Below are 144,179 nucleotides of genomic sequence, written 5' to 3' on the forward strand. Positions count from 1 at the left end.
TGTGCATCTGCATGAGCCGTTAGCCAACAGAACCCATGTCTGAAGGCTTAAGAAACCAAGGATCGTGACCCAGCATGATGACCATAGTCGCCTGCATGAATCTCATTAAGGATCATACATCCTTCTTCAGGAGAGACACACCTTTGAAATACCCCTGAGGTGCTTCGTTTGTGCAACTCGCCGTTGTGTATGACCATGGATTTACACCGACAGACGATTTGGCGAGCCAATAACTCATCGGCAGGTAACTTGCCTGTGGTGAGATATGCCACATACGGAGCTACCCAATCCGGAGTAGCATGAAGAGCCGCCACGAGTTGAGACTCGGGGTCCGGCACTGCCAAGTCTTCCTCTAAAGACAGTCTCATCGAGGGGTTATGTAATACATCCAAAACGACATTAGGAGGAACTGGCTTATGTTGTGAACCAAGACGGGAAAGAGCATCCGCTGCTTCATTAAGTCGCCGGTCGATGTGATCCACTTGATAACCATGGAAATGACCTGCCACATCTGACACAACTCGTCTATAAGCCACCATCAAGGGGTATCTTGAACCCAGGTGCCAGAAACCTGCCGTGCCACCAAATATGAGTCGCCCAGACATCTGACTCACGTGATGTTCATCTCTTTGGCGAGTCGCAAACCATGGAGCAGGGCTTCGTATTCTGCTGCATTATTGGTACATGGGAACATGAGCCGAAGGACATAGCAAAACTTGTCACCTTGGGGCGAAGTTATCACCACGCCAGCCCCCGAGCCTTCCAATTGCCTGGATCCATCGAAATAGATGGTCCAATAGGTATGATTAGGCCTATCCTCTGGGATTTGCAACTCGGTCCAATCATTGATGAAGTCCACAAGTGCTTCAGACTTGATGGCCGTCCGGGGCGTATACCTCACATGATGGCCCCCCAACTCGATGGCCCACTTAGCAATCCACCGAGTTGCCTCTTGATTCTGTATGATGTCACCAAGGGGGGCAGAACTGACGACCGTGGTTGGATGTTCCTGGAAGTAGTGCTTCAGCTTCCGACTTGCCATAAACACCCCAAAAACCAGCTTCTGCCAATGCGGGTAACGTTGCTTGGAGAGGGTTAGGACCTCGCTGAGAAAATACACCGGTCGTTGAACCGGATACTCCTTTCCTTCTTCCTTCCACTCGACAACCACTGCCATGCTAACTGCTTTGGAATTGGCCGCGATGTACAGGAGCATAGGTTCCTTGTTCGTCGGAGCCGCCAGCACTGGCGGGTTAACTAATTGCCACTTCAAGGCTTCAAAAGCTTCGTTGGCTTCGCCCGTCCATACAAAACGATCAGTTTTCTTGAGCAGCTGATAGAGAGGGATGACCTTTCCCCGAGGCGACTTATAAAGCGGCTCAGAGCTGTGATTCAACCCGCCATGCGCTGGACTTGGTTAACGTTGGCCGGTTTCCCTAGCGAAGTAATTGCTTCAATTTTGTCCGAGTTAGCTTCAATGCCACGTTCCGACACCAAAAAGCCCAATAACTTCCCTGCAGGAACACCAAACACACACTTCGTGGGATTAAGCCTCATCTGGTAAACGCGCATGTTGTCAAAGGTTTCCTTGAGATCCTCCAAGAGCGACTCCTTCCGCCGAGATCTGACCACGATGTCATCCACGTAAGCATGGACATTACGACCGATCTGGTTATGCAAACAATTTTGGATGCAAAGCTGATAAGTCGCCCCCGCACTCTTGAGCCTGAATGACATATACATGTAATAGAAAGCTCCGTAGGGGGTTATGAAGGATGTCTTCTCCTGATCTGTCACCGCCATCTTGATCTGGTGGTAACCTGAATAAGCATCCAAGAAACACAAACGCTCACAACCCGCCGTCGAGTCAATAATTTGATCAATGCGGGGAAGGGCGAAAGGATCCTTCGAACAGGCTCTGTTGAGGTCAGTGTAGTCGATGCACATGCGGAAAGTGCCGTTCTTTTTTAGCACCAGGACCGGGTTAGCCAGCCATTCAGGATGGAAAACCTCGATGATAAACCCGGCAGCCAAAAGCCGAGCGACTTCCTCTTCAATTGCCTTACGATGCTCTTCATTAAACCCGCGAAGGTACTGTCGGACCGGCTTAACTTTGGGTCAGTATTAAGATGGTGCTCAACGAATTCTCTCGATACACCTGGCATATCAGAAGGTTTCCATGCGAAGATGTCCCGATTCTCATGGATGAATTCGATGAGCGCGCTTTCCTATTTGGGATGCAGACCCGCCCCAATAATGAACTACTTGGTGGAGTCGCCAGGCGTGAAGTCTATGACCTTGGTATCATCCGTCGACTTAAACTTGAGGGGCGGCTCAGAGTCGATGGTTGGCCTCTTGAGCGGCGTCATGTCTGCCGGGTCAACATTAGCTTGGTGGAACTTGAGCTCTTCGGGCGCGCAAGCTGACTAGGCGTAAGCTGCGTCTCCTTCTTCACATTCTTGAGCTATCTTCCTGTCTCCGCTAATGGTAATAGGTCCCTTAGGGCCGGGCATCTTGAGTTTGAGATAAACATAACATGGGCGGGCCATGAATCGGGTGTATGCCGGCCTTCCAAACAATGCATGGTAGGGGCTCTTCGTTTTGACCACCTCGAACATGAGAGACTCGCTCGTGTAATTGGACTCTGTGCCAAAGGCCACGTTGAGTTTAATCCACCCAATTGGATATGCCGACTTACCGGGGACGATGCCGTGGAAGACCGTGGATGATGGCATCAAGTCTTTCTCCAAGAGGTTCATTCGTCAAAAGGTATCAAAGTATAAGATGTTAATGCTATTGCCTCCATCCATGAGGACCTTGGAAAGGGTGTACCCCCCGACTTGGGGAGCCACGACCAAAGCCAAGTCGCCAGGGTTATCTACTCGAGGCGGGTGATCCTTCCCACTCCAGGTTATGGGCTGTTCAGACCAGTGAAGGTACCGGGGGAGCGCCGGTTCAACCACGCTGAAGGTCCTATGTTTCACCTTATGATCCCACTTGCAGGTGCTGGTGGTGAACACGTGATATTGTCCGCTGTTCAGTTGCTTAGGGTTATTCTGAAAGCCGCCACGGTCTTCCTGTCGCTGGGGATCCCCTTGCGGGGTGGTTGCTGAAACACTCCTTGCTGGTTATACTGCTGGTTGTGGACTTGGTACTGCCCAGCGTTGGGCTGTGACCCGCCCTATGGTCCCGGGTTAGGAAAACCCCCGAACGGGATCTGGCATGTCCCAGGCGCGCCCGGTTGTTCCTGTCGTAGACCCTGATCACCACCCTGACCTCTTCTGAGCGCCTCGGCCCGGAATTCTTGCATCATGTAGCAATCCTCCCAAGAATGAGTCACCGGTCCCTCCGCCGTGGCATGTTGCGGACAAGGGCCTTTGAGCATCTCGTGGTAGTTGTGCGGTTTCTTCCCACTGAATCCCCACTTCTTCTGGCGTGGGTTTCCGTTGCCGGTATTGGTATTAGCGACAAAATCTGTAGGACCTTCCTGTTGTCTCCTTTTGCCGTGCCCACCATGGTGGTGGTTGCCCCGACCTTGAAACTGTGAATGGCCCTTTGGTAACTCGCCCTTCCTGGCAGTACGAACCTTGTCGTCGTCCTCTCCAGGATCCTTGGTGTCGTCCGACTCGGCATACCTAGTGAGGGTATCCATCAACTCGCCCATGTCCTGTACTTTTCGCTTATGCCGCCCCAGCTTCAGTATGAGAGGTTCGTAATGGCAGTTTTTCTCCAGGGTTAGCACTGCCTGAGCCGCCGAGATGCCTTCTGATGAATGAATAACTTCCGCGACTCGCTGAGTCCAATGATGGTACGACTCATCCGTGCGCTGAACGTAGTGTTGTAGGTCGACAATGGTCATCGGGCGTTTGCAAGTCCCTCTGAAGTTCTTGATGAAGCGCTCCTTTAGCTTTGCCCAGGTGTTGATGGAGTTAGGCGGTAAGTTCTTTAACCACGCACGCGCCGTTCCTTCGAGCATCATAGTGAAATACTTGGCGCAAACCGCCTCATTTACGTCGAGCATGTCCATCGTGAGTTCGTAACTCTCGATCCATGATGCTGGTTCGAGATCTGGCGAGTAATTAGGGACCTTCCTGGGTCCCTTGAAGTCCTTTGGCATCCGCTCATTGCGCAGAGCCGACGCAAGACACGACACTCCAATGTGTTTGCCTTGGGCGTCAAGGAGCGTGGGAGGTGTCGAGGTGTAAGCCGGGTAAGCCTGACCCGCCGCGGTTGTCGTTTCTATCTGACGCGCAGCTCGCGCTGCGTCCACGATGTCTTGGGCTCGTGTGTCGGGAATCCCAAACGGGTTGTTTTGAGGAAGGCGTCGCGGCCCGCTGGTTACCGCGGGTGAGTCCTCGTGGCCACTTCTGGTGTGGCTCGCCTGAGGCGTGGAGTGTAACCTGTCGAGGCTATGGGAATACTGTGCGTGCTGGACCATGACCGTCTTTAGCATCTCGATGGCATTTCTGGCCTCTATCTCGATCGGGGACTTTCCGTAAATCGGGAGGGACTCCAGGTGGCAAGTTGCCGCCAACACATTATCCACGGGATTCGAGAAGTGACCTCGTGGCGTGTGGAAACGAGTTGCATGGGCATCCATTGGTTGAGGCGGCGACGAGTTAGGTGGTTGAGCCAGACCTCCCCTCGGAACAGTTTGTAAAGGTCGATCAGGACCCGCTCTACGGGTGCGCGGGGTGTTGAAAAGGCGAGTCGGGTGTAAGTCCGCCGGGATGTGTCCGTGGTGTCTCCTTTGGTGTACGGCGTCACACGCATGTTGCTGTCTCTCGAGCCGCCAGCCTTCGGTGTTCAGTCGCTCCGTCTCTGCTGCGATCGCAGCCCGCTGCATCTCTACCGAGGCGGCTTCTACTTCCATGTCTTGCTGTGCTTTGGCCATCGCCTCCCGCAGCTTCGCTAGCTCGGCGTTGGTAGACTCCTGATTCTCGAACGTGACAACGGTCGCCATGAGGCCGGCGACCTCCGCCGCCAACTCTGTCATGGTTTGAGCTGGGGTTTTCGACGCCCCGTCGGTTTTGTTGGAAATATGCCCTAGAGGCAATAATAAATTAGTTATTATTATACTTCTTGGTTCATGATAATCGTTTATTATCCATGCTATAATTATATTGATTGGAAACACAATACTTGTGTGGATACATAGACAAAACACTGTCCCTAGTAAGCCTCTAGTTGACTAGCTCGTTGATCAAAGATGGTCAAGGTTTCCTGGCCATAGGCAAGTGTTGTCACTTGATAATGGGATCACATCATTAGGAGAATCATGTGATGGACTAGACCCAAACTAATAGACGTAGCATGTTGATCGTGTCATTTTGTTGCTACTGTTTTCTGCGTGTCAAGTATTTATTCCTATGACCATGAGATCATATAACTCACTGACACCGGAGGAATGCTTTGTGTGTATCAAACGTCGCAACGTAACTGGGTGACTATAAAGATGCTCTACAGGTATCTCCGAAGGTGTTAGTTGAGTTAGTATGGATCAAGACTGGGATTTGTCACTCCGTGTGACGGAGAGGTATCTCGGGGCCCACTCGGTAATACAACATCGTACACAAGCCTTGCAAGCAATGTAACTTAGTGTAAGTTGCGGGATCTTGTATTACGGAACGAGTAAAGAGACTTGCCGGTAAACGAGATTGAAATAGGTATACGGATACTGACGATCGAATCTCGGGCAAGTAACATACCGAAGGACAAAGGGAATGACATACGTGATTATACGAATCCTTGGCACTGAGGTTCAAACGATAAGATCTTTGTAGAATATGTAGGATCCAATATGGGCATCCAGGTCCCGCTATTGGATATTGACCGAGGAGTCTCTCGGGTCATGTCTACATAGTTCTCGAACCCGCAGGGTCTGCACACTTAAGGTTCGACGTTGTTTTATGCGTATTTGAGTTATATGGTTGGTTACCGAATGTTGTTGGGAGTCCCGGATGAGATCTCGGACGTCACGAGGGTTTCCGGAATGGTCCAGAAACGAAGATTGATATATAGGATGACCTCATTTGATTACCGGAAGGTTTTCGGAGTTACCGGGAATGACGAATGGGTTCCGGGAGTTCACCGGGGGGGGGGGGGCAACCCACCCCGGGGAAGCCCATAGGCCTTGGGGGAGACACACCAGCCCTTAGTGGGCTGGTGGGACAGCCCACAAGTGCTCTATGCGCCAAGAGAAGAAAAATCAAGAGGAAAAGAAAAAAAGGGAGGAGGTGGGAAGGGAGGAGGACTCCCTCCCACCAAACCTAGTCCAACTCGGTTTGGGGGGGGGGGGGAGAGTCCTCCCCCTTGGCTCGGCCGACCCCCTTGAGGGTCCTTGGACCCCAAGGCAAGGCCCCCTCCCTCCCACCTATATATACGGAGGTTTTAGGGCTGATTTGAGACGACTTTTCCACGGCAGCCCGACCACATACCTCCACGGTTTTTCCTCTAGATCGCGTTTCTGCGGAGCTCGGGCGGAGCCCTGCTGAGACAAGGTCATCACCAACCTCCGGAGCGCCGTCACGCTGCCGGAGAACTCTTCTACCTCTCTGTCTCTCTTGCTGGATCAAGAAGGCCGAGATCATCGTCGAGCTGTACGTGTGCTGAACGCGGAGGTGCCGTCCGTTTGGTACTAGATCGTGGGACTGATCGCGGGATTGTTCGCGGGGCGGATCAAGGGACGTGAGGACATTCCACTACATCAACCGCGTTCTCTAACGCTTCTGTTGTACGGTCTACAAGGGTACGTAGATCACTCATCCCCTCTCGTAGATGGACATCACCATGATAGGTCTTCGTGCGCGTAGGAAATTTTTTGTTTCCCATGCGACGTTCCCAACAGTGGTATCAGAGCTAGGTTCATGCGTAGATGTCTTCTCGAGTAGAACACAAAAGTTTTTGTGGGCGGTGATGTGCGTTTTGCTGCCCTCCTTAGTCTTTTCTTGATTCCGCGGTATTGTTGGATTGAAGCGGCTTGGACCGACATTACTCGTATGCTTACGAGAGACTGGTTTCATCGTTACGAGTAACCCCCTTTGCTCAAAGATGACTGGCAAGTGACGGTTTCTCCAACTTTAGTTGAATCGGATTTGACCGAGGAGGTCCTTGGATGAGGTTAAATAGCAACTCATATATCTCCGTTGTGGTGTTTGCGTAAGTAAGATGCGATCCTACTAAATACCCTTGGTCACCACGTAAAACATGCAACAACAAAATTAGAGGACGTCTAACTTGTTTTTGCAGGGTATGATTGTGATGTGATATGGCCAACGATGTGATGTGATATATTGGATGTATGAGATGATCATGTTGTAATAGAAATATCGACTTGCACGTCGATGGTACGGCAACCGGCAGGAGCCATAGGGTTGTCTTTATACTAACGTTTGTGCTTGCAGATGCGTTTACTATTTTGCTAGGATGTAGTTTTAGTAGTAATAGCATGAGTAGCACGACAACCCCGATGGCAACACGTTGATGGATGATCATGGTGTGGCGCCGGTGACAAGAAGATCGTGCCGGTGCTTTGGTGATGGAGATCAAGAAGCACGTGATGATGGCCATATCATGTCACTTATGAATTGCATGTGATGTTAATCCTTTTATGCACCTTATTTTGCTTAGAACGACGGTAGCATTATGAGGTGATCTCTCACTAAAATTTCAAGATGAAATTGTGTTCTCCCCGACTGTGCACCGTTGCTACAGTTCGTCGTTTCGAGACACCACGTGATGATCGGGTGTGATAGACTCAACGTTCACATACAACGGGTGCAAAACAGTTGCGCACGCGGAACACTGGGTTTAAGCTTGACGAGCCTAGCATGTGCAGACATGGCCTCGGAACACATGAGACCGAAAGGTCGAGCATGAATCGTATAGTTGATATGATTAGCATAGAGATGCTTACCACTGAAACTATTCTCGACTCACGTGATGATCGGCCTTGAGATAGTGGATTTGGATCATGTACCACTCAAATGACTAGAGAGATGTACTTTTTGAGTGGGAGTTCTTAAGTAATATGATTAATTGAACTAATTGTCATGAACATAGTCTAATGGTCTTTGCAAATTACGATGTAGCTTGCGCTATAGCTCTACTGTTTTTTATATGTTCCTAGAGAAAATTTAGTTGAAAATTGATAGTAGCAACCTTTGCAGTCTGAGTCTGTAAAACCGAGGATTGTCCTCGTTGCTGCACAAAAGGCTTATGTCCTTAATGCACCACTCGGTGTGCTGCACCTCGAGCGTCGTCTGTGGATGCTGTGAACATCCGACATACACGTTTCTGATGACTACACGATAGTTCAGTACAAAAATACTTAATGGCTTAGAAGCAAGGCGCCGAAAACGTTGTAAAACGTCACGGAACATAAGTGATGTTCTAAAGAGATGAAATTGTGATTTCATGCTTGTGCCCTTGTTAAGAGGTACGAGACCTCCGACAAGATTCTTTGTCCACAAAGTAAAGGAGAAAGGCTCAATCGTTGAGCATGTGCTCAGATTGTCTGAGTACGACAATCGCTTGAATCAAGTGGGAGTTAATCTTCCAGATGAGATAGTGATAGTTCTCCAAAGTCACTGCCACCAAGCTGTGAGAGCTTCGTGATGAACTATAACATATCAAGGATACATACAATGATCCTTGAGCGATTCGCGATGTTTGACACTGCGAAAGTAGAAATCAAGAAGGAGCATCAATAGTTGATGGTTTGTAAAACCACTAAGTTTCAAGAAAGGCAAGGGCTAGAAGGGATACTTCGTGAAATGGCAAAACAGTTGCTGCACTAATGAAGAGACCCAAGATTAAACCCAAACCCGAGACTAAGTGCTTCTGTAATGAGGGGAACAGTCACTAAGGCGGAGCAACTCTAGATACTTGGTAGATAAGAAGGCTGGCAAAAGTCGAAAGAAGTGTATTTGATATACATGATGTTGATGTGTACTTTACTAGTACTCCTAGTAGCATGAGGGTATTGGATACCGGTTCGGTTGCTAAGTGATTAGTAACACGAAATGTAAGCTACGACATAAACGGAGACTAGCTAAAGGCGAGGTGACGATACGTGTTGGAAGTGTTTCCAAGGTTGATATGATCAAACATCGCACGCTCCCTCTACCATCGGGATTGGTGTTAAACCTAAATAATTGTTATTTGGTGCTTGCGTTAAGCATGAACATGATTGGATCGTGTTTATTGCAATACGATTATTCATTTAAAGAGAATAATGGTTACTCTATTTTCTTGAATAATCACCTTCAATGGTTTATTGAATCTCGATCGTAGTGTTACACATGTTCATGATATTGGTGCCAAAAGATACGAGTTGATAATGATAGTACCACTTACTTGTGGCACTGCCGCTTGAGTCATGTTAGTATAAATTGCATGAAGAGGCTCCATGCTGATGGATCTTTGTACTCACCTGATTTCGAATCACTAGTGACATGCAAATCATACCACATGAGCAAGGCCTTGTTTTCATTGAGATGAAATAAGATAGTAACTTGCTGGAAGTGATACATTTTGATGTATGCAGTCCAATGGGTGCTGAGGCATGGAGTGGATATCATTATGTTCTTACTTCACTGACGATTTGAGTAGATACAGGAGTATTTACTTAATGAATCACAAGTCTGAAATGTTGAAAATTTCAAATTCCGTTTCAGAGTGAAGTTCGTCGTAACAAGAGGATAAACTGTCTACGATATGATCATGGAAATGAATATCTGAGTTACGAGTTTTTGGTACACAGTTAAGACAATGTGGAAATTGTTTCGCAGTTCATGCCACCTGGAACATCATAGTATGATGATGTGTCTGAACGTCATAGCCACACACTATTTGGTATGGTGCATACTATGATGTCTCTCATCGAATTACCACTATCGTTTATGGGTTATGCATTAGAGACAACCGCACTCACTTTAAATAGGGCACCGCGTATTTCCGTTGAGATGACACAGTATAGACTGAGGTTTAGAGAAATCTAAACTGTCGTTTCTTGAAAGTTTGGGGTTTCGACACTTATGTGAAAAAGTTTCAGTCTGATAAGCTCGAACCCAAAGCGGATAAATGCATCTTCATAGGATATCCAAAACAGTTGGGTACATCTCCTATCTCAGATCCGAAAGCAAAGTGTTTGTTTCTAGAAACGGATCCTTTCTCGAGGAAAGGTTTCTCTCGAAAGAATTGAGTGGGAGGGTAGTAGAACTTGATGAGGTTATTGAACCATCACTTCAACCAGTGTGTAGCAGGGCACATGAAGTTATTCATGTGGCGCCTACACCAATTGAAGTGGAAGCTGATGATGATGATCATTGAGCTTCGAATCAAGTTACTACAAACCTCGTAGGTCGACAAGGTCGCATGCTGCTGCAGAGTAGTACGATAACCCTGTCTTGGAGGTCATGTTGTTGAGCAACAATGAACCTACGAGTTATGGAGAAAGCGATGGTGGGCCCAGATTCCGACAAATGGCTGGAAGCCATGAAATCCGAGAGAGGATCCATGGATGAAAACAAAGTGTAGACTTTGGAAGAATTACTTGATGCTCATAGGACTATTGAGTAAAGATGGATCTTTAAAGGAAAACAGATGATGATGGTGATAAGTCACTTTTAAGAAAAGCTCGACTTGTCTCAAAGATGTTATCGACAAGATCAAACAGTTGACTATGATGAGACTTTCTCACTCGTAGCGATGCTAAAGGTCTGTTAGAATTATGTTAGTTGTTGATGCATTATTTATGAAATATTGCACGTAGGATGTCAAAACATTGTTTCCTCGACGGTTTACTTGAGCAAACATTGTATGTGATACAACTAGGAGGTTTTGTCGATCCTAAAGATACTAGCAAGTATGCAAGCTCCAGCGATCCTTCAATGGACTCGTGCAAGCATCTCGGAGTTGGAATATACACTTGGATGAGATGATCAAAGATTTTGGGTTTATACAAGGTTTATGAGAAACTTGTATTTCCAAAGAAGTGAGTGGGAGCACTATAGAATTTCTGATAAGTATATGTGGTTGACATATTGTGGATCAGAAGTAATGTAGAATTTTTGTAAAACATACAAGGTTGTTTGAAAGGAGTTTTCAAAGGAATACCTGGATTGAGCTACTTGAACGTTGAGCATCAAAGATCTATGGAGATAGATCGAAAGCGCTTAATAGAAGTTTCGACAAGATGCATGCCTTGACAAGTTTTTGAAGGAGTTCAAAATAGATCAGCAAAGAAGGAGTTCTTGGTTGCGTTGTGAGGTGTGAATTTGAGTAAGACTCAAAACCCGACCCCAGCAGAATAAAGAGAATAGACGAAGGTCGTCTTCTATGCCTTAGCCGTAGAATCTAAAGTATGCCATGCTGTGTACCGCACCTGATGTGTGCCTTGACTCAAAGTCTGTTGAGATGTACAGAGAGTGATCCATGATTGAATCACTAGCAGTGGTCAAAATTTATCCTTAGTAACTAATGGACTAAGGAATTTTTCTCGATTATGGAGGTGATTGAAGAGTTCGTCGGAAAGGGTTACGTCGATGCAAGCTTTGACACTAATCCGAATAACTATGAAACAGATTCGTATAGTAGAGTAGATATTTGGAGCATTTCCGAATAGCACGTAGTAGCAGCATCTATAAGATTACATAAATATTTGTAAAGAACGCACGGATCTGAAAGTTTCAGAACCGTTGACTAAAACCTCTCTCACGAGCAAGACGTGATCAGACCCCATAACTATATGGGTGTTGGATTCGTTGGAATCACATGGTGATGTGAACTAGATTATTGTCTCTAGTGCAAGTGGGAGACTGTTGGAAATATGCCCTAGAGGCAATAATAAATTAGTTATTATTATATTTCTTGGTTCATGATAATCGTTTATTATCCATGCTATAATTGTATTGATTGGAAACACAATACTTGTGTGGATACATAGACAAAACACTGTCCCTAGTAAGCCTCTAGTTGACTAGCTCGTTGATCAAAGATGGTCAAGGTTTCCTGGCCATAGGCAAGTGTTGTCACTTGATAACGGGATCACATCATTAGGAGAATCATGTGATGGACTAGACCCAAACTAATAGACATAGCATGTTGATCGTGTCATTTTGTTGCTACTGTTTTCTGCGTGTCAAGTATTTATTCCTATGACCATGAGATCATATAACTCACTGACACCGGAGGAATGCTTTGTGTGTATCAAACATCGCAACATAACTGGGTGACTATAAAGATGCTCTACAGGTATCTCCGAAGGTGTTAGTTGAGTTAGTATGGATCAAGACTGGGATTTGTCACTCCGTGTGACGGAGAGGTATCTCGGGGCCCACTCGGTAATACAACATCACACACAAGCCTTGCAAGCAATGTAACTTAGTGTAAGTTGCGGGATCTTGTATTACGGAACGAGTAAAGAGACTTGCCGGTAAACGAGATTGAAATAGGTATACGGATACTGACGATCGAATCTCGGGCAAGTAACATACCGAAGGACAAAGGGAATGACATACGGGATTATACGAATCCTTGGCACTGAGGTTCAAACGATAAGATCTTCGTAGAATATGTAGGATCCAATATGGGCATCCAGGTCCCGCTATTGGATATTGACCGAGGAGTCTCTCGGGTCATGTCTACATAGTTCTCGAACCCGCAGGGTCTGCACACTTAAGGTTCGACGTTGTTTTATGCGTATTTGAGTTATATGGTTGGTTACCGAATGTTGTTCGGAGTCCCGGATGAGATCTCGGACGTCACGAGGGTTTCCGGAATGGTCCGGAAACGAAGATTGATGTACAGGATGACCTCATTTGATTACCGGAAGGTTTTCGGAGTTACCGGGAATGTACCGGGAATGACGAATGGGTTCCGGGAGTTCATCGGGGGGGGGGGGGGGGGGCAACCCACCCCGGGGAAGCCCATAGGCCTTGGGGGAGACACACCAGCCCTTAGTGGGCTGGTGGGACAGCCCACAAGTGCTCTATGCGCCAAGAGAAGAAAAATCAAGAGGAAAAGAAAAAAAAGGGAGGAGGTGGGAAGGGAGGAGGACTCCCTCCCACCAAACCTAGTCCAACTCGGTTTGGGGGGGGGGGGGGAGAGTCCTCCCCCTTGGCTCGGCCGACCCCCTTGACGGTCCTTGGACCCCAAGGCAAGGCCCCCTCCCTCCCACCTATATATATAGAGGTTTTAGGGCTGATTTGAGACGACTTTTCCATGGCAGCCCGACCACATACCTCCACGGTTTTTCCTCTAGATCGCGTTTCTGCGGAGCTCGGGCGGAGCCCTGCTGAGACAAGGTCATCACCAACCTCCGGAGCGCCGTCACGCTGCCGGAGAACTCTTCTACCTCTCCGTCTCTCTTGCTGGATCAAGAAGGCCGAGATCATCGTCGAGCTGTACGTGTGCTGAACGCGGAGGTGCCGTCCGTTCGGTACTAGATCGTGGGACTGATCGCGGGATTGTTCGCGGGGCGGATCGAGGGACGTGAGGATGTTCCACTACATCAACCGCGTTCTCTAACGCTTCTGCTGTACGTTCTACAAGGGTACGTAGATCACTCATCCCCTCTCGTAGATGGACATCACCATGATAGGTCTTCGTGCGCGTAGGAAATTTTTTGTTTCCCATGCGACGTTCCCAACAGGTTTCATTGTTGCCGGCCGGGTTTTGCTGAGGCTGTGCCGACCCTGCGATGTAGATGACGATTTGTCAGCGGGATCTCTCAAGGATCTCGGGGTACATTGCTAGTGACAACCCTCCGAGTTGTCCCTCGGGAAGAGGGTAGATTGAATCTGTCTCGCCCATGGACGACTCGCCGTCAAAATTGACGGGGGTAATCTCCTGGGTCGCCGGTTCGTCTTTTACGTTGTTTCCCTGCGTAAAGCTGACGAAGGCGTGGCGACTTCTGTTCCGTCGTGTGATGGGGAGGACGTACCTGGCCGGCTCGACGATGTCGGAGGAGGTGTCCGACTCAGGTACGAGTGTCCCAATCATGCCGATGAAGATGTTGATCTTGCCGAAGGGGACTCTGTAACCAGATTCGACTGAATCGGCTTCTGGCCCCCACAACGAGTTGTTGATGTAGTACCTTCTGCGGCGGCTCTTCGTCATGACGCCGACCGCCTAGCTTTCTGACCCTGGTAGGGCTCCCTTCGAGAACTCAACTCCACCGTGCGCTAGCCCCACGATGGGCGCCAACTATCGTGGTTTTATCACGGCAGATTTCCTCGTAAAAGGACTTAAAGATGGAGCCATCGCACCTTGGTGGCGACTCGAAGGGGGTGAGCGAAAGCGAGACTCAGATTTACCCAGGTTCAGCCCCTCGTGTGGAGGTAAAAGCCTACATCCTGCTTTGTGTGGATTGATGATGGTTTCGACTACAAGGAGGGCGTAACTCGCCTGACCTCGCTCTCGATTATCTCTAACTCGCCTGACCTTTCCCCGGGACCCGCCTTTATATACAGGTCGAGACCCTAGGGTTTACAAGAGTCCTGGCCATGCTATCTATCGTAGCTTTCCCTATCTCTAAGTCACCGTGTCTTCCAAGATTGGGAACTCCTTTGATAGTTTATCACGTGCATAGTTTCTCAAACCGCCATCCGGCTCTTGGGCCAAAGGCCGCACTCCTAATGTTGAGTCGCCCCTTTGATGACCCGGCCGACCAAGGGCGGGTTACCCGCAGGTAATATCATCAACAGAGGGCATCAACTGCGAGGGGCGGAGCCAGGATCACCCTGACCTTTGCCCTCTCCGGGTACTAAGGCATCAACTTGGACTAACTGGCCACCATGCGGGCAGCATCGCAGACGGACCTGGCGCAGCGCGAGGAGGCCATCGGCTTCCGAGCCCACGAGACCGCGAGCTATGCGGCACAGCACACCTACTACCATGAGCTGGGTGAGGACAGCATGCCCCTCCCGGAGGATGACTACAACGTCCCCATCTTCACCAGTGAGGAGAAGGTATGGTACAGCTCAGAGGAGCGTGAAGTCGACGCTGGAGCCACTGAGGCGCTTGTTGGGAGTGCGGCCAAATCCTCTGTGCAAGGGACGCGACCGCCTGCTCGCGACGCTGAGGTGCCGCCGGCTGGAGGCGGCGACGTGCCGCCGACTGACGACGTGGAGGTGTTGTCGACTGGAGGCGGAAACATGTCGCTGACTGGCGGCGTGGAGGTGCCGCCGACTAGCGATGTGGAGGCCAACCGGGAGGCACCACCGGCCCCCGATGCTTAGAAGAGTCTGACAACCCCGTCGGCTGGGACCGGGAGGCGGCACTGCTGGAGCCGCCTGCTATCTTCCTGTTTACTTTGTTTTCAAATTTTTTATGGACAAGTCCACCCACTGGGGGTGTGAATTTTATTGCAATGCACTTTCGGCCTTGTGCCGCTATCTTTATGTTATGCATTTCAGTTTTAGTTTCAATCTGTTGCCGTCTGTCATTTGTTCGATACTTTTTTGCTTTAGTCTTTTTCCCATGTGCCCCGCTCCTTTGCCTTTTATCCTGCCTGCCGGCCGGCTTGTGGACTATGGTCGAGCGAGGAGTGGGCTGGCGGAGGAGGGGTGTTGGTACTTTGGCTTTTCGCAAGTTGAGTTTTTGAACGAAACAGGCAACATGGCCGGACCCAGCCCGCCCCTTGTCAATATTTTCCATGTATTCCTCCCCTTTTCCTTGTGCGCCTGCCGGCCGGACAGACAATTTGTGGTATGTGGCCGACAAGGGTTAAGTCGTCGAGGAGGAAGAGTCATGTTACTTTGCCGAGCCGGGGTGGGGCTTGGGTCATCCGGCAGTCCCCGAGCCGGCTGGGCCAACGCGGGGGCGGCCGGCAAAAAAAGAGTAATTGGGAAATAGCTAGGATAGGAAAGGCAGTCCCCGAGTCCTGCTCTGGGGTGCCACCTGTTCATTGATTGAAAGTAGGGCAGCTACATACATACACTTGTTCAACTGTAAAATGGACGGAGGATCTCTGCGTTCCACGGACGCTTTGTCTCGGAACCGGAGGTGTCCTTCTTGTTTTTTCTTGCCTTTTGAGCATCCATCACATAGTAGGTGTTATTTCTAAGAGCCTTGCTGATGATGAACAAGCCCTCCCATGGGGGGACAACTTGTGCTGGCCGGTTGTCCGTTGATTCAGTCGGAGCACCAGATCGCCGGTTGTGGTAACGGGGCAGGTCTGCTAGTAGATGGCTGTTCTGAATAGCGCCAGCTCGTACGCCTCCTCAAGTAGATCGACGTCGTCTTCTCTAGCTTCTTCGGCGTCACCCTCGGCGTATAGAGTGACCCGTGGCGAGTCGAACTCGATGTCGGTAGGGATAATTGCCTCGGCCCCATACACCAAGAAGAAAGGGGTGAAACCGGTCCATCGGGTGGGCGCTGTTGGGTAACGTAACATAAATTCAAAATTTTTCCTACGCATGTTCAGATCTTCCTATGGAGAGACCAGCAACAAGAGAGGGGTAAGAGCATCTTCATACCTTTGAAGATCGCTAAGCGGAAGCGTTGCTATAACGCGGTTGATGGAGTCGTACTCGCAGCGATTCCGATCTAGTGCCGAACAACGACACCTCCGCGTTCAACACACGTGCAGCCCGGTGACGTCTCCCGCACCTTGATCCAGCAAGGAGGAGGGAGAGGTTGGGGAAGAAGACCAGCAACACGACGGCGTGGTGTCGGTGGAGAGACGAGGTCTCCCGGCAGGGCTTCGCCAAGCGCCGACAGAGAGGAGGAGGAAGAAGTGCAGGGCTGCGCCGAGGGAGAGGGAAAACTGTGTCCTCCAAAGGCCAAAAGTGCCCACTATATATAGGGGAAGGGGAGAGGGGGTGCCACGCCTAGGGTTCCCACCCTAGGGGGTGCGGCAGCCCTCCCAGATGGGGGGTGTGGCGGTCAGATGGGGAGGAGGGGGTGGCGCACCCCTCTGGTGGGCCTAAGGCCCACCTAAGTTAGGGTCCCCCCCCCTCTTTTTCTTTCCCCTGCGCCATGGGCTATGTGGGGAGGCGCACCAGCCCAACTAGGGGCTGGTTCCCACCCCCACTTAGCCCATCTTACCTCTTGGGGTCGCAGCCCCCCTTCGGTGGTCCCCCGGGACCACCTCCGGTGGTCCCGGTGGTCCCGGTACGTTACCGGTGATGCTCGAAACACTTCCGGTCTCCGAAACCATCCGTCCTATATATCAATCTTTACCTCCGGACCATTCCGGAGCTCCTCGTGACGTCCGGGATCTCATCCGGGACTCCGAACAACTTTCGGTAATCTCGTATAACAATTCCCTATAACCCTAGCGTCGTCGAACCTTAAGTGTGTAGACCCTACGGGTTCGGGAGACAGGCAGACATGACCGAGACACCTCTCTGGCCAATAACCATCAGCGGGGTCTGGATACCCATGGTGGCTCCCACTAGCTCCACGATGATCTCATCGGATGAACCACGATGTCAAGGATTCAATCAATCCCGTATACGATTCCCTTTGTCTGTCGGTATAGAACTTGCCCGAGATTCGATCGTCGGTATACCTATACCTTGTTCAATCTCGTTACCAGTAAGTCTCTTTACTCGTTCCGTAGCACGTCATCGTGTGACTAACTCCTTAGTCACATTGAGCTCATGATGATGTTCTACCGAGTGGGCCCAGAGATACCTCTCCGTCACACGGAGTGACAAATCCCGATCTCGATTCGTGCCAACCCAACAGACACTTTCGGAGGTACCCGTAGTGCACCTTTATAGTCACCCAGTTACGTTGTGACATTTGATACACCCAAAGCTCTCCTACGGTATCCGGGAGTTGCACAATCTCACGGTCGAAGGAAAAGATACTTGACATTAGAAAAGCATTAGCATACGAACAATACGATCTAGTGCTAGGCTTAGGATTGGGTCTTGTCCACCACATCATTCTCCCAATGATGTGATCCCGTTATCAATGACATCCAATGTCCATGATCAGGAAACATGATCATTTATTGACTAACGAACTAGCCAACTAGAGGCTTGCTAGGGACACATTGTGATCTATTCATTCACACATGTATTACTGTTTCCTGTTAATACAATTATAGCATGAACGATAGACGATTATCATGAACTAGGAAATATGATAGTAACCATTTTATCATGAACTACGACGAGCTCTTCGTCACCTCCATAAACGAGAAACATTTCCTTAGTCCTTTTCAGGTACTTAAGGATATTCTTGACCGCTGTCCAGTGTTCCGCACCGGGATTACTTTGGTACCTCCCTACCAAGCTTATGGCAAGGTTTATATCGGGTCTGGTACACAGCATGGCATACATTAGAGAGCCCACGGCTGAAGCGTAGGGGACAGAACTCATCTTCTCTCTATCTGCTGCCATGGTCGGCGACTGAGTCTTACTCAATCTTATACCTTGCAAAACTGGCAAGAACCCTTTCTTTGAGTTTTCCATATTGAACTTCTTCAGTATCTTGTCAAGGTATGTACTTTGCGAAAGACCTATGAGGCGTCTCGATCTATATCTATAGATCTTGATGCCTAATATGTATGCAGCTTCTCCAAGGTCCTTCATTGAAAAACTCTTGTTCAAATAGGCCTTTATGCTCTCCAACATCTCTATATCATTCCCCATCAACAATATGTCATCCACATATAGTACGAGGAAAGCTACAGAGCTCCCACTCACTTTCTTGTACAGACAGGCTTCTCCGTAAACCTGTATGAACCCAAACGCCTTAATCACCTTATTAAAGCGAATTTTCCAACTTCGAGATGCTTGCATCAGCCCATAGATGGAGCGCTGGAGCTTGCATACTTTGTTAGCACCTTTAGGATCGACAAAACCTTCTGGTTGCATCATATACAACTCTTCCTTAAGATTCTCGTTAAGGAACGCTGTTTTGACGTCCATTTGCCAAATTTCATAATCATAAAAGGCGGCAATTGCTAACATGATTCGGACTGATTTCAGCTTCACTACGGGAGAGAAAGTCTCTTCGTAGTCAACTCCTTGAATTTGTCGAAAACCCTTTGCGACAAGTCGAGCTTTGTAAACGGTTACATTACCGTTTGCATCAGTCTTCTTCTTGAAGATCCATTTATTTTCTATGGCTCGCCGTTCATCGGGCAAGTCCACCAAAGTCCATACTTTGTTCTCATACATGGATCCTATCTCGGATTTCATGGCCTCAAGCCATTTGTTGGAATCCGGGCCCGCCATCGCTTCTTCATAGTTCGAAGGTTCACCGTTGTCTAACAACATGATTTCCATCACAGGGTTGCCGTACCACTCTGGTGCGGAGCGTACCCTTGTGGACCTTCGTGGTTCAGTAGTAACTTGATCCGAAGTTTCATGATCATCATCATTAACTTCCTCTTCAGTTGGTGTAGGCACCACAGGAACAACTTCTTGCGTTGCGCTACTTTCCTGTTCGAGAGGGGGTGTAATTACCTCATCAAGTTCTACCTTCCTCCCACTTACTTCTTTCGAGAGAAACTCTTTCTCTATAAAGGATCCGTTCTTGGCAACAAAGGTTTTACCTTCGGATCTAAGATAGAAGGTATACCCAATAGTTTCCTTAGGGTATCCTATGAATACGCATTTCTCCGCTTTGGGTTCGAGCTTTTCTGGTTGAAGTTTCTTCACATAAGCATCGCAGCCCCAAACTTTAAGAAACGACAACTTAGGTTTCTTGCCAAACCACAGTTCATACGGTGTCGTCTCAACGGATTTAGACGGTGCCCTATTTAAAGTGAATGCTGCAGTTTCTAATGCGTATCCCCAAAATGATAGCGGTAAGTCGGTGAGAGACATCATAGATCGTACCATATCTAATAAAGTGCGATTACGACGTTCAGACACTCCGTTGCGTTGCGGTGTGCCAGGCGGCGTTAGTTGTGAAACGATTCCACACTTTCTTAGGTGTGTGCCAAACTCGTGACTCAAATATTCTCCTCCACGATCAGATCGTAGACATTTTATTTTTCTGTCACGTTGATTCTCAACCTCACTCTGAAATTCCTTGAACTTTTCAAACGTCTCAGATTTGTGCTTCATCAAGTAGATATACCCATACCTACTCAAATCATCGGTGAGAGTGAGAACATAACGATAACCACCGCGAGCTTCAACGTTCATTGGGCCACACACATCAGTATGTATTATTTCCAATAAGTCGGAGGCTCTCTCCATTATTCCTGAGAATGGAGTCTTAGTCATCTTGCCCATGAGGCACGGTTCGCATGTGTCAAATGATTCAAAGTCAAGAGACTCTAGCAGTCCATCAGTATGGAGCTTCTTCATGCGCTTAACGCCGATATGACCAAGGCGGCAGTGCCACAAGTGTGTGGGACTATCATTATCAACTTTGCATCTTTTGGTACTCACACTATGAATATGTGTAACATCACGATCGAGATTCATCAAGAATAAACCATTCACCAGCGGAGCATGACCATAAAACATATCACTCATATAAATAGAACAACCATTATTCTCTGACTTAAATGAGTAGCCGTCTCGCATTAAGCAAGACCCTGATACAATGTTCATGCTTAAAGCTGGTACTAAATAACAATTATTAAGGTTTAAAACTAATCCCGACGGTAGATGTAGAGGTAGCGTGCCGACGGCGATCACATCGACCTTTGAACCATTCCCGACGCGCATCGTCACCTCGTCCTTGGCCAGTCTCCGCTTATTCCGCAGTTCCTGCTTTGAGTTGCAAATGTGAGCAACAGCACCGGTATCAAATACCCAGGAGCTACTACGAGCGCTGGTAAGGTACACATCAATAACATGTATATCATATATACCTTTAACGTTGCCGGCCTTCTTGTCCGCTAAGTATTTGGGGCAGTTCCGCTTCCAGTGACCTTTTCCCTTGCAGTAGAAGCACTCAGTCTCAGGCTTGGGTCCGTTCTTTTTCTTCTTCCTGGCATCTGGCTTACCGGGCGCGGCAACAGCTTTGCCGTCTTTCTTGAAGTTCTTCTTACCCCTGCCTTTCTTGAAACTAGTGGTCTTGTTGACCATCAACACTTGATGCTCCTTCTTGATTTCTACTTCTGCAGACTTGAGCATCGAGTACAACTCAGGAATGGTTTTCTCCATCCCTTGCATGTTGTAGTTAAGCACAAAGCCTTTGTAGCTTGGTGGGAGAGACTGGAGGATTCTGTCAATGATAGCATCATCCGGAAGTTTGACTCCAAGTGAAGTCAGACGACCGTGTAACCCAGACATTTTGAGTATGTGCTCACTGACAGAACTGTTCTCCTCTATCTTACAGCTGAAGAACTTGTCGGAGACTTCATATCTCTCGACACGGGCATGAGCTTGAAAAACTAGCTTCAGCTCTTGGAACATCTCATGTGCCCCGTGTTGCTCAAAACGTCTTTGGAGCCCCGTTTCTAAACTGTATAACATGCCACACCTAACCAGAGAGTAGTCATCACTCCGCGCTTGCCAGACGTTTAGAACGTCCTGGGCTGCTGCGGGAGCGGGAGGGTCACCTAGCGGCGCATTAAGGACATAAGCCTTTTTAGCTGCTTCAAGGATGAGCTTCAGGTTGGGAACCCAGTCCGCATAGTTGCTACCATCATCTTTCAGCTTGTTTTTCTGTAGGAATGCGTTGAAGTTGAGGTTGACGTTGGACATCTACAATATTTATAAAGACAACTTTTAGACTAAGTTCATGACAATTAAGTTCATTTAATGAAATTAAGTATGAACTCCCACTTAAATCGACATCCCTCTAGTCATCTAAGTGATACATGATCCATGTTGACTAACCCGTGTCCGATCATCACGTGAGATGGACTAGTCACCATGGTGAGCAACTTCATGCTGATCGTATTCAACCATACGACTCATGTTCGACCTTTCGGTCTCATGTATTCGAGGTCATGTCTGTACATGCTAAGCTCGTCGAGTCAACCTAAGTGTTTTGCGTGTGTAAATCTGGCTTACACCCGTTGTATGCGAACGTTAGAATCTATCACACCCGATCATCACGTGGTGCTTCGAGACAACGAACCTTCGCAACGGTGCACACTTAGGGGAATACGTCCTCGAAATTTTAGGAGGGATCATCTTATTATGCTACCGTCGTTTTAAGCAATAAGATGTAAAACATGATAAACATCACAATGCAATCATATAGTGACATGATATGGCCATTATCATCTTTGCTTATTCGATCTCCATCTTCAGGCATCGCATGATCATCATCGTCACCGGCGTGACACCATGATCTCCATCATCATGATCTCCATCATCGTGTCTTCGTGAAGTCGTCACGCCAACTACTACTATCACTACTACTATGGCTAACCGTTAGCAATGAAGTAAAAGTAGCAAGCACATGGCGTTGCATCTCATACAATAAATTAAGACAACTCCTATGGCTCCTGCCGGTTGTCATACTCATCGACATGCAAGTCGTGAAACCTATTACAATAACATGATCATCTCATACATCATACATGCAACATCACAACTTTGGCCATATCACATCACACGTCAAACCCTGCAAAAACAAGTTAGACGTCCTCTAATTGTTGTTGCAAGTTTTACGTGGCTGATTTGGGTTTCTAGCAAGAACGCCTTCTTACCTACGTGACAGCCACAACGATGATATGCCAAAGCTATTTACCCTTCATAAGGACCCTTTTCATCAAATCCAATCCGACTAGAGTAGGAGAGACAGACACCCGCTAGCCACCTTTATGCACGATGTGCATGTCTGTCGGTGGAACCAGTCTCACGTAAGCGTACGTGTAAGGTCGGTCCGGGCCGCTTCATCCCACAATACCGCCGGAAAAGAATAAGACTAGTAACGGCAAGCAAATTGACAAACCATCGCCCACAACTTTTGTGTTCTACTCGTGCATAGAATCTACGCATAGAAAACCTGGCTCTGATGCCACTGTTGGGTAACGTAGCATAAATTCAAAAAATTTCCTACGCATGTTCAGATCTTCCTATGGAGAGACCAGCAACAAGAGAGGGGTAAGAGCATCTTCATACCTTTGAAGATCGCTAAGCGGAAGCGTTGCTATAACGCGGTTGATGGAGTCGTACTCGCAGCGATTCCGATCTAGTGCCGAACAACGGCACCTCCGCGTTCAACACACGTGCAGCCCGGTGACGTCTCCCGCACCTTGATCCAGCAAGGAGGAGGGAGAGGTTGGGGAAGAAGACCAGCAACACGACGGCATGGTGTCGGTGGAGAGACGAGGTCTCCCGGCAGGGCTTCGCCAAGCGCCGACAGAGAGGAGGAGGAAGAAGTGCAGGGCTGCGCCGAGGGAGAGGGAAAACTGTGTCCTCCAAAGGCCAAAAGTGCCCACTATATATAGGGGAAGGGGAGAGGGGGTGCCACCCCTAGGGTTCCCACCCTAGGGGGTGCGGCAGCCCTCCCAGATGGGGGGTGTGGCGGCCAGATGGGGAGGAGGGGGTGGCGCACCCCTCTGGTGGGCCTAAGGCCCACCTAAGTTAGGGTTCCCCCCCTCTTTTTCTTTCCCCTGCGCCATGGGCTATGTGGGGAGGCGCACCAGCCCAACTAGGGGCTGGTTCCCACCCCCACTTAGCCCATCTTACCTCTTGGGGTCGCAGCCCCCCTTCGGTGGTCCCCCGGGACCACCTCCGGTGGTCCCGGTGGTCCCGGTACGTTACCGGTGATGCTCGAAACACTTCCGGTCTCCGAAACCATCCGTCCTATATATCAATCTTTACCTCCGGACCATTCCGGAGCTCCTCGTGACGTCCGGGATCTCATCCGGGACTCCGAACAACTTTCTGTAATCTCGTATAACAATTCCCTATAACCCTAGCGTCGTCGAACCTTAAGTGTGTAGACCCTACGGGTTCGGGAGACAGGCAGACATGACCGAGACACCTCTCTGGCCAATAACCATCAGCGGGGTCTGGATACCCATGGTGGCTCCCACTAGCTCCACGATGATCTCATCGGATGAACCACGATGTCAAGGATTCAATCAATCCCGTATACGATTCCCTTTGTCTGTCGGTATAGAACTTGCCCGAGATTCGATCGTCGGTATACCTATACCTTGTTCAATCTCGTTACCGGTAAGTCTCTTTACTCGTTCCGTAGCACGTCATCGTGTGCCTAACTCCTTAGTCACATTGAGCTCATGATGATGTTCTACCGAGTGGGCCCAGAGATACCTCTCCGTCACACGGAGTGACAAATCCCGATCTCGATTCGTGCCAACCCAACAGACACTTTCGGAGGTACCCGTAGTGCACCTTTATAGTCACCCAGTTACGTTGTGATGTTTGATACACCCAAAGCTCTCCTACGGTATCCGGGAGTTGCACAATCTCACGGTCGAAGGAAAAGATACTTGACATTAGAAAAGCATTAGCATACGAACAATACGATCTAGTGCTAGGCTTAGGATTGGGTCTTGTCCACCACATCATTCTCCCAATGATGTGATCCCGTTATCAATGACATCCAATGTCCATGATCAGGAAACCATGATCATCTATTGACTAACGAACTAGCCAACTAGAGGCTTGCTAGGGACACATTGTGATCTATTCATTCACACATGTATTACTGTTTCATGTTAATACAATTATAGCATGAACGATAGACGATTATCATGAACTAGGAAATATGATAGTAACCATTTTATTATTGCCTCTAGGGCATATTTCCAACTTGGGCGTGGTTTGCACGCTCCATAGCACAACCGACAGTTCCTGGACCCAGGCGTCGGTCGAGCACTCGAGCGGCTCGACCAGCCTGAGCTTGAGGCTGTCTGCCCGTTTCGCCTGGCCGTTTGACTACGGATGGGCCATGGACGTGAGGTCCAGTCGGATTCCCTGTGTGCTGCATTAGCGGGCTAGCGCACCCTTGGTGAAGTTTGTGTCGTTGTAGGTGATGATGCTATTGGGGAGACTGTAGCGGACGGCGATGTCCTTGATGAACGTGACGGTGGTCGGGCCGTCATGCTTCTTGATCGGCCTAGCCTTGATCCATTTCGTGAATTTGTCAACAGCCACCAGGAGGTGTGTGACATCGCCTCGAGCGGTTTTGAATTGGCCCACCATGTCCAAACCCCACATAGAAAACAACCATGTGAGGGGGATGGTCTGCAGGGCTGCATCCGGCTAGTGGTTGCGCGCCTTGAAGCGCTGGCAGCCATTTCACTTGTCGACTTGCGGTTGCCATCTTTTAGGCAAGGAGACCAATAGAAACCGTGACGGAACGCCTTGGCACCAGGGAGCGCGAGGCGACATGGTGACCGCACTCGCCCTGGTGGATGTCGAGGACGATCTCACGGCCTTTGTCTACCTCAACACAACACTGGAATACTCTAGACACGCTGCGCTTGACGAGCTCATTGTTGATGATGGTGTAGGTGGGGAACACCTGTGGATCTGTCGAGCTCGACCTCGTTGGCAGGCAGGGTGCTGCTTTCCAGGTACTCAAGGAAAGGTTGCGCCTTGGATGGGGACGTAGCCATTGTTAGAACAACCATTGATACGTCTCAAACGTATCTATAATTTTTGACGGTTTCACGCTGTTATCTTGTCAACTTTGGATGTTTTGTTTACCTTTTTTATCTTTTCTGGGACTAACTTATTAATTCAGTTTCAAGTGCTAGTTCCTGTTTTTTCTGTGTTTTTGACTCTTTTCAGATCTGATTTTGGAACGGAGTCCAAACGTAATAAAATCCCCGAAATAAATTTTTCCAGAACGGAAGAAGATCGAGAGGCTTGAGGGCCAAGGCAGTGAGCCCACAGGGGGCCCACGAGTCCTGTTGCCGTGGCCAGGGGGGAAGCCGCGGCAACCAAGCTTGTGGCCCCCCTGGCGCTCCCCTGCCCTAGGTCTTTGGCCTATAAATTCCCTAAAAATCCAGAAAAAATCAGGGCATCCACGAAAACACTTTTCCGCCGCCGCAAGCTTCCGTTTCCGCGATATCTCATCTGGAGACCCTTCCCGGTGCCCTGCCGGAGGGGACTTTGGAGTTGGAGGGCTTCTACATCAAGATCATCGCCTCTCCAATGACTCGTGAGTAGTTCACTTCAGACCTATAGGTCCGTAGTTAGTAGCTGGATGGCTTCTTCTCTCTCTTGGATCTTCAATACAAAGTTCTCTGTGATCTTCATGGAGATCTATCCGATGTAATCCTCTTTGGCGGTGTGTTTGTCGAGATCCGATGAATTGTGGATTTGTGATCAGATTATCTATGAATTATATTTGAGTCTTTGCTGATTTCTTTTATGCATGATTTGATATCCTTGGAAGTCTCTCCGAGTCTTGGGTTTTGTTTGGCCAAATAGATCTATGATTCTTGCAATGGGAGAAGTGCTTGGTTTTGGGTTCATACCGTGTGGTGACCTTTCCCAGTGACAGAAGGGGTAGCAAGGCACACATCATGTTGTTGCCATCAAGGGTAACAAGATGGGATTTTATCGTAGATATGAGATTGTCCATCTACATCATGTCATCTTGCTTAAGGCATTACTCTGTTCTTTTGGATTTAATACACTAGATGCATGCTGGATAGCGGTTGACGTGTGGAGTAATAGTAGTAGATGCAGAAAGTATCGGTCTACTTGTTTTGGGCGTGATGCCTATAGATATAATCATTGCCTTAGATAACGTCACGACTTTGCGCGGTTCTATCAATTGCTCGACCGTAATTCGTTCACCCACCATCTACTTGCTTTCATTTGAGAAGCCACTAGTGAACAGTACGGCCCCCGGGTCTATTCACAACTATTGTTTCCACTCTCACTTTTACTTTGCTTTGTTTTCTTTGTTGCTTTCAGTTCTCACTTTGCAAACAATCTATAAGGGATTGACAACCCCTTCATAGCGTTGGGTGCAAGATTTTGTGTTTGTGCAGGTACTTGTGACTTGACGCAATCCTTTCTCTGGTTCGATACCTTGGTTCTCAAAACTGAGGGAAATACTTGCCGCCGCTATGCTACATCACCCTTTCCACTTTGAGGGAACACCAACACAAGGCTCCAAGGCCACGGGGGAATTCTTTGCATATTTTCCAAGGAAGTCCCTAAAGGCGTAGCCGTAGCAGAAGGATTCCTGGCGCTGTTGCTGAGGAGTATCAAGACAAGTCTCCCGTCAACACGCTTGTTTCTGGCGCCGTTGGAAGATCTTTTGTTGCAGTAGCAGAAGTATTTCTGGCGCCGTTGCCAGGGAAGGAGATATCAAGACCTATCCAAGTAGGTGTCACAAACTCATCTCTTGCATTTACTTTTTTGCCAGTTGCCTCTCGTTTTCCTCTTCCCCACTTCACATTAGCCGTTTTCATTTGCCTTTCTCCTTTTCCGTTTTCATTTGCCTTTTTGCCTTTCTCCTTCGCTGTTTTCTTTTGCCTTTTTGCCTTTTGCCTTTTTGCCATTCTCTTTCACCCGCTTTCTTCCTGCTCGTTTGTGAGTGGGATAGTCCATCAATGGCTAGTCCCACTACTCGTAACGATACCCCTGAGAACGAAGTTCTCAATTTCACGCAGAATGAGGAATAAAATTTAAAGGATGCTTGGTATAGGATTTGCAATGCTCAAAGTAGATCTACTATAAGCAATCCACTACCGTTCTTCTTTGCAGTTTTTATGTTGGAATCTCTCCTTGGAATAGGTATATCGTTGACACCATCGTAGGCGGGAATTTTTTGGGGAGCCATACTATTTACTCCTATGGAGCTATCATGAATTTGGTAGGCTCACCCCCGCTCATGGTTAATGGAACCACCTTGATCTTGGAACACGTGATGCAAAGGCTTGACGCTATTGAAAACAAAATTGCCACAATTGAACTTATTGAGGGTTTGGATAGAAAGATCCACAATCAAATTACTCAGTACGGATCCAAAGTGGGAATGGTCTTGAAAAATTTAAGGGAGAAGGAACCTATAGTTAATGATTCCTCTAGAATTGGCAAACTAGAAGATGTCATAACGAAATTGGGTTCCGCTTTTGCCGTTGTGCAAAATACTCCAAATCTCACTCTCAAAAAGATCGTCAAGTCTGTTTTTGTTCCTAAAGCTAGTGGTGAGTCATCCAATAAAGATGAAGATCTTAAGATGATAAATGATCATGCTACTTATGGTTTGAGCACCAAACATGACTACACGTGATTCCATCACCTTTTGCCTATCTAAGGGCGTTAAACAATAGCGCTTGTTGGGAGGCAACCCAACAAATCTATCCTTTTTCTTTCTGTTTTGTGTTTTCCACACTTTCATAATTCTGTTATGATTGTGTTTTTTGTGTTTCTTTTTACGTTTGTGCCAAGCAAAACCATTATGATTAGTCTTGGGGATGATCGTTTGGTCATGCTGGAAAAGACAGAAACTTTCTTACTTTTGTTTTTTTTTCTGTAAGAGATTTTGAGTTGATTCGTTTTGCTGATGATTTCTACGCAAATTCTTCAGACAGTCGTAATTGTTCAGAATTTTTGAAGTACCAGAAGTATATGAAGTATATAGATTGCTACAGACTGGTCTGCTATTAACAGATTCTGTTTTTGTTGAGTTGGTTGCTTATTTTGATGAAACTAAGGATAGTATCAGGGGGTACTAGCCATGGATGATTGAAAATACAGTAACCCAACATCAACATAAGTAGAATTTAAGTTTGCTACAGTACCTAAGGAAGTGGTGGTTTGCTTTTTTATACTAATGTTATCACGAGTTTCTGTTTAAGTTTCGTGTTGTGAAGTTTTCAAGTTTTGGGTGAAGTTCTTATGGACAATATGATAAAGAGTGGCAAGAGCTCAAGCTTGGGGATGCCCAAGGCACCCCAAGAGATTCAAGGATGCCGTAAAAGACTAAGCTTGGGGATGCCCCGGGAAGGCATCCAATCTTTCGTCTTCAATCCATCGGTAACGTTACTTGGGGCTATATTTTTATTCACCACATGTTATGTGTTTTGCTTGGAGCGTCTTGTATCGTAGGAGTCTTTTATTTTTGTTGTGTCACAATCATCCTTGCGGCACACCTAGAGAGAGAGACATGCATTCACCATGATTTTGTCGAGCTTCACTTATATCCTTTGGTTAGACAATTCAACTCACATGTGCTTCACTTATATCTTGTGAGCTAGTTGATTTTGCTCTATGTGCTTCACTTATATCTTTTAGAGCACAGCGGTGCGTGGCTTGGTAGTTGATCTATGCTTTGATAGTAGTCTCAAAAAGGGTAGTTATCCAAAGGGATATGAAAACTTCCACCTTCATGTGCATTGAGTAGTTGGAGAAGTTTTATTCATCTCAATTAGTTTTGAGTTGTGGTTATGGTAATATTGAAGTTATATTTGTGAGGTGTTGTGGATCTAGAAATACTTGTGTTGAAGTTAGTGATTCCCGTAGCATGCACGTATGGTGAACCGCTATGTGATAAAGTCTGAGCATGATTAGTCTATTGATTGTCATCCTTTTTGTGGCGGTCGGGATCGCGCGATGGTTTATACCTACCAACCCTTCCCCTAGGAGTATGCGTTGAATGCTTTGTTTCGATTACTACTAAAACTTTTGCAACAAGTATATGAGTTCTTCATGACTAATGTTGAGTCCATGGTTTAGATGCACTTTCACCTTCCACCATCACTATCTTCTCTAGTTTCGTGCAACTTTCGTCGGTGCACAAAACCGACCAATAGCCTCCCACAAAACAACCACCATACCTACCTACTATGGCTTTTTCAAAGCCATTCCAAGATATATTGCCATACGACTACCACCATGACATGTGCCACCACTCCTACATTGCCATTGCATGATCGTAAGATAGCTAGCATGATGTTTCCATTGATGTCTATGCCATGCTAGATCATTGTCACGGTACACTACCGAAGGCATTCCATATAGAGTCATTATTGCTCTAAGTTTTGAGTTGTAAGTGTGATGATCATCATTGATGGAGCATTGTCCCATGTGAGGAAATAAAATAGGCCAAAGATGCCCACCAAAAAAAGGCCAAAGAGCCCACCAAAAAAATGAGAGAAAAAGAGAGAAGGGCAATGCTACTATCCTTCCACACTTGTGCATATTAAGCACCATGATCTTCATGATTGAGAGTCTCTCGTTTTGTCACCCCCATATAGCTAGTGGGAAATTTTCATTATATAACTTGGCTTGTATATTCCAATGATAGGCTTGCTCAAAATTGCCTTAGGTCTTCGTGAGCAAGCAAGTTGGATGCACACCCACTAGTTTTCTTTAAGAGCTTTCACATACTCTTAGCTGTAGTGCATCATTTGTATGGCAATCCCTACTCATTCACGTTGATATCTATTGATGAGCATCTCCATAGCTCATTGATATTCCTAGTCAATGTGACCATCTTCTCCTTGTTTGTCTTGCAACCTCCACCACACTCCACACCATTTATAGTGCTAAAACCATGGCTCACGCTCATGTATTGCGTGAGAGTTGAAAAAGTTTGAGAAAGTAAAGGTCTGAAAACAATTACTTGGCCAATACCGGGGTTCTGCATGATTTAAATTCGTTGTGCAAGGATGACAGAGCATAGCCAGACTATATGATTTTGTAGGGATAACTTTCTTTTGGCCTTGTTATTTCGAAAGTTCATGATTACCTTGCTAGTTTGCTTGAATTATTATTGTCACCACGTCAATAGCAAACTATTGTTTTGAATCTAATGGATCTGAACATTCATGTCACATAAGAGGATTTACAAAGGACATCTATGTTAGGTAGCATGAAAGCATCAAAAATTCATTCTTTATCACTTCCCTACTCGAGGACGAGCAGGAGTTAAGCTTGGGGATGCTTGATACGTCTCAAACGTATCTATAATTTTTGATGGTTCACGCTGTTATCTTGTCAACTTTGGAAGTTTTGTGTACCTTTTTTTATCTTTTTTGGGACTAACTTTTTAATTCAGTGCCAAGTGCCAGTTCCTGTTTTTTTTGTGTTTTTGACTCTTTTCAGATCTGATTTTGGAACGGAGTCCAAACGGAATAAAATCCCCGAATTTTTTTTCCAGAACGGAAGAAGATTGGGAGGCTTGAGGGCAAAGGCAGTGAGCACATAGGGGGCCCACAAGCCCTGTTGCCGCAACCAGGGGGGAGGCCGCGGCAACCAAGCTTGTGGTCCCCCTGGCGCTCCCCTGCCCTAGGTCTTTGGCCTATAAATTCCCTAAAATCCAAAAAAAATCAGGGCATCCACGAAAACACTTTTCCGCCGCCGCAAGCTTCCGTTTCTGTGTGATCTCATCTGGAGACCCTTCCCGGTGCCCTGCCGGAGGGGACTTTAGAGTTGGAGGGCTTCTCTCTTATTTTGCAAGGTTTACATGAAGAGGGAGAATACCGGCAACTGGAATTTTGGCCTGAAAGTGGAGCAAAGTTGAGATGCCTATTCTGCGTAACTCCAAACACCGTGAAAATCAACGGGGATTTTTTTCCCAATTTATAAAAAATACTGGGCCGAAGAAGTGCTAGAGGGGGGCGTGCAGGTGGCCACAAGCCTGCACGACGCGGCCACCCCCAGGCCGCGCCATGAGGGCTTGTGGGCACCCTGTAGGCCCTCTTGCCCCCCTCTTTTGCTATATGGAGGGTTTGGTCCAGAAAAAAAATCAAGGAGGAGCTTTTTCGTGGATTCGCCGCCGCCACGAGGCGGAACTTGAGCAGAACCAATCTAGAGCTCCGGCAGGACGATCCTGCCGAGGAAACTTCCCTCCTGGAGGGGGAAATCGTCGCCATCGTCATCACCAACACTCCTCTCATCGGAGGGGACTCGTCACCGTCAACATCTTCATCAGCACCATCTCATCTCCAAACCCTAGTTCATAACTTGTAACCAATCTCCGTCTCGCGACTCCGATTGGTACTTGTAAGGTTGCTAGTAGTGTTGATTACTCTTTGTAGTTGATGCTAGTTGGATTATTTGGTGGAAGAATTTATGTTCAGATCCTTGATGCCACTCATTACCTCTCTGGTCATGAATATTATTATGCTTTGTGAGTAGTTACTTTTGTTCCTGAGGCCATGGGATAAGTCATGCTAATAATAGTCATGTGAATTTGGTATTCGTTCGGTATTTTGATATGTTGTATGTTGTTTTTCCTCTAGTGGTGTTATGTGAACGTCGACTACATAACACTTCACCATTATTTGGGCCTAGAGGAAGGCATTGGGAAGTAGTAAGTAGATGATGGGTTGCTAGAGTGACAGAAGCTTAAACCCTAGTTTATGCGTTACTTTGTAAGGGTCTGATTTGGATCCACTAGTTTAATGCTATGGTTAGACTTTGTCTTAATTCTTCTTTCGTAGTTGTGGATGCTTGCGAGAGGGGTTAATCATAAGTGGGATGCTTGTCCAAGTAAGGGCTGTACCCAAGCGCCGGTCCACCCACATATCAAACTATCAAAGTAACGAACGCGAATCATATGAACATGATGAAACTAGCATGACAGAAATTCCCGTGTGTTCTGGGAGCGTTTTTCCGCCTATAAGACTTTGTCCAGGCTTGTCCCTTGATACAAAAGGGATTGGGCCACTTTGCAGCACCGTTGCTACTTTTGTTACTTGTTGCTTGCTACGAATCATCTCACCACACAATCACTTGTTACCGACAATTTCAGTGCATGCAGATTTTACCTTGCTGAAAACCACTTGTCAGATCCTTTTGCTCCTCGTTGGTTTCGACACTCTTACTTATCGAAAGGACTACGATTGATCCCCTATACTTGTGGGTCATCACCGACAAATCAACTACTTTCCCTATTGGCATTTGCAAGGATGTGCCTATTGTGGTTGCTAACACCACTATCTTAACAGACTTTGTTATCTTGGATATTCCCGAGGACGATGCCATGGCTGTCATCCTCGTAAGACCCTTTTTAAACACTAGAGGGGCTGTTATAGATTGCAACAAAGGCAATGTCACTTTCCATGTCAACGGTAAGGAGCATACGGTGCACTTCCCGAAGAAACAATATCGAGTAGATTGCATCAATGCTATCGAAAAAACTTCATCGATTCTTATTGGGAGCTTTGAATGCCCTATTCCTCGTGTCAAGATGAAGTATGATTTGCTTGTTGGGGAGATACACATCCCCATTGAGGTGACCTAGTGACTATTCAAAAATTCTCCGTCTTATTTTGTGATTCGAGAAAGTTTTGTCGAGGGGATTTGATCAACCCGATTGACGGATTTCTTTCGATGACCGTGAGATGGATGAATCAAGGAGTCACAAACCTCTCATCCAAGCTTTCACTTTAGGTTGCTTAGAAGAAAAATGATAGGTTTAGTTTAGTTTTCCCTGTTTTCTGTTTTAGCGTCCGGAAGAAAAGTACCCCGAAAATCAAAGTTCTCCGAACGCTGTGAAAATCAAGTATGATTTTTTCTGGATTTTTTGAAAAATTCTCGGACAAAGAGTCTGTCTGGGGGCCACACGAGTGGGCCACAAGCCCTAGGGGCGCGGGCACCCCCTGGCCGCGCCACCCAGGCTTGTGAGGCCCACAGGCACCCCCCTGGCCGCGCCACCCAGGCTTGTGAGGCCCACATGCACCCCTTCCACTCATTCTTGCTCTCATTCGCTTCTCCTACCTCTAGAAAAAATTGTTTCGTAGCTCAAACCCGTGTTTTTGCTCCTCTTGCTGGGATTTTCGATCTCTTTGCTCAAATCACCGTTATCCGAACTGTTTTGGGGAAATTACTCCTTGGTAACTGACTCCTCCATTGGTCCAATTAGTTTTTGCTCTAGTGCCTTATACTCCGCGTATTTTTGCTGCCTTGGTGACCATGTTCTTGAGCTTTGCATGCTAATTCTAGCTGGTCCCAAGTTGTTTTGATGCGTAATATGGTCTCTAGGCACTTGTTGTAGTAGTTTCTACGAGTTTCGTTGAGCCTTATTCACTTTTCCTTAGAATCACTAAAAAATTCAGAAATTTTCAGAGATAGAAAAGGGGAAAGATGAGGAGGTTCTTAAGAGGCTCGTCAAGCCGTGACCCCAAGGATGATGGGAGTGAGAAGAAGCCCAAGTATTTGGTCCCTCGAGTCGTAGAAGTTCGAGTGTGCGAGTGGCCAAGCGACGTGTTCTTACGCGCCGCTGGAATTTATGAGGACTTTTATCACTTGGTGGAGAACGCTGGCCTTACCGCCTTCGTTGAAGATAAGTGTCCGCAATACCTCCTCCTCACTAATATCTTCATACAAAGCTTTAACTTCTATCCGAGGAAGAATCCTCCTATGGTTGAGTTCAAACTTTATGATATCCCCTAGCGCATGTCACTCCAGGATTTTTGCAATGTTTGCAAATTACCTTATGTTGGGGATATTCATGAACATCGTCCACGGGACTTGGAAGCTTTCATCGGTAAAATTGTTGTAGGAGAGGAGAGAGGAGTGTCTTGTGCTAGAGCTGCCAGCATACATTTTCCCGTGCTTCGGTACTTCTCACTATTTATGGGAAAATGTTTGATTGGCCGTGGGAAAGCTGGGTCACTTAGTTCCCCAGACCTTGCGGTCTTGCGCGAAGCCCTTTATAACGATAAAACTTATAGCTTGGGCGCTATAGTAGCGCAACGGTTGAACCTGAACCGTTCTAAGGGTGTTGTCTATGGAGGTATCTATGCTACTCGTCTTGCTAGACACTTTGAGATACCTATTAGACTGGAGGAGGAAGAAGAGATTCTTCTTCCCGAGAGATATCTAGATTACGATAGTATGGTTCGCCATGACTTTCTTGATAGAGATATAAATACAAGGATGATTTATAACCTGGTATTTAGTCAGGGTACTCGTGAGACTATTACTTTGCATGCCCCTTCTTTGTTCAATCTTCATGCATGCATATTGGGGCTTGGCCCAACCATAGGTGCCCGTGCCTGAGCCGCCCGTTGAGTACCAGACGTGAGTTTATCAGTGGGAGCCAGAGGAGCTCACACAGCAGTGGCATCCTCAGTCCACTCCGGAGTACCCAAGAGCTGGTTATTTCCCTCCTTGGGAGTAGACCAAGTTAGGCCAAAATCCTAAGCTTGGGGGAGTACGTGTTCTCACCGACTTTACATTATTGCTTATGCTTTCACCTTGTTAGCCGGTGTTTACACTTTGTCACTGTATCATCCATGCAAGTTTATTTTCTTTTTCTCATTTTCTTTTCGTGTGTCTGTCTAGTTTGAGAAAAACCAAAAAGATTTTCTTTTTCTTCTTTTGCTTGTTGGGAGCTTTCCCGTGTAGAAAGTTTTCTTTTTCTTTGGGTCAAGGTAGAAGATATTGGTTACAATGTTTAGTGGCTCTTGCATGCATACCTGTTTAGATTTCATAGAGCCATATTACTTTGTCTTCTCCTTTGTGTTTGCCTGCAGATTCCAGCTTTAGTCCAATGCACGAGCACGCTTATTATTGTTCACATCATTCGGTCGTGCAAGTGAAAGGCAATAATGACGATATATGATGAAGTGACTGAGCCTGGAAAAGCTGGTATGAACTCGATCTATTTTGTTTTTGTAAATATGACTAGTTCATCATGCCTAATTCAGCTTTGTTGTGAGAGAAACATGTTTGCAATGACAACTTAGAGATCATAGTTTCTTATGCCATGCTTACTTAGCTAGGAGCTTATAATGGGTTGCCTTGGTTGCCAACATGAATGTTGAGATGACTATGATGTAGTATGATAGGATGGTATCCTTCTTTGAATGTTTCAAGTGGCTTGACTTGGCGCATGTTCACGCATGTAGTTGAAACAAAATCAACATAGCCTCTATGATGTTAATGTTCATGGTGATTTATGTCCTACTCACGCTTGCACTCAATGTTAGTTAATCTCCATGCATTTTGATGACTGTTGTCGCTCTCTAGTTGGTCGCTTCTCAGTCTTTTTCTAGCCTTCACTTGTACTAAGCGGGAATACTGCTTGTGCATCCACCTCCATAAACCCAAAGTTGTGCCATATGAGTCCACCATACCTACCTATGTGCGGTATCTACCTGCCGTTCCAAGTAAATTTGCATGTGCCACTCTCTAAACCTTCAAGAAATAATCTGTTTTACATGCCCGAACCGTTCATGTGGTGACAGGGGGCTATTGGTATCTTCCATGCTAGGCGTGTTATCCTCGATATGTGTTTATTCACTATCATTCACGAGAAAGGGGCCGGTAATTGGAATTCCCAGTTCCATGCTCAAATCGAAAAGATAATTGCAAACAAAACTCCCCCAGGATTGATGTTGGTATGGACGGTACCCGAGGATTCGGCTAGCCGTGGAGTGTGATTGATTGGTGGTGGGGGAGTCGAAACTTTACTTTTCTGTTTGGGAACCGCCTATAGCATGTGTAGCATGGAAGATGTTGAGAACTCTTAGTCATTGCGTTGACAATGAAAGCATGCCACCCAAAATTATTATCTCTGTTTTTCAAAGCTTGAGTTGTGGCACCTGTGCAAATCAATGCTTCCCTCTTCGAAGGGCCTGTCTATTTATGTTCCTGTTGAGTCATCCTCCTCTTACAAAAGCACCAATTAGAGAGCACCTCTGTCATTTTTATGCTTTGCTTTTAACTGTGTTGAGTATGACTATGACTGGATCTTCATTGCCTTGAATTACAATGTTTAGTCATCCCTTGGTCTTTGAAGGTGCTCTGCATTTATGTTTTGCGGTCTCAGAAAGAGCTAGCGAGATACCATCTATTCGTACTGCTTCATGTTATTTTGATTGAAGTGTTGACATTTGAGGCTTATTATTATTTTCTCGCTAGTTGATTATCCCATTGATATGAGTTTACCGTGAGACCTAGATGTCATTTGCTTATGTGGTTTGATTGTGATCTTGCTGAAACTCTGGTTATGAGTTAGACATAGTTGCAACAACAAGATCAAACAGAGTTCGTCAAAGTTTTTCTTTTGTCTCTTTCAATTTGTCAACTGAATTGCTTGGGGACAAGCAAGGCTTTAAGCTTGGGGGAGTTGATACGTCTCCGTCGTATCTACTTTTCCGAACTCTTTCGCCCTTGTTTTGGACTCTAATTTGCATGATTTGAATGGAACTAAGCCAGACTAACGCTGTTTTCAGTAGAATTGTCATGGTGTTGTTTTTGTGCAGAAATAAAAATTCTCGGAATGTCCTAGAAATTTACGGATATTTTTTCTTGAATAAAAGAAAAATACCTACGCAAAGATCCACCGGAGGGGGCGTGCCAGTGGGCCACAATCCCACAGGTCGCGACCACCCCCTATGGATGCGCCATGCAGGCTTGTGGGGCCCACGTGGCACCACCGCCCCCAAACTCAGCTCTATATCTTTCGTTTCGCCTGGGAAAAAAAATCAGAGAGAAGGTTTCATCGCGTTTTGCGATACGGAGGCGCCGCCACATCCTGTTCTTCATCTGGAGGGCAGATTTGGAGTCTGTTTCGGGCTCCAGAGAGGGGAAATCGTCGCCATCGTCATCATCAACCTTTCTCCATCGACAATTCCATGATGCTCTTCACCGTTCGTGAGTAATCTCATCATACGCTTGCTGGACGGTGATGAGTTGGATGAGATATATCATGTAATCGAGTTAGTTCTTGATGGGGATTGGTCCCTAGTATCCACTATGTTCTAGATTGATGTTGCTACTACTTGGTTACGCTTAATGCTTGTCACTAGGGCCCGAGTGCCATGATTTCATATCTGAACCTATTATGTTGTCGCCAATATATGTGTGTTTTAGATCCTACCTTGCAAGTTGTAGTCACCTACTATGTGTTATGACCCGGCAACCCCGGAGTGACAATAGCCGGAACCACTCCCAAAGATGACCATAGTATGAGGAGTTCATGTATTCACCGCGTGTTAATGCGTTTGTCCGGTTCTTTATTAAAAGGAGAACCTTAATATCCCGTAGTTTCCATTAGGACCCCGCTGCCACGGGAGGGATGCACAATAGATGTCATGCAAGTTCTTTTCCCAAAGCACGTATGACTACATACGAAATACATGCCTACATTAGATTGATGAATGGGAGCTAGTTACATATCTCTCCGTGTTATAGCGGTTACATGATGAATCACATCCGTCACACTCATCCATCACCGATGCACTACCTACGAGTCTTTTACTACTGGTCCTCGCCATGTTACTTTGCCTAGGCTTGCCCCTTGCTACAAAAGGGATTGGGCCACTTTGCTACTGCTGTTACTTGTTACTTTGCTGCTACTGCTACTGCTGTTCCTTGCTACTTCGCTGCTAATTGTCGCAAGACTTTTCTAGAGCCGTAGCCGGGGAAGCATTCTTCTTAAGAATAATCCTCCGTCAACGTGCTGGCGCCATTGATACAACAGTTAGGAATAGTCTGACGTCACCATATCGTTTCTGGCACCATTGCTATCATACTACTTTGCTACTGATACTTTGCTTGCAGACACTAATCTTTCAGGTGTGGTTGAATCTAACACATTCAGCTGCTAATACTTGAGAATATTCTTTCGCTTCCCGTCGTGCGAACCAACAAATTTGGGTTGAATACTCTACCCTCGAAAGCTGCCGCGATCCCATACGCTTGTCGGACATCAGGGTGCCGGCACCCTCGGGACTGGCGGCACAACCCCTGGGCTTGCCAGGATGAAGATAGACTCGGATTCTGCAGAAGCTATGATGGAGGGCTTGCGCAGGTGCTCCAAGGCATGCCTGCTAGGATGGGCTCTCGGGTGGAGTCGATCTTTACCAGCGTGTCGGCGGCTTCGTTGCTGGCTCGGAGGATGTGGTGGAACTCGCAGGCTTTAGAATCGCCGGTCAGCTGCTGGACCAGGAAGCAGTAGCTGGCCATGTTTTCATCTGGGACGTCCCATTCCCCAATGACTTGTTGCACCACCAGGTCGGAGTCACCGAATTAAAGGATGCGTCGGTTCCCTGGCCAGCCGGAGGCCATGGGTGAGCGCTTCGTACTCCGCCACATTGTTCGACGCGGCAAAGTTGATCTGCAGAATGTACTATAGTCGGTGCCCCTTGGGGGAGCAGAAAACAATGTCGGCTCCAAGGCCGGTGCGCATCTTCGAGCCGTCGAAGTGCATGCGCCAATGGGTGGAGTGAGGAGGCGGTGACGTATACTTCATTTCTGCCCAGTCGACGAGGAAGTCCGCTAGGGCTTTTGACTTGACGGGGGTGCGGGACTTGTACTTGATGTCGTGGTCGGCCAACTAGAGGGCCCACTTGGCAATGCGGCCAGCCGCATCCCGATTTCCCATGATCTCCCCAAGGGGGCAGTGCTCACCCCCATAACCGGGTGTTCCTGGAAGTAGGGCTTGAGCTTCGGAGCCGCTAGAGACACGCCGTAGCACATATTCTGGTAGTGCAGGTAATTTTGCTAGGAGGCACACAACACCTCGCTCAGGAAGTAGACCGGTCGTGGGTCGGCTGGGCTCGGCCTAGCTCCAAGCGCTCGACGGCCATGACGATGTTGACGACGCGACTGGTTGACGTGATGTAGAGCGACATTGGCTCTTTGTCTGCCGGCACGGCTAGCACCGGCGCGGTGGTTAGTGCGTGTATGAGGTCGCGCACGGCCTCGTCGACTTCGTCACTCTAGATGAAACCGTCCGCCTTCTTGATCAGGCGGTAGAGGGGGAAGGGCCTTTTCTCCCAACCGGCTGAGCGAGGCGAGGTAGCCGGTGACCTTTTGGACGCCGGCCAGGTCAGTCGGCCGGTCCATCCGCTCGATAACCCGAACTTTCTCCGGGTTGGCCTCGATCCTCCGCTCGGAAATGAGGAAACCAAGGGGCTGGCCGACGGGTACGCCAAACATGCACTTTTTCGGGTTCCACCGGATTTTGAATTCGCGCAGGCTCGTGAACGTCTCTTTGAGATTGTCCAGGAGGGTGCGGCTTTCTTTGGTCTTGACCACAACATCGTCTACATAGACGTGCATGTTGTGGCCAAGCTAGCTGTAGAGGCATTGCTGCACGCAGTGCTGGAATGTGGCATCGGCATTTTTCATCCCGAACATCATCGTGATATAGAAAAACACCCCGAAGGGTGTTATGGAAGCTGTTTTAAGCCGGTCGGCCAGATCTTGCTTGATCTGGTGGTTGCCTGAGTGGGCGTCCAAAAAGGACAACACCCCGCAGCCGGCCATCGAGTCGATCACTTGATCGATACGGGGCAGAGCAAATAGGTCCTTGGGGCATGCCTTGTTTAGGCTTGTGTAATCAATACACATGCGCCAAGTTTTGTTCTTCTTCAGCACCAGGACCGGGTTCGACAACCAGTCCAGGTGGAAGACTTCCATGATGAAGTTGGATGCTAGCAGTCATGTGATTTCTTCACCAATGGTCTTCCGCTTCTCCTCGGAGAAGCGGCGGAAGAGTTGCCAGACCAGTTTCGCGTCCGGCCGGACATGGAGAAAGTGCTCGGCGAGCTTCCTCGGAACTCCCGACATGTCCTTTGGGGACCATGCAAAGATATCCCTATTCCCACGGAGGAAGTCGACGAGCTCGCTTTCCTATTTGTCACTGAGGCCGGGCCCCGCCAGAACGTACTTGCCGGTGGGGTCGGTCGGGTCCACGAGAACCCTCTTGGTGTCCTTGTCGGTGGCCGGCTGGAACTGGTTCTCCGTAGTAGGCTGCTTCAGCTTGGGCTCGGGCATGGCCACCGGCTCGCAGGCGAGAGCCACGAGCCGGTCGATCTGTCGCCGCTCCTCAGCCAAGACGAGCGACTCGGCCATCTAGGAGCCGGCCAGAGCACACTCGGACGATTGTTTATAGTTGCCGGCGATGGTTATGATCCGTGTGGGCCCGAAAGCTTCATCGTCACGTAGGCGTAGTGCGGGACAATAAAAAATTTGTCCAGGGCCGGCCGGCCCAAGATGGCCTGGTAGGCGCTGGTGAGGTTGACGACCTCAAACCAGATTGGCTTGCGACGGAAGTTCTTCAGCGAGCCGAATAGCACGTCCAACCAGACCTTGCCGATCGGCGAGTAGGAGTGCCCAGGGACGATGTCGTGAAACACCATCCTCGTTGGCTGGAGCTCTGCTACTGCAACAAAAGACCTTCCAACGGCGCCAGAAATAGGTGTGTCAACGGCACCAGGAATCCTTCTGCTACGACTACGCCTTAAGGGACTTCCTAGGAAAATATGCAAAGGATTCCCCCCGTGGCCTTGGAGCCTTGCGTTGGTGTTCCCTCGAAGGGGAAAGGGTGATGTAGCGCAGCGGTGGTAAGTATTTCCCTCGGTTTGAGAACCAAGGTATCAATCCAGTGGAGGAGTATCACAAGAGCCTGCACAAACACAAAAAGCTTGCTCCCAACGCTATGAAGGGGTTGTCAATCCCTTATAGATTGTTCGCCAAGTGAGAACTGAAAGCAACAAAGTAACAAAGCAAAGTAAAAGCGAAAGTGGAAATGATAGGTGTGAATAGACCCCGGGGCTGTAGTGTTTACTAGTGGCTTCTCTCATGAAAGCAAGTAGACGGTGGGTGAACAAATTACTGTCGAGCAATTGATAGAACCGCGCAAAGTCGTGACATCATCTATGGCAATGATTATATCTATAGGCATCACGTCCAAAACAAGTAGACCGATACTTTCTGCATCTACTACTATTACTCCACACGTCGACCGCTATCCAGCATGCATCTAGTGTATTAAGTCCAAAAGAACAGAGTAACGCCTTAAGCAAGATGACATGACGTAGATGGACAATCTCATATCAACGACAGAGCCCACCTTGTTACCCTTCATGGAAACCACTCTATGTGTGCCTTGCTGCCCCTACTGTCACTGGGAAAGGTCACCACATGGTAAGAACCCAAAACCAAGCACTTCTCCCATTGCAAGAATCATATATCTAGTTGGCCAAACAAAACCCGAGACTCGGAGAGACTTACAAGGATATCAAATCATGCATATAAGAAATCAGCAAAGACTCAAATATATATCATAGATAATCTGATCATAAATCCACAATTCATCGGATCTCGACAAACACACCGCCAAAGAAGATTACATCGGATAGATCTCCTTGAAGATCATGGAGAACTTTGTATTGAAGATCCAAGAGAGAGAAGAAGCCATCTAGCTACTAACTACGGACCCATAGGTCTGAAGTGAACTACTCACGAGTCATTGGAGGGGCGATGATGATGATGAAGAAGCCCTCCAACTCCAAAGTCCCCTTCGGCAGGGCACCGGGAAGGGTCTCCAGATGAGATCTCACGGAAACGGAAGCTTGCGGCGGCGGAAAAGTATTTTCGTGGATCCCTTGATTTTTTTCTGATTTTTAGGGAATATATAGGCGCAAGATTCAGGTCAGGGGGGCGCCAAGGAGGCCACAAGCCAGCCCACCGCCGCCCCCCTGGTGGCAGAGTGGGGGCTTGTGGGCTCCGTGTAGCCCTCTTGGCTTTGCCCACAAGCCCCCTGATCTTCTTCCGTTCGGGAAAAAATCATTTCGGGGATTTTATTCCGTTTGGACTCCGTTCCAAAATCAGATCTGAAAAGAGCCAAAAACACAGAAAAAACAGGAACTGGCACTTGGCACTGAATTAATAAGTTAGTCCCAAAAAGATATAAAAGGTACATAAAACATCCAAAGATGACAAGATAACAGCATGAAACCATCAAAAATTATAGATACGTTTGAGACGTATCAAGCTCGGACTCCAAAATGCCGAATTCCTCCATCGTATCATGGTAGAAGATATTGATGTTGCTACCGCCGTTGACGAGCACCCGCGTGAAAATGGCATGTGGCGCACTAGGAGACAAAGGTGGGGTCGAGGACCAACGCGTAGCCGCTTGGCATTGGCATCACAGCCGGATGGTCCTTGCGGGCCCAAGTGATTGGCTTGTCCGAGCAGTGCATGTACTGGGAAACCGGCGGGATGATAGCTTTGACCTCCAACACGTGTTTGCGTTGGTTGTGCTTGTCGTCATCCTCATTAGTGAAGATGACGTAGGTCGCGTCCTAGTGGGGGTAGTCGTCGCCGACACCACCGGCTCCCGGAGCGGGTGGCGGCGCAGGAGGTAGAGCCTCGCCACTCGCGATCTTAGTGAACCATCTGCACTGGTGGGTGGTGTGCGTTGCTGGCTTGACCCTGCTGTGGAATTTGCAGGTGTCATCGAGCATGACCTCAAAGGTATACTTAGCTTACCATGGCTGCTTGCCTTTGTTGGTGCGCTGGCGCCGGCTGGAGCCTTGGCCATCGGCCATGCGGCCGTCCTTGACGGCCGCGACCTATCGGGTGCTCTAGCGGGTTTCCGGCTAGTCGAGATTGCGCTTGCCTTGGTCCAGTTGGGATCGTCCGGCTGCTAGAGCGGCAACCGGTTTGGCAATGGTCGGCTTGCTGGCCGCATCGACGACAACCGGAAGCTTCATGGAAGACTCGGCCACGACGTACTGGTCGACGACAGCCATCAGTTGTTCAAGGGTTGAAGGTTCCCGGGGCATGAGCTTGTGTTTGAGGAGGGTGTTGTCTCGGCAGCCGTCGATGAAGTACTAGATCGCCAATACTTCACGAACGCCCTCGCAAGAGCTGTGGACCTCGGTCCATCGCGTGAGGTAGTCGTGAAGCAGCTCGGTGGGGCCCTGTACGCACAAGGCAAGGTGGCAGCGCCGGCGAGGGAGTTTGTACGTGCAGGTGAAGTTGCGCACAAATGCCTCCTGGAAGTCCAGCCAGCCGTTCAAGCTGCCAACCGACACGCTTTTAAGCTAAGTCTGGGCCAAGCCAAGCAGCATGAGGAGCACGTAGTGTACTGCTACGCGCTTGTTGCCGCCGGCGATGCCGACGGTGGCGGTGTAGTCGGTCAACCAATCCTCTCGCTCGGTTGAGCCATTGTACTTGGGGGTGTCACGCGCCAAAGTGAAGCCTCTAAGGAAAGGCTCCTTGAGGATGCACGGACCAAAGCACAGTGGGCAGGCGGTGCTCTTCTCCTTGGCAGCACGAGATTTTACGAGACGCTCCAGGCAGAAACGAGCGTCCAGGTCGTCAAGCTGGCGCACGCCAATTCGTCCGGACACCGGCGCGCGGGACGATGGGGGTGCCATCGAGCGATCGCGCTCCTCGCTTCGACCGCTTCGTGTCTACTGGCGGTCGGCCTGGCCAGCCGGCGCCCTCACGCGGCTGTCGACAACCGAGGGGTTGCGTTCCCGTTGGTCGTGGCTACCCACTTGTCGGCTGCCGCGACGGTGGTGGGCGTTGGTAGGCGAAGATGCCTCGTTCGTCTCCCGTCGGCCGGTTACATGCTGGCCTGTGTTGTCGTAAGTCCTCGAACGGGAGCGAGACGGGTCGCGGTGTGACTACAACGGTTGGTCCTACTACGCGTTGGCAGCCTCCATGAGGAAACGGATGCGCTCTTGCTACGTGTCGTGGGCCGGCCCCTTAAGCCCCTCTAGCTCGCTGAGGGCGGCCTGCGCAGCTCGCATGTTCTTGACGGGGGTGTCGTAGACGGGCGGCCGTCGGGCAGCTCTTGGCCGATGGCGCCGCCGCAGCACGTCCTCTAGCCGGCTAGGGACGAGGGCAGCTGGTGTGAGGCCGGGGGTCGCATTGAGAGAGAGAGAGACTCCTCATATAGCTATTTAACTGTTTGACTACTCATTGTTCTTCACTTATATCTTTTGAGATTAGTTGGATGATTACTCTTGTGCTTCACTTATATCCTAAGAGTAAATTCTGAATGAATGAAATATCATAAATATGAAATTATCAATGTGGTTTATGCTTAGTATTAGTTTCGCATTTGGTTTCAAAGTAAAAGAATTGCAGTTTGACAATCACAATATTGGTCATACAAGCAATTCTTGAATGATTAGTATATGGAATAGAACTTTCACATAAAAATGTATTATCTTGGACATTTGTTATGATTGTGAATACCCATAAATTATTTTCATCCTTGATCAAATAGTTGAAGTTAGACAAGGAAGACAACCTAATGGTTATGTTTGGGTATATTTTTATAGAAGTTATATTGTTATGTATCCTTCAACATGTGGTGCTTGTTTAGAACCTTTTGCTAGCCAAAACTTCATAGTAAGTAGAGATACTACTTGTGCATCCAAACCATTGAGCCAAGTTTCTTCCATGAGAGTCCACCATACCTACCTATATATGGTATTTCACTCCCATTCCAAGTAATTTTTCATGTGCCACCTCTAAAACCTTCAAATAAACATCTGTTTTGTGTGCTCGTACCGCTCATGGAGCGATCGGGGGGGGGGGGGTACTATCTTCCATGTTAAGCGGGTTATTCTCATTATGACTATTTATTCACTTGTCATTGCACGAGAGAGGATGGTAAAAAGGATGCCCAGTCCTGCATAAATACAAAAATAAATAAACAAGAACTCCCCCTAGAAAGTTGATTGTTTGGAGGGCACCCGTGGATACGGCTAGCCATGGAAAGTGTTGGAATGGTTGACGGGAGTAAAACTTCAATTATGTTTTGGAACCACCAATAATGTGATTAGCATGAAAGATACTGAAATCCCTTATTGTAATGTTGATAGGAAAGGCACACCACCCAAAATATATTCATCTCTGTTTTAAACAATGAGCTCTAGCACCTCCGCAAATGCCTACTTCCTCTGCAAAGGGACACTCTATTTACTTTTTTGTTATTTACGTTAATGTTATTTATTTTTCATGTTGAGTCAACTTCCTATTACAACCTCAATCTATTAGTTTGCCAACATCATGTGGTGGGAAAGATCTAAACACATATATCGAGTCAAATATATTTGATCATGACTCATTATTGTTGACAATTATCTTCATGATAAGTGTGTTGAGAGGCGAAACATTGAGCCCCTATCTTTCTCTGTGTTTGATGGATGTTATTTGTTCTAAAAATATGCTTTGAGTATTAGCAATCATAGAAGACTATATAATAATTGAGTATGTGCAACTCTTACTTAGATTTTGTTGAAAATATGGTGCATTAAAATTGTTTAATGACTAAGAGCATATGTTGTTAAGTTTCAAGAGAATGCATTGTTTGAACCATGACATTCGAATTAATTGCTACTCTATCACAATGAGTTTCATGAGAAAAAATTGTTGGTTATGATGCTAGAGAAGTGGCTGAAATTCCTTGCTCAATTTATACACTATGCTAGCATTCACACTTCATAAATTATTATTTTTATCATTTACCTACTTGAGGACGAATATGAATTAAGCTTGGGGATGCTGATACGTCTCCAACGTATCGATAAGTTATGAAGTATTCATGTCATATTTACCTATGTTTACAATACTTTTATATGGTTTTGATGCATACTATATGAATTTATTATAACTAACCCGTAGTGACTTTGTTTTCAGCAAAATTATCGTGGTGTAATTTTTATGCAGAAAATAAAAGTTCTCGGGACCGCCCAAAACTTCGTCACATTTTTTTGACAATACAAGAAATACCTTAGCGAAGAACCACCAGGGGGCGCCTATGGGCCACAAGCCAACAGGGCACGCCCACCCCCCTCAGCATGCCCTATTAGCTTGTGGGGACCACGTGACTCCACTTGACGTGATTCCAACGCTGAAAATTTCTATAAATCTAGAAACCCCCTTAAGTTAACCTAGAAATTCAGCTCCACCACCGCAACTCTCTAGGTAGAAGAAATATCATCCAAATCCCTTTTCGATACCCTGTCGGAGGGGGCAATAATCATCAGAGGCCATTTTCATCATCCCGGCGGCCACCATGACCAGGAGGGAGTAGTTCACCCTCGGGGCTGAGGGTATGTACCATTAGCTATGTGGTTGAACTCTCTCTCTATCTCTCGTGTTCGTGAGATGTCACACTCTTGATGTATCATGAGCTTTGTTAATATAGTTGGATCATATGGTGTTCTTCCCTTGCTATCTTCATGTGATAAATTGAATCTTTCCCTTTGAGATTTTGTTATGTCAGATTGAATATTGGATTTTTGATCACTTGATGTATGTCTTGCATGTGGATACCCATGGTGACAATGGGTTTTTTGTTGATTCACTTGACACATGTTATGCTACTCAACTCACAGATTCCCGAGGTGACATTGGGTAATCTATGCATAGGGATTAATACACGTTCTTGTCCCACTTTCTCTGATAGAAATCTTGGGGTAGTCTTTAAAGTTCTTTGTGTTGGATTGAATATATGAATCTGAAATTGTTTGATGCATGTCGAATAACTAACCCATAGATACTTGAGGTGACATTGGAGTACCTAGGTGACATTAGGGTTGATGATGTGTATCATAGATGATATTCTAGCACGAACTCTAGGGTTTTTTGTGACACTTATAGGAATAACTCAATAGATTGATCAGAAATAATAGTTTTGAGGTGGTTCGCTGCCTACAACAATATATTCTTATGTTGTCCACTAATAGTAACTTTGGAGTGATCCTTAGTTGCACGTTGAGGGATGATCATATGATTCTATTATGTTACCATTGTTGAGAGATTGCACTAGTGAAAGTATGAACTCCAGGCCTTGTTTGCAAGCATTTATATAACGTTTTGCTTGTTGTTTACTACTTGTTACCTCGTTGTTTTTTATTCATATTATAAAAATATATTTCTACTATCCATACTACACTTGTATCACCATTTCTTCACCGAACTAGTGCACCTATACAATTTCCCATTTTATTGCGTGTATTGGGGACACAAGAGATTTCTTGTATTTGATTGTAGGGTTGGTTGAGAGAGACCATCTTCATCCTACACCTCCCACGGATTAATAAACGTTATCTCATCCACTTGAGGGAATTTGTTGTTGTCCTACAAAACTCTGCACTTGGAGGCCCAACAACGTCTACAAGAATAAAGTTGTCTAGTAGACATCACTCCACAATGAAGAAGACATCAGTCAACTATAGGATGACACTATCTCTTTTACCTTGTCTTTTTCTCTTTGTGACATTTCAATTTTTCAAAACAAAATTTATGCATGTCTTTGTTTCCAGTCCTTTCCAAAGCAGTTCATCGATGATTACATTTTAAACCACTTGTATGGTTCAGAGGCGAGGAAGGTATTTATACAGCACCAACAATATAATCTTGAAGTCTTCCTCAAGAGGATGCAGGATGGGCGGGCAACCATCCATATGCACTCGCCTAAAGTTGCAAGGACCTTCGACATCAGTGAAGGCTCGATATTTGCCTTCCCCTTCAACCGGTTTATAGACGAGATTCATGTCTCTATTTACCTTATGTAATGCTACTTTCCAAAGGTTTTAGATGTTGCATATAAAACTTCGTCCTCTCGTGTAATTGGGTAGGTAGGTAGTATATGCCTATATGATGTTGTACTGAGATATATTTGAATTATGAAATCCTGGTTGCCGCAATACGAATATGAAATATATTGCGTGCTTGATATGAAGTGTCAATTTGATTACTAAATGGATTATAAATAACAAAGCAATTAGGCTGATTATTGGGGTTTCCTATTGCATATGGTTTCTCACACAACACTGCGAGTGATGACACCGTCAAACAAATGCACTCGCCTAAAGTTGCAAGGACCTTCGACATCACTGAAGGCTCAATATTTTCCTTCCGCTTCAACCATTTTCTAGACGAGATTCATTTGTCTATTTACCGTATATGATGCTAGTTTCCAAAAAAATAGATCTTGCATATGAAACTTGGTATTGTCGTGTAATTGGGTATGTAAGTAGTATATGCCTATATGATGTTGTACTGTGATATATTTCAATTATGAAATCCTGGTTGTCGTAATACGAATATGAAATATATTGTGTGCTTGATATGAAGTGTCAATTTGATTACTAAATGGATTATAAATAACAAAGCAATTAGGATGATTATTGGGGTTTCCTATTGTAGATGGTTTCTCAAACAACACCATGACTAATGACCTCAACAAACCCACAAGGTTTCTGGAAAGTTGGTGTGTTGGATTAGTGAACAATCACACACGACTTCCAGCTGACAACTATGTGTGTTAGGCCACCCTTTCAGAAACGTTTCCACATAAAAAGTGTTTGTGATGGACAGCCCTATGACAAATAGTTTCTTCTACGCACCATGTATGATGTATTGAATAACACAATTGACAGAATTATAGCTACTGTGCGTGACGGCCACCCGTAACATAGATGATGTTAGGCAGAAAATTGTGTGTGATTTACAATAAGAATCAAAACGTATCTTTGACATTCCCTGTGTGGGGGGCTAAGCACATCGCACATGACTTCAACAATATATCTGTTTGTGATGGCCCTTCCAATATCACACGATCTGTTTTTTGCCCAGTGTGTCTGATCGGACGGAGGCATTGCCGACGATTCATATGTGTTGTGTGGGATAGTCTCCCCCCAATCTCCCACACAGGCATGGTGACAGTTTAAAACGGTGTTGTGGAAAGGGGGTAAAACCCGTTATACAGGAGACGCCTACACTAGTGTGTGATGATCAGCCTTCTCGTCTACACACGACGATGTGACCATTCGACAAGGGGGGATTTGTGTCATACGATGTGCATGTTCCCTTGCACCAAGTGCGCATGTTGGCCCATGTAATGGAGCCAAATGGCACATTCCCTCCAACTCATTTGGACCCACTAAAAGTGCAACATGCGAGGTGGTAGTCCAAAAAAAGTTGTGCGCGTGAGCTCTCTCTCCTAGCGGTGCGGTCAAAAGGCAAAGGGATCCTCCTTTGGAGTCATCTCCTCCGAGAATGATGCCAAGCCCATCCACTCAGGGAGCCGAAGCGGCACAACGACACATTGCTATCGGATATGTCAATGGACAGGGATGCGAAGGATGAAAGAGGATGAGCTACTTGGTCATTGATATGTATCCAACATATCTATAACTTATGAAGTATTAATGCCATGTTTATGATGATTTTATAAGGTTTTGGTGCACTTATATATGGTTTTATGGACTAGCATATTAACCTAGTGCCCAATTTTAGTTCTTGTTTTTTGCTCATTTCTATGTTTCACACAAAAACCATACCAAACAAAGTCCAATTGAGTGATAACCTCAACAAACCCACACGGTTTCTGGTGAGTTGGCGTGTTGGATCAGTGAACACTCACACACGACATCCGGCCGACAACCGTGTGTGTTAGGCCACCATTTCACAAACATTTTCACATAAAGGTGTGTGTGATGACCAGCCTTACGTCAAATAGTTTCTTCTGGGTGTCGTGTGTGATGTATTGAATAACGCAATTGACAGAATTATAACTATTGTGTGTGATGGCCACCCGTAACATAGACGTTGTAATGCAAAAAATTGTGTGTGATGTACAATACGAATGGAAACTTATCTTTGGGATTCCATATGTGGGATACAAAGTACATCTCACATGACTTCAACAATATGTCTGTTTGTGATGGCCCTGCCAATATCACACGATATCTTTTTTTCCAGTGTGTGTGATCGGACGGAGGCATCACCGATGATTTATCTGTGTCGTGTGGGATAGCCCCCCCCCCCAATCTCCCACACATGCAAGGTGACATTTTAAAACTATGTCGCAGAAACGGGGTAAAAACCATTTGTATAGGAGCCGCCTACACTAATGTGTGAGGAGCCGCCTACTCGTCTACGCACGATGGTGTGACCATTTGACGAGGGGAGGATTTGTGTCATATGATGTACTTGTTCCCTTGAACCAAGTGCGCGTGTTGGTCCGTGTAATGGAGCCAAATTGCACATTCCCTCCAAGTCATTTGGACCCATTACATCTGCAACATGTGAGCTGGTAGTCCGAAAAAAAGTGTGTGTGTGAGCTCTCTCCTAGCGATGCGGTGAGAAGGCAAAGGGATCCTCCTTTGGAGTCATCTCCTCTGAGAATGATGCCAAGCCGGTCCGCTCAGGGAGGTGAAGCAACACAATGGCGGTGAGCTATCAGATATGTCAATGGAGAGGGATGTCAAGGCTGAAAGAAGATGAGCTACTTGGTCATTGATACGTCTCCATCGTATCTACAATTTATGAAGTATTTATTCCATGTTTATGATGATTTTATATGGTTTTAGTGCACTTTTATATGGTTCTTATGAACTAACTTATTAACCTAGTGCCGAGTGTCAGTTCTTATTTTTTTGCCTATTTCTATGTTTCATAGAAAAATAATACGCGACAAAAAATTATGATGATTTTTTTGGAACATAATGTTGGAGATATGCCCTATAGGCAATCACGTATGATGATATTTCCTATGTGTTTATGAATAAAGATAGTCCTTGGACATTATTAATGATGTGTATTAACAAGTACGTGACTTGTTTGTGAGACTATGCATTGTATGATGACTGACCTAATTTGTCCCTAGTCTAAAGGGTTGTGTGGACGCGCAACCAATCTGACTAGCATATGACACGGTGGATGCTAGCCATGTAGTATTGGATGCTAGCATTGAATGCTAGCCAGATAGTATGGACTTAGAAAGATATGGTCGTATTCAACATAGTCGGATCCGAGTCGAGATAAGTTGTGAGTTGGATAGATCCAACAATGAGATGCAATGATAGGTCATATGTGAGTCAGATTCACTAGAACGAGAAAGAGGTCGTATTGCAACAAGGATGACCGTGTCGCCTTGAGCACGACAACATATATTGTTTGGAAAAGGGAACAGAAGTGTGAAGTACAGGTTTGCCCAACCAACTTCATTGGACACTTGGAGTCGGCAAGCTTTGCTACAGGCTGCTACCGACTAGCTGAACCGGATGTGATCAGACTCGCGATAACTGAACGAGAACCTAAGGGGTCACGCGCTTAAGGGAAAGGAACATGTGGGCTTTAGGATATGTGCAAGGCCCGAGAGTTGAGCCCATGATGGAAGCCTATATATAATGGAGGTGCGGCACACTCATCCGATTGATCACTTTGGTGCCATCACTGGGGCTTTGCATGTGTTGAAACTAGCCAGCTCCACTCGCCGCCAACTGTGTGATCTGACCTAGCAGTCCACCGCATTGTGTTTCTCCTGCATGCGCAGATAACATTACAGGCGGTGCATTTGCACCGCTCCAACGAACCTGTATGTGGGATGTGGTGATCGGATGTTCGAGGGAGATTGGACGAGGAGGAGACGGACCTTGCAGACGCGCTGCCCCAACTCTACTTCTGCTACACGACACCACGCGTCTAGTGGTAATGATTTGTGATCCATCTCTATAGCATGTTGTTGGATGTTTTGTGCATATGGAAATTTTAATTTGCATGTGATGCACCTACGATAGAACCCAACACATAAGAAACCCTCGAAGCTTCGAGGAAGGACTACAAGATCCACAAAGACGCTAAAAGCTCGCATGATGCGCCCTAGGGGGCCGGGAGTGTCGTATTAGTTTGTGGGCCCCTCATAATCTCGATCGGTGTGATTCCCACATTGAAAGATCATATATACTGATAAACACCCAGAAAGAAACCTAGAACTTTTACGCCGCCGCCACCGCAATCCTTTGTTTCAAAGAGATCTCATCTGGAGCCCTTTTCTTGCGCCCGGCCACAGGGGTCAAGTGATACGTTTCCAACATATCTATAATTTTTTATTGTTCCATGTTGTTATATTATCAATCTTGGATGTTTTATATACATTGACTAGCAACTTTATATCATTTTTTTGGACTAACCTATTAACTTAGTGCCCAGTGCGAGTTGCTATTTTTTGCTTGTTTTTTTACTTTGAGGAATATCAATACCAAACGAATTCCAAATGCCATGAAACTTTTTGCACGAAGAGACCCTGGAATCTTCTAGAGGCCATGAGAGGAGGCCCTCGGTGCCCACTGATACGTCCATTTTGCATCATGCTTTGATGTTGATATTTATCGCTTTATGGGCTGATATATTACTTTGTGGTACCATACTTATGCCTTTTCTCACTTATTTTGCAAGGTTTATTTGAAGAGGGAGAATACCGGCAGCTGGAATTCTGGACTGGAAAAGGAGCAAGTCTGAGTCCTCTATTCTGCACAACTCCAACTGCCCTGAAAATCAACATGGAATTTTTTGGGAATATATAAAACATACTGGGCGAAAGAAGTACCAGAGGGGAGCTACCAGGGCCCTACAAGCGTGGTAGCCGCCACCCCCTGGTGGCGGCTACAGGGCTTGTGGGCTCCCTGACGGCCCAGTGGCCCCCCTTTTTTGCTATATGAAGGGTTTCGTTCCAGAAAAAATCAAGGAGGAGCTTTTTCGTGGTTTCGCCGCCGCCACGAGGCGGAACTTGAGCACAACCAATCTAGAGCTCGAGCAGGACGATTATGTCGGGGAAATTTCCCTCCCGGAGGGGGAAATCGTCGCCATCGTCATCACCAACACTCCTCTCGTCGGAGGGGAGTCATCTCCATCAACATCTTCATCAGCACCATCTCCTCTCCAATCCATAGTTAATCTCTTGTAACCAATCTCCGTCTCGCGACTCCGATTGGTACTTGTAAGGTTGCTAGTAGTGTTGATTACTCTTTGTAGTTGATGCTATTTGGATTACTTGGTGGAAGAGTTTATGTTCAGATCCTTGATGCTATTCATTACACCTATGATCATGATTATGATTATGCTTTGTGAGTAGTTACTTTTGTTCCTGAGGACATGGGATAAGTCATGCTAATAATAGTCATGTGAATTTGGTATTCGTTCGGTATTTTGATATGTTGTATGTTGTCTTTTCCTCTAGTGGTGTTATGTGAACGTCGACTACATAACACTTCACCATATTTGGGCCTAGAGGAAGGCATTGAGGAGTAGTAAGTAGATGATGGGTTGCTAGAGTGACAGAAGCTTAAACCCCAGTCTATGTGTTGCTTCGTAAGGGGTTGATTTGGATCCACTAGTTTAATGCTATGGTTAGACGTTGTCTTAATTCTTCTTTCGTAGTTGTGGATGCTTGCGAGAGGGGTTAATCATAAGTGGGATGCTTGTCCAAGTAAGGGAAGTACCCAAGCGCCGGTCCACCCACATATCAAACTATCAAAGTAACGAACGCGAATCACATGAACATGATGAAACTAGCATGACAGAAATTCCCGTGTGTCCTCGGGAGCGTTTTTCCTCCTATAAGACTTTGTTTAGGCTTGTCCCTTTCTACAAAAGGGATTGGGCCACTTGCTGCACCGTTGCTACTACTTGTTACTTGTTACTTTTCGCTTGCTACGTTTCACCTTGCTACACCATCACTTGTTACCGCTACTTTCAGTGCTTGGAGTTATTACCTTGCTGAAAACCGTTTATCAGAGCCTTCTGCTCCTCATTGGGTTCGACACTCCTACTTATCGAAAGGACTATGATTGATCCCCTATACTTGTGGGTCATCAAGACTCTTTTCTGGCGCCGTTGCCGGGGAGTGAAGCGCCTTTGGTAAGTGGAATTTGGTAAGGAAACACTTATATACTGTGCTGAAATTTATTGTCGCTTGTCACTATGGAAACTGTTCCTTCGAGGAGTTTATTCGGGGTATCTTCACCACGAACGGAAGCACGAGGAGTTGTTCCTCAACCTGAGGTACCTACTGAAAATATCTTTTATGAAATTCCTTCGGGTATGCTTGAGAAACTGCTGGCTAATCCTTTTACACGAGATGGATCTTCACAACCAGACTTGCATCTGATCTATGTAGATGAACTTTGTGGTTTATTTAAGCTTGCAGGTTTGCCCGAGGATGAGGTAAAGAAGAAAGTCTTTCCTTTATCTTTGAAGGATAAGGCGTTGACATGGTATAGGCTATGTGATGATACTGGATCACGGGACTACAATCGGTTGAAATTGGAATTTCATCAAAAGTTCTATCCTATGCATTTAGTACATCGTGATCGGAATTATATTTATAACTTTTGGCCTCGTGACAGGGAAAGCATAGCTCAAGCTTGGGGGAGGCTTAAAATCAATGTTATATTCATGCCCCAATCATGAGCTCTCGAGAGAAATTATCACTCAAAACTTTTATGATCGACTTTCTCATGAAGATCGTACCATGCTTGACACTTCTTGTACCGGTTCTTTTATGAAGAAGGATATTGACCACAAGTGGAATTTATTGGAAAGAATCAAACGTAACTCTGAAGATTGGGAGCTGGAAGAAGGTAAGGAGTCAGGTATGAATTTCCAGTTTGATTGCGTTAAATCTTTTGTTGAAACAAACACTTCTAGAGATTTTAGCGCTAAGTATGGACTTGGCTCTGAGATAGTAGCTTCTCTATGTGAATCTTTTGCTGCTCATGTTGATCTTCCCAAAGAGAAGTGGTTTAAATATCATCCACCTATAGAAGTCAACATAGCCAAACCCAATCTAGTTGAAGAGAAAGTCATTGCCTTTAGTGATCCTATTGTTCCTTGTGCCTACACTGAGAAACCACCTTACCCTGCTAGGAAAAAAGATTATTCTAAAGCTCCAACTGTGATACGTAGGGGCTACATTAGACCACTTGCACCCCCTGAGGACATTAGAGTTGAGCCCAGTGTTGCTATTATCAAAGATCTCTTAGCCGAAGACATAGACGGGCATGTTATCAAATTCTGTGAGGACTCTGCTAGAATTGTTAAACCTCACGCGAAAGACAAATACGGACCTGTAGTTGGCGTGCCCGTTGTTTCTGTCAAGATAGGAGATCACTGTTACCATGGTTTATGTGATATGGGTGCTAGTGTTAGTGCAATAACCCATTCCCTATATGATGAAATCAAAGATGAGATTGCACCTATTGAGTTAGAACCCATTGATGTCACTATTACGCTAGCTAATAGAGACACTATCTGCCCTCTGGGAATTGTGAGAGACGTAGAAGTCCTGTGTGGTAAGACGAAGTATCCTATTGATTTCCTCGTCCTTGCTACTGCACAAGATAGATTTTGTCCGACCATATTCGGTAGACCCTTTCTCAACATTGTCAATGCTCACATTGATTGCATTAAGCAGACTGTCACTGTCAGTTTCGAGGGTGTGTCTCATGAATTTAACTTCTCCAAGTTTGGAAGACAACCCCATGAAAAAGAGTCATCTGGTAGGTATGAAATCATTGCTCTTACCTCTATTGCCGTACCTCCTACGGATCCTTTAGAGCAATATCTGCTTGAGCATGAAAATGGTATGCATATGGATGAAAGAGATGAGATAGATAAAATTATCTTAGAGCAATATCCTATTCTCAAGAATAATCTGCATGTTGAACTGCTTGGGGATCCTCCCCACCGAAGGGTGATCCTGTGTTCGAGCTTAAACAGTTGTCTGATACTCTTAAGTATGCCTATCTTGATGAGAAGGAGATATATCCTGTTATTATTAGTGCTCTCCTCTCGAATCACGAAGAGAAGAAGTTACTAAAAACTTTGAGTAAGCACCGTGCGTCTATTGGATATACTCTTGATGATCGTAAGGGTATTAGTCCCACTCTATGTCAGCACAAGATTAAAACTGATCCTGACTTCAAACCAGTTGCTGATCATCAAAGGAGATTAAATCCTAAGATGAAAGAGGTCATGAGAAATGAAATATTAACGCTTCTGGAAGCAGGAATCATATATCCTGTTGCTCATAGTGATTGGGTGAGTCCGGTACATTGCGTTCCTAAGAAGGGAGGCATTACCGTTGTCCCCAATGATAAGGATGAATTGATCCCACAGAGAATTATTACTCGCTATAGGATGGTGATAGATTTTAGCAAATTGAATAAATCCACTAGAAAAGATCATTACCCTTTACCTTTTATCGACCAAATGCTAGAAAGGCTATCCAAACACACACACTTCTGCTTTCTAGACGGTTATTCAGGTTTCTCGCAAATACCTGTTGCACAATCTGATCAGGAGAAAACCACTTTCACCTGCCCCTTCGGTACCTTTGCTTATAGACGTATGCCTTTTGGCTTATGCAATGCACCTGCCACCTTTCAAAGATGTATGATGGCTATATTCTCTGACTTTTGTGAAAAGATTGTCGAGGTTTTCATGGATGACTTCTCCGTTTACGGGTCTTCCTTTGATGATTGCCTCAGCAACCTTGATCGAGTCTTACAGAGATGTAAAGACACCAATCTTGTCTTGAATTGGGAGAAGTGCCACTTTATGGTTAATGAAGGCATGGTCTTAGGACATAAAATTTCTGAAAGAGGCATTGAAGTTGATAAGGCTAAGGTTGATGCAATTGAAAAAATGCCTTGCCCCACAGATATCACAGGTATACGAAGTTTCCTAGGTCATGCTGGTTTTTATAAAAGGTTCATTAAAGACTTCTCTAAGATTTCTAGGCCTCTTACCGACCTCTTGCAGAAGGATGTTCCTTTTATTTTTGATGAGGATTGTGAGGAAGCTTTCGAAATACTTAAGAAGGCCTTGATAACCGCACCTATTGTTCAACCACTTGATTGGAACTTGCCTTTTGAGATCATATGTGACGCTAGTGATTATGCTATTGGTGTTGTTCTAGGACAAAGAGTTGACAAGAAGTTGAATGTTATTCATTACGCTAGTAAAACTCTAGACCGTGCCCAGAGAAACTATGCCACTACGGAAAAGGAGTTTTTAGCAGTCGTGTTTGCATGTGAAAAGTTCAGATCTTATATAGTTGACTCCAAAGTCACTATTTACTCTGACCATGCTGCTATTAAGTACCTTATGGAGAAGAAGGACGTTAAGCCTAGGCTAATCAGATGGGTTCTCCTGCTACAGGAATTTGATTTGCACGTTCTTGACCGAAAGGGTGCTGATAACCGTGTAGCAGATAACTTGTCGAGGCTAGAGAATGTCCTTGATGACCCACGACCTATTGATGACAACTTTCCTGATGAGCAATTAAATGTCATCCGCACTTCACATAGTGCACCGTGGTTTGCTGATTACGCAAATTATATCGTAGCCAAATACATACCACCCAGTTTCACCTACCAGCAAAAGAAGAAATTCTTCTTTGATTTGAGACACTACTTTTGGGATGATCCTCACCTTTACAAGGAAGGAGTAGATGGTGTTATTAGACGTTGTGTGCGTGAACATGAACAGGGACAGATCCTGCAGAAGTGTCATTCCGAAGCCTACGGAGGACACCATGTTGGAGATAGAACTGCTCATAAGGTATTGAAATCAGGTTTCTATTGGCCCACTCTCTTCAAGGATGCCCGTAAGTTTGTCTTGTCTTGTGACGAATGCCAAAGAATAGGGAACATCAGTAAGCGTCAGGAAATGCATATGAACTATTCACTTGTCATTGAATCGTTTGATGTATGGGGCTTTGATTATATGGGACCCTTCCCGAGTTCCAATGGGTACACTCACATCTTAGTCGTTGTGGATTACGTCACTAAGTGGGTAGAAGCTATCCCCACTAGAAATGCTGATCACCACACCTCTATTAAGATGCTTAAAGAAGTCATTTTCCCAAGATTTGGAGTCCCTAGATATCTGATGACTGATGGCGGTTCACACTTCATTCATGGTGTTTTCCGCAAGATGCTTGCTAAGTATGATGTCAACCATAGAGTTGCATCTCCTTATCATCCTCAGTCTAGTGGTCAAGTGGAGTTGAGTAATAGGGAGATCAAATTGATCTTACAAAAGACTGTCAATAGATCTCGAAAGCATTGGTCTAGCAAACTTGACGATGCACTTTTGGCTTATAGGACTGCTTATAAGAATCCCATGGGCATGTCGCCGTATAAAATGGTTTACGGTAAGGCCTGTCATTTACCTCTTGAGCTGGAACACAAAGCTTATTGGGCAATCAAAGATCTCAACTTCGATTTCAAACTTGCGGGTGAGAAGCGGTTGTTTGATATCAGCTCATTAGATGAATGGAGGGCCCAGGCATATGAGAATGCCAAGTTGTTCAAGGAAAAGGTTAAGAGATGGCGCGATAAAAGAATACAGAAACGAGAGTTCAATGTAGGTGATTATGTCCTGCTATACAATTCTCGCTTAAGATTCTTCGCATGCAAGCTTCTCTCTAAATGGGAAGGTCCTTACGTTGTCTAGGAAGTATATCGTTCCGGTGCCATCAAAATCAATAACACGGAAGGTAATTTTCCTAGAGTGGTAAATGGGCAAAGAATCAAGCATTATATCTCTGGTACTCCCATAAATGTTGAGACCAATATCATCAATATCATAACTCCAGAGCAGTACATAAGGGATGTTTATCAACCTGTTTCAGACCCTGAAAACGAAGAGGTATCTGTTTCGGTAAGTAATTGGACTCCGAAGCTTTTCCAATAGGAAATTTCCTCCGTTTTTGAATTTTTGGAAAATTAGAAAAATAAAAAGCAGTCCGAAGAGCGCACGAGGCGGCCACAAGCTTGGTAGCCGCCACCCCCCTGGCGGCAGCTACAGGGCTTGTGGGCACCTCGTGTGCCTCCCAGACTCCATTTTCTTGCGGAGCACTCCTTCTGGTCCAGAAAAAATCATTATATATACGCCCGAGGGTTTTGATCTCCGTATCGCGCAGTTTTCCTCTGTTTTCGTTTCGAGCCTGTTGTCTGCCGAAGATTTAGAGCAAAGATGTCTCAGGAATCTGTTAGGGAGAATAATCCCCCCCAAGTTCATGAAGAAGTAGATGCTGATCTGAAAAGAGTAGAAGTCACGGAAGCCAGGGACAAGGCTAAGGAGAAAACCCAAGCTAGGGAGGAAGTTCAACCTATGTTCAACATTGAAGACGTTGAAGGAGTAGATTTTCTCCAACCCTTCCTCCACGTGTTGTCTCCATCCTTGAATGAACTCTTGAGATTTTGTGAAACAACTCGTGCTAGAAATATTTCCCTTTCTCGTGAAGTTGTTTTGCTGGAAAACCATGCCGCAGATCTCAAAGGTATAAATCAAAGATTGATAGCTCTCTTGGAATCAAAGGCAAGGACTCCACCACCATCACCACCAAAGGAAGACAACAAAGCATTGGTATGGGCAATCCCCTTGGCTTTTGCCAAGCTTGGGGGAGTTGCCCTGGTATCGTATCACCTTTATATCTTTTGCTTTTACCTTTGTTTTAGTTCTTTCCTTTTCAGTTTTTATTTCTTCTCTTAGTGGAATAAGTCTTTAGTGTTTAGTTTGAGTCTTTTGCTTTGTCTCTCCCCCGATGTATTCGAGCTTGCGAGCTATATAATAAAGAGTATCTTAGTGAAGGGCTTTGTTTTGTGCCGTGATCAAGAGCATGAAAAGAACGATAGCGTGAAAGATCATGAGATGGTCTTATGGAAAGTGATAACTTCACATATGATAAGTACGATGATTGAAACTTGTTGAGGATAGACCAACATAGACCTCAATCATTGTTGCAATTAATAAGAAGTAATAAGGAAAGAGAGGTTCGGATATAAATATATCATCTTAGACATTTTCTATAATTGTGGGCACTCACCAAACTATTACATGCTTAGAAGTAGATGTTGGACAAGGAAGACAAGATAATGAATTGTGTTAGCTTGGTTCCAAACAATGTTATATGATTAGAGATCCCTTAGCATGTGACGATTGCTTCCACCTCATATTAGCCAAAACTCCCACACCAAGTAGAGATACTACTTGTGCATCCATAAACCTCCAACCCAGTTTTGCCATGAGAGTCCACCATACCTGCCTATGGATTGAATAAGATCCCTCAAGTAAGTTGTCATCGGTGCAAGCAATAAAATTTGCTCTCTCATATGTATGATCTATTAGTGTGTGGAAAATAAGCTTTATACGAACCTGTGATGAGGAAGACATAAAAGCGACATACTGCATAATAAAGTTCTTTATCACAGGAGGCAATATAAAGTGATGTTCCTCCGCACTAAGAGGACACGCATCCAAACCTCAAAAGCGCATGACAACCTCTGCTTCCCTCTGCGAAGGGCCTATCTTGTACCTTTACTTTTTTCCCTTGTAAGAGTCATGGTGATCTTTACCAATTCCCTTTTTTGCCTTTGTCTTGGCTACCGTCACATGCTTGGGAAAGATCTATATTCATATATCAACTTGGAGATGAGTACTTATGCTTTATTATTGTTGACTTTACCCTTGAGGTAAATGGTTGGGAGGCAAAACTATAAGCCCCTATCTTCCTCTGTGTCCAGCTGAAACTTTGATACCATGAGTACCACGTGAGTTGTAACAATTGTGGAAAACAAAAGAAATGATTGAGTATGTGGGTTTGCTTTACAAGCTCCTATTTGACTCTTTCTGATGTCATGATAAATTGCAATTGCTTCAATGACTATGGACTGTTGTCGGCTACTCCCCGGTAAGGTTTTTCCTTCATATTTTGCTCTGTGAAGGAATTGTTACTTTCCCATAAGAATCTTTATGATGTATTGCTGTTCTATGTGTGATCATGATGCCCTCATGTCCGTATTATGTTTTATCGACACCTTCATCCCTAAACATGTGGACATGTTTATGGAACTTGGTTTTCGCTTGAGGACAAGCGAGGTCTAAGCTTGGGGGAGTTGATACGTCCATTTTGCATCATGCTTTCATGTTGATATTTATCGCTTTATGGGCTGATATATTACTTTGTGGTACCATACTTATGTCTTTTCTCTCTTATTTTGCAAGGTTTATTTGAAGAGGGAGAATATCGGCAGCTGGAATTCTGGACTGGAAAAGGAGCAAGTCTGAGTCCTCTAATCTGCACAACTCCAAATGCCGTGAAAATCAACATGGAATTTTTTGGGAATATATAAAAAACACTGGGCGAAAGAAGTACCACAGGGGAGCTACCAGGGCCCCATAAGCCTGGTAGCCGCCACCCCCTGGTGGCTGCTACAAGGCTTGTGGGCTCCCTGACGGCCCACTGCCCCCCTTTTTTGCTATATGAGGGTTTCGTTCCAGAAAAAATCAAGGAGGAGCATTTTCGTGGTTTCACCGCCGCAACGAGGCGGAACTTGAGCAGATCCAATCTAGAGCTCCGGTAGGACGATCCTATCGGGGAAATTTCCCTCCCGGAGGGGGAAATCGTCACCATCGTCATCACCAACACGCCTCTCGTCGAAGGGGAGTCATCTTCATCAACATCTTCATCAGTACCATCTCCTCTCCAATCCCTAGTTCATCTCTTGTAACCAATCTCCGTCTCGCGACTCCGATTGGTACTTGTAAGGTTGGTAGTAGTGTTGATTACTCTTTGTAGTTGATGCTATTTGGATTACTTGGTGGAAGAGTTTATGTTCAGATCCTTGATGCTATTCATTACACCTCTGATCATGATTATGATTATGCTTTGTGAGTAGTTACTTTTGTTCCTGAGGACATGGGATAAGTCATGCTAATAATAGTCATGTGAATTTGGTATTCGTTCGGTATTTTGATATGTTGTATGTTGTCTTTTCCTCTAGTGGTGTTATGTGAACGTCGACTACATAACACTTCACCATATTTGGGCCTAGAGGAAGGCATTGGGGAGTAGTAAGTAGATGATGGGTTGCTAGAGTGACACAAGCTTAAACCACAGTCTATGTGTTGCGTCGTAAGGGGCTGATTTGGATCCACTAGTTTAATGCTATGGTTAGACGTTGTCTTAATTCTTCTTTCGTAGTTGCGGATGCTTGCGAGAGGGGTTAATCATAAGTGTGATGCTTGTCCAAGTAAGGGCAGTACCCAAGCGCCGGTCCACCCACATATCAAACTATCAGAGTAACGAACGCGAATCACATGAACATGATGAAACTAGCATGACAGAAATTCCCGTGTGTCCTCGGGAGCGTTTTTCCTCCTATAAGACTTTGTTCAGGCTTGTCCCTTTCTACAAAAGGGATTGGGCCACTTTCTGCACCGTTGCTACTACTTGTTACTTGTTACTTTTCGCTTGCTACGTTTCACCTGGCTACGCCATCACTTGTTACCGCTATTTTCAGTGCTTGCAGTTATTACCTTGCTGAAAACTGTTTATCAGAGCCTTGTGTTCCTCGTTGGGTTCGACACTCTTACTTATCGAAAGGACTACGATTGATCCCCTATACTTGTGGGTCATCACCCACTAGGCACGAGGGCACGCCAGGGGCCTCCGGTGTGCCCTGGTGGGTAATGGAGTCCACGGGAACCGCGTTGACCTACCTCTGACTCTGTAAATACTTTAAGATCCGAGAAACCCTGCAAGAGTCGACAAAATACTTTTTCCGCCTCCGCAAGTTCCAAAACCACAAGATCCAATCTAGAGGCTTTTTATGGCACTGTACAGGAGGGGCAACGATCGTGGAGGGGCTCTTCATAATCCTTGATTCCCCTCCGATGATGAGTGAGTAGTTTACCATAGATCTACGTGTCCGTATTAGTACCTAGATGGATTATTCTCTCTTTTTGATCTTCAATACAAAGTTATCATCGATGGTCTTGGAGATCTATTTGATGTCACTATTTTTGCGGTGTGTTTGTTGGGATCCGATGAATTGTGTGCTTATGATTTGATCTATTCATGAATATTATTTGAGTCTTCTTTGAACTCTTCTATGCATGGTTGTTATAGCCTCGTATTTCTTCTCCGATTTATTGGTTTGGTTTTGCCAACTAGATTTATTTATCTTGCCATGGGAAGAGTTGCTTTGTGATGGGCGAGAGAGTCTGGGACTAGGGGGTCCTTGGGTCGTCTGCCTATTCTCATTGGCCGGAATCCCGGGCCTGTTCGGTCGTCATTGGGAGTATCGGAATCAGGATGGACTCTTCTGAAGACTTGGCACATGATCCAAGACAACATAGTAATCGGCATATTCATTCTCTATTGTAACCGACCTTGTGTAACCCTAGCACCACTGGTATCTATATAGGCGAGGGGGCCATACTTCGTAGGATATATTAAGCTCGTTACGATTAGGCTTTAGACCAGAACATCCGATCTCGCAGTAGATCAACTTTGTACTCTGTACTACTCCACCAATAACAACAAGAGCAAGACGTAGGGTTTTACCTACATCAAGATGGCCTGAACCTGGGTAAAACAACGTCTTCTTCGTCTCTTGTTACCCATCAACCCTAGATCCATAGTTCGGATCCCCTACTCAAGACCAGTCGGTTTTGACACCGACATTGGTGCTTTCATTGAGAGCTCCGCTGTAGGGTCGGAAGAAGGATCGATGGCTCGCCTCACCATTAACGATGACATCCGCACTGGGGACATCTTTGTCCCTGGGCAGATTTTCATGTTCGGCAGCGTGGTGTTTTATGCCGATCCCATCGGTCGCTTAGACCAGGTTGGAAATCTCTCCCCCAATCAAGAGATCAGGTTTGGGAACTTAGAGTTTGTCGCTGATCCCCGAGGAGACCTTATTTTTACAACATCCCTCACTTACGATGAACCAACATCAGAGGGGTTGGATCTCGTCCTCGGGATGACTCTTGGCCAGGCTCCGGTGTAGAATCCCAAACTGGATGCACTGTGTGAATCACGAGCACGTTAACGGAGTTCGGGCATAGCTCTGAATACTCCAAAGGTGGCAACACCTCTAGTTGATCCCATAGAGTTCGGACTTACGGACGCCGCGAATATGAAGGAATTAGACGAGCTGCTTGGCCGAATCCATGCCATGGGAGTATCCCATGACAAACCATCGGTCTACAACCACATCGAGATGAGAAACGATAAGAGGGGAATCTATGTCCTACCTATTACTCACCTGATCATCACAATCAAAGAACCAACAGGGGGCTCACCCTCCCAACCATCGGAACATAGAACCATCTGCGTCCCGGTATCTGGTAAGTCAGATTCTCCAACGATCGAGTCATGCCCCGAACTCAATTCCGACATCGAGTAGTCATGTTCGCCTAGCCGTATGGGCTTCGAACCGACGCTCCAAACTCCCCAATGGTATCAGGTAGAATCAAGGATACCAGAGGCATGTGTTTTGTTGAAACACCAAAATTTTCCCCACCCACCTCCCAGTCTAGGAATCATCCAAATATCATAGAAAGTCCTAGCATACAGAACCTACACCATGTCCGGCAGGTGCGTGGAGAATCAGTCCAGCACTTCTAGGCTAGATTCCTACTAGACATGAACCGGATACGGGATTACAACTGCCAGGATATTATAAAGATATTCCAGCATAACTTCCACGAGGAGGGAATCTTAAATGCCCTCACCCATTGCCGCATCCAAAGCCTTGCTGAGCATTCTGCATTGATACATAAATATTGCGCCATGTTAAGCACGTGGAAGTCCCAACAACTATAGGTGGAACGAATTGATACTGAGAAACCTAGAGAAGGTCGGAGGAAGTGCATACTCCAACAGTGGCTAATCAAATGCAGGTCTTCAAAAAAGAACAAGCCTTTTGACGGATCTCAAACTGTACTAGACAAGCTATTAGACAGCCCATGTCCCATACACTCTGCATTGCCTAACACCGTCTCAACCCACATGCTTCGAGCCTGTTGCGTCGTCAAGCAGGTGGCTAAAAGGGGAAGGCTATTATCGGGACCCAACCACCACAAAAGCGTCCATTCCAATTTCCCGATGACACTGTGATACGTCCCAAGTGTATCTATATTTTTTGCTTGTTCCATGATCTTTTGGGTGACAATGTTATATGTTTTGCTACACTTTTATATAATTTTACACATATTTGGACTAACCTACTAACTTAGTGCACCCAGTGCCAGTTTATGTTTGCTGATGTCTATTTTGCAGGGGCTTTTACCCAATTTTCCGAAGCCCGAAAAGTTCCAGGAAAAATATATAAAAACACAGAGAAACGGAAGCTTCCAGATCACCGAAGATGGGCCAGAGGGGGGCAGGGGCTGTAGAGGCGACCTGCTGGCGCGGCTAGGCCCTAGGCCACGCTAGGAGGCTGCCTGGGTGGGCCCCACCTCCTCCGGTGCCCTCCTTTGGCCTATATTTAGAGTCCCGAGAGGAAACCCTTCCACAACTTCCATAATCGCGAATTTCTCCATCGTTCCACCGCCACAGCGCTTCCGAGATCGGGAGTGGCAGGAGACCTCTTCCCGACACCCTCCCGGAGGGAGGATTGACCTCCGGGAGCTTCTCCACTGCCATGGATGCTTCCCGGACGTGTTGTGTGTAGTCTTCCTTGGACCATGAGTCCATGACCAGTAGCTATGTGATGTCTTCTCTCTAGTCTTGTGCTTGAGTGGTTAGTCCTTGTGAGTTGCCCTACATGATCAAGGCATCTATGTAATTCTCTTGCTATTGCTATGCTCGGTTTGTTGGGATTTGATGGATTATGAGAGTATGTTCAGATTGTTATGAGTTATATATTTGATTATCCTTTTATATTATGTTCCTTAGTGATTCATACATGTTCTCCGTTGCTATTTATTGCTTTGGCCGAGTAGTAGATTGTAACTCCAAGAGGGAGGGTTATGCATGGTTGTGGGTTCATGCCCCTCGATGTCTAGCTTGATTGACAGAAACAAGAGACTAGGGGATGTGTTGTTGCCACCACGGAGAAAACAACGGTGCTTGTGACCATGGTTGCAAGGATTGTTTACCTTACACATAGTTTGTTAATGCAGTTGTCCGTTGCTTTGAGTTTACACTATGGGTGGGGCTCGCAACTTAATACCGGTGAGATGTTCTAGATAGATATCTCAAGGTGGATGATTAGTAAGTAGATGCTGATGAATAAACGTTCTACTTGTCTTGGCGTACTGCCCATTACTATTAAACCTCTAACTATGAAGTAGCATAATTAGCATTGCGGTGCGTTCATCATTCCGTCAATTGCTCAACTGTGATTTGTTTACCCAAGCACAGTTGTTTATCGTCTTTTGGGAGAGAGACATCACTAGTGAACATCATGTGACTCCGGCCCATATCACCATCATTGTTTACACCTCCATCATTTACCGCTTTCATTCACTTTTCCGTTGCTATCACTATTACTTTTCCGCTTGTGTTTTGATCCTTTGCAAACTACAAGGCCAGAGAGATTTACAACCTCTCTGTACTCGTTGGGATTAAAGTTATTTGTTGTGTGTGCAGGTCCACGTCTTCTACTAGCACCAGGGTGGAAGACACCTACTTGTTGATCCTAGGAGTCCTCCTAGTTCGATAAACCTTACAGTTCCCGTGTGAGGGGAAACTTGATGTTGACTACATCTCAACCTTCCACTTGGGGTAACCAACGGGGTGCGAGAAGTATATACATCATCTCGTCATCAGTTACACGCTATTTTTTATGGTGTACGGGGTGGAAGCAGTCCTCCCCTCTGACATTATCCATGATGCACCTAGAGTGTGCATGTACGAGGAAAAATAAGCCGAGTTAGATCGGCAGGATGATTTGGACGCACTTGAAGAAGAACGTGACATAGCTCTCGTACGATCCACCTTCTATCAATAGCAGGCTCGGTGCTATTAGAGCAGGGAAGTTTGGGCAAAAACTTACAACATTGGCGAGCTTGTGATGCGCCTCCTTAGGAAGAAAAGGAATGGACTTGCAAAAGCGAGGGGGCCTTCATCATCAACGATGTACTTACCGGAGGGGCATATCATTTCTACAATGCGTCGGACAATTGTCTTGAACCAAACGCAAGGAATGCGGCTCATTTTCGGTTTTCTATAGCTAAGCTGATACAATTACGCTTATTCATTTCCTCATTATCTTTTTTCAATTTTCTTGTATTATTTTTCCTATGTCAAGGGGGTAATGTATCCCAGTTCATGTTCGGACTAACCGAACTATGTCCGTGAAGTATGTAATTTCTGTAGACACCTGGGGGCTTTGTAAAGCCGATAATAATAACTTTGTGCATCATTTTTATAATGCAATTGTTCTTCTTGTACTTAAAGCCTCAATATTTACTAAATATTACTAAATATTTTGCCAAGCTAGGTTGCCTGGCTCGTGTGTTTATCCTCTATGTTCCTGATTATTTGGCTAGAGGATAAAGGGAACACCTCTACGATTGTTACGACCGGGTAATCCAGATACGTACCTCAGACGGGTGAAGCCAAAAGCTAGGGTTCTTAACTACAAATTGGTCTCGCAAAGCAAGGTAATAATAATTAGGTGGTTAGCACCAAGGGTTAAAATTCCCAAGTATACACTAACTCCGTACACAACAGATGCTCACAAAACCCCGAGAAAGGAACCTATAAAGGAACTATTTCCTTGGGAAGATGTTTCTTACTAAGTAAAAATTAATATAACATTACTTCATGATAATTATCTATTTGTTAGCATGACATGGCCAGATTGCTTGGTTCTTAAAATTGTTTACCTATTTCATAGGTTACATGGTATGAACACTTCCTGATTTTTATCAAGGAAGGTAGAAGTGGATGGTCGGTTAAGATAGTATTAACACATCAGATGGAGAACAAAGTAATAAAAATACTTAGTTACATAAAATCATGCTTCAGGTTGCTGATATAAGTTATCTATTATTGCATCCAGGCAGCAATCTTGTTGCGACAAGCGTGCGATGGGCATTACTTGGTCATAAACTAGGTGAAGAGGCACCTCCTGACCATCGGGCCCCGCCGGCCCGACTCATGCGAGTTCTTCAGGATTAAGTTTCATAAACCTCATATTCACCATCGCACATGCCTCTCGAGCACCTTCCTGGCAGGTCGATGTCTTCCACAATTTAAATTGGCTTCGAGCTCCTTTAAAGCGCTCAGCCAGTTCCGGCATCCTTTCCGGGAGCTTCTCAGTCGGCCATAATGCCTTTAGCATGCTCCTCGTCGCTTTTCGCTCACGCTCATAACTAATGGAAAATTCCTTTAGAAGGTAACCACTAAATGAGTTGACTTCTTCCTTGGGACGCTGACTCAGAAGTGCTATACGAAAGGAATGGAATCTCTGATCAAATCAGAACTCATATTCGTATATTCATAAAGTTCGTTATATTACTTACCGAACATTCCACCTTTAAATATCTTGTTTTCTTCGGTGATTTGTCCCAGCTGATTCTTTAAACTCTCAATTTTGGCTTATATGTCGTTGTTTTTCCGCCTTAAGCTTTTTATTTTCATTTACACTTCCGAACAACAACTTGCAAGTGGCATCATTCTAAGATTCCCATCTCTCTGTGATTCCTTGGTCGTTTCTAGATCTTTTTGCAGTTGACCTATTGATTCAGCTGCTACAAAATATACTTTCATTTAAAAAGGACAATAGGACAACTATGCATATGAGTTCAAAACAAAAACTCTTACCATGTGCTTGTCTTGAGAAACTCTTCACTTGTTCTAATTTGTCTTTAACAGCCTCGAGTTGGGTTCGGTATGTCCCAATCTCGTGGCACAACTCCTTATTTATGTCCCTCACAGCCTAAATAGCATGTCGACAGTTAGGGTTAGACCCTCAGATTTACCATGTTGCCCAATCGAGGATCGGGGGCTAGTGGTTGGGAATTTGTACACAATGGAAAAAAATTGAATACATACATTAAGGGTTGTTGACATACGGCTGGCTACCCCTTCAAGTCCTGCTCGGGTGGCTTCGAGGTGCGCATTAACTGAACTCAAGGCATTAAACTTGTCTTCAGAAATTTGAGATGGCGCAAGGATTCTTTCCGTCGACAATGGCTCAATAAGCTCTCCACTTCGGAGTTGGTAACTGAACCTCGTTACGATCCTCGATGGACTAACCTCCAGGACGAACCGCCGCGTTGTTCACCGCCACCGGGGGGGGGGGTGGCTGTGTTCGGTTCCTATTGAATACAGCTAGGGGTGTGAATACTTGTCATTTATTGGAAAAGCAACACTTATATTAAAATTGGTACCTCTTGGAGGGGGGAGCAGTTGGAGCGGTCCCTGTAGATGCTCCACGTTTAGAGGACCAGACATTATTGGGCGCGGGTTTGGCAGACCCTACAACGATAGGTGTTAGGTGCTACCTATTGAGCTTGCATTGGTTTTTCCCTTGAAGAGGAAAGGGTTATGCACCACAGTAGCAGTAAGTATTTCCCTCAGTTTTGAGAATCAAGGTATCAATCCAGTAGGAGTATCAAGCCAAGTTTCCAAAGTACGTGCGCAAAAACAGCAAACTTGCACCCAACGCTAAAAGGGGTTGTAAATCCCTTCACGGTTGATTGCAAGGTGATATCTGAAGGCGGAAAGTGCAACGAAGTAAAAGTGTAAGGTTGAAAATATGATGTGATGTAGACCCGGGGGCCATAGTGTTCACTAGAGGCTTCTCTCAAGATAGAAAATATTATGGTGAGTGAACAAATTACTGTCGAGCAATTGATAGAACTGCGCAAAGTCATGACGATATCTAAGGCAATGATCATACATATAGGCATCACGTCCGAGACAAGTAGACCGATACTGTCTACATTTACTACTATTACTCCACACATCGACCGCTATCCAGCATGCATCTAGTGTATTGAGTTCATGACGAACAAAGTAACGCCTTAAGCAAGATGACATGATGTAGATGGATAAATTCATGCAATAGATATAAACCCCATCTTTTTACCCTTGATGGCAACAACATGATGCATGCCTCGCTGCCCCTTCAGTCACTAGGAGAGGTCACCGCACGGTATGAACCAAAAACCAAGCACTTCTCCCATTGCAAGACTCATTGATCAAGTTGGCCAAACAAAACCCACAACTCGAAGAGAATTACAAGGATATGAAATCATGCATATAAGAGATCGGAAGAAACTCAAATAAGATTCATAGATTATCTGATCATAAATCCACAATTCATCGAATCTCGACAAACACACCGCAAAAGAAGATTACATCGGATAGATCTCCATGAAGATCATGGAGAACTTTGTATTGAAGATCCAAGAGAGAGAAGAATCCATCTAGCTACTAGCTATGGACCGGAAGGTCTATGGTGAACTCACGCATCATCGGACAGGTCATGGTGTTGATGAAGAAGCCCTCCGTATCCGAATCCCCCCTCCGGTAGGGCACCAGAACGTGCCCCAGATGGGATCTTTCGGAGACAGAAGCTTGCGGCGGCGGAAAAATATTTTCGTGGATCTCTCCCGTCGTTTTGGATTTATCAGGAATTTATAGGCGGAAGAAGTAGGGCAGACGAGCCACACAGGCCCCACAAGCCTGCTAGGCGTGGCCCCCCCTGTCCGCGCCTAGGGGGCTTGTAGCCTCCCCTGGTGGCCTGTGCCTTGGTTCTCACGCCCCCTGCGTATCTTCTGTTCCGGAAAAAATCTCTTCGGAGGTTTTGTTCCGTTTGGACTCCGTTTAATATTCTCCTTTGAAAAGGGTCAAAAACACGGAAAAAACAGGAACTGGCACTTGGCACTTAGTTAATAAGTTAGTCCCAAAAAAGATATAAAAGGCATACAAAACATCCAAAGTTTGACAAGATAATAGCATGGAACCATCAAAAATTATAGATACGTTGGAGACGTATCAAGCATCCCCAAGCATAACTCCTGCTCGTCCTCGAGTAGCGAAGTGATAAAGACTGCATTTTTGATGTGGAATGCTACCTAGCATATTTTTCCTTTGTAACTTCTTTCGTGTGACATGAATGTTCAGATCCTAAGATTCAAAACAATAGTTTTCTATTGACATGAAAACAATAATACTTCAAGCAAACTAGCAAGGTAATCATGAACTTTCGAAATAACAAGGCCAAAGAAAGTTATCCCTACAAAATCATATAGTCTGGCTATGCTCCATCATCCCCACACAACCCCGGTATTGGCCAAGTAATTGTTTTCGCACTCTTACTTTCTCAAACCTTTTTCAACTCTCACGCAATACATGAGCGTGAGCCATGGATATAGCACTATAGGTGGAATAGAGTGTGGTGGAGGTTGTGAGACAAAAAGGAGGAGATGGTCACATCGACTCGGCATATCAAAGGGCTATGGAGATGCCCATCAATAGATATCAATGTGAAAGAGTAGGGATTACCATGCAATGGATGCACTTAGAGCTATAAGGTATGTGAAAGCTCAAAAGGAGAACTAGTGGGTGTGCATCCAACTTTGAGGAAGCCCATCATTGGAATATACAAGCCAAGTTATATAATGAAGATTCCCACTAGCATATGGTGGTGACAAAACAAGAGACTCTCAATCATGAAGAACATGGTGCTATTATGAAGCACAAGTGTGGAAAAGATAGTAGCATTGTCCCTTCTCTCTTTTTCTCTCTTTTTTATATTTTTTTGTTTGAGCTCTTTGACCTCTTTCCATGTCTCTTTTTCTTTTTTGTGGGCAACTTTGGCCTCCCTTCTTTTTATTTCCTCACATGGGACAATGCTCTAATAATGATGATCATCACACTTTAATTTACTCAAAGTTCAATGTTTAGAACGATGATGACTCTATAGGAAATGCCTCCGGCAGTGTACCGGGATGTGCAACGATCTAGCTTGGCGTATGACGTTGAAATATCTCGCTAGCTATCTTACGATCATGCAATGGCAATATGTAAGTGACGACACATGTCATGAGACGGAACGGTGGGAGTTGCATGGCAATATATCTCGGAATGGCTATGAAAATGACATAGTAGGTAGGTATGGTGGCTATTTTGAGGAAGGCATATGGTCGGTTTGTGCACCGGTGAAAGTTGCGCGGCACTAGAGAGGCTAGCAATGGTGGAAGGTGAAAGTGCATCTATACCATGGACTCACATTAGTCATGAAGAACTCACATACTTATTGTGAAAGTTTTTATTAGTAATCAAAACAAAGTGCTAAACGCATACTCCTAGGGGAAGGGTTGGTAGGTGTTAACCATCGCGCGATCCCGACCGCAACACAAAGGATGACAATCAATAGATCAATTATGCTCCGACTTCCTAACACAGCGGTTCACCATACGTGCATGTTACGGGAATCACTAACTTCAACACAAGTATTTCTAGATTCACAACACCCTACTAAAATTATTCTTAATATTACCAAATCCATGTCTCAAAACTATTTGAGAGGAATCAAACTTCTCTTTCTAATCAATGCACATGAAGATGGAAGTTTTATTGTATCCTCTTTGGGTACCTATCACCTTTGGGACTACTTTCATAGCACAAGCCAACTACCAAGTTACTCAGAGAGATCACTCTCAAAAAGATATAGGTGAAGATCGAGAGTTCTTATTTCTCCAAAATATAACACCGTCGTGCTCTAAAAGATCTAAGTGAAGCACATAGAGCAAATTTATCTAGCTCAAAAGATATAACTGAAGCACATGTGAGCTAAATTGCCTAACTCAAAAGATATAAGCGAAGCTCAAAGAGTATTTTAGCAAATTAAGGATGAGTGCATGTCTCTCTCAAAAGGTGTGCACCAAGGATGATTGTGACACAACAAAAAGAAAAGGCTCCTACGATGCAAGACGCTCCAAGAAAAACACATATCATGTGGTGAATAAAAATATAGCTCCAAGTAATGTTACCGATGGATTGAAGAAGAAAGAGGGGATGCCTTCCCGGGGCATCCCCAAGCTTAGGCTTTTTGGTGTCCTTGAATTTGGCTTGGGATGCCTTGGGCATACCCAAGCTTGAGCGCTTTCCACTCTTTATCCCATTGTCCATGAGAACATCACCCAAAACTTGAAAACTTCACAACACAAAACTTAAACAGAAACTCGCGATATCATTAGCATAAGAAATCAAACCACCACCTCGTTAGGTACTATAGAAAACTTTATTTCTATTTACATTGGTGTTATATTACTGTATTCTCACTTTTCCATGGCTAGTACCCCCCCCCCTGATACTATCCATAGTTTCATCAAAATAAGCAATCAACACAACAAAAACATACCAGTCTGTAGCAATATGTATACTTCGTTTACTTCTATTATCTCAAAAATTCTTAAACATTACGAAAGTTTGGAAAAACGGCATATCAACGAGCAGCAACAAGAATCAACTCTAAAGCTCTTTCTCGATAAAAATGAAAAATAATTTCGTGAGCGCAAAGTTTCTGTCTTTTTGCAGCAGGATCAAACAACCATCACCAAACTAGTCATAAAGGTTTTACTTGGCTCAAACACAAAAAGAAACAAAAAAGACACAATCATAACAGAATTATGATGGTGTCGACGCAACAAAACATAAAGCAAAAAAGCAAAGATAAATCCATTGGGTTGCCTCCCAACAAGCGCTATTGTTTAACACCCTTAGCTAGGCATAAGGTGACAGAATTACGTATCGTCATCTTTGGTGCGCAAACCATAAGTAGCCCTCATCGTGGATTCATAAAGCAATCTTATTTTCTTTCTAGGAAAATGTTCCATGCACTTCTTTAAAGGAAATTGAAATCTAATATTCCCTTCCTTCATATCGATGATAGCACCAATAGTCCTTAGGAAAGGTCTACCAAGAATGATAGGACATGTAGGATTGGAATCAATATCAAGCACAATGAAATCCACGGGTACATAGTTCCTATTTGCAATAATAAGAACATCATTGATCCTTGCCATGGGTTTCTTAATAGTAGAACCCGCAAGATGCAAATTAAGAGAGCACTCATGAATCTCATTAAAGCCTAGAACATCACATAAAGACTTTGGAATCGCGGAAACACTAGCACCCAAATCACACAAAGCATTGCATTCATAGTTTTTGATCTTGATTTTAATAGTAGGTTCCCACTCATCATGAAGTTTTCTAGGAATAGAAACTTCCAATTCAAGTTTCTCTTCAAGGGATTTTATTATAGCATCGACGATATGATCGGTAAAGGCCTTGTTTTGGCTATAAGCGTGTGGAGAGTTTAGCATGGATTGCATCAAGGAAATACATTCAATCAAAGAGCAAGTATCATAATTGAATTCCTTGAGATCCAAAGTAGCAGTTTCATTACTAATCAAATTTTTGATATCCTCTACTCCACTTTCAATGCTTTTAGCATCAAGATAGATAGACTCTGAATCATTGGGGTGTTTTTCAACCAAGGTGGATTCATATCCAGCCCCATCATCATTAGGTTTGACACTAGAAAACAAGGATGTAATGGGAGTCACACCAAGCACTTTAAGATCTTCGTCATTCTCATCACATATTTCAGGTTTAGCAGCCATTTTATTGACTAAGATAGCATGTTTATCAGAAATCTGGCCTACCAATTTTTCAAGACGAGCATACTGAGAATTTAGCGCAAGGAATTCTTTGGCCATATCATCAACTTCTCTATTCATATAAGCCATAAAAGAAGTTTGTTCCCTTAGTTCTCTACGGAAGTAACCATTATGATCAAACTGTGTAGACATGAAGTCTTTAACACTAGTTTCAATCTCTTCCAACCTTGAGTAGTAAGCATCATAATCCTTTGGTTGGGCCATACAGGTCTTATCAGGCAGACAAGCGCACAAGAGAACAGAAAGCAAGCGAAAGAAAAGGGCAAACGAAAAAGGCAAATATTTTTGTAAATTTTTGTTTTTCATAAGTGGGGGCGAGGAAAACGAGAGGCAAAAAAAGTAAATGCAAGAGATGAGTTTGCGACACTTACTTGGATAAGCTTCACTTAGAATAATCCCCGGTGCCAGAAATTGATACGTTGACGGGAGACTATTCTTGACTTGATCCTCCCCGGCAACGGCACCAAAATTGGCACGTTGACGGGAGACTATTCTTGACATGATCCTCCTCCCCCGCAACGGCGCGAGAAATTCTTCTTGCTACCTCTTGAGCTTGCGTTGGTTTTTCCCTTGAAGAGGAAAGGGTGATGCAGCACAGTAGCATTAAGTATTTCCCTCAGTTTTGAGAACCAAGGTATCGATCCACTAGGAGTATCAAGCCAAGTTTCCAAAGTACCTGCGCAAAAACAGCAAACTTGCACCCAACGCTACAAAGGGGTGTCAATCCCTTCACGATTGATTGCAAGGTGAGATCTGAAGGAGGAAAGTGCAACAAATTAAAAGTGTAAGGCTGCAAATATGATGTGAAGTAGACCCGGGGGCCATAGTGTTCACTAGAGGCTTCTCTCAAGATAGCAAGTATTACGGTTGGTGAACGAATTACTGTCAATCAATTGATAGAACCGCGCAAAGTCATGACGATATCTAAAGCAATGATCATACATATAGGCATCACGTCCGAGACAAGTAGACCGATACTGTCTGCATCTACTACTATTACTCCACACATCGACCGCTATCCAGCATGCATCTAGTGTATTGAGTTCATGACGAACAGAGTAAAGCCTTAAGCAAGATGACATGATGTAGAGGGATAAATTCATGCAATAGATATAAACCCCATCTTTTTACCCTTGATGGCAATAACACGATGCGTGCCTCGCTGCCCCTTTTGTCACCGGGAGAGGTCACCGCACGGTATGAACCCAAAACCAAGCACTTCTCCCATTGCAAGAATCATAGATCAAGTTGGCCAAACAAAACCCACAACTCGAAGAGAATTACAAGGATATGAAATCATGCATATAAGAGATCAGAAGAAACTCAAATAAGATTCATAGATAATCTGATCATAAATCCACAATTCATCGGATCTCGACAAACACACCGCAAAAGTAGATTACATCGGATAGATCTCCATGAAGATCATGGAGAACTTTGTATTGAAGATCCAAGAGAGAGAAGAAGCCATCTAGCTACTAGCTATGGACCCGAAGGTCTATGGTTAACTACTCACGCATCATCGGAGAGGTCATGGTGTTGATGAAGAAGCCCTCCATATCCGAATCACCCCCTCCGGCAGGGCACCAGAACGTGCCCCAGATGGGATCTTGCGGAGACAGAAGCTTGCAGCAGGGGAAAAGTATTTTCGTGGATCTCTCCCGTAGTTTTGGATTTTTCGGGAATTTATAGGCGGAAGAAGTAGGGCAGACGAGCCACACGGGGCCCACAAGCCTGCTAGGCGCGGGCCCCCTGGTCGCGCCTAGGGGGCTTGTGGCCTCCCCTGGTGGCCTCTGCCTTGGTTCTCACGCCCCCTGCATATCTTCTGTTCTGAAAAAAATCTTTTCGGAGGTTTTATTTCGTTTGGACTCCGCTTAATATTCTCCTCTGAAAAGGGTCAAAAACACGGAAAAAATAGGAACTGGCACTTGGCACTGAATTAATAAGTTAGTCCCAAAAAAGATATAAAAGGCATACAAAACATCCAAAGTTTGACAAGATAATAGCATGGAACCATCCAAAATTATAGATACGTTGGAGATGTATAATTAGGCGCGTGGAACGATGACGTGTTGTAGCAGGAGGGGTCATTGTCGTAGTCGAGCGACCTTTTCGGGAAGGTGCTTTCTTATAACGTCCAAGATGTGATACTATCCTTATTTTGGCGCGAGGGCCTCGACATGAATAGAAACACATCTCGTTGTTTCACAAGAATGAATGTTGTTACAAGTACAAGTACTGAAAAGATGAGCAGAAGGAATTGGCTTACAGTCGCCACAAGCTACATCAATATCACATCAATACAGCAATATACAATCATCATGAAGAAGAGCAGGGTGTGACTGCGGACAAAAACAAACGATAAAAGAATGACGTCCATCCTTGCTATCCCAGGTTGTCGGCTTGTAGCCCATCCTAGATCGAAGAAGAAGAAGAAGAAGAAGAAGAAACTCCAAATAGCACAATCAGCGCGCTCACGTCAAAGTAACTCTTTACCTGTACCTGCAACTAGTGTTGTAGTAATATGTGTGCCACAGGGGGCTCATCAATCTCATTTCCAAAGGTATCAAAACTAGCAAAGCTTAATGGGTGTGGTATGGTTAAGTGGTGAGGCTGCAACAAGCGACTAAGAATTTATCTGAGGTGGCTAACTTACGAGAATAAGAATAAAAGAGGGGGATGATCTACGCATAGCGGACGTGAACTACTGATGATCAAGCGAATGATCCTGAACACCTACTTACGTCAGACATAACCCCACTGTGTCCTCGATCGCAGAAGGAGCTCACGAAAGAGACAGTCACGGTTACACACTCAGTTGGCATATTTTAGTTAAGCTTACTTCAAGTTATCTAGAACCGGATGTTAGACAAAGTTTCCACGTTGCCATATAACCGCGGCCACGGCTTTCCGAAAGATTTAACCCTGTAGGGGTGCTCCAACTAGTCCATCACAAACTACCACACACTACGACGGAATGACCTCGATCAGGGAAAAACCCATGATCTCCTCGGGTTCCTATTGGAAAACCTCAACCTCGAGATAACCCAAAGCATCCTTGGAATCCCTCGCACAAGACGCTCGAGAAAGGTAAAACAAGTCCAGCAAGGCCGCCCGTGTCGACGATCCCAATAGGAGCCGCATATCTCGTTCTCACGACATGACAGATAAGCGATGGTTACCACGCCAAACGCCGAGTTGCCCCGGGTAGCGTTAATAAGCTGCTCTATTTGGGACCAACACTATCAGCACTGGGCCCCACTGTATTATGTTGAATTACTCCTCGGGTTCATGACGCCCTATGTTTTCAATATTAACAGAATTATTATGTTGGACAAATATAGTACCAATGTTGGACCTTGCCAGACGAGTTTTATCCAAAAATGAGAATCTAGGGAGTCCCCGTAACAACGCCAAGCATGTTAGGAGCGCTCATTTATGGAACATAACACCGGTAGCATAAACTAAGGTGGCAAAGGTGGAACAAAACACCAGGATAGAAAGCCGACCATTCCACCTTTTACCAGGTATATAGGTGCATTAAATTAATTAGCAATAATATGGTGATATAACAAGGAACCCATGTTTGCACATGGAAGCAACTCCACCTCCACTAGCAACGCTATCCAATGGTTAAGCAAGCGATAACATTGTGAATCAGTGGTTTGCTAGGTTGTAGAAAGGTTGAAGGTTTTCATGGCAATGTTGGGAGGTTGATATTTAACAGGTGGTAGGAAACAAGACATAACGATAGAAACGAAACAACTAGCATGGCAATGATAGTAATGGTATCTAGGGAAATGATCATCTTGCTTGTAATCCTGCTTGGAAGAAGAACGACTCTGTGAAGCACACGAACCGACGTACTCAAACAGATCCTCACATTCTGACACGCTTGCGGAACTCTATCGAGACGAAGCAAACTGGAAACAAGAATCAACACACGGTAATCACCATGGCACATGCATGATATGATGCACAACCTAACATGATGCATGTCCAGTTCAATTATGCAAGGCATGGCATGGCAATTCACAACAATCAAATCTTACACATTAAGTGAAGCTCAATATGCAATGAATTGCATATTGACGAAAGTCCACATACAAATTATTTAGTTTGCTCCTATTTAGGTACACGACAATATTAAATGTTGTTAAACATGGCAAGGAGTGAAGCACAATTAAACTACCTATCTAGCCATTTTAAATGAGGCCGGAAATGACATATAGCATCTCTGAAACGACCCCACTCGTTAACTTTGAAATCTGTCCAAATCTGTCCTAAACTCATTTTATGTTTGTTAAACAGCAAAACAAAGGGGTTCACGTGAATCTACTCGTCGTTCTAGTCCATTTACTTATATGGCTCATCTCCAACGGAGCTAAGATTAAATAACTACGGACTAATCCATTTTTAACATGTTGCCACGCAAACCAATCCAAACAGCACGTTAAATACTTTTAATTATGCATGAGAGTTGGAAAATATTACTCTACGCGAAAATATACATGTTTTACATATATAATTTGTCACGGTCCGATGCACGGTTTAAAAACTACGGGCGTTTGGAAAATATGCATTTTCCTAAAATTACGCAAATTCGTTAAACGGAAAAAAAACGAATCGGGTCGAATCCAGTTATGGGATGAAACAGGGGCATGGCGCAAGTTAACTAAATGTCACCCAGGGCGCAATATATGGGGGCTGCGGGGGCTCACCTCGGGCCTGACCGGTCGGTCGGTGCGGAGGCTGGGCCGGTTTGGTCGAGGCAGCTGGAGGCTGCGGCCCATAGCGGCGTCGCGATCAACGGCCTGGCAGAGGCGGATCTGGGCCGACTCGGAACCCAAGGGTGCTGGGGAGGCTGCCTCCTTGCCCCCGATCCAGATTGGGCAACGGGGAGCGAAGCCGCTCGGCGACGGCGGTGGCTTGGGCGAGGACGGTGCGGGGTGGTGGCGAGCACCTGCACGGGGTGGCGGCGGCGACAGGTGGCTGGATGCGGAGCAATCGCGGCGCGGGTCGGGCAGCTCGGGGCCGGCGCGATGGAGATCCGGCGACGCGGGGCTCGATCGGAGGAGCTGCAGCTCGGGGTTGCTCGTTCTGTCCGAGGAGGAGGAGGGCCGAGCTGGTGGCTTCGGGCCTGGGAGGGCCCGATCCGGGCTGTGGCGGGCCTCAGCGGCTGGAGAGAGAGGCAGGCCTGCGGCTAGGGTTTGCACGGATTTTGAGGCATGAGTTGGTTGTCCAAATTAGGAGGTGGGTTGTTTAAATAGAAATTGGGGGCTAGTTTAGGGGCATTTTGCATCCGATTTCGACTATGCAATCGCGATCGGACAGCCCCGGTCGCGGGCTTTGGTTAGGATGGGATAGCGGGCTGTGTAGATGGCCTTTGTGGGGAAGATAGGGAGGTTGCGGCCCGGCAACGAGATTTTAACCAACGAAAAACGTGCGACGATAAACCGATGACTGTGCCGCTACGGTCGACCGTTCGGATATCAAACGGACTCCGATTGCGATGAAATTTGGCAGGTGTCCTACCAACAGTATACTAAGACCCCACGCCAAGTTTCAACACAATACGATAATATTTTTTGGACACTTTTAAAAACAATATTTAAATGATGGCGCGAGCGCGTGCGAGTGTGGTCGGGCTCAAAACGGTCAATGACGAACATGGGGAGAACCGCAACTAATAACGGATGCAAGTTTTGAAAACTAGCGGCAACAGAGTGCTGATGCAATCCAGATGATGCGCATGATGCGATGATGAATGCGACACACCATCTAATCACACGTCGACAAAGGAATAAGAGGGGAATATTGTGGAGCGTCCGTCTCAGGCTGTGACATTTCTTCTTCTTATCCTTGTTCGACGAGGGAGGTATCTTCGGATGTTTTGCTATGAGGGTCACCTCGGTGCAATTTACACACATCTGATAAAACAACCCATTTTAAAAGATGATCAATGTATCTGGATCGTCATGGAATCCGGGGTCGCCGTCCTTGGCATGGTTCTCTGGTTGAGGAGGAGGAGAGATGATTTTTTTCTACCATACGCATCCATTCCTATTTAAACAGAATTCCAAGGATTTAGTCAATCAAGAGACACTATAAAAACAAAATTAGGGGAGTCGAACTATACTAACCCATTTGATGAGGTTGTGATTCATGTAGCCCTCCTTAGTGTTCTGACTGATGAATTCTTCCTTTTCCCCTTTATAATGGTCGGCCAATACAAAGGTCAATCCTACCAGATCTGTCAGGCCCTCCCGCTTGTATCGAGTAGCGTCACTCGAGCCATTGAATTTCCAAAGCAGATGGGACCTTTGTTGGATAGGTTAAACACACCACCTTATGGCCTCGTCCATTACATCGATCATAGTAAGTCGGAACTGTGTCAACAACTTTACCTTGGCAACCAACCATCTCACCCCCGGACTGATACGTCCATTTTGCATCATGTTTTCCTACTGTTATTTATGTTGTTTTCTTGTATAATAATGCTTTTTGGAGTAATTCTAATGCCTTATCTCTCATAATATGCAAGGTATACACAAAGGGGGAGAATTCTGGCAGCTGGAAATCTGGACCTGAAAAGGCTACGTCAGGCTACCTATTCTGCACAACTCCAAATGAGCTGAAACTTTATGAGGATTTTTTATGGAATATTTGAGGAATATTGGAGAAAATAAGTACCATAGGGGGCCCACCATGTGGGCACAACCTACCTGGGCGAGCGAGGGAGCCCACGCGTGCCCCGATGGGTTGTGCTCACCCAGGCCCACCTCTGGTGCCCCTCTTCTGGTATATAAGTCATTTTGACCTAGAAAAAAGGAGGGCACGACTTTTGGGACGAAGCACCGTCGTCTCAAGATGGAACATGGGCGGAGCACTTTTGCCCTCCGGCGGAGCGATTCCGCCGGGGGAATTTCTCTCTCGGAGGGGGAAATCATCGTCATCATCATCAGCAACAACTCTCCCATCTTGGGGAGGGCTATGTTCATCAACATCTTAAATAGCACCAACGCCTCTCAAACCCTAGTTCGTCTCTTATGTTCAATCTTTGTACTGGAACTATAGATTAGTGCTTGTGGGTGACTAGTAGTGTTGATTACATCTTGTAGTTGATTACTATATGGTTTATTTGGTGGAAGATTATATATTCAGATCCATTATGCTATTTAATACCCCTATGATCTTGAGCATGATTATCATTTGTGAGTAGTTACTTTTGTTCTTGAGGTCACGGGAGAAATCATGTTGCAAGTAATCATGTGAACTTGATATATGTTCGATATTTTGATGATATGTATGTTGTGATTCCCTTAGTGGTGTCATGTGAACATCGACTACATGACACTGCACCATATTTGGGCCTAAGGGAATGCAATGTGGAGTAGTTATTAGATGATGGGTTGCGAGAGTGAGAGAAGCTTAAACCCTAGTTTATGCGTTATTCCGTAAAGTACCGATTAGATCCAAAAGTTTAATGTTATGGTTAGAATTTGTTCTTAATACTTTTCTCATAGTTGCGGATGCTTGCGAGAGGGTTAATCATAAGTAGGTGGTTTGTTCAAGTAATAACAGCACCTAAGCACCGGTCCACCCACATACCAAATTATCAAAGTAGCGAACACAAATTAAGCCAACATGATGAAAGTGACTAGATGAAATTCCCATGTACCCTCGAGAACACTTTGCTTATCATAAGAGACCGTTTTGGCATGTCCTTTTTCTCTAAAGGATTGGGCTACCTTGCTGCACTTTTGTTACTACTATCGTTACTTGCTCGTTAAAACTTATTTTGCTAGCAAAATGCTCCGCTACTTATAATTTTAGCACTTGCACACACTACCTTGCTGAAAACCACTTGTCATTTCCTTCTGCTCCTCGTTGGGTTCAACACTCTTACTTATCGAAAATGATAAAATTGACCCCATATACTTGTGGGTCATCAAGGCTATTGTCTGGCGCTGTTGGGGAGTGAAGCACTCTTGGTAAGTGGAAATTGGTAAGGAAATATTATTACTACTTGCTGAAATTTATTGTTACTTTCTACTATGGAAAACAATCCTTTGAGGGGTTTGTTCGGGGTATCTTCACCTCGACCGGAACCACAATTAGTTACCCCTCAACCTACTGCACCTACTAAAAATATTGAATATGAAATTCCTTCGGGTATGGTAGAACAACTGCTAGCTAATCCTTATGTAGGAGATGGAACCGAACATCTTGATATGCACTTGATATATGTGGATGAAATTTGTGGATTGTTTAAGCTTGCAGGTTTACCCGGAGATGAAGATAAGAATAAGGTTTTCCCTTTATCTTTGAAGGGAAAAGCATTGACGTGGTATAGGCTATGCGATGATATTGGATCTTGGAACTGGAATCGGTTGAAATTGGAATTCCATCAAAAAAATTAGCCTATGCATCTAGTTCATGGTGATCGGAATTATATATATAATTTTTGGTCTCGTGAAGGAGAAAGTATTGCTCTAGATTGGGGGAGGCTTAAGTCAATGTTATATTCATGCCCCAATCTTGAGCTCTCAAGAGAAAATATTATTCAGAATTTTATGCTCGGCTTCTCGTAATGATCAATCCATGCTCGATACTTCTTGTACTGGTTCTTTTATGAACAAGATTATTGAATTCCGGTGGGATCTTTTAGAAAGAATTAAATGCAACTCTAAAGATTGGGAACTCGACGAAGGTAAAGAGTCAGGTATTGAACCTAAGTTTGATTGTGTTAAATCTTTTATGAATACCGATGCTTTTCAAAAGTTTAGCACTAAATATGGACTTGACTCTGAGACAGTAGTTTCCTTTTGTGAATCTTTTGCTACTCATGTTGATCTCCGTAAGGATAAGTGGTTTAAATATCACCCACCTATTAAAGAAGAAATTAAAGAACCGGTAAAGCTAAAGAAGAAACTATCATTTACAACGTTGATCCAGTTGTTCCCATTGCTTATCTTGAAAAACCACCTTCCCTGTTAGGATGAAGGAACATACTAAAGCTTCAACTGTGGCTAACAAAAGTTATGTTAGAACACCCAAACCTGTTGAACAAATCAGAGTTGAACCTAGTGTTGCTATGATTAAAGATCTCTTGGTCGATAATATCGATGGGCACGTTATTTACTTCTATGATGAAGCTTATAGAATTGCCAAACCAGATAAAAAAGATAAACATAGACTAGTTGTTGGCATGCCTATTGTCTCAGTTAAGATAGGAGATCACTGTTATCATGGGTTATGTGACCTAGGTGCAAGTGTGAGTGCTACTCCTTTTTCCTTATATGAAGAAATTAAGAATGAAATAGCACCTGCTGAAATAGAAGACATGGATGTTACTATTAAACTTGCCAATAGAGATGCTATATCACCAATTGGGATTCTCAAAGATGATGAAGCTGCTCTGTCAAACTATAGATTGCCTTCAGCTTCAAAATACAATCATTCTGAAGAGTGGTAGCTCGAGGACCTACAGTAAGGAGACACGATCATAAGTCGCCGGATGGTCTTACAACAGGCCTTTAGAAGGAAATAGTTTATACTTACCGAACACAACATGGGCCATCTTTGAGATATGATGTTTTAATCCGGACAGCTCTTGCACGACGGATTTCATTTTCTCTTCGGCATGTTCCGCCCTTTTAAGTAAGGCGGCTTGCTCGGTATTGTCCTTGTCCTCAAACTCTTTGTGCTCTGCCTTCATTTTTTACATGCCAGCCAGTGCAAGGCGAAGCCTCTCTTCAAATTTAGCTCGAGTGTCCTGCTGCTCAGCCAGACTTTGTTTCGAGCCGACCACAGTTGAGTCGGTCCGAGTCAATGATTCCTGCAAAACATCAGGGAAAGCAAGTTTCAGGCACATTGCAAGCAACATCCTTGACACTTGGGGGCTAATGTACGATTCATTTTTTCTAAGGTAATACCTTCAAGCAAAACCCGGCTCATCTTTAAAAAGATGACCCGGCCCTTGGGGGCTACAAGTTGATGATTTTCTTCAAATACATGCTAAAGTCCCGGCTCATCTTTAAAAAGATGACCCGGCCCTTGGGGGCTACAGGTTGAAGCTTTTCTTCAAATACATGCTAAAGACCCGGCTCATCTTTAAAAAGATGACCCGACCCTTGGGGGCTACAGGTTGAAGCTTTTCTTGAAATACATGCTAAAGACCTGACTCATCTTTTCTTCGCATCTTTTCTTTGCTAAAGACCTGACTCATCCTTGGGGGCTACAGGGCTAATGGGAGGACATGTCAAGAAGGTTAACATGTATCATACCTCATGTTTTCTTCGCATCATGTTAACCAAGCTTTTTTCCATTTCATGGCTCGTCTCCAGGAGGCTTACAAAACGAGAGTATAGTTCATCAAACTCCAATTTCTCATAATTGGGAAGCTTCAGTTTGGTGATGTCCTTTCCTGCAAAGACTGGGGCATCTTTGGGTGCATGCTTGGTTAAAACCGCGGTTGCAGGCTTAGAAAAATCGGTACCAGTGACGACGATTGAATCTGGGTCACGTATCACGTCTTCAGCCGTCTTATGAGAACTGGGCGGATTGGGGTTTTCAGTTAACTCCTTTTGAGGACTTGGAAGTTCGTCCCGGATGTCAGGGAAATCATCAAAGTCCTCGGCATGAGTCTCAGCTGGCTCTTCTTGAGCTTGTGGGATGGAGGTACTCATTAAAAATAGTTCAGCCGCCTTGGGAGCAGAAGATGACTCGCCGGTTTTCCTCTTCTTTGCTTGAGCCCTACGAAACGATCGTACAAATGTTAAAATAAGAAACATTGATACTCGAAGGAACATGTTAATGAAGGAACTTACCCCTGAAGGTGGATCAATGGGGGAAGAGCTGAGGCAGCTGAGTCGCCAGATGAAGGAGGTGAAACCTGTTGGATGTAAGATTGAAGAATGGTTTGCACAGGAAGAAAGGATGTTTTATAAAAATGTACCTCGTTCTATCGTTTGCGACCAGCTGTTTTCTTGGGCAAACTGGACAAAAGATCCCCAGAGTGGCTTTGAGTATGATCCTTGGGCGTAAAACTCGCCTTCTTCAAAAGGAAATTCGGATCCAGATAAGCATCTGGGTGAGACAGGGGAACTTTCCTATAGATTCGCCTTGCTAGCTTGGGAGGAGAAGAGTTTGAGTAGAAAGAAATGGAAATTACCTCAGCGTCTTCATCTTGGCTCTCAAAGTCATAATCCTATAAATATAAGCAACAAAGCATGAGTACAAGTCAGATTAAAACAATAAAAACAAAAGAGCATTTACCTCTGATTGTTCTTCGACGACCTGAGACTCGCCCACAACGGATGACTCCTTTGTAGTGGCCTTGCCCTTGGTTTTCTTTTTCTTTGGGGCGGGTTTGGGGACTTTCTTGGCGACGGTTTTGGGCCTTCGGTTCCAGAAGGCCAGACCCCTCTGATTGACATAATTAAAGCCCAGATCATAGACAAGCATGAGTATATTAAGTAGCTAGAAGGGCGAGTTGGGATGTTTTACCTATGGAGCCGGGTTAGAAACGCAAAAAGGTTTTAGCCCGATTTTGGCGCAGTTCTCAACACGCTCGCCACTTAGCTTCTTCACAATTTCAAAAATATCTTCTTATTCAAGCCTCATATTGTAGAAGCGTTGAGGGTGGTTTAAGTCGCCATTATATTCACACATTAAGCCGTTCCGGTGGCTCAAAGGCATAATTCTCCACTCCACCCAGCAGCGGATCAAATCGATCCCGGTAAGACCATTGACGGTAAGGGCCCTGAGCTTTGCGAAGACATGGACAAATGAAGCTTCTTCCTCTTTGGTTAGCTTTTTAGGCAACTTGAAATCCATGGGCAGACGTTCCTCCCTGAAACCTGGTAAGGGGTTCTCATTGGGTGGAGAAGTGTCACGGAAGTAGAACCAAGTTTTTGCCCAACCCTTGGGATGACTAGGCAATGCAACAGCCGGGAACCCGCATTCTCGTCGTCGCTGGATGTTGACTCCCCCAAGCTCTAGGCAGGGCCCGTTGGCAGACTCTATTTCGTGGTTCAGATAAAAGAACTTCCTGAACAAAAGTACAGTAGGCTCTATCTGCAGGTAAGCCTCGCAGAACACTTGGAACTGGCAAAGGTTGCTGATGGAGTTCGGGCCTAGTCTTGGGGATGGAGGTTGAAGAAATGCAAGGCGTCCCTGAAAAACTTTGAGTCGGGCGGTGTGAAGCCTCGCTCGAGGTGATCAGCAAAAACGACTACTTCCCCTTCGGCGGGTTGCGGACGTTGCTCTCCTAGGGCAGTTCGCCAGCCGATCGTTTCTTTGGGTGCAAGATTACCCACTTTCACAAAATTCACAAGATAGCATCATCAACTTCTGTTGGCAACCAGTTGCACTTAGAGATGGAACCCATGACTGCAAACCTAAAATGAGGGGGTGGAGATCTACATAAGAAGGATTGGCGGGTCGTCGGGACCTACGAAATGGTAACTCGCCTGCCAGCAGCTGAGAGCATGTCTAAAGGGGAATTGTGACTCGCCATAGCATTGAGGGCGGGTTGCAATTCTAAGAATTTCCTTAGAATATTTCTAATCGAGGATAAACACGTTTCTAATGCCAAGACAAAGTTCACGGATCTACGGATGATTCTATTGAGGAAAATAGCTTGCCGAAATAGAAGTGCTAAGAACACAGGCCCACTGTGAAGCGGTGTGGTGGTCCTGTGAAACGATGGGGGGAACAACAAATTTATCAAGGATTGTTGACGGGACCACCGCAGTTCTTTGCTAAAATGTAGGATATAAAAACCGTACCTATACGGGTCGATGGCGCGATGAGCCTGTACTCATGGAGTTTCGGTGGTACCCTAAGAACTGGGGAGGTTCGATATTTAGATCTACTGGAGGAGAAGGAGTTACCTACTGAGGGAAGGCGACGACGGAAGCAGGCCGCGGAGGTTTGCACCGAATACCACGCCCTAAATCAACCAGAGAAGCAGGTGGTCCGAAGTAGAGGTTCGGTCGCGACACGGTGTGCGTGAGGCGAGCTCGAGGAAGAAGACGCAGTGGAGGCGATGGAATAGAGGTAGGTGGGGATGCCCCTCTTCCCCCCGCGACTATTTAAAGACCTAGGGTAGAAATCGAAATGGCACGCGCGGGAGTCAAGGAGGCGCATTGAAAACCGGAAATGATGGCGCTAGATTCTCGGGATGACACGATAAGACAAAAGATCCATTGGAAGTGATGTCATCAAGATCCCTGGAATAATGGATAAGATGACATCACCAATAAAAGACCTGGCGACTCAGGCGGTTCATGAAGATTGGCGGCTCGTCACTCATTGAAGAAGAAAGATCAGAGATCGTGTGTGAGTCGCCATAGACAAGTATGAAGGTTTATTGGCATGAACTAATTCAAGTTAATCTAGGGCCTAATGTTGGGGATATTACCCGCGGTATGACCCGCCCTATTGGGTCGGTCAGGTAAAACAGCGATTCAACATTAATGACCGAGATAGGCCTTGGCCCAGGGTTTGAGATGCGTCAGGAGAACTTCAACAAAGAGCCGGCCAGGGCCCATGAGCCTAGATGGCGGTTCAAGATTAACAGAGAAGATAAGTCGCCGAGGAGTTTTCCTAGCTTGGAAGACACGGCGGCTTAGAGATATGGCAGGCCTCAATTTTTAATGTGGCTAGGACTTTGTAAACCCTAGGGCCTTGATACGTCTCCATCGTATATACTTTTCCAAACTCTATTGCCCTTGTTTTGGACTCTAATTTGCATGAATTAAATGGAACTAACCCGGACTGGTGTTGTTTTCAGCAGACTTGCCATGGTGTTGTTTTTGCGCAGAAATAAAAGTTCTCGGAATGACCTGGAAATTTACGAGGATTTTTTGTGGAATATATAAAAAATACTGGCGCAAGAGTCAACCGGAGGCGTGGAACGAGAAGCCCACAAGCCCAGGAGGTGCGGGCCCCCTGGCCGCGCCTAGCAGGCTTGTGGGGCCCTCAGGGCTCCGCCGCCTCCAACTCCAGCTCTATTTAGTCCCTTTCGTCCGAAAAAACTAAAGGAGAAGAGTTCATCGCGTTTTACGATACGGATGCGCCGCCACCACCTGTTCTTCCTCTGGAGGGCAGATCTGGAGTCCGTTCTGGGCTCCGGAGAGGGGAGATCGTCGCCATCGTCATCACCAACCTTCCTTCATCGCCAATTCCATGATGCTCTTCACCGTTCGTGAGTAATCTCATCGTAGGCTTGCTGGATGGTGATGGGTTGGATCAGATCTATCATGCAATCAAGTTAGTTTTGATGGGGATTGATCCCTATTATCCACTATGTTCTGAGATTGATGTTGCTACTACTTTGCCATGCTTAATGCTTGTCACTAGGGCCCAAGTGCCATGATTTCAGATCTGAACCTATTATGTTCTCGTCAATATATGTGTGTTCTTGATTCTATCTTGCAAGTTGTAGTCACCTACTATGTGTTATGACCCGGCAACCCCAGAGTGACAATAGCCGGAATCACTCCCGGAGATGACCATAGTATGAGGAGTTCATGTATTCACTAAGTGCTAATGCTTTGTTCGGGCTCTCTATTAAAAGGAGAACCTTAATATCCTGTATTTTCCAATAGGACCCCGCTGCCGCGGGAGGGATGGACAATAGATGTCATGCAAGTTCTTTTCCCTAAGCACGTATGACTATATACGGAATGCATGCCTACATTACATTGACGAACTGGAGCTAGTTACATATCTCCCCATGGTATGACTGTTGCATGATGAATGTCATTCGGCATAATTATCCAACACCGATCCAATGCCTACGAGTTTTTCCTACCGGTCCTTGCTACGTTACTTTGCCGCTACTGCTGTCACTGCTGCTACTGTTACTCTGTCGCTACTGTTGTCACTGTTGCTACTGTTACCGCTACTGTTGTCACTGCTGCTACTATTACCGTTGCTACTGTTGCTATCACACTACTTTGCTACTGATACTTTGCTACAGATACTAAGTCTTTCAGGTGTGGTTGAATTGACAACTCAACTGCCAATACTCGAGAATATTCTTTGGCTTCCCCTTGTGTCGAATCAACAAATTTGGGTTGAATACTCTACCCTCGAAAACTGTTGCGATCCCCTATACTTGTGGGTTATCAAGACTATTTTCTCACGTCGTTGCCGGGGAGGCATATCTCTATTCTCTGAGTCACTTGGGATTTATGTGTGTTGATCACTATGAGGAATCTGAGAGATCCAAAAACTAAAGTCTTGCCCTCAACTACGAGGACAAGTAAGGAACTGCCATCTAGCTCTGCACTTGATTCACCTTCAGTTATGAGTAAGTTTGCGACACCACCGCCTACTAGAAATTTTGATGTGTCGCATGTGATTGATGATGCTACTTCTGCTATCCATGATGCTTGTGATGATGCTTTGCTTGATACTGCTTTGCCACTAGGTGCATTCCTTGATGCACAAATTGCTAGAGTTGCTGCTGAATGTGATGATACTTCTGAAACTGCTGAGATTATTCAAGTAAAACCTGCTATTTCGCCTGTTAGAACTAGCTCTCCTAGATATGAATTGCCTGATATACCTGAGGGTTATGTTATGGAGGGAGAGATAGCTGAGGACTTTCTTGCTTGTAAGGATAGCTATGATCTTGAGAAATTACTGCGCAAGTGGAAAGAAAAATCTTTGAACGTTAGGATGAAATACGACCCGAAGTTTGCTACTTCGCCTATCTTTGTGACCGATAAGGATTATGAATTCTCTGTCGACCCTGAGTTAATCACTTTGGTCGAATCTGGTCCTTTTCATGGTTATGAGTCTAAAACGGTTGTAGCACATCTTACTAAGCTGCACGATATAGCCACCCTATTCACGAGTGAGGAAAAGATCCGCCACTATTATATCCTTAAGTTGTTTCCTTTCTCGCTAAAGGATGATGCTAAGACTTGGTTCACTTCTCTTGCTCCTGGTTGTGTGCGTAGTCCCCAGGATATGATCTACTACTTCTCTGAAAAATATTTTCCTGCCCATAAGAAGCAAGCTGCCTTGCAGTAAATATATAACTTTGCGCAAGTTGAAGAAGAGAGTCTCCAACAAGCTTGGGGGAGGCTTGTCCAGCTACTGAATGCTTTGCCCGATCACCCTCTTGAGAAGAATGAAATACTTGATATCTTCTATAATGGACTAACCGATGCTTCTAAGAACCACCTAGATAGTTGTGCTGGTTGTGTTTTCAGGGAACGAACTGTAGAACAAGCTGAGATCCTATTGAATAATATCGTGTGCAATGAGAATGCTTGGACTATTCCCGAACCACCTCCGAAGCCAACTCCAAAGAAAAGAGGTATTCTGTTCCTCAGTCCTGAAGATATGCAAGAAGCTAAGAAATCTATGAAAGAGAAAGGCATTAAATCTGAAGATGTCAAAAATCTACCACCTATCGAAGAGATCCATGGTCTCTATAAACCGACACAGGTAGTAGAGGTAAATCCTCTTTGGATATTCAATGAGAGTGATATTACTTTTGATAAACCTGCTAGATTATGCCTGGATGAATTTGATAACTTTGTTGCCAAACAACAAAGTTTCAATGATTATGTTAGCAGACAATTGGAACAGAATGCTCGTATGCTTAGTCATTTAAGTGCTTGTGTGGACAGAAACGTCAATGATCTTAAGCTTTTGAGTAAACATGCCTCTATGGTTACTACTCAAGTAGAACAAGTACTTAAGGTTCAAAATGACTTGCTCAATGAGTTGAATGACAATTCTGTCAGAGTCGTCACTAGAGGCGGTAGAATGACCCAGGAACCTTTGTATCCCGAGGGTCATCCTAAGAGAATTGAACAAGGTTCTCAAGGAGTTAGCACCGAGGCGCCTAGTCATCCTAGAAAGAAAAATAAAGATGATAGGAACTTGCAGGGTAGTAACCATGTTGCTGTTACACCCGAGAATCCAAACGATGACTCTGTTTGTGATGCCGAAACACAATCTGGTGATGAACATGAGCCTAATGATAATATCGATAGTGATTTCATGATGATGCTCAACCTAGCAATGATAAGGATGTGGAGATTGAACCAGATGATCTTGATAACCCACAACCTAAGAGTAGGAGATACGATAAGAACGACTTCATTGCTAGGAAGCATGGTAAAGAAAGGGAACCATGGGTTCAGAAATCCATGCCCTTTCCTCCCAAACCATCCAAGAAAAAGGATGATGAGGATTTTGAGCGATTTGTTGAAATGATTAGACCTGTCTTTCTACAAATGCATTTGACAGATATGCTCAAAATGTCTCCTTATGCTAAGTACATGAAGGATATTGTGACTAATAAGAGGAGGATACCTGAGGTTGAGATTTCCACCATGCTCGCTAATTACACCTTCAAGGGTGGAACTCCTAAGAAACTAGGTGATCCCGGAGTGCCCACTATACCTTGCTCCATTAAAGGCAACTACGTTAGAACTGCTTTATGCGACCTTGGAGCCGGTGTTAGTGTTATGCCCCTCTCTCTTTATCGTAGACTTGAACTGGATAAGTTGACACCCACTGAAATCTCTCTACAAATGGCCGACAAATCAACTGCTTTCCGTATCGGCATTTGCGAGGATGTGCCTGTTGTGGTTGCTAACGTTACTATCTCAACAGACTTTGTTATTCTGGATATTCCCGAGGATGATGCCATGGCGGTCATCCTTGGAAGACCCTTTTTAAACACTGCAGGGGCTGTTATTGATTGCAACAAAGGCAATTTCACTTTCCATGTCAATGGTAATGAGCATACGGTGCACTTTCCAAAGAAACAATATCGGGTACATTGCATCAATGCTATTGAAAAAACATCATCAATTCTTATTGGGTAAACCCTAGGGCCTTGATACGTCTCCATCGTATCTACTTTTCCAAACTCTTTTGCCCTTGTTTTGGACTCTAATCTGCATGGTTTTACTAGAACTAACCCAGACTGACGTTGTTTTCAGCAGAATTGCCATGGTGTTGTTTTTGCGCAGAAATAAAAGTTCTCGGAATGACCTGGAAATTTACGAGGATTTTTTGTGGAATATATAAAAAATACTGGCGCAAGAATCAACCGGAGGCGTGGAGCGAGGAGCCCACAAGCCCAGGAGGCACGGGCCCCCTGGCCGTGCCTAGCAGGCTTGTGGGGCCCTCAGGGCTCCGCCGCCTCCAACTCCAGCTCTATTTAGTCCCTTTCGTCCGGAAAAAAATAAAGGAGAAGAGTTCATCGCGTTTTACGATAAGGAGGCGCCGCCACCACCTGTTCTTCCTCTAGAGGGCAGATCTGGAGTCTGTTCTAGGCTCTGGAGAGGGGAGATCGTCGCCATCGTCATCACCAACCTTCCTTCATCGCCAATTCCATGATGTTATTTACCGTTCGTGAGTAATCTCATCGTAGGCTTGCTGGACGGTGATGAGTTGGATGGGATCTATCATGTAATCAAGTTAGTTTTGATGGGGATTGATCCCTAGTATCCACTATGTTCTGAGATTGATGTTGCTACTACTTTGTCATGCTTAATGCTTGTCACTAGGGCCCGAGTGCCATGATTTCAGATCTGAACCTATTATGTTCTCGTCCCTATATGTGTGTTCTTGATCCTATCTTGCAAGTTGTAGTCACCTACTATGTGTTATGACCCGGCAACCCAGGAGTGACAATAGCCGGAACCACTCCCGAAGATGACCACAATATGAGGAGTTCATGTATTCACTAAGTGCTAATGCTTTGTTTCGGTTCTCTATTAAAAGGAGAACCTTAATATCCCGTAGTTTCCATTAGGACCCCGCTGCCACGGGAGGGATAGACAATAGATGTCATGCAAGTTCTTTTCCCTAAGCACGTATGACTATATACGGAATGCATGCCTACATTACATTGACGAACTGGAGCTAGTTACATATCTCCCCATGTTATAATTGTTCCATGATGAATGTCATCCGGCATAATTATCCATCACCGATCCAATGCCTACGAGTTTTTCCTACTCGTCCTTGCTACATTACTTTGCCGCTACTATTGTCACTGCTGCTACTATTACTCTGTCGCTACTGTTGTCACTGTTGCTACTGTTACCGCTACTGCTGTCACTGCTGCTACTATTACGGTTGCTACTGTTGCTATCACACTACTTTGCTATTGATACTTTGCTGCAGATACTAAGTCTTTCAGGTGTGGTTGAATTGACAACTCAACTGCCAATACTCGAGAATATTCTTTGGCTTCCCCTTGTGTCGAATCAACAAATTTGGGTTGAATACTCTACCCTCGAAAACTGTTGCGATCCCCTATACTTGTGGGTTATCAGGCCTCAACCTGTATATAAAGGCGAGTCTATAGGGCAGATAGGTTAAGTTAGAATCCATCAAGAGCTAGGTCAGGCGAGTTACGCCCTCCTTATAATTGAATCCACCATTAATACACACAAAGCAGGACCTAGGCTTTTACCTCCATCGGAGGGGTCGAACCTGGGTAAACCTGGGTCTCGCTTCCTCTCAACCCCTTTGAGTCGCCACCAAGGTGCGATGGCTCCATCACTAAGACCTTTCACAAGGACATCTGCCGTGACAAAACCACGACACTACTGATTTTCTTGTTCTTGGCTCCCCATAAGATGACTTTTGTCCCATTATCTTTGGTAGACCTTTCTTGAACACCGTCAATGCCAAAATAGATTGTAAGAAACAAACCGTCGATGTTAGCTTTGGTGATGAATCTCATGAATTTAACTTTTCCAAGTTTAGTAGACAATCGCATAAGAAAGATTTGCCTAGTAAGGATGAAATTATTGGTCTTGCTTCTATTGTTGTACCTCCTATTGATCCTTTAGAACAATATTTGCTAGACCATGAAAATGTTTTGCATATGCGTGAAAGAAATGAAATAGATAGAATCTTTTTCGAACAACAACCTTGCTTAAACACAATTTGCCTATTGAAACTCTAGGAGGCCCTCCTCCACCTAAAGGTGATCCTGTGTTTGAATTAAAACAATTGCCACACACTTTGAAATATGCTTATCTTGATGAGAAAAATATATATCTTGTTATTATTAGTGCTAACCTTTCAGAACATGAAGAAGAAAGATTATTGAAAGTACTAAGGAAGCACCGAGCTGCTATTGGATATACTCTTGATGATCTTAAGGGCATTAGCCCCACTCTATGTCAGCACAAGATTAATATGGAACCTGATGCTAAACCCGTTGTTGATCACCAACGTCGGTTAAATCCGAAGATGAAAGAAGTGGTAAGAACGGAAATATTGAAACTTCTCGAAGCAGGTATAATCTATCCTATAGCTGATAGTGGATGGGTAAGTCGTGTTCATTGTGTCCCTGAGAAGGGAGGTATTATTGTTGTTCCTAATTATAAGAATGAACTTATTCTACAAAGAATTGTCACATGCTATAGAATGGTAATTGATTTTAGAAAATTGAACAAAACAACTAGAAAAGATCATTACCATTTGCCTTTTATTGATCAAATGTTAGAAAGACTATCTAAGCACACAGATTTTTGCTTTCTTGGTGGATATTCTGTTTTTTCACAAATACATGTTACACAACCTGATCAAGAAAAGACCACTTTTACTTGTCCTTTCGGAACTTATGCTTATAGACCTATGCCTTTTGGTTTATGTAATGCACCTGCTACCTTTCAAAGATGTATGACTGCTATATTCTCTGATTTATGTGAAAAGATTGTTGAGGTTTTCATGGATGACTTTTCTGTTTATGGGAAGTCTTTTGATGATTGTTTAAGCAATCTTGATCGAGTTTTGCAGAGATGTGAACAAACAAATCTTGTCTTGAATTGGGAGAAGTGCCACTTTATGGTTAACGAAGGTATTGTTTTGGGCCATAAAATTTCTGAAAGAGGCATTCAGGTGGACAAAGCCAAGGTTGATGCAATTGAGAAAATGCCATATCCTAAAGATATCAAAGGTATTCGTAGTTTCCTTGGTCATGCTGGTTTCTATAGGAGGTTTATCAAAGACATTTATAGAATTTCTAGGCCTCTTACAAATATTTTGCAAAAGGATATTCCTTTTGTGTTTGATGATGATTGTTTGGAAGCCTTCGAAACACTAAAGAAAGCCTTAATTTCTACACATGTTGTTCAACCACCTGATTGGAACTTGCCTTTTGAGATTATGTGTGATGCTAGTGATTATGATGTTGGTGTTGTTCTAGGACAAAGAGTTGATAATAAATTGAATGTTATCCATTATGCTAGTAAAACTCTGGACAGTGCTCAACGAAATTATGCTACTACTGAAAAAGAATTCTTAGCATTAGTGTTTGCTTATGATAAATTCATATCTTACATTGTTGATTCTAAAGTTATTGTTCACACCGATCATGCTGCTATTAAATATCTTATGGAAAATAAAGATGCTAAACTTAGAGTCATTAGGTGGGTTCTTCTGTTACAAGAATTTGATTTGCATATTACTGATAGGAAAGGAGCAGAGAACCCCGTAGCTGATAACTTGTCTAGGCTTGAAAGTATTCTTGATGACCAACAACCTATTAATGATAACTTTCCTAATGAACAATTAGCTGCAATAAATGTTTCTAATAGTACACCTTGGTATGCTGATTATGCTAATTATATTGTTGCTAAATACATACCACCTAGCTTCACATACCAACAAAAGAAAAAATTCTTCTATGATTTAAGACATTACTTTTGAGATAACCCACATCTTTATAAAGAAGGAGTAGATGGTATTATTAGACGTTGTGTACCTGAGCATGAACAGGAACAAATCCTACGGAAATGCACTGTTCAAGAATTCGTCCGATTAACCAGTTAACTTGCTAGTTAATCGCTACTCTTAGGGTGACCGAATCGAATAACGCCTATTCATCGTGTTAACTTGTCATGTCGATTAATTGTCCAGTTAGACCGATTAATGAGTTGTCATACCGATTAATTAGTTGTCAGACCGATTAATCACTACTGGCCTATTAACTGGTGGGCAAACGAAACCCAAAATTTTGGCACATAATGCCTCCCACACCCTCTTTCTACTAAATACCTAGGGTTTGGCCCTCCTCGCGCTTCCTCATGCTCCTTTCATCCCCTCCTAACCTGGCTGGTGGCTAGTCGTGTTCTCACCAGTGCCAGTCTCCACACTACACCTGAAAGATCTAGTTGCTCCGCCATTTTGGTCGCTTGCCTCGACCCCACCCCCCTTGGACAATCCCCATCCTCTCCCATGGGATGCTCCCCAATCTCTTCCTCAATGGCATCACCTGCAGGCAAGGTACTACCATCTTCGCCCCATACCTTACTGGAGAATCCAGCATTCATATATTAGTAGATTATGAATTACAATTTTGTAGATGGATGGATGAAACTGTTGGTTTTGGTTGTTATCTGTAGTATATTATGTGATGTATGTTAGAAAGTATATGGATAAGTTTAAATGTTTAATTTCTCAATTTGAATTTTGAGATTTTATATATTTAGATGTATAACGATTATTAATTTTACCTCTTATCTATTTTTTATATGCCTACAATAGAATATTTTTGGTATATTATATAGCTAGGTGCATGGAATTATGGTATGATACATAAAAAATTTAGATATAAGTTGGCAAGTTTCTGTTTAATCTATCAATTAATGGTCGACCGATTAATCCAGTTAATAAGCCGATTCACTGATTAATCGCTACTCCCAAGCCGATCGAGCAGCTACCAGTTACCGATTTCTTGAACAATGCGGAAATGTCACTCCGAAGCTTATGGAGGGCATCACGCGGGAGACAGAACCGCTCATAAGGTATTGCAATCTGTTTTTATTGGCCTACTCTCTTCAAGTATGCGTGTAAGTTTGTCTCATCTTGTGATGAATGTCAAAGAATAGGTAATATCGGTAAGCGTCAAGAAATTTCTATGAATTATTCACTTGTTGTTGAACCATTTGATGTTTGGGGATTTGATTTCATGGGACCTTTTCCTTCCTCTAATGGGTATACACATATTTTGGTTGTTGTTGATTATGTTACTAAGTGGGTAGAAGCTATTCCAACTAGTAGTGCTAATCACAACACCTCTATTAAAATTCTTAAGGAAGTTATTTTCCCAAGGATTGGAGTCCCTAGATATTTAATGATTGATGGTGGTTCACACTTTATTCATGGTGCTTTCCGTAAAATGCTTGTTAAGTATGATGTTAACCATAGAATTGCATCACCTTATCATCCTCAGTCTAGTGGTCAAGTTGAAATTAGCAATAGAGAAATAAAACTAATCTTACAAAAGACAACCAATAGGTCCCGGAAGAATTGGTCTAAGAAATTAGATGATGCACTTTGGGCTTATAGAACAGCATATAAAAATCCTATGGGTATGTCTCCTTATAAAATGGTTTATGGAAAAGCTTGTCATTTGCCTCTTGAGTTAGAACATAAAGCATATTGGGAAATCAAAGAACTCAACTATGATTTCAAACTTGCTGGTGAAAGAGGTTATTTGATATTAGCTCATTAGATGAATGGAGAACCCAAGCTTATTAAAACGCAAAGTTATTTAAATAAAAAGTTAAAAGATGGCATGACAAAAGGATCCAAAAGTGTGAGTTCAAAGTTGGAGAATATGTTCTTTTGTACAACTCTCGTTTCAGATTCTTTGCAGGAAAACTCCTCTCCAAATGGGAAGGACCCTATGTTATCGAGGAGGTCTATCGATACGGATCTATCAAAGTAAATAATGTCAAAGGTACAAACCCAAAGGTTGTCAATGGGCAACGAATAAAACATTATATCTCAGGTACGCCCATTAATGTTGAAAGAATTATTATCCAAACTATGACACCGGAAGAACACATAAAAGAAACCTTCCGGAACACTCCAAAATCGTGAAAAAGGGAGGTACGTGTTGGGAATATTACCTGTTAATGACCCGCCCTAGTTGGGCCGGGTTACCAATCAGGCGATTCACCCCAACAGTTATTTGGGCCTTGTCCTGGCCGGATCAAGGTCGTATGATGGTTTATGATTTCTGGAAGGTCTCCAAACTTTGGAAGACGGCGACTTAGAGACCACAGGGGTCACGATTTGTAGAAAGGAAAGCACCTTTGTAAACCCTAGGGGTTCGACCTGTATATAAAGGCGAGTCTCAGGGGAGGAGAGGGCAGGTGAGAAATCATCGAGTGCTAGGTCCGGCGAGTTACGCCCTCCTTGTAATCGAAACCACATCAATACAAACCAAAGCAGGACGTAGGCCTTTACCTCGTCTCGAGGGGCCGAACCTGGGTAAATCGCTGTGTCTCTCCCGCTTAACCCCTTTGAGTCGCCACCAAGGTGTGATGGCTCCAGTACTAAGTCCTTTCACGAGGACATCTGCCGTGACAAAACCACGACAGTACGTGATACGGTAAGTAAACGGACTCCAAAAAACCGCAAAAATATTTTTTGTCAGTTTTGGAATATTCAAAAAATTAGGAAAATAAGAAACTTCCAGGAAAGTGACCCTCGTGGGCACGATACACCAAGGCACGCCTGGCTTGCCAGGCATGCCCCGGCGGGTAGTGCCCACCTCGGGTACTTTCAGGACTCCGTTTTTCTTTTGTTCTGCTTGTTACCCAAGATAAAAAAATCTTTATATACCCCCCCGAACCTGTTGACCTTTGTATCATGGAGAAATCTCCTGTTTTCTTTTCTTGTTGTTTTCTGTCAGATCCAATCCACCATGGCCTCTTCAAGCTCCTCCAAGGACAAGTTCTTCGACAACGTCAGCAACCCATATCTGCGAGAAGTGATGCAGCACCGTCAAGCTATTCAGATGCATGAAGGGGTGTTGCACATCCGCTATGTGCAAGGACCCAAGGGGACTGGATCCATGGAGGCCAGGCTTGAAGCTATGGAGCAGGAAGTTTCCGGTGCAAGGGGATGGTGGACATGGGCTAAATGCGAATCACCTCATGATCGCGGACTACACCCATGATCTCAAGGTGGTTGGAAAGTCCATGAAGGACATCGTCTTCTCCGTCAACGAGCAAATCAACTTCCTCCATAGCCAGATCCACGACCTTCAAAGCAAGTCTTTGAATATGAGTCAAGGTTTAAAGGTATGAGTTTGGCTGCCAGTTGCAGGATCCGAGAGACTCACTCTTCCTCTTATGATGGAGAGCTTCTACCATGGAAACCGGAGGACAAGATTGCTTCTACTTCATCACCACCACCTCCTTCTTCATCACCAAAAGAAAACTGAGTATCAGGTATGGGCACTCCCCTTGGCTTTCGCTAAGCTTGGGGGAAGTGCACCGGTATCGTATCATCTCCACTATCTTTTGCCTTTACTTTTCTTAGTTCGATCCATGGTTATCTTTTGCTTTACATGAATAAAAGTTTAGTTCGGTCCTTTCTTTCCAAGAGTTTGCTTACTGATCAATCTATTCAATCGTGTGCAAGATATATAATAAAGTTTAGTTTGAGTTTTGCCTTCTTTACTTTCTTGTTTCAATAAAAAGAAAGGAAATAAATGAAAAAGATCATATGCTAATCTTATGGTAAGTGATGACATTACACAAGGAAAAGTATAAGTAGAAAATTTTATTGTAGATTGACAAACATAGCATTGGTCAATGATGCAACTCATGACAGAATTAATAAGGGAAAAGAAGATTCACATGCAAATACACTATCTTGGAAATCTTTGTGATCGTGAGCACCCATCAAAATATTATATGCCAAAATTGTTGACGTTGGACAAGGAAGACAACGTAATGAATTATGTTTGTTCATATTCACATAGAAGTTATATTTTCATGGATCCTTCAACATGTGGTGCTTGCCCCTATCTTTGCTAGCCAAAAACTCCGCACTAAGTAGAGATACTACTTGTACATCCAAAACCCTTAAACCCAAATCTTGTTTGAGAGTCCACCATACCTACCTATGGATTGAGTAAGATCCTTCAAGTAACTTGTCATCGGTGCAAAAAGGGCAATAAAATTGCTTCTAAAAGTGTAAGATCATTTAGTGTAAGAGAAAATTGAGCATTGTATGGACTTGTGATGGTGAAGAATAAAAGCGACAAACTGCATAATAAAGGTTTCCATCACAAGGGGCAATATAACGTGGCGTTCTCTTGTTCTAAGGGGTTGAGCATACAAACAAAAGGCGCATGGCAACCTCTGCTTCCCTCTGCGAAGGGCCTATCTTTTACTTTTATGTATTTACTTTCATGCAAGAGTTAAAGTTTTTCTCTCTATTACTTTTTATTTTCTCCTTTGGCAAGCATCATGTGGTGAGGAAAGATCTAGGCACATATATCCAGTTGAATATGGGTAGCATTAGTTATTATAGTTGACATCACCCTTGAGGTGAATTCGTTGGGAGGCGAAACTATAAGCCCCTATTTTTCTACGTGTCCGATTGAAACATTTTGCTCATGTGTACGCGGTGAGTGTTAGCAATCATAGAAGACTAAATGATGGTTGAGTATGTGGACTTGCCTAAAGGCTCTGATATGTGACCCTTCCTGAAAAGATGATGAATTGTAGTTGCAAAGTTGACTCGGAACATAGTTTGTTGGTTTCCAATAGAGTTTATGCTTTATACTTCGATGTTGTGATGAATTGTCACTTGTTCATGAGAAGCCTATGATGAAAGTTTTATGTTAAGGCTTGTTGCTGTTATAATAAGTTACATGATGCTGCTTTGTCTGTATTTTTGTTTCTCGATTTCGGTTTTCGCTTCAGGACAAGCGAGGTCTAAGCTTGGGGGAGTTGATACGTCCATTTTGCATCATGTTTTCCTACTGTTATTTATGTTGTTCTATTGTATAATAATGCTTTATGGAGTTATTCTAATGTCTTTTCTCTCATAATATGCAAGGTATACACAAAGGGGGAGAATTCTGGCAGCTGGAAATCTGGACGTGAAAAAGCTACACCAGCCTACCTATTCTGCACAACTTCAAATGAGCTAAACCTTTACGAGGAATTTTTATGGAATTTTTGAGGAATATTGGAGCAAATAAGTACCAGAGGTGGCCCACCATGTGGGCACAACCCACCTGGGCGAGCCAGGGAGCCCAGGCGCACCCCGGTGGGTTGTGCTCACCCAGACCCACCTCCGGTGCCCCTCTTCTGGTATATAAGTCATTTTGACCTAGAAAAAGGAGGGGAGGACTTTCGGTACGAAGCGCCGCCGTCTCGAGGCGGAACTTGGGCAGGAGCACTTTTGCCCTCCAGCGGAGCGATTCCGTTGGGGGAACTTCCCTCCCGGAGGGGGAAATCATCGTCATCGTCATCACCAACAACTCTCCCATCATGGGGAGGGCTATCTTCATCAACATATTCAACAACACCAACTACTCTCAAACCCTAGTTCATCTCTTGTGTTCAATCTTTGTACCGGAACTATAGATTGGTGCTTGTGGGTGACTAGTAGTGTTGATTACATCTTGTAGTTGATTACTATATGGTTTATTTGGTGGAAGATTATATGTTTAGATCCATTATGCTATTTAATACCCCTCTGATCTTCAGCATGATTATCATTTGTGAGTAGTTACTTTTGTTCTTGAGGTCACAGGAGAAATCATGTTGAAAGTAGTCATGTGAACTTGATATGTGTTCGATATTTTGATGATATGTATGTTGTGATTCCCTTAGTGGTGTCATGTGAACGTCGACTACATGACACTTCACCATATTTGGGCCTAAGGGAATGCATTGTGGAGTAGTTATTAGATGATGGGTTGCGAGAGTGATAGAAGCTTAAACGCTAGTTTATGCGCTATTCCGTAAGGGGCCGATTGGATCCAAAAGTTTAATGCTATGGTTAGAATATATTCTTAATAATTTTCTTGTAGTTGCGGATGTTTGCAAGAGGGTTAATAATAAGTAGGAGGTTTGTTCAATAAGAACAGCACCTAAGCACCGGTCCACCCACATACCAAATTATCAAAGTAGTGAACACGAATTAAGCCAACACGATGAAAGTGACTAGATAAAATTCCCGTGTACCCTCAAGAACACTTTGCTTATCATAAGAGACCGTTTTGGCCTGTCCTTTGCCTCAAAAGGATTGGGATACCTTGCTGCAGTTTTGTTACTACTATTGTTACTTTCTCGTTACAAATTATCTTGCTATCAAACTACTCCGCTAGTTACAATTTTAACGCTTGCAGACATTACCTTGTTGAAAACCACTTGTTAGTTCCTTCTGCTCCTCATTGGGTTCGACACTCTTACTTATCGAAAAGGCTACAATTGACCCCATATACTTGTGGGTCATCACGGACCATCTTGTTTATAGGGGCTCCTTGGATGCGAGTTGAACCACTTCTTAAGAGGAGCAGTTGAGAATTCGGGCAGACCCCTTCGCACAGGGTCAAACAGAGCCACGTCTTCTATGAGAACCATTTTGAGGTCCACTCTTCGGGAGGTGCCCTTAGGGTCCCTAATGTATACCCAGCCCCAGCTATGCGCCATCCTTTGGCTCCTCCAACTTCATAAATAGTCCCGCCCTCAGTGGGGGGACGAGGCAGAAACAGTTCTTCCACAATTTGAAATGGGCTTCACGGCCCATGAACATCTTGCAAAGAGCGACAAACCCCGCTATGCGAAGGATGGATCCGGGGGTAAGGTGATGAAGTTGGATACCGTAATACTCCAATAGGCCCCATAAAAAGGGGTGAATGGGAAGCCCATGCCTCGTAATAGGAAAGGAACGAAGCATACCCTCTCCGACGTGTTAGGCGTAGGGAATATCTCTGCGAAGGCCTCACCATTTCCAGAGGTCGGCCCAGGGCGGGAGGGTGTCAGATCTGAGTCGGGAAGATACCCTTGCACCTCAAGCTTGCGCAGACGGGAGGCGCGAGACTGGACAACTGGCCCAATCTCCTCAAAGAGAACCATGAGGGAGCGAGGATGAGCCTGGGGTAGTCGACATATCTTCGTTTCTCTGGTGTTCTTCTCGATGCGTTGGAAGGGATGGGGAGCATTGGTCGGGGCACACATAGGTTATATGATGTTCAACTTCTTTTCTTTGGAAAGGAACTGCTTATTATCATTGGCGTGCAGGAATCGAGGAGGTGGTTAACTTTGCGAAAGGAAAATATTCTTTTTTTGTTGGACCTACGATGATTCATCAGTCGCACGTGAAGGAACACTGCGAAAAAAGGATCTACAGAATATAATGTGGAACTTGCCTCGCAAGCCAAAGACCGAAGAAACAAGAAGATGATGAGCCTAAATCGTGGTGTTGGAGGCTAGTTCGGGGGCTACTGAGGGAGTCCGAGATTAGGGGGTCATTGGGTCGTCTGCCTATTCTCATTGGCCGGACTCCCGGGCATGTTCGGTCATCATTGGGAGTATCGGAATCGGGATGGACTCTTCCTAAGACTTGGCGTATGATCCAAGACAACATAGTAATCAGCATATTCATTCTCTATTGTAACCGACCTTGTGTAATGCTAGCACCCCTGGTATCTATATAAGCCAGGGGGCCATAGTTCGTAGGATATATTAAGCTTATTACGATTAGGGTTTAGACCACAACATCCGATCTCGCAGTAGATCAACTTTGTACTCTGTACTACCCCATTAATAATAACAAGAGCAGGACGTAGGGTTTACCTCCATCAAGAGGGCACGACCCTAGGTAAAACACTATCTCCTTCGTCACTTGTTACCCATCAACCCTAGATCCACAGTTCGGACCCCTGCTCGAGATCAGATGGTTTTGATAGTGACAATGGTTTCAATCTTGCGGTGCTCAATCTCAGTGAGAGAAAGAGACATGGCACGCATGTATCGTTGCTATTAAGAGTAATGAGATGGGGTTTATTCATACGTGAATTTATCTTGTCTACATCATGTCATCGTTCTTAATGCATTCCTCCATTTTCCCATGAATTTAATACACTAGATGCATGGTCGATAGCGGTCGGTGTGTGAAGTAGTAGTAGTAGATGTAGACAGGAGTCGGTCTACTAATCTTGGACGTGATGCCTATATACATGATCATTTCCTTGGATATCGTCATGATTATTCGCTTTTCTATCAATTTCCCAACAATAATTTGTTTACCCGACGTATGATATTTTCTCGAGAGAAGCCTCTGGTGAAAACTAGGGCCCCGGGTCTATTTTCTATCATATATTAAAACCAAAAATACCTTGTTGTAATTTTTTTATTTTGTGTTTTAGTTAGATCTATTTATCAAATCCTATGCAATTTAATCTATCTCAATACCGTTGAGGGATTGACAACCCGTGTACACCTTGGGTTGTAAGTATTTGTTGTTTGTGTGCAGGTGTTGTTTACATAGTGTTGCTTGGTTCTCCTACTGGATTGATAACCTTGGTTTCATAACTAACAGAAATACTTATCTCTATTGTACTGCATCATCCCCTCCTCTTCAGAGAAATCCCAACGCAACTCACAAGTATTAGGAAGCCATCACCAGAGGCCATCTTCATCATCCTGGTGGTCTCCATGACGAGGAGGGAGTAGTTCACCCCCGGGGCTAAGGGTATGTACCAGTAGCTATGTGTTTGATCTCTATCTCTCTCTCTCTTCCCTCTCTCGTGATCTTGATAAGACAAGGTCTTGATGTACCATGAACTTTGTTAATATAGTTGGATCATAAGGTGTTCTTCCCTCTCTATCTTTGTTGTGATGAATTGAGTCTTGCTCTTTGATGTTCCATATGTTGGATAGGATACTCTGGATTTGAGATCACTTGATATATGTCTTTCTTGTGGATGCTCGTGGCGACAATGGTGTAATTTATTGAGATCACTTAACATATGTTTCGGTATTCAACTTGCGGATTCTCATGGTGACAATGGGGTAATCTAGGCATCAAGGTTGATAAAGATTTCATCCTAATTTCTCTCACATGAACTTTGGAGTGATTCTTTATCGCACTTTGAGGGATTGTATGTGATTCAGTTATGTTAGTATTGTTGAGATATTGCACTAGTGAAAGTACAAACCCTAGGCCTTGTTTCTAAGAATTGATATACCATTTTTCTCATCGTTTGCTACTTGCTCCCTTGCTATATTTTATTATTTTAGATTACAAATACCTATACTATCCATAATAGACTTGTATCACCATCTCTTTGCCGAACTAGTGCACATATACAAATAATCGTTGTATTGGGTGTGTTAGGGACACAAGAGATTTCTATTATTTGATTGTAGGGTTGTTTGAAAGAGACCATCTTCATTATATGCCTCCCATGGATTGATAAACCTTAGGTCATCCACTTGATGGAAATTTGCTGATGTCCTACAAAACGCTGCGCTTGAAGGCCGAGCAGAATCTACAAGAATAAAGTTGTGTAGTAGACATCATTCATGGAGATAATGAGTTATTCAACCATGACAATGGGGAGGGGTGTGGAAGATGTGAGGAAAGAGGATGAGATATTTGGTCATGGTGATGATCTTCTTATAGCCGTGGGTGATGGGGGCGGGGGTGGCTGGAAAGGTGGAGGCCGGCGCAAAACGTGGCTTTAATAGCACACGGCAGTTGACACGCGTCGTGCCGCCATTAATGGACATGCCCCGCCACTGAAATATAGCGTCGGCCATTGATACATCTCCAACATATATATAATTTTTTTATTGTTCCATGTTGTTATATTATCATTCTTGGATGTTTTATAATCATTTTATAGCAACTTTATATCATTTTTTGGGACTAACCTATTAACATAGTGCCTAGTGCCAGTTGTTGTTTTTTTGCTTGTTTTTTCCATTGCATAAAATGAATATGAGATGAAGTCCAAATGCCATGAAATTTTTTTGAGATTTTTTTGGACCAGAACGAAACTTCAGGACCAAGGATGCTCACCAGGGGCGGCCCAGGCGTGCCCTGGGCTCCTGACGCACCCTGGTGTGTAGTGGGGGCCTCGGGTACCTCCTCCACCATCTCTCAGCTCTATAAATACCCCAATATTCTAGAAACCATAGAAGAGAAGAAAAAAAATTGTTTCAGACGCTTCAAGTTCCAGAAGCCACGAGATCCAATCTAGAGCCCGTTCTGAAAGGAAACACGTCACGAAGGGTTCATTATCCTCATTGGTGCTCCTCCAATGATGCATGAGTAGTTTATATCATACCTATGGGTGCGTAGGCAGTAGCTAGATGGCTCTCTCTCTCTCACTTTGCTTCTCAATGCAATGGTCTCTTGGAGATCTATTTCATGTAACTCTTTCTTTTGCGGTGTGTTTGTTGGGATTCAATGGAATGTGAGTTTATGATCAGATCTATGAAATTATATCCATGCTTGATTATTATATCCTCGTATTTCTTCTCTGATATTTAGTTTTTGTTTGGCCAACTTGATCTTTTTTATCTTGCAATGGGAAGAGGTGCTTTGTGATGGGTTCGATCTTGCGGTGCTCAATCTTAGTAACACAAATAGACATAATACGCATGTATCGTTGCTATTAAGGATAAAACGATGGGGTCTATTCCTACCTGAATTGATCTTGTCTACATCATGTCATCATTCTTAAAGCATTACTCCGTTTCTCCATGAACTTAATACACTAGATGCATGCTAGATAGTGGCTGGTGTGTGGAATAGTTTTAGTAGATGCACGTAGAAGTCGGTCTACTTGTCTTGGACGTGATTCCTATATACATGATCATTGTCTTGGGTATCGTCATAATTATTCGCTCTTCTATCAATTACCCAACAAAAATTTGTCTACCCAGCGTTTGTTATTTTCTCGAGAGAAGCCACCAGTTAAACCTACGGTGCACTGGTCTATTTTACATCATCTATTGGCATGATCTATTTTGCCATTCGTGTTTCCATTTTATTCGCTCTTTTATTTTCAGATCTATATTACCAAAAAAACCAAAAACCCTTGTTGTGTTTTATTTACCATTAATTTATTTGCATCTATCAATCTATCCTTTTACTGTTCTGCTTTACCCACGAGGGATTGACAACCCCTACACGCGTTGGGTTGTGAGGATTTGTTATTTGTGTGCAGGTACCGCTTACATAGTCTTGTGCATCTTCCTACTCGATTGAAACTTTGGTTTCATAACTCAGGAAAATACTTGCCAACGTTGTGCTACATCACCCTTTAAGCTTGGAGGGAAACCAACACAATCAACGAGGAGTCAAGATTTCTGGCGCTGTTGCCGAGGAGGATCAAGTCAAGATCTAACTAGTTCCCACGCATAAACTCTCATCTCCTTGCAATCACATTATTTTCCATTTGCCTCTCGTTTTCCTCTCCCCCACTTCACAAAAATTTGCCTCCTTTATTTGCCTTCTTTTCGTTTGTCGTTTTATTTTCGGATCTCTTGTTTGTTTGCGCTCTTGTTTGAGTAGTCACGATGACTCAATAAAATACTAAGTTGTGTGATTTTTCCAATACCAATAATAATAATTTTATTAGCACTCTGATTTCTCCTCACTCCACAAGTGCGGAGTCTTATGATATTAATGCTGCTTTTTTGAATCTTGTTATGAAAGAGCAATTTTCTGGTACTCCTAATGAGGATGTCGCGTCCCATCTAAACACTTTGGTAGAATTGTGTGATATGAAAAAGAAGAAAGATGTGGACAATGATATTGTTAAGTTAAAATTATTTACGTTATCTTGCTAAATTTTAGTTTTCTTCTTTGCCACGAAATAGTATTGATTCTCGGAACAAGTGCAAAGTTGCTTTTATCACGAAGTATATTCCTCCCGCCAAAATTATTTCACTTAGAAATCAGATTATGGATTTTAAACAACTTGAGCATGAGCATGTTTCCCAATCTAGGGAAAGGATGAAATTGATGATAAGAAATTGCCCTACTCATGTGAAAGGACGTGGATGTTGCCTAGAGGGGGTGAATAGGCACTTTGAAAAAATTACGATTTAGGCGTGAACAAATGCAAAATAAAACCAACGTTTAATTTGTCAAGCACAAAACCTAAAACAACTAGGTTCACCTATGTGCACCAACAACTTATGCTAAGCAAGATAAACAACTAAGTGATAGCAAGATATTTAACAAGAAACAATATGGCTATCACAAAGTAAAGTGCATAAGTAAATGGCTCGGGTAAGAGATAACCGAGGCACGTGAAGACGATGATGTATCCCGAAGTTCACACACTTGCGGATGCTAATCTTCGTTTGGAGCGGTGTGGAGGCACAATGCTCCCAAAGATAGCACAAAGGCCACTGTAATCTCCTCACTCCCTCGCACAATGCAAGATGTCGTGATTCCACTAAGAGACCCTTGAGGGCGGTCACCGAACCCATACAAACAAGGTTGGGGCAATCTCCACGACTTAATTGGAGGCTCCCAACAACAACACGAAGCTTCATCACAATGGAATATGGCTTCGAGGTAAACGCAAATGCTCGGGGCAACCTCCACAACCTAATTGGAGACCCTGAAGCTTGCCCGGAGCTTTACACCACAATGGTTGAGCTCTGAGGCACCACCAAGCTTCTAGGACGCCAAAGCGTCCACGAAGAACCTCTAGGGTACCAAGTACCCAAGGGTGATAATCTTCTCAAATTTTCACTTCCATTTATCACCGTGGAGAACTCAAACCGATGCAACTAATGCAATGGCAAGAACACACGAAGTGGTCAAGTCCCTCACACTCAAATCCCTCCACAACAACAACAGCTATGGAGGAATATGAGAGGACGAACAAGGAGCTCACAAAGAACTCCAAGAAAAAGATCCAAGGGGTTCCCCTCACATATAGGAGAAAGTGATTGGTGGAAAGGTGGATCTAGATCTCCTTTCTCTTTTCCCTCAAGAACTAGTAAGAATTGTTGGAGGGATTGAGAGTTAGCAAGCTCTAAGAATATAAACAATGGGGGGCAAACATGAGCTAGAAAGATGGGGAACCACTTGGGAAGAATACCCCCTTAAATAGGCTCATGCAAATCTGCCCGTTATGTGCAGAATTACACAGGGGTGGTACAACCGGTGATGCACGCAGTACAACCGATCTATGTAATATAGCGGTACAACCGGCCCAAAACAGCCCAAGAACCGCTCCAAAACATAACTTAGTCCGGTGGTAGAGGGGTACATGGCCGGTACAACCTCCGGGCCAATTTTGGAACGGTACAACCGCTCCAAACACCGGTTGTACCGGTCGACCGGTACAACCTCTATTCGGGGCGGTACAACATGTGAGTGTAAAACACGTAAGACAAAAACAACCATAACTTTCGCATACGAGCTCCGAATTGAGCAAACTCAATCTTGTTAGATAGCACACGACAAGTACTACCCAAACAAAGAATGATTATAGCAAGAAGAGGTAGTAGAAAAATGTCAATGATATAGAGATGTGAAACCCCTATGAATGCAGAACCGGCTAAAACTCCAACATTCAAAACATCATACAAGATGCACATGAACTCCGTTTTTGATGAACTCGAGCTTTTAATAATGATGATCATAAGCTCTAATACTCACAAAGAGAAACACCAAACAAGAATCAAGAAAGATGATGCAAGAATGAAAATGGTTTGAGCTCTCAATGAACGAAACAATCAAGCTACTCACTTGAGAGCCCCCCTTGACAGTACGGCAATCTATCCTAAAACCTATCAAGGACAAACATATATCTTGCACATAGTCCACTTGAGCTAGATGATGAAAATCTTGACTTCCTCAAGATGGAGCACCTTTCTTGATAGCTTTGGCTCGATGAAGACTTGTAAATTTCTCCCCGATACTCCACTATGGATGAGCCACTCTTTAGCACATCTTCACAAGTCCATTGCCACCACAATGGATGGCAAGATTCAAACATGATATATCCGTGATGCTCCACTCAAACTTGCACACCACAATCTTGATGACGATCAACACTTGATGTCATCCTTCGTGGGTTTCAAGAGATCTTCCTCTTGACGCAAGCCCATGGAAACACACCTAACCCCACACATAACTCTCACGAAGACCATGTGTTAGTACACAAAAGCGTAATGGACATTTCTTACCATACCATGGGATCACTTGATCCCTCTCGGTACATCTTGTACACTGTGTGTGTTTATCATCTTGATTTTCTCTTTGACTTAGATTTGATCAACCTTGTGTCTTTATGACCATTCTTTGGATAATACCTTGAATACCACCTTGGTCATCATATAAACTCCTTGAAACCAACACATGGACTTCAAGAAGTGTCTATGGAGAAATCCTTCGAATATAACTTAAGGCAACCATTAGTCCATAGGGATTGTCATCAATTACCAAAACCACATATGGAGAAATATGCTCTAACATCATGGTTTGAATTTGTGGATGATCATACAATTTTTTTGCCGGATTGAATTTTGTTTTAATAAATCTTTTAGATTCCGCTCGGGGTGGTACTTTTATGGAAATTACTTTGGGTGATGCTACTAAATTGCTTGATAATATTATGGCTAATTATTCACAATGTCATACTCAAAGAGCTCCTACTAGTAAAAAAGATTAATTATATTGAAGAAATTGATTATTTGAGTAATAAAGTTTATGCTATTATGAAACTGGTTGCTAGTATACATGCTCGTATTGATTCTCCCCCCCCCCCACACACACACGCTACTAGAAAATGGGTTCACAAGCTTACTAAAAAACAAATTAAGAACCAACGCTTGTGATAACCCATGGTGAAGATAGGAAATAATAACATTGTCAAGAGAAGGGATACCAATCGAAATGGCAAAACCCTCGTCAAGACAAGCATGAGGAAAAATAATCTTCACCACCAGCGAGTGCATCAAGATGCAAAGATATAAGATCTGCACTCAAGACAAATCCTTTCACGAAACCACCAAAAAACTGAAAAATAAAATGCAACAGTGGAAGTGAAAGAAAAGAGGATATCAATTAGAGATGTAACTTCTCTCATGTGTAAAAGATTCTAGGTAGAATACAATCATGATGGTATATATCCACAAAAAAGGATGTACACACGAAATTGTTACAAGAAGGAACGAACAAGCTATCCAAAAGGAAGGCATAAACATACCAATAAGATCTTTGCTTGAAAGCATAGCACATGGCCTAATATTTTCTTATTGTACATAAATGAACTTCCAACTCACGAACATCAAAGAAATCACAACTAGCAATAAGACATCATCATTGGGATGCTTTGAGAAAGTAAACGGGTACCACAAGAACGAATCAAGAAATTCATGCCATGATGCAACCCACAAAAGGTTGAATGCAAGAAATGTATGCATGAAGTAGATACTTGTTACCGACATAATATTGGATTGATGTAGTAGATAATTGTTCGTTGATCATCCTAACTTGGCTCCAATAAGCACATGGTGTCAACACCTTCCTTGTAGGTGAGCCGAGCATCCAATGCATCTCCAATTGTCCCTATAACAATAACACGAGCAAAATGGTCCCCAAACTCATTGGGGCCAAAGAGTTAGAAAACCAACAATACATAGGACAAACTCCACATAAATATGTGCATACAGATATGAAATTGAATTCCATGCACACTTTAGCCAATTTATGACAAAGTGGAGTTTCCCCTATATATCGGGTCAAAGAAAGAAAGCATGCAAAAGAAACTATATATAGTAAATATGCATGCTCAAGGCTTTCAAAAATCAAATCAACACATGGTTGAGAGGACACCAAAAGACAAGGTATCAAGTGAGAATAAAATACCAAATGAAAAATTATCACTTGAAGGATACCAAATAAGAGACACATAAGGGAGTGAGATATCCATTGGCACATGCCAAATAAGAGGAAACAAGATACCAATTGAAGGAAAACAAACACGAGGTATCCAGTTTCCAAAAGAGAGCTAGGTTCCAAACAAATGAGACCCTCGACAAAATTTCATGATGGCACAAAGCACCGTAAAGAGAAATACTTGCCTGACACCAATGCACTCTTGATGGGGGCCAAAAGATTTTCTGATAAATGCATAAAGAGAGTGTTCTAAAGGAAATAGGATAGCTCCCCCAAGGGATGTGCATTACATAGAATTTGCATTTAAATATAAAATGCACAAGATGGGATCAGCACTTTCTCTATATCTATAGAAACACTAGCCAAGTTCAAAAAGATCCACAAGAGGCAAGGAAGACAAACGATACACAAAATCCAATGTAAAGATGATTAGCAATTTCTACCACATGAAGGGAATACCAATTGTCAATGGAAAAGAAGTATTTGGAAATAATTTACATTCGTAGATTGCAAATATATCCAACATAATATTTACACCTAAAACACAAGCAAATGACACTTGTAGAGATAACATGCCACCTAGGAACAAGATAATTTAGAATATCAACATTAAGTGGCAATACCTCAAATGTACACATTTTCTAGGCTTGTAATATGCACATAGCATATTACTCCCCCATAATGTGATAACCAACATTATTAACAAGTGGCAAATGAAATCCAACAAGAGATAATTAATGGAGTATTTAGAATTTGAATTTCTCGTGAGTAGGACATACCACATAGAGACTAGATAAACTTGGAATATCAATACTAAGTGGTATTACTCATGTATACACATTTATAGGATTGTGAGGTGCGCAAAGAACGTCACTCCCCCAAAATGTGATAATCAATTAATCTCTCAAAAGAGCCAACAAAGATACAAACAAGATGCAGTAAGGCTCAACACAAGACTCACATGTACATGATGTGCAAACCAATATACACATACTTGATTAGTAAAGATAAGCAAGTTGGAAGCACAACATATACAAGCACATGCAAGGTACAAAACCACAACATGCAAAGGGCGAAGTAACTAACAATGTAACCAATTTAATTACAAATTACCATAAGGAGACACATTGGATATAAGATAGAAACTCGGTAGTCCAAATGTCTTGGCTTGAGATAATAAGAATAATGAATATCCCTTAATTCTTCATAATGTAGCAAAGTCTCCAATGCCCTCCATCATCACCTATTGATCAAGTTTGAGCATGTTGGTCCCCAACCAAGTTGACTTCTAAGAGGTTAGTCACAATAGGCTTGGCAACCCAAATGGTACTTTTGTTGACACCACTTTGAGTACCAACAAACTTGGCAAACACATTGCCAACCTTATCCTTCCCAAGAGAATACATATCATCGATAATGACTGGGTTGGATAAGTTACCTCTCGTGCAAGAAGAAGCAAAGTGACCTTTCACTACAGGAATCAACTTCTTTGCCGTCTTCCATAACAGACGACAAAGAGGACTCCACCGATGGCATTGAGTAATACACAGACGACAAAGAAAACTCCTGTCGGCATAGATTCTGCGTCAGCTTATGACGACATTGTAGCTTGTTTGCCGTCAGCCTTCCCTAAGCGGACGGCAAAGAGCTTTGCCGTCAGTATCTGGCACCAAGCTGTCGGCAAAGAATTTGAGACGGCAGCCGACAGGCGACGCCTTCGTTAGGGATAACGGAGGCTTTGCCGTCTGCTTCCCTCCCCCTCTTTGTCGTCTGCTTCCCTCCCCCTCTTTGTCGTCTGCTTCTATGGGCCAGCACAGAGTTGGGACAACGCGGGAATCAGCCTCTTTGTGGTATGCCTCCCTACCGCTGTGTCGTGAGCCTCCCGAGGCAGCGGACGGCAAAGAGCCCATATGGCCAGCTGCTGCTTCCCAGGTTGTACAGCTGGGTGCCACGTGGCCTCTTTGCCATCTGCTCCCTAATGGCAAAGGCCTTTGTCATCAGCTGGCAGACGGAAAAGAGCCAATATTGTCACATTTTTATTTATTTTTTCTATTTCACAGCACATATATATATAATTCATAGCACATATATGATATATAGGTCACAACACATATATGATATACGTATAAAGTTCATCAATGCCATTTGTTCATCAATGTACATCCCATATATCTAAAGAACCAACACATACAAAGTTTCATCCATATATACATATACATATAGTTCCACATATATTGTTCATCCATATATACATATACATATAGTTCCACATTGTTCATCAACTCAAATAAAAACTAGAACTAAAGCACTCCAATGCCAGCTTCCATGCATGTAGTACATCCAATCTGCAAAATGGGAATAAGAAAATCAGAAGAAGAACAACAACAACATATATATGACAAAAAAGGCTAAATTGAAGAAGAAATAGAAGAAGCAAGAAGAGAAGAAGGAGAAGAAAAACAAGAATAAGGAGGACGAGGAGAAGGACAAGGAGAAGGAGGATGAGAAGAGGAGAAGAAGAGAAGAAGAAGGAGAAGAAGGAGGAGAAGAAGGATGAGAGAAGAAGAAGGATAAGAAGGATGGCTCCTTCTCCTTCTTCTCTTCTTCTTCTTCTTCTCCTCCTCCTTCTTCTCCTTCTCCTTCTCTTCTTTTTCTCTTCTTCTTTTTCTTCTTCCTTTTCATTTCTCCTCTTCTCCTCTTCTTGGAGCTAAATTAGCTAACTATGTCTTTTTGGAGCTAAATGGGCTAATTATGTCATTATAGAGGAAAACAAGCTAACTATATAATATTAATGAGCTAACCAAGGTTATTATGTCATTTTGAGCTTATAATGTCTTTTTGGAGCTAAATGGGCTAATTATGTCATTATAGAGGAAAACAAGCTAAGTATATAATATTAATGAGCTAACCAAGGTTCTTATGCCATTTTGAGCTTATAATGTCTTTTTGGAGCTAAATGGTCTAATTATGTCATTTTTGTGGAAAATAAGGTAATGAGAATAAGAAATAGGAGAAGAAAGAGGAGGAGTTGAAGAAGAATAAGAAATCAAGAAGAAGGAGAAGAAGGAGGAGAAGGAGGAGAAGGTCTTCTCCTCCTCCTCCTTCTTCTCCTCCTTCTTCTCCTACTCCTCCTTCTCCTTCTCCTTCTCTTCTTCTGCTTCTTCCTTCTTTTCATTCTTCCTATTTCTTCTCCTCTTCTCCTCTTCTTGGAGCTAAATTATCTAAGTATAGGTCCTTCCGGAGCTAACTTGGGTAAAATATGAGAGAACTTAGCTAAGTATAGGTCATTTTTATTAAATATGCCATTTTGGAGCTAAATAATCTAATAGTGTCATTTAGGTGGAAGCCTAGCTAACTATAGGTCCTTTCGGAGCTAACTTGGGTAAAATAGGTCATTTCGGAGCAAACTATGCTTATTAAGCCATTTTGGAGCTAGCTAAGCTAATTATAGGCCATTTAATACCTAAGTTAGGGGGAATATGTCATCTTGGAGCTACGTAAGCCTTATTATGTCATTTAGGAGAGAACTTAGCTAAGTATAGGTCATTTTTATTAAATAGGCCATTTTGGAGGTAACTAAGCTAATTATGTCATTTAGGTGGAAGCCTAGCTAACTATAGGTCCTTTCGGAGCTAACTTGGGTAAAATAGGTCATTTCGAAGCAAACTATGCTTATGAAGCCATTTTGGAGCTAGCTAAGCTAATTATAGGCCATTTAATACCTAAGTTAGGGGGAATATGTCATCTTGGAGCTACGTAAGCCTTATTATGTCATTTAGGAGAGAAATTAGCTAAGTATAGGTCATTTTTATTAAATAGGCCATTTTGGAACTAACTAAGCTAATTATGTTATTTAGGTGGAAGCCTAGCTAACTATAGGTCCTTTAGGAGCTAACTTGGGTAAAATAGGTCATTTCGGAGCATTGTTGGGGAAAATAAGTTAAGGAAAATAAGAAAGAGGAGAAGAAAGAGGAGAAGGAGAAGAAGAAGAAGAAGAAGAAATCAAGAAGAAGGAGAAGAAGAAGGAGGAGCAGTAGGAGGAGAAGGAGGAGAAGCTTCTCCTTCTCCTTCTTTTCCTACTCCTCCTTCTCCTTCTTATTCTCTTCTTCTTCTTCCTTCTTTTCATTTTTCCTATTTCTTCTCCTCTTCTCCTCTTGATGGAGCTAAATTATCTAATTATGTCTTTTTGGAGCTAAATGGGCTAATTATGTCATTTTAGAGGAAAATGAGCTAAGAATATAATATTCATGAGCTAACCAAGGTTTTTTCCTATTTCTTCTCCTCTTCTCCTCTTGTTAATACTAGTTTATAATGACCATTGAAATGAAACTCACCATGCCAATCGCAGAGAAGACGGGCATCAGCGGAGGGACTTGACCTGCCATGATAAAGCTTAAAAGAAATTAGTACAACATAATCACTATCATGAATAATAATATGTACATATATAATTTAAGTTGTGAATCTTACAAACTCATAGTCATCATCAATAAATTCTTCATCATCATCACTATCACGCATGTCTTCTTCTCCTCCTACTCCTCCTCCTACTCCTCTTCTCCTCTTCTTCCTCCTCTTCTTCTTCTTATTCCTCTTATTTATATTTCTATTTTTCTTTATCCTCTTCTTCTACTTATTCTTATTTTTTCTCTTATGCTCCTTCTTATTTTTTTTTCTTCTCTTTTTCTCTTCTTCTTTTCTTCTTCTCCTTCTTATTTTTTTCTTCCCCTCTTCTTCTTCTTCTTATTCTTCTCCTTCTTATTTTTTCTTATCCTCTTCTTCTTCTTCCTCTTCATCTTCTCCTCCTCCTCCTCCTCTTCTTCTTCTCCTCTTCTCCTCCTCCTCTTCTTCTTCTTCTTCCTCCAAAAAACTAAATAACAAGAAGTTGATTTCCCATGGGGGGTGGGGGGTGGGGGCTCATCGGCAGGGGCGGTTGTGGCATCGTGGGCGGAGGGGCCGGGGGTGTTGGGGCGGCGGGGCGGCGCCGACAGTGTTGGGGCTACGGGGCGGCGCTGGGGGCAGTGAGGCAGCGGCACCAGGGGCGGTGGGGCGGCGGGGGGCTGTGGGGCACCGGGGTGGCGCCGGGGGCGGTGGCGCGACGGTGGTGGCGGCGGTGGGGGTCGAGGGAGAGGAGGGGAAGAGAGTGGCCATTTGAGAGAGAGAGAAGGCCGGGGTGGATCGGGACGGACGTTAGTAAATTCAAAAGCTTTGTCGTCTGCTGGCGGACGACAAAGGGTCTACACTCTTTGTCGTCTGCCTCCGGACTCTTTGTCATCCGCTAGCAGACGACAGAGAAACGACTGTAGTTTACCTAATATTCCCTCGGACAGGTGGGCCGAGTCCAAAGCTTTGCCTCTGTTGTCCTCATCTTTGCCATGTTCGGCACACGGCAAAGAATTGACTGATGGCAAAGACATTCTTTGCCATCAACCAGTTCTTTGTCGTCTGCTTTGTGGGAGCTGACGGCAAAGACACTCTTTGCCATCAGCCAGCAGGCGGCAAAGATTTGGCAGACGGCAAAAAACTGAATTCTAGTAGTGCTTCTCACGACATAAGTAGCAACATCTACCCTTTACTTTCTTCCCAATTGATTTCTCAACTTGAGGAGTGTTGGCTTGGGTCTTCTTGGGAAGAGGCCTTGCTTCAACTTGTAGTTGAATATGTGATTGAACGTGTGGCCGCTTCCCTTGTTGCTTGTGACTTTGGGGCTTCTTCTTTAATGGGCAAGATCTAACATGGTACCCTTTAATTTTGTACTTGAAGCAAACAATCTTGGTCAAATTCTTGACTTGTTGTTCGCGCTTCTTCTTGAAGCTTTTGGACTTCTTCTTCTTCTTGTTGGAGTTGAATCCAAGTCCACCTTGTCATTTGGGGAGTTTTTTCCCACACAAGACATTGTTGAGTGTGGATATCCCTTCATGACTCTTTTCCAAGTATTTCTTCAAAGAAGTGACTTGGGCCTTGAGCTCTTTGATTTCCTCTACATGGTCAGTATCAAGACAAGTACTAGATGAAGTATAAGCTTCATTGTTAGAGCAACAAGGCAAGGAAAGTAATTCATCAGAAGATGTAGCAACATTATGAGTAGATGAATTATGAGGACTAGCACATGGCAATATAGCATTTTGACAAGAAGTAGCGCTAATGTCCACATGAGGCTCAATTGATGTTACCTTGGTAGTAATAGCCTCATGAGCTAATTTTAGCACATTATGGGATACTATAAGATCATCATGAGAGCTTGTGAGCATTACATGACTTTCTTACAATTTCCCATAATTTCTAGATAGCAACTCAAGTTGATCCCTTAGCTCAACATTCTCCTTTAATATGGATGATTCACAAGAAATGGAATTAGTAGCATAAGAATCATTATTGACAACAAGAGGAGAAGGCAACTTGGCAAGCTCTTCTGCATATGAAGCTTCAAGTTGAGCATGAGACACGGTGAGTTTGATGAGCGAAATCTTAATAGCCCTTGAGCCATTTTCGAGGTGCTCATAGTCCTCAAGGAGTTTAGCATGTGCAACTTCAAGCTTATCAATTTTAGTTATAAAATAATTAACCACCTAGAGAGCTCTATCATGGGATTCCTTTAATCTAGATAATTCTATAGAAAAGGTTTCCTCAAGAGATTCCTTGGTGGTTTGTTCATTTTCAAGAGCTTGAGATAGTCCCACGATATCATCGGCCTAATCACGCCCATGATCTTCCATTGTCTCAATGGTGGCCTCATGATCCTCGAGATGAGCTTCCAACTCCTCAATATATTTCTTGCCCTTAATGGCAATATACATGATTTCCATGAAGTTGGAACGAGCAATTTTATTCTTATGAAGAGCTTTAAAAATCACTCCCCCTTAATTTTTAAGGAAGCAATATTATCACTCTCTTCATCATTATCCTCATCCTCGTTATCATCAACATCATCATCATGAGATACATTGGGATTCAAAGTAGGAGATACCTTTGAAGCCTTAGCCATAAGGCAAAAGTGAGAAACAATAGATAATTATGTAGGATTCGTTGTGGCATCATTCAAGGCCACATCTTGTTCCATGGAGTGATGGATATCCTCTACATTATTAGCACAACAACTCGAGGAAATAGATACATTTTAATCATGGCAACAAGATATAGAAAGCATATCTTCATGAGATTTAGTCAAGTAGTTTCTACATGATATGCAAGGACTATCAACACAAGCATGTAAAGCATCTAGAGTGATCGAAGTGTTAAAGTCCAAAGATGAAGCATTACAATAAGATAATGATGAAGGATCATCAACAACAAACCCACTATGATCATTGCAATGATCACCACTACTCACCATATCATTACCTTGTGGCAATCCACATGTAGCTGAAGTAGATGAAGTTGAGAAGAACAGACCAGAGGTGGAGGGAGAACAGTCATCCCTACAAATCTTGGACACACCATACTTATCGTGAAGCTTTGTCCACAACTCATGAGCATACCGAAATGGCATGAGTTGAAATATAACTACATTGCTCAAAGCATAAAAAGCACATTAGAAGCTTGAGCATTGATATAAGAGTTTTTCTCATCCTCTAAAGATATATTTTGAGAATCCTTTAGAGGAGAAAAATCCATATCTATAATTCGCTCTAAATTTGGGTCCATGACCCTAAAGAGATTAAGCATGCGAATTACCCAAACATCAAAATTTGTGCCATCGTAGCTAAGAGTGTCAGAGAAGCCTAATCCCCTAGTCGACATCCTTACTCTCTAGGTGGTAAAACCTAATAATGAGAGACCTAGCTCTGATACAAATTGAAAGGACGTGGATGTCACCTAGACGCGCGGGGGGTGGGGGTAAATAGGCGCTTTAAAAAATTATGGTTTAGGCTTGAACAAATGCGGAATAAAGCTAACGTTTAATTTTTCAAGCACAAAACCTAAATAAACTAGGCTCACCTATGTGCACCAACAACTTATGCTAGGCAAGATAAACAACTAAGTGATAGCAAGATATATAACAAGAAACAATATGGCTATCACAAAGTAAAGTCCATAAGTAAAGGGCTCGGGGTAAGAGATAACCGAGGCACGTGGAGACGATGATGTATCCCTAAGTTCACATCCTTGTGGATGCTAATCTTCATTTGGAGAAGTGTGGAGGCGCAATGCTCCCCAAGATGCCACTAAGGCCACCGTAATCTCCTCACGCCCTCGCACAATGCAAGATGTCGTGATTCCACTAAGGGACCCTTGAGGGAGGCCACCGAACCCGTACAAAAACAACCATAACTTACGCATACGAGCTCCAAATTGAGCAAACTCAAGCTTGTTGGATAGCAGCCAACAAGTACTATCCAAACAATGAATGGTTATAGCAATAAGAGGTAGTAGAAAATGACAATGATATAAAGATGTGAAACCCCTATGAATGAAGAACCGGCAAAACTCCAACATCGAAAACATCATAGAAATTGCACATGAACTCCGTTTTCGATGAACTCGAGCTTGTCATAAAGATGATCATAAGTTGTAATACTCAAAAAAATGAACACCAAACAAGAACCAAGAAAGATGATGCAAGCATGCAAATGGTTTGAGCTCTCAACGAACGATGCGATCAAGCTACTCACTTGAGAGCCCCCCTTGACAGTATGGCAATCTATCCTAAAATAGAAAACCTATCAAGGACAGACCTATACCTTGCACATAATCCACTTGAGCTAGATGATGATGATCTTGACTTCCTCAAGATGGACCACCTTTCTTGATAGTGTTGGCTCGATGAAGATTTGTAAATTGCTCCCGCATACTCTGTTGGGGAAAGTAGTAATTTCAAGAAAATTCTACGTCACACAAGGATCTATCTAGGAGAGACCAGCAATGAGCAAAGGGGTAGAGCATCTTCATATTGTTGAATATTGCAATGCGGAAGCGTTACTATGAATGTGGACGATGGAGTCGTACTCGCGGCGATTCAAATCGCGGAAGATCCGATCCGAACACCGAACTTATGGGGTATCCGTGTTCAACACACCTACAGCCGGGGACGTCTCCTCCATCTTGATCTAGCAAGGAGGGAGGATAAGTTGAGGGAGAAATCTCGGCAGCATGACGGCGTGGTGGCGGTTGAGTTATGTGGTTCTCCGGCAGGGCTTCGCCAAGCACCGTGTAGGAGGAGGAGGTATAAGAGGGGGAGGGTTGCGCCAGGGCCTAGGGTTCAGCTCCGATGCGCCTCCCCACTATATATAGGGGTGGAGGGGGTTGGTTTCTTGCCCTCCAAGTCCATTGGGGTGTTGGCAAAGGTGGGAGGAAAGAGATCACAACCTTTCCCTTCCCCACCGATTGTTATTGTTGGGGAACGTCGCATGGAAAACAAAAAATTTCCTACGCGCACGAAGACCTATCATGGTGATGTCTATCTACGAGAGGGAATTTCTGATCTACGTACCCTTGTAGATTGCACAGCAGAAGCGTTAGTGAACGCGGTTGATGTAGTGGAACGTCCTCACGTCCCTCGATCAGCCCCGCGAACCGTCCCACGAACCGTCCCGCGATCCGTCCCACGATCTAGTGCCGAACGGACGGCAGCTCCGCGTTCAGCACACGTATAGCTCGATGATGATCTCGGCCTTCTTGATCCAGAAAGAGAGATGGAGAGGTAGATGAGTTCTCCGGCAGCATGACGGTGCTCCGGAGGTTGGTGGTGATCTAATCTCAGCAGGGCTCGGCCCGAGCTCCGCAGAAACGCGATCTAGAGGTAAAACCGTGGAGGTATGTGGTCGGGCTGCGTTGGAAAAGTTGTCTCAAATCAGCCCTAATAGCTTCATATATATAGGAGGAGGGAGGGGAGGCTTGCCTTGAGGCTCAAGGAGCCCCAAGGGCTGCGCACTAAGGGGAGGAGGAGTCCTCCTCCAATCCTAGTCCAACTAGGATTGGAAAGTGGAGTCCTTCTCTCCCTTCCCACCTCCTTTTTTTCTTTTCTCTTTGATTTTCTATCTATGGCGCATAGGGCCTTCTTGGGTTGTCCCACCAGCCCACCAAGGGCTGGTGCGCCACCCCCAAGGCCTATGGGCTTCCCTGGGGTGGGCTGCCCCCCCCCCCCCCCCCGGTGAACACCCGGAACCCATTCCTCATTCCCGGTACATTCCCGATAACTCCGAAAACCTTCTCGTAATCAAATGAGGTCATCCTATATATCAATCTTCGTTTCCGGACCATTTTGGAAACCCTCGTGACATCTGTGATCTCATCCGGGACTCCGAACAACATTCGGTAACCAACCATATAACTCAAATATGCATAAAACAACGTCGAACCTTAAGTGTGCAGACCCTGCGGGTTCGAGAACTATGTAGACATGACCCGAGTGACTACTCGGTCAATATCCAATAGCGGGACCTTGATGCCCCTATTGGATCCCACATATTCTACGAAGATCTCATCGTTTGAACCTCAGTGCCAGGGATTCATATAATCCCGTATGTCATTCCCTTTGTCCTTCGGTATGTTACTTGCCCGAGATTCGATCGTCAGTATCCGCATACCTATTTCAATCTCGTTTACCGGCAAGTCTCTTTACTCATTCCGTAATACAAGAACCCGCAACTTACACTAAGTCACATTGCTTGCAAGGCTTGTGTGTGATGTTGTATTACCGAGTGGGCCCCGAGATACCTCTCCGTCACACAGAGTGACAAATCCCAGTCTCGATCCATACTAACTCAACGAACACCTTCGGAGATACCTGTAGAGCATCTTTATAGTCACCCAGTTACATTGCGAAGTTTGATACACACAAAGCATTCCTCCGGTGTCAGTGAGTTATATGATCTCATGGTCATAGGAACAAATACTTGACACGCAGAAAACAGTAGCAACAAAATGACACGATCAACATGCTATGTCTATTAGTGTGGGTCTAGTCCATCACATGATTCTCCTAAAGATGTGATCCCGTTATCAAGTGACAACACTTGCCTATGGTCAGGAAACCTTCACCATCTTTGATCAACGAGTTAGTCAACTAGAGGCTTACTAGGGATAGTGTTTTATCTATGTATCCACACATGCACTATGTTTCCAATCAATACAATTATAGCATGGATAATAAACGATTATTATGAACAAATAAATATAATGATAACTAATTTATTATTGCCTCTAGGGCATACTTTCAACAGTCTCCCACTTGCACTAGAGTCAATAATCTAGTTCACATCACCATGTGATTCCAACGAATCCAACACCCATATAGTTATGGGGTCTGATCACGTCTTGCTCGTGAGAGAGGTTTTAGTCAACGGTTCTGAAACTTTCAGATCCGTGTGTTCTTTACAAATCTTTATGTCATCTTATAGATGCTGCTACTATGTGCTATTCGGAAATACTCCAAATATCTACTCTACTATACGAATCCGTTTCACTACTCATAGTTATTCGGATTAGTGTCAAAGCTTGCATCGACGTAACCCTTTACGATGAACTCTTTAACCACCTCCATAATCAAGAAAAATTCCTTAGCCCATCAGTTACTAAGGATAAATTTTGACCGCTGCTAGTGATTCAATCATGGATCACTCTTTGTACCTCTCAACAGACTTTGAGTCAAGGCACACATCAGGTGCGGTACCCAGCATGGCATACTTCAGATTCTACGGCCAAGGCATAGAAGATGACCTTCGTCTATTCTCTTTATTCTGCCGGGGTCGGGTTTTGAGTCTTACTCAAATTCACACCTCACAACACAACCAAGAACTCCTTCTTTGCTGATCTATTTTGAACTCCTTCAAAAACTTGTCAAGGCATGCATCTTGTTGAAACTTCTATTAAGCGTTTTCGATCTATCTCCATAGATCTTTGATGCTCAACGTTCAAGTAGCGCAATCCAGGTACTCCTTTGAAAACTCCTTTCAAACAACCTTGTATGCTTTACAGAAATTCTACATTACTTCTGATCCACAATATGTCAACCACATATACTTATCAGAAATTCTATAGCGCTCCCACTCACTTCTTTGGAAATAAAAGTTTCTCATAAACCTTGTACAAACCCAAAATCTTTGATCATCTCATCAAAGCGTATATTCCAACTCCGAGATGCTTGCACCAGTCCATTGAAGGATCGCTGGAGCTTGCATACTTGCTAGTATCTTTAGGATCGACAAAACCTCCTGGTTGTATCACATACAATGTTTGCTCAAGGAAACCGTCGGGGAAACAATGTTTTGACATCCTATGTGCAATATTTCATAAATAATGCAGCAACTACTAACATAATTCTAACATACTTTCAGCATCGCTACGAGTGAGAAAGTCTCATCATAGTCAACTGTTTGATCTTGTCGGAAACATCTTTGCGGCAAGTCGAGCCTTTCTTAATAGTGACTTATCACCATCATGGTCTGTCTTCCTTTTAAAGATCCATCTTTACTCAATAGTCCTATGACCATCAAGTAGTTCTTCCAAAGTCTACACTTTGTTTTCATACATGGATCCTCTCTCGGATTTCATGGCTTCCAGCCATTTGTCGGAATCCGGGCCCACCATTACTTTCTCCATAACTCATAGGTTCACTGTTGCTCAACAACATGACCTCCAAGACAGGGTTACCGTACCACTCTGCAGTAGTACGCGACCTTGTCAACCTACGAGGCTTGTAGTAACTTGATCCGATGCTCGATGATCACCATCATCAGCTTTCACTTCAATTGGTGTTGGCGTCACAGGAACAACTTCCTGCGCCCTGCTACATACTGGTTGAAGTGATGGTTCAATAACATCATCAAGTTGTACCACCCTCCCACTCAATTCTTTCGAGAGAAACCTTTCCTCGAGAAAGGATCCGTTCCTAGAAACAAACACTTTGCTTTCGGATCTGAGATAGGAGATGTACCCAACTGTTTTGGATATCCTATGAAGATGCATTTATCCGCTTTGGGTTTGAGCTTATTCGACTGAAATTTTTTCACACAAGTGTCGAAGCCCCAAACTTTCAAGAAACGACAGTTTAGATTTCTCTAAACCTCAGCCTATACTGTGTCATCTCAACGAAAATACGCGGTGCCCTATTTAAAGTGAATGCGGTTGTCTCTAATGCATAACCCATAAATGATAGTGGTAATTCGATAAGAGACATCATAGCATGCACCATACCAAATAGTGCGTGGCTATGACGTTAAGACACATTATCACACTATGATGCTCCAGGTGGCATGAACTGCGAAACAATTTCCACATTGTCTTAACTGTGTACCAAAACTCGTAACTCAGATATTCATTTCTATGATCATACCGTAGACAGTTTATCCTCTTGTTACGACGAACTTCACTCCTGAAACAGAATTGAACCTTTCAATATTTCAGACTTGTGATTCATTAAGTAAATACTCTTGTATCTGCTCAAATCGTTATTGAAGTAAGAACATAATGATATCCACTGCGTGCCTCAGCACCCATTGGACTGCATACATCAAAATGTATCACTTCCAACAAGTTACTATCTTGTTTCATCTCAATGAAAACAAGGCCTTGCTCATGTGGTATGATTTGCATGTCACTAGTGATTCAAAATCAAGTGAGTATAAAGATCCATCAGCATGGAGCCTCTTCATGCAATTTATACCAACATGACTCAAGCAGCAGTGCCACAAGTAAGTGGTACTATCATCATTACCTCGTATCTTTTGGCACCAATATCATGAACATGTGTAACACTAGGATCGAGATTCAATAAACCATTGAAGGTGATTATTCAAGGAAATAGAGTAACCATTATTCTCTTTAAATGAATAATCGTATTGCAATAAACACGATCCAATCATGTTCATGCTTAACGCAAGCACCAAATAACAATTATTTAGGTTTAACACCAATCCCGATGGTAGAGGGAGTGTGCGACGTTTGATCATATCAACCTTGGAAACACTTCCAACACGTATCGTCACCTCGCCTTTAGCTAGTCTCCGTTTATGCCGTAGCTTTCATTTCGTGTTACTAATCACTTAGCAACCGAACCGGTATCCAATACCCTCATGCTACTAGGAGTACTAGTAAAGTACACATCAACATCATGTATATCAAATATACTTCTTTCGACTTTTGCCAGCCTTCTTATCTACCAAGTATCTAGAGTTGCTCCGCCTCAATGACCGTTCCCCTCATAACAGAAGCACTTAGTCCCGGGCTTGGGTTTAATCCAGGGTCTCTTTATTAGTGCAGCAACTGCTTTGCCGTTTCACGAAGTATCCCTTCTAGCCCTTGCCTTTATCGAAACTTAGTGGTTTTACTAACCATCAACTATTGATGCTCCTTCTTGATTTCTACTTTCGCAGTGTGAAACATCGCGAATCGCTCAAGGATCATTGTATCTATCCTTGATATGTTATAGTTCATCACGAAGCTCTCACAGCTTGGTGGCAGTGACTTTGGAGAACCATCACTATCTTATATGGAAGATCAACTCCCACTTGATTCAAGCGATTGTCGTACTCAGATAATCTGAGCACACGCTCAACGATTGAGATTTTCTCCTTTACTTCGTGGACAAAGAATCTTCTCGGAGGTCTCATACCTCTTAACAAGGGCACAAGCATGAAATCACAATTTCATCTCTTTAGAACATCTCTTATGTTCCGTGATGTTTCAAAACGTCTTCGGCACCTTGCTTCTAAGCCATTAAGTATTTTGCACTGAACTATCATGTAGTCATCAGAAACATGTATGTCGGATGTTCACAACATCTACAGACGACGCTCGAGGTGTAGCACACCGAGTGGTGCATTAAAGACATAAGCCTTCTGTGCAGCAACGAGGACAATCCTCGGTTTTACAGACTCGGTCTGCAAAGTTTGCTACTATCAACTTTCAACTAAATTTTCTCTAGGAACATATCAAAACAGTAGAGCTATAGCGCAAGCTACATCGTAATTCGCAAAGACCATTAGACTATGTTCATGACAATTAGTTCAATTAATCATATTACTTAAGAACTCCCACTCAAAAAGTACATCTCTCTAGTCATTTGAGTGGTACATGATCCAAATCCACTATCTCAAGTCCGATCATCACGTGAGTCGAGAATAGTTTCAGTGGTAAGCATCTCTATGCTAATCATATCAACTATACATTCAAGCTCGACCTTTCGGTCTCATGTGTTCCGAGGCCATGTCTGCACATGCTAGGCTCGTCAAGCTTAACCCGAGTGTTCCGCGTGTGCAACTGTTTTGCACCCGTTGTATGTGAACGTTGTGTCTATCACACCCGATCATCACGTGGTGTCTCGAAACGAAGAACTGTTGCAACGGTGCACAGTCGGGGAGAACACAATTTCGTCTTGAAATTTTAGTGAGAGATCACCTCATAATGCTACCATCGTTCTAAGCAAGATAAGGTGCATAAAGGATTAACATCACATGCAATTCATAAGTGACATGATATGGCCATCATCATGTGCTTCTTGATCTCCATCACCAAAGCACCAGCAGGATCTTCTTGTCACCGGCGTCACACCATGATCTCCATCATCATGATCTCCATCAATGTGTCACCATCGGGGTTGTCGTGCTACTCATGCTATTACTACTAAAGCTACGTCCTAGCAATATAGTAAACGCATGTGCAAGCACAAATGTTAGTTTAAAGACAACCCTATGGCTCCTGTCGGTTGCCGTACCATTGACGTGCAAGTCGATATTAACTATTACCACATGATCATCTCATACATCCAATATATCACATCACATCGTTGGCCATATCACATCACAAGCATACCCTGCAAAAACAAGTTAGACGTCCTCTAATTGTTGTTGCATGTTTTACGTGGTGACCATGGGCATCTAGTAGGATCGCATCTTACTTACGCAAACACCACAACGGAGATATATGAATTTCTATTTAACCTCATCCAAGGACCTCCTCGGTCAAATCCGATTCAACTAAAGTTGGAGAAACCGACACTCGCCGGTCATCTTTGAGCAACGGAGTTACTCGTAGCGATGAAACCAGTCTCTCGTAAGCGTACGAGTAATGTAGGTCCGAGCTACTTCGATCCAACAATACCGCGGAATCAAGAAAAGACTAAGGAGGGCAGCAAAACGCACATCACCGCCCACAAAAACTTTTGTGTTCTACTCGAGAAGACATCTACGCATGAACCTAGCTGTGATACCACTGTTGGGGAACGTCGCATGGGAAACAAAAAATTTCCTACGCGCACGAAGACCTATCATGGTGATGTCCATCTACGAGAGGGGATTTCCGATCTACGTACCCTTGTAGATCGCACAGCAGAAGCGTTAGTGAACGCGGTTGATGTAGTGGAACGTCCTCACATCCCTCGATCAGCCCCGTGAACCGTCCCACGAACCGTCCCGCGATCCGTCCCACGATCTAGTGCCGAACGGACGGCAGCTCCGCGTTCAGCACACGTACAGCTCGACGATGATCTCGGCCTTCTTGATCCAGCAAGAGAGATGGAGAGGTAGATGAGTTCTCCGGCAGCGTGACGGTGCTCCGGGGGTTGGTGGTGATCTAATCTCAGCAGGGCTCCGCCCGAGCTCCGCAGAAACGCGATCTAGAGGTAAAACCGTGGAGGTATGTGGTCGGGCTGCCTTGGAAAAGTTGTCTCAAATCAGCCCTAATAGCTCCATATATATAGGAGGAGGGAGGGGAGGCTTGCCTTGAGGCTCAAGGAGCCCCAAGGGATGTGCACCAAGGGGAGGAGTCCTCCTCCAATCCTAGTCCAACTAGGATTGGAAAGTGGAGTCCTTCTCTCCCTTCCCACCTCCTTTTTTTCTTTTCTCTTTGATTTTCTATCTATGGCGCATAGGGCCTTCTTGGGCTGTCCCACCAGCCCACCAAGGGCTAGTGCGCCACCCCCAAGGCCTATGGGCTTCCCCGGGGTGGGCTGCCCCCCCCCCCCCCCCGATGAACACCCGGAACCCATTCGTCATTCCCGGTACATTCCCGGTAACTCTGAAGACCTTCCGGTAATCAAATGAGATCATCCTATATATCAATCTTCGTTTCCGGACCATTCCGGAAACCCTCGTGACGTCCGTGATCTCATCCGAGATTCCGAACAACATTCGGTAACCAACCATATAACTCAAATACGCATAAAACAACGTCGAACCTTAAGTGTGCACACCTTGCGGGTTCGAGAACTATGTAGACATGACCCGAGTGACTCCTCGGTCAATATCCAATAGCGGGACCTGGATGCCCATATTGGATCCCACATATTCTACGAAGATCTCATCGTTTGAACCTCAGTGCCAGGGATTCATATAATCCTGTATGTCATTCCCTTTGTCCTTCGGTATGTTACTTGCCTGAGATTCGATCATCAGTATCCGCATACCTATTTCAATCTCGTTTACCGGCAAGTCTCTTTACTCGTTCCATAATACAAGATCCCGCAACTTACACTAAGTCACATTGCTTGCAAGGCTTGTGTGTCATGTTGTATTACCGAGTGGGCCCCGAGATACCTCTCCGTCACACGGAGTGACAAATCCCAGTCTCGATCCATACTAACTCAATGAACACCTTCGGAGATACCTGTAGAGCATCTTTATAGTCACCCAGTTACGTTGCGACTTGATAAACACAAAGCATTCCTCCGGTGTCAGTGAGTTATATGATCTCATGGTCATAGGAACAAATACTTGACACGCAGAAAACAGTAGCAACAAAATGACACGATCAACATGCTACGTCTATTAGTTTGGGTCTAGTCCATCACATGACTCTCCTAATGATGTGATCCCGTTATCAAGTGACAACACTTGCCTATGGTCAGGAAACCTTGACCATCTTTGATCAACGAGTTAGTCAACTAGAGGCTTACTAGGGACGGTGTTTTGTCTATGTATCCACACATGCACTATGTTTCCAATCAATACAATTATAGCATGGATAATAAACGATTATCATGAACAAAGAAATATAATGATAACTAATTTATTATTGCCTCTAGGGCATATTTCCAACAGTTATCCCCCCTTTTTAGGGATCTTGATCTTATCCCTTCGGGATATGATCTTATTCCTTCTAAGGGGGATCTTGGTGCGCCTTGACCAGGGGTGTGGGGCCTTTCCCCCACTACCCACGTTCATGTGGGTCCATGATACGTCTCTAACGTATCTATAATTTTTGATGGTTTCATGTTATTATCTTGTCAAACTTTGGATGTTTTGTATGCCTTTTATATATTTTCTGGGACTAACTCATTAACTCAGTGCCAAGTGCCAGTTCCTGTTTTTTCCATGTTTTTGACCCCTTTCAGAGGAGGATTTTGAACGGAGTCCAAACGGAATGAAACTGCCAAAAAGATTTTTTCCGGAACAGAAAAGATCGGAGAGGCGGAGAATGAGGGCAGGAGGCCACCAGGGACCCCACAAGCCCTCACGCCGCGGCCAGGGGGGCCGCGGCCACCAGGCTTGTGGGCTCCCTGAGGCCCCTTTGCCCTAGGTTTTGCGCCTATATATCCCCAAAAGTTCCACAAAAAATCAGGAGATCATCGAAAGTACTTTTCCACCGCTGCAAGCTTCCGTCTCCGCAAGATCCCATCTGGGGCACGTTCTGGTGCCCTGCCGGAGGGGGATTAGGATACGGAGGGCTTCTTCATCAACACCATGACCTCTCTGATGATGCGTGAGTAGTTCACCATAGACCTACGGGTCCATAGCTAGTAACTAGATGGCTTCTTCTCTCTTTTGGATCTTCAATACAAAGTTCTCCATGATCTTCATGGAGATCTATCCGATGTAACCTTCTTTTGCGGCGTGTTTGTCGAGATCCAATGAATTGTGGATTTATGATCAGATTATGTATGAATCTTATTTGAGTTTCTTCTGATCTCTCTTATGCATGATTTCATATCCTTGTAATTTTCTTCGAGTTGTGGGTTTTGTTTGGCCAACTAGATCTATGATTCTTGCAATGGGAGAAGTGCTTGGTTTTGGGTTCATACCATGCGGTGACCTCACCCAGTGATAGAAGGGGTAGCGAGGCACACATCATGTTGTTGCCATCAAGGGTAAAAAGATGGGGGTTTCATCATTGATTTGAGATTATCCCTCTACATCATGTCATCTTGCTTAAGGCGTTACTCTGTTCGTCATGAACTCCATACACTAGATGCATGCTGGATTGCGGTCGATGTGTGGAGTAATAGTAGTAGATGCAGAAAGTATCAATCTACTTGTCTCTGGCGTGATGCCTATATGTATGATCATTGCCTTAGATATCGTCATGACTATGCGCGGTTCTATCAATTGCTCGACAGTAATTTGTTCACCCACCGTGACATTTGCTATTTTGAGAGGAGCCTCTAGTGAATACTATGGCCCCCGGGTCTACTCCACACCATATTTTCAGCCTTACACTTTTTACTTCGTTGCACTTTCCGCCTTTAGATCTCACTTTGCAAACAATCTTGAAGGGATTGACAACCCCTTTAAAGCGTTGGGTGCAAGCTTGTTTGTGTTTGCGCAGGTAATCTGGACTTGATGAGACTCTCCTACTGGATCGATACCTGCGTTCTGAAACTGAGGGAAATACTTACTGCTCCTGTGCTGCATCACCCTTTCCTCTTCAAGGGAAAAACCAACGCAAGCAAGTCTCCATCAACGTGTCAATTTCTGGCACTGTTGTTTGAGAAGTAGCAATAAGAATTTCTGGCGCTGTTGCCGGGGAAGGACTTTTCTTATCGTAGCAGAAGAATTTCCGGCACCGTTGCCGGGGAGGATCAAGTCAAGAACTCATCCAAGTAAGTGTCAAAAACTCATCTCCTGCATTTACTTTGTTTGCCACTTGCCTCTCGTTTTCCTCTCCCCTTCTTCACAATTTGCCTTTTTTGTTTGCCTTTTTCGTTCGCCTTTTCGTTCGCCCCTTTTCTCGCTTGCTCTTTGTTCGCTTGTGTGCTTGCTTGCTTGCTGAAGTCACCATGAATGAAAACACCAAACTTTGTGACTTCTCGAATACTAATAATAATGATTTTATTAGTACTCCGATTGCTCCCGCCACTAGAGTCATACGAAATCAATGCCGCTTTGTTGAATCTTGTTATGAAAGAGCAATTCTCCGGCCTTCCTAGTGAAGATGCCGCATCCCATCTCAATACCTTCATTGAGCTTTGCGTTATGCAAAAGAAGAAAGATGTGGATAATGACGTGATTAAATTGAAGCTTTTTCCTTTCTCGTTGCGAGATCGCGCAAAAACTTGATTTTTTTCTTTGCCCGAAAATAGTATCGATTCTTGGGATAAGTGCAAAGATGCTTATATATCCAAGTATTTTCCGCCAACTAAGATCATCTCTCTCCGTAATGATATCATGAATTTCAAGCAACTTGATCATGAACATGTTGCACAATCTTGGGAGAGAATGAAATTAATGATTAGAAATTGTCCCGCTCATGGCTTGAGTCTTTGGATGATTATACAAATCTTTTACGCTGGCTTGAATTTCGCTTCTAGAAATATCTTGGATCCGCCTGAGGTGGAACGTTCATGGAAATCACGTTAGGGGAATCCACAAAGATCCTAGACAATATCATGATGAGTTACACTTAGTGGCACACTGAAAGGTCACCTACTAGTAAGAAGGTACACGCTATAGAAGAAATTAACTCGTTGAGTGCTAAGATGGATGAGTTAATGAATTTGGTTGCTAGTAGAAGTGCTCCTTTAGATCCTATTGATATGCCTTTGTCTTCTTTGATAGAGAGTAGCAATGCTAGCTTGGACGTTAATTTTGTTGGTAGGAATAACTTTGGCAACAACATTGCTTTTAGAGGAAACTATGTTCCTAGGCCTTTTCCTAGTAACTCCTCTAATAACTTTGGCAACTCCTACAACAATACTTATGTAAATTACAATAGATTACCCTCTGATCTAGAGAGTAATATCAAAGAGTTCATCAACTCACAAAAGATTTTCAATGTGTCCATAGAGGAAAAACTACTCAAAATTGACGATCTGGCTAAGAGCGTTGATAGAATGTCTAGTGATGTTGATGCTTTGAAAGTTAGATGTGCTCCTCCCAAGATCAACATGGATGAAACTTTGAAAGCTATGCGTGTTTCCATGATTGAGAGCCAAGAAAGAACCGCCCAAATTCGTGCTAGACATGAATGGCTTAAAAAGGTGTGTTCTCGTGATAAGAATCACGAAGATCTTAAAGTGCTTGGTGTGACTCCCATTGAATCTTTGTTTTCTTGTGTCAAACCTAATGATTATGGGGCTGGATATGAATCCACTTTGGTTGAAAAGTGTCCCAATGATTCGGAGTCCATCTATCTTGATGCTAAAAGCATTGAAAGTGGAGTAGAAGATGTTAAAACTTTGAGTAGTAATGAAATTACTACTATGGATTTCAAGGAATTCAATTATGATAGTTGCTCCTTGATTGAATGCATTTACTTGATGCAATCCATGTTAAACTCTCCACACGCTTATAGCCAAAACAAGGCCTTTACCGATCATATCGTCGAAGCTATGATAAAATCTCTTGAAGAGAAACTTGAATTGGAAGTCTCTATCCCTAGAAAGCTTCATGATGAGTGAGAACCTACTATCAAAATCAAAAACAAAAACTATGAATGCAATGCTTTGTGTGATTTGGGTGCTAGTGTTTCCGCGATTCCAAAGTCTTTATGTGATGTTCTGGGTTTTAATGAGATTGAAGAGTGTTCTCTTAATTTGCATCTTGCTGATTCTACTGTCAAGAAACCCATGGGAAGGATCAATGATGTTCTTATTATTGCAAATAGGAACTATGTACCCGTGGATTTCATTGTGCTTGACATTGATTGCAATCCTACATGCCCTATTATTCTTGGTAGACCTTTCCTAAGGACTATCGGTGCTATCATCGATATGAAGGAAGGGAATATTAGATTTCAATTTCCTTTAAGGAAGGGCATGGAACACTTTCCTAGAAAGAAAATAAGATTACCTTATGAATCCATGATGAGGGCCACTTATGGTTTGAGTACCAAAGACGACGATACGTGATTCTATCGCTTTTATGCCTAGCTAAGGGCGTTAAACAATAGCGCTTGTTGGAAGGCAACCTAATGAATTTATCCTTTTCTTTCTGTTTTGTTGCGTCCACACTATTATAATTCTGTTGTGATTGTGTTTTTTGTGTTTCTTTTTGTGTTTGAACCAAGCGAAACCTTTATGACTAATCTTGGTGATGGTTGTTTGATCCTGCTGAAAAAGACAAAAACTTTTCGCTCACGAGAGGATTTTTCATTTTTATTCAGAAAGAAATTTTGAGTTGATTATTTTTGCTGCTGGTTGATATGCCTTTTGCCCAGGCAGTCGTAATTTTTCAGAGTTTTTGAGGTACCAGAAGTATACGAAGTATACAGATTGCTACAGACTGGTCTGTTTTTGACAGATTCTGTTTTTGTTGAGTTGGTTGCTTGTTTTATGAAACTATGGTTAGTATCGGGGGGACTAGCCATGGAAAAGTGAGAATACAGTAGACCAACAACAATATAGATAGAATTCAAGTTTACCACAATACCAAAAGAAGTGGTAGTTTGTTTTCTTGTGCTAATGTTATCACGAGTTTCTGTTTAAGTTTTGTGTTGTGAAGTTTTCAAGTTTTGGGTGATGTTCTCATGGACAAAGAGATAAGGAGTGGAAAGATCTCAAGCTTGGGGATGCCCAAGGCATCCCAAGCCAAATTCAAGGACACCAAAAAGCCTAAGCTTGGGGATGCCCCGGGAAGGCATCCCCTCTGTCGTCTTCAATCCATCGGTAACATTACTTGGAGCTATATTTTTATTCACCACATGATATGTGTTTTGCTTGGAGCGTCTTGTATCATAGGAGTCTTTTCTTTCTGTTGTGTCAAAATCGTACTTGCTGCACACCTTTTTGAGAGAGAGACATGCACTCATCGTGATTTTGCTAGAATGCTCATAGTGCTTCACTTATATCTTTTGAGCTAGATAATTTTGCTCTATGTGCTTCACTTATATCTTTTAGAGCACAGTGGTGCATGACTTGGTAGTTGGCTTATGCTATGAAAGTAGTCCCAAAGGTGATAGGTACTCAAAGAGGATACAAAAACCTCCATCTTCATGTGCATTGAGTAGAAATAGAAGTCTTGATTCCTCTCAATTAGTTTTGAGACGTGGATTTGGTAATATTAAGAGCTATGTTAGTAGGGTGTTGTGAATCTAGAAATACTTGTGTTGAAGTTAGTGATTCCTGTAGCATGCACGTATGGTGAACCGCTATGTTAGGAAGTCGAAGCATTATTGATCTATTGATTGTCATCCTTTGTGTTGAGGTCGGGATCGCGCGATGGTTAACACCTACCAACCCTTCCCCTAGGAGTATGCGTCTAGCACTTTGTTTCAATTACTAATAAAAAAATTCGCAACAAGTATGTCAGTTCTTCATGACTAATGTGAGTCCATGGTATAGATGCACTTTCACCTTCCACCTTTGGTAGCCTCTTTAGTGCCGCGCAATTCTCGCCGGTGCAACAAAATGGTCGTTCGCTCGCGTCGCTCTCCAGGGGAGCGGCCCGAGCATCCCCTGGCACCGCCGCCGCCTCCCCACCCGCTTCTCCCCGCCCCCCGCCACCGTCGGGCGTTGCTGCCGGGCAAAGCCCGTGCAGCAGCTGGCGGCGGCGGGCCTCTCTCGCACGGATGCGTCCCAGGACTGGCCCTGGACGGCGCGGCTTGCTCGGCGAGGTTGGGCGTCGGGGCGGTGGCCTGGTGGTGGCGGCAGGGACATCTCGGCGGCTCGACGAGGCTGGGCGTCGGGGCGGCAGCCCGGTGATGGCGGCGTGGACGGCTTGGCGGGGCTGGGCCTCGGCGCGCCTTCTCCCCCGCTCGGGTTGGTGATGGTCCAGGCTGTGGGTCCCGTGGTGGCGGCTTGGCGGCGTGGTGTGGCGAAGCTCCGGCGTGGGCTGGGTCCTCTAGCGGGCTGGAGGGCAGGGCGCCGTCCAGTGGTGCTACCTCCGCAGCGGTTGCGGCCTGCCCTTGACCCCGATATGGACCTAGATCTGGTGGTGCTCGGGCCTAGGTCATGCTGGCTTCGGAGGTGTCGTGTCGCTGGGGGTGTTGCTGGAGGACGTGCTTGGTGGATCCTCGGTGCCGCTGACGATGTGGCTTCGTGGGAGGCCTGTGGGCTAGCGGAGGTGTTGTGCGTGGGGTTGTGGTGTTGGGAGGTGCTCCGGCCGAAAGCTTGCCGGCCGGCGGTGGCGGCGGCTGTGGACGTCGTCTCACCTGCTTGGAGGCACCGTTGAGGAGTTCTCTTTCTACACACCCTCGGATCTAGTTCTTCGGGTGAAAACCTTAGGCCTGGTTGGGCCGGACGACGGCGTCGGCATCGTCGCTTCCTCCTTGGGGGCGTCGTCTTGAAGAGCTTTGGATTTTGATTGCACTGTCCAAGGGCTAGACGCTCGCGACATTGCGGTCAGCTGGGGCTCGTCCGGCAATGTAGACGATCTGCGCGGCTTCTTGTGCGGCAACGATGGCCCCTTCAAGCGGAGAAGGATTTGCTGTTGGGTTCTGGTAGTCGGTCTCGTCCGGCGTGTTCGAGGGGTCGCCGTGCCTCTCTTGTCTTCTGAAGTCGGAGTTGTTTGAGGGGGATCCTTGCGGCGACGATGACGTGAGGACGGGTGGTCGGTTCTGGCGCTGGCTCGGTGCAGGTCCTGTGCTTTTTTTCCTTCAATGCTTGTCGGCTGAGTCGAAGCTTCCTGGTCGCCGACGCGTGTGGTGGACTTTTGGCGTTGTCCGACGCAGGCCTGTACGCTTGTCTGCGGTGGAGGCTACATCGGTGGTCGTCGTTGGTGAAGTCGGAGTCGCCCTCGCGGAGGCGTGATGACGATGACGCCGGATTACAACCTCGACGGAGCTCTTCCCCTAGGCGGCGTGTGTGCGTTCTTGTGTAGGTTGCCAGGTCGCCATGTGTGCCTTGTCGTGGCGGGTGCATTGTGATGGTTTTAGTCCGGTTTTCCGATTATTAACCGGACAACTCTCTTCGACCTTTTTTAATGAGATCGGTACTTAAGGGACCGTGTTTCAAAAAAAAATCTCGTCGGTGCACAAACCCACCATATTCCTTCCTCAAAATAGCCACCATACCTACCTACTAGGCATTTTCATAGCCATTCCGAGATATATTGCCATGCAACTCCCACCGTCTCGTCTCATGACTTGTGCCGTCACTCTCATATTGCCATTGCATGATCGTAAGATAGCTAGCGAGATGTTTTCAACATCATACGCCATGCTAGATTGTTGCACATCCCGGTACACTGCCGGAGGCATTTCCTATAGAGTCATCATCGTTCTAAGCTTTGAGCTATGAGTAAATAAAAGTGTGATGATCATCATTATTAGAGCACTGTCCCATGTGAGGAAATAAAAAAAAGGCCAAAGAGCCCAAATAAAAAAAAGAAAAGACAAAAAAAAGAGGCCCAAGTGCCCAAATAAAAAAGAGAAAGAGAGAAGGGACAATGCTACTATCTTTTTCCACACTTGTGCTTCATAATAGCACCATGTTCTTCATGATTGAGAGCTTCTTGCTTTGTCACTACCATATGCTAGTGGGAATCTTCATTATATAACTTGGCTTGTATATTCCAATGATGGGCTTCCTCAAAATTGCCCTAGGTCTTCGTGAGCAAGCAAGTTGGATGCACACCAACTAGTTCTCCTTTTGAGCTTTCACATACTTATAGCTCTAGTGCATCCCTTGTATGGCAATCCCTACTCATTCACATTGATATCTATTAATGGGCATCTCCATAGACCTTTGATATGCCGAGTCAATGTGACCATCTTCTCCTTTTTTTCTCACAACCACAACCACACTCTATTCCACTTATAGTGCTATATCCATGGCTCACGCTCATGTATTGCGTGATAGTTATAAAAAGTTTGAGAAAGTAAGAGTGCGAAAACAATTACTTGGCCAATACCGGGGTTGTGCATGATTTACATTAGCTGTGTGAGGATGATGGAGCATAGCCAGACTATATGATTTTGTAGGGATAACTTTCCTTTGCCTTTTTGTTTTGAAAGTTCATGATTACCTTGCTAGTTTGCTTGAAGTATTATTGTTTTCATGTCAATAGCAAACTATTGTTTCGAATATTACGGATCTAAACATTCATGTCACGTGAAAGAAGTTGCAAAGGACAACTATGCTAGGTAGCATTCCACATCAAAAAATCATTCTTTATCACTTCCCTACTCGAGGACGAGCAGGAGTTAAGCTTGGGGATGCTTGATACGTCTCCAACGTATCTATAATTTTTGATGGTTTCATGCTATTATCTTGTCAAACTTTGGATGTTTTGTATGGCTTTTATATATTTTTTGGGACTAACTTATTAACTCAGTGCCAAGTGTCAGTTCCTGTTTTTCCCATGTTTTTGACCCCTTTCAGAGGAGGATTTTGAACGGAGTCCAAACGGAATGAAACTGCCAAAAAGATTTTTCCGGAACTGAAAAAGATCGGAGAGCCAGAGAATCGGGGCAGGAGGCCACCACGGACCCCACAAGCGCTCACGCCGCGGCCAGGGGGCCACGACCACCAGGCTTGTGGGCTCCCTGAGGCCCCTTTGCCCTAGGTTTTTTGCCTATATATCCCCCAAAAATTCCACAAAAAATCAGGAGATCATCGAAAGTACTTTTCCGCCGCCGCAAGCTTCCGTCTCCACAAGATCCCATCTGGGGCACGTTCTGGTGCCCTGCCGGAGGGGGGATTCGGATACGGAGGGCTTCTTCATCAACACCATGACCTCTCACATGATGCGTGAGTAGTTCACCATAGACCTACGGGTCCATAGCTAGTAACTAGATGGCTTCTTCTCTCTCTTGGATCTTCAGTACAATGTTCTCCATGATCTTCATGGAGATCTATCCGATGTAACCTTCTTTTGTGGTGTGTTTGTCGAGATCCGATGAATTGTGGATTTATGATCAGATTATGTATGAATCTTATTTGAGTTTCTTCTGATCTCTCTTATGCATGATTTCATATCCTTGTAATTCTCTTCGAGTTGTGGGTTTTGTTTGGCCAACTAGATCTATGATTCTTGCAATGGGAGAAGTGCTTGGTTTTGTGTTCATACCGTGCCACCACGGTGACCTCACCCAGTGGCAGAAGGGGTAGCGAGGCACGCATCGTGTTGTTGCCATCAAGGGTAAAAAGATGGGGTTTTCATCATTGGTTTGAGATTATCCCTCTACATCATGTCATCTTGCTTAAGGCGTTACTCTGTTCGTCATGAACTCAATACACTAGATGCATGTTGGATAGCGGTCGATGTGTGGAGTAATAGTAGTAGATGTAGAAAGTATCGGTCTACTTGTCTCGGACGTGATTCCTATATGTATGATCATTGCCTTAGATATCGTCATGACTTTGCGCGATTCTATCCATTGCTCGACGATAATTTGTTCACCCACCGTGATATTTGCTATTTTGAGAGAATCCTCTAGTGAACACTATGGCCCCCGGGTCTACTCCACACCATATTTTCAGCCTTACACTTTTTACTTCGTTGCACTTTCTGCCTTCAGATCTCACTTTGCAAACAATCTAGAAGGGAATGACAACCCCTTTAAAGCGTTGGGTGCAAGCTTGTGTTGTGTTTGCGCGGGTATTCTCGACTTGACGAGACTCTCCTACTGGATCGATACCTTGGTTCTCAAAGTGAGGGAAATACTTAGTGCTCCTGTGCTGCATCACCCTTTCCTCTTCAAGGGAAAAACCAACGCAAGCCCATCAACGTGTCAATTTCTGGCGCTGTTGTTTGAGAAGTAGCAAGAATAATTTCTCGCGCCATTGCCGGGGAAGGACTTTTGTTGCCGTAGCAGTCCCCCATGCAGGTGGGGCCCACTCCGGAACCTTCTAGAACCTTCCCGGTACAATACCAAAAATTCCCAAACATTTTTCCAGTGGCCAAAATAGGACTTCCCATATATAAATCTTTACCTCCTGACCATTCCAGAACTCCTCATGACATCTGGGATCTCATCCGGGACTCCAAACAACCTTCGGTAACCACATATACTATTCCCATAACAACTCTAGCGTCATCGAACCTTAAGTGTGTAGACCCTACGGCTTCGGGAACCATGCAGACATGACCGAGACACCTCTCCGCTCAATAACCAATAGTTGGGTCTGGATATCCATGTTGGCTCCCACATGTTCCACGATGGTCTCATCGGATGAACCACGATGTCGGGGATTCTCTCAATCTCGTATGCAATTCCTTTTGTCTACCGGTATGATACTTGCCCGATATTCGATCGTCAGTATCCCTATACCTTGTTCAATCTCGTTACGGGCAAGTCTCTTTACTCGTTCCATAACACATCATCCCATGGCTAACTCCCTAGTCACATTGAGCTCAGTATGATGATGTATTACCTAGTGGGCCCAGAGATACCTCTCTGTCACACGGAGTGAGAAATCCCACTCTCGATTTATACCAACCCAACAAACACTTTCATAGATACCTATAGTGCACCTTTATAATCACCCACTTACGTTGTGACATTTGGTACACCCAAAGTACTCCTAAGGTATCCGGGAGTTGCACAATCTCATGCTCTAAGGAAATGATACTTGATAGTAGAAAAGCTTTAGCAGACGAACAATACGATCTAGTTCTATGCTTAGGATTGGGTCTTGTCCATCACATCATTCTCCTAATGATGTGATCCCGTTATCAATGACATCCAATGTCCATGATCTGTAAACCATGATCATCTATTGATCAACGAGCTAGCCAACTAGAGGCTCACTAGGGACACATTGTGATCTATATATTCACACATGTATTACAGTTTCCGGTTAATACAATTGTAGCATGAATAATAGACAATTATCATGAACAAGGAAATATAATAATAACCAATTTATTATTGCCTCTAGGGCATATTTCCAACAGTCTTCCACTTGCATTAGAGTCAATAATCTAGTTCACATCACTATGTGATTGCAATGAATCTAACACCCATATAGTTCCGGGTTTCGGTCATGTCTTGCTTGTGAGAGAGGTTTTAGTCAACGGGTTTGAACCTTTCAGATCTGTGTGTGCTTTACAAATCTCTATGTCTTCCTATAGATGTTGCTACCACACACCATTTGGAACTATTCCAAATGACTGCTCCACTATACGAATCCGGTTTACTAATCAGAGTCATCTGGATTAGTGACAATGCAAGACAAAGCTTGCATCGACGTAACCCCTTTATGACGAACTCTTTAATCACCTCCATAATCGAGAAAAATTCCTTAGTCCACTAGTTACTAAGGATAACTTTGACTGTTGTCCAGTGATCCATTCCTGGATCACTCTTGTACCCCTTGACTAACTCATGGCAAGGCACACTTGAGGTGCGGTACACAACATAACATACTATAGAGCCTATGGCTAATGCATAGGGGACGACCTTCGTCCTTTCTCTTTCTTCTGTCGTGGTCGGGCTTTGATTCCTACTCAAATTTACACCTTACAACACAGCCAAGAACTCCTTCTTTGCTGATCTATTTTGAACTCCTTCAAAAACTTGTCAAGGCATGCATTTCGTCGAAAATTCTATTAAGCACTTTGATCTATCTTCATAGATCTTGATGCTCAATGTTCAAGTAGCTTAATCCAGGTTTCCCTTTGAAAAACACTTTTCAAACAACCCTTTATGCTTTCCAGAAATTCTACATTATTTCCGATCAACAATATGTCAACCACATATACTCATCAGAAATTCTATAGTGCTCCCACTCACTTCATTTGGAAATACAAGTTTCTCATAAACCTTGTATAATACCAAAAGCTTTGATCGCTCATCAAAGCGTATATTCCAACTCCGAGATGCTTGCTCCAGTGCATAGAAGGATTGTTGGAGCTTTGCATACTTGTTAGCACCCTTTAGGATTGACAAAATATTCTGGTTGTATCACGTACAACCTTTCCTCAATGTAACCGTTGAGGAAACAATATTTTGACATCCTATCTGCAAGATTTCATAAATGATGCAGCAACTGCCAACATAATTCCAACTGACTTTTAGCATCGCTACGAGTGTGAAAGTCTCATCATAGTCAATTCTTTGAACTTTGTCGGAAACATATTTCTGACAAGTCGAGCTTTCTTAGTGGTGACTATTCACCATCATCGTCTATCTTCTTTTAAAGATCCATTCGTAGTTAACTGTCTTACGACCATCAAGTAGTTCTTCCAAAGTCTACACTTTGTTTTCATACATGGATCCTCTCTCGGATTACATGGCCTCCAGCCATTTGTCGGAATCCGGGCCCACAATCGCTTCTCCATAGCTCGTAGGTTCATTCTTGTCCAACAACATGACCTCCAAGACAGGATTACCACACTACTCTGGAGTAGTACGCGTCCTTGTCGACCTACGAGGTTTGGTGGTGACTTGATCTGAAGCTTCATGATCACTATCATCAGCTTCCACTTCAATTGGTGTAGGCGCCACAAGAACAACTTCCTACGCTCTCCTACACACACTGATTGAAGTGATGGTTCAATAGCATCATCAAGTTTCCGCCATCTTCCCACTCAATTCTTTCAAGCGAAACTTTTTCTCGAGAAATGACCCGTTTCTACAAACAAACACTTTGCTTCCGGATCTGAGATAGGAGGTATACCAACTGTTTTTGGGTGTCCTATGAAGATGCATTTATCAGCTTTGGGTTTGAGCTTATCAGCCTGAAACGCTTTCACATAAGCATCGCAGCCCCAAACTTTTAAGAAATGACAGCTTAGGTTTATCCAAACCATAGTTCACACGGTGTCATCTCAATGGAATTACGTGGTGCCCTATTTAAAGTGAATGCGGTTGTCTCTAATGCCTAACCCATAAATGATAGTGTAATTTGATAAGAGATATCATAGTATGCACCATATCTAATAGGGCACGACTATGACATACGGAGACACCGTAAGATTATGGTGTTCGAGGTGGCATGAGTTATGAAACAATTTTTCACGTGAAACAATTTTCACATTGTCTTAAATGTTTACCAAACTCGCAACTCAGATATATATGTTTACCTCCACAATCACATCGTAGACATATCATTCTCTTGTCACGATGATCTTTAACTTCAATCTAAAATTACTTGATCCTTTCAATAATTCATACATGTGTTTCATCGAGTAAATATACTAGTATCTACTCAAATCATTTGTGAAGTAAGAACATAATGATATCCACTACGTGCCTCGGTACTCATTGGATTGCACACATCAAAATGTATTACTTCCAACAAGTTACTTTCTTGTTCCATCTCACTTGTAAACGAGGTCTTCAGTCATCTAGCCCATGTGGTATGATATGCATTTCTCAAGTGATTCAAAATCAAGTGAGTCCAAACGATCCATCTGCATGGAGTTTCTTCATGTGTTTATACCAATAGCCATGGTTCACATGTCTCAAACGATTCAAAATCAAGTGAGTCTTAAATAATCCATCTGCATGGACTTTCTTCATGCGTTTTACACCAATATGACTCAAGCGGCAGTGCCACAAGTAAGTGGTACTATCATTTTGTATCTTTTGGCAACAATATTATGAACATGTGTATCACTACGATCGAGATTCGATAAACCAATTATTTTAGGTTCAAGA

Source organism: Hordeum vulgare, chromosome 3H, assembly GCF_904849725.1.
Source record: "Hordeum vulgare subsp. vulgare chromosome 3H, MorexV3_pseudomolecules_assembly, whole genome shotgun sequence".
Lineage (NCBI taxonomy): Eukaryota > Viridiplantae > Streptophyta > Magnoliopsida > Poales > Poaceae > Hordeum > Hordeum vulgare.